Source organism: Nicotiana tabacum, chromosome 23, assembly GCF_000715075.1.
Source record: "Nicotiana tabacum cultivar K326 chromosome 23, ASM71507v2, whole genome shotgun sequence".
NCBI classification, from domain to species: domain Eukaryota; kingdom Viridiplantae; phylum Streptophyta; class Magnoliopsida; order Solanales; family Solanaceae; genus Nicotiana; species Nicotiana tabacum.
Window position 1 is genome coordinate 16,044,443 of NC_134102.1, and position 144,179 is coordinate 16,188,621.

At 37.6% G+C, this 144,179-nt stretch overlaps 6 protein-coding genes and 2 pseudogenes across 6 annotated transcripts; 7 read left to right on the forward strand and 1 right to left on the reverse strand.

Moving 5' to 3' along the window:
* Window positions 1-12,479: 12,479 nt before the first annotated feature.
* LOC142177485 (lignin-forming anionic peroxidase-like) lies at window positions 12,480-14,078 on the forward strand. Its single transcript, XM_075246381.1, has 4 exons — window positions 12,480-12,824; window positions 12,931-13,122; window positions 13,309-13,474; window positions 13,586-14,078. The coding sequence occupies exons 1-4, from the start codon at window positions 12,597-12,599 to the stop codon at window positions 13,972-13,974; spliced, it is 975 nt and encodes a 324-aa protein (XP_075102482.1). The 5' UTR covers window positions 12,480-12,596; the 3' UTR covers window positions 13,975-14,078.
* A 9,706-nt stretch (window positions 14,079-23,784) lies between these two features.
* On the forward strand, window positions 23,785-25,405 carry LOC107767061 (lignin-forming anionic peroxidase-like). Its single transcript, XM_016585973.2, has 4 exons — window positions 23,785-24,131; window positions 24,238-24,429; window positions 24,616-24,781; window positions 24,893-25,405. Exons 1-4 carry the CDS (start codon window positions 23,904-23,906, stop codon window positions 25,279-25,281), a joined length of 975 nt encoding a protein of 324 aa, XP_016441459.1. The 5' UTR covers window positions 23,785-23,903; the 3' UTR covers window positions 25,282-25,405.
* Window positions 25,406-36,064: 10,659 nt separating this feature from the next.
* On the forward strand, window positions 36,065-38,348 carry LOC142177051 (lignin-forming anionic peroxidase-like). The gene is made up of 2 exons (XM_075245512.1): window positions 36,065-36,251; window positions 37,960-38,348. Exons 1-2 carry the CDS (start codon window positions 36,065-36,067, stop codon window positions 38,346-38,348), a joined length of 576 nt encoding a protein of 191 aa, XP_075101613.1.
* A 14,500-nt stretch (window positions 38,349-52,848) lies between these two features.
* On the forward strand, window positions 52,849-54,465 carry LOC142177492 (lignin-forming anionic peroxidase-like). Its single transcript, XM_075246397.1, has 4 exons — window positions 52,849-53,193; window positions 53,300-53,491; window positions 53,678-53,843; window positions 53,955-54,465. Exons 1-4 carry the CDS (start codon window positions 52,966-52,968, stop codon window positions 54,341-54,343), a joined length of 975 nt encoding a protein of 324 aa, XP_075102498.1. The 5' UTR covers window positions 52,849-52,965; the 3' UTR covers window positions 54,344-54,465.
* Window positions 54,466-64,120: 9,655 nt separating this feature from the next.
* LOC142177493 (lignin-forming anionic peroxidase-like) lies at window positions 64,121-65,756 on the forward strand. The gene is made up of 4 exons (XM_075246405.1): window positions 64,121-64,467; window positions 64,574-64,765; window positions 64,952-65,117; window positions 65,229-65,756. The coding sequence occupies exons 1-4, from the start codon at window positions 64,240-64,242 to the stop codon at window positions 65,615-65,617; spliced, it is 975 nt and encodes a 324-aa protein (XP_075102506.1). The 5' UTR covers window positions 64,121-64,239; the 3' UTR covers window positions 65,618-65,756.
* Window positions 65,757-89,841: 24,085 nt separating this feature from the next.
* On the forward strand, window positions 89,842-91,564 carry LOC107767063 (lignin-forming anionic peroxidase-like; annotated as a pseudogene).
* Window positions 91,565-128,507: 36,943 nt separating this feature from the next.
* On the forward strand, window positions 128,508-131,578 carry LOC107794273 (lignin-forming anionic peroxidase). Its single transcript, XM_016616750.2, has 4 exons — window positions 128,508-128,784; window positions 128,884-129,075; window positions 129,689-129,854; window positions 130,159-131,578. The coding sequence occupies exons 1-4, from the start codon at window positions 128,572-128,574 to the stop codon at window positions 130,545-130,547; spliced, it is 960 nt and encodes a 319-aa protein (XP_016472236.2). The 5' UTR covers window positions 128,508-128,571; the 3' UTR covers window positions 130,548-131,578.
* A 9,533-nt stretch (window positions 131,579-141,111) lies between these two features.
* LOC107796279 (UPF0481 protein At3g47200-like) overlaps window positions 141,112-144,179 on the reverse strand; it is a 14,027-nt pseudogene continuing 10,959 nt past the window's right edge.

The following is a 144,179-nucleotide window of genomic DNA, read 5'->3' on the forward strand; positions in this document are numbered from 1 at the left end:
TGATTTTTTCACCTTTTGAGCCAGGTATTTTTCACGTAAAAATACTTGTGTTCTTTACTTTTCACATTTATTATTCCGCTACAGTAGTATAAGTAACACATAGAAGAACCGAGTCCTTCTATAATCTATGCACGCAAAAAATTAGACACCACAAAAATTACCCCCTCTTGTATAGTATTGAAGTACAAAACAACAATTGGTATCAGAGCAGGTTATCCTTGAAGAGGCTTACACTTTAGGAGAAGATCAACATGAGTGCACCACCTGGAAACGGGGAAGGGCAATCCACTGCTAGACCACCACTTTTTAATGGCCAATACTACTCTTGGTGGAAAAACATGAGGAGAGATCACATTATAGGAGAGGACTATGAGCTATGGGACATTTGTCACTGTAGCAAAAGAAAAATACTTGTGTTTTCCACTGGCTACCTTGAAGAAAAATACTGAAGGAGTAGATGTTCCAAAGACAAGAGCGGATTGCACTACTAAGGACTTGAAGAAGTGGGAGAAGAATGCTGAAGCCAAGAAATGGCTTATTTGTGGACTTGGTTCAGATAAGTACAACAGAATCTAAAGTTATGCCACTGCTAAGAAAATTTGGGACACACTGCAAGTGGCTCACGAAAGAACACCTCAGGTGAAGAGATCCAAAGGAACTCTACTGTACTCTCAGTATGAGAACTTTGCTATGAAGGAAGGAGAACCCATTCAAGAAATATACATAAGGTTCACTACATTAATAAATGAGCTAAAATCTCTTGGAAGAATTATTCCTGAAGAAGATAGAGTTGAGAAGATACTAACTAGGATTTTGCCTATCACTTGGGAGAGCAAAATCACTGCCATCCAGGAATCAAAGAATATTTCCACTCTCCTACTGGATGAATTAATTGGAAATCATACTGCATATGAACTTAAGAGACAAACCATGAAGATAGATATACGTAATAAGGAAAGGAGCTCGGCACTCAGAATCACTGAAGGTTCTGATCTGGAAGATGTTGAAATGGCTATAATCACCAAGGACTTCAAGAAGTACCTGATTAGAGGAAAGAGTCCTTTAAAAAGTGAAAGCTATAGCAAGTCAAAAGCTCATGAGAAGCAAACCAATGATAGCTGCTACAAGTGTGGAAAGACTGATCACCACATTAAGAACTGTCCTTTATGGGAAATTGAATGAAATAAGGAAAGAGCTGAACGAAGAAACAGGAAGAAGGAACATGTTCGATCCAAGAAAAGCAAGAACAAAGTATTAACCAAGGCTATGGTCGCTGCTTGGGGGGAAAGCTCAGATGAAAGCTCAGATGATGATGATGATGAGGATGAACAAGCACTTATGGCCATTGGAGAATCTGATGAAGAAACTGAGGTAAGTGTCCTTCATCTCAAAGGCAAAACTATTTTTTTGTCTAAAGAAAGGTTATTTGAGTTACTACTGGAGTTAATTGATGAATCTAAGGATGTAAATAACAAAAAGGAGCAGTTGTCTAAAGAATGTGTGATTTTGAAGGCCAAGTGGAAAAACCTAGAACTTAGGGTTAGTGAAACTGTAAGTAAAAATACTGTGTTGAAGAACCATGTTCATGCACTTGACTCAACTGTCCTAAATCTTAGATCTGAAAAATTTAAAATTGAAACTAGGAACAAGCAAAAATACAGCTGATCACACACAACTCACTTTAGAAGAAAATGTAGGGAAAATGAAGGATGAGTTGTACAAAAGAGATGAACAGGTAAGAATTCTAAAGGGGGATCTAAGCAAGGTCAAGCATGAGCTAGACAGAACCTGTAAATGGAACAAATTCTCCGATGCACTTTCATGGCTACAAGAATACCATAGTAGCAACAGAAGAGGACTTGGCTTTGGGAAACCGGCACCTAAGTGGGATACCAAAAGCAAGTATCTCACACTTCCTGAGAACAATATTTGCACACATTGTGGTAAAACAGGTCACTATAAAAGTGAATGTACTGCAAAAGAAAAGACAAGTCAAAAGAACAAAGAATTTATTTAAGGGAAGAATAGGCTACCAAGTTGGGCTAAAAAGAATCTGATTCATCCTTTTGCCTATAGAAAGGGACCCAAACTAGTTTGGGTTCCTAAGACTAACCCCCGATTTCCTTTTGCAGGTTCAAGTGAAGGGAAGTAGCCAAATATGGTACATGAAAAGTGGTTGCTCAAAGCACATGACAGGAAGCAAGAACTAGTTCCTTTCACTTGAGGACCTTAAAGGAGGTAATGTCTCCTTTGGAAATGGGAAGAAAAGTGAGATCATTGGGGTTGGAAAGGTAGGTAAGACTGATTCTCACTTTATTAAGAATGTCTACTTGATAGGTGGACTGAAGTACAGTCTAATAAGTGTATCACAATTATATAATAGAGGTAACATGGTAGCATTCACCTCTACAAAATGCTTTGTGATTAATCTTACCACTGACAAGATAGTTTTGCAGGAAAAAAGAGTGAACAACATATATGTTGTGGATCTGTCCACACTTTCAGATAATGAACTCATTTGCTTAAGTGTGTTGGATAATGATCCCCTCATTTGGCACAAGAGACTTGGACATGCCAGTATAAGTCAACTCAATAAATTAGTCTCCAAGGACTTGGTGATAGGGCTGCCTAACATTAAGTTCAAGGAAGATAAAGTTTGTGAGGCTTGTGCAAGGAGGAAGTAGGTAAGATCCTCTTTCAAAAGCAAGAAAGTGGTAAGCACCACCAGGACGATGGAACTGGTTCATATGAATCTTTATGGACCAATGAGAACATTGAGAAGAAGTGGTAAGAGATATGTTATGGTGCTTGTTGATGATTACTCTAGGTTTACTTGGACATTGGTTTTAACATCTAAAGATGAAGCATTTATACTGATGAGGGAGTATTCTTGGGATATTCTTCCTAGGTAAGTTTGATCCCAGAAGTGATGAGGGAGTATTCTTGGGATATTTTTCACATAGTAAAGTTTATAATATTTATAACAAAAGAACTATGTGTGTAGAATAAAGTGTACATGTGGTTTTTGACGAAAATAACATTCTTTCTAAGAGGCAGGAACATGACGATGAAGATATTGGGCTGGTAAGAAACTCAAATGAAACCACAGCCTAGACTGAAGTTGCACCAGAGGAACGAACAAGTGATAGAACAGGTCCCTTCACCCATGGCAACTTGACAGAGGGAACTGAACAAAGGAACTGATCCTCAAACCTCGAGGCAGCCTGCCAATTAACCTATTCCTCAGCAACAAAACATTGAAGTAACATCTAGGGGAAACCAGCTGGTTGTGAAACCTTACAAGTATCAAATTTATCATCCAATTGAGAACATAATTATTGATCCAACCTCTGAAATCAAAACCAGATCTTCCTTGAAGAATCTTTGTTCTTTTGATGCTTTTTATCTCTTATTGAACCTAAAAATATTGCTGAGGCTTTGCAGGATGCAGACTGGATGAATGTAATGCAAGATGAATTCAACCAATTTTAAAGAAGTCAAGTTTGGCATCTGGTACCAAGACCCAAGGACATATCAGTAATTGGTACAAAACGGGTCTTCAAAAACAAACTTGACGGAGATGGAACTGTTACAAGAAACAAGGCATGATTGGTGGTTCAAGGATATAGTCAAGAGGAGGGCATAGACTATGATGAGACTTTTGCTCTAGTTGCAAGATTGGAAGCAATTAGACTCCTTATAGTCTTTGCTCCTCACATGGAATTCACTCTCCATCAGGTGGATGTCAAGAGTGCCTTCCTCAATGGCTATCTAAAGGAGGAAGTGTTTGTCAAGAAAACTCCGGGCTTTGAAAGCAAGGAATGTCCTGATCATGTGTACAAGCTTGGCAAGGCACTTTATGGGCTCAAGCAGGCTCCAAGAGCATGGTATGAAAGATTATCAAAATTCTTGCTTGAGCATGGCTACAAGAGAGGTAAAATTGACAATACTTTATTCTTGAAAGAAAAAGGTAAAGATCTCTTGGTAGTTCAAATATATGTTGATGATATAATCTTTGGAGAAACTACTGATAAGTTAAGTAAAGAATTTGCTAAACTAATGGGGAGTGAATTTGAAATGAGTATGATGGGTGAGCTTAATTTCTTTTTAGGCTTACAAATTAAACAAAATTCAAATGGAAATATGATCCATCAACAGAAGTATGTAAAAGAGCTGCTTAAAAGGTTTAAAATGGAAGATTCCAAAGAAATTGACACTCTTATAGCAACAACCACAAAATTGGATATAGATGAACCTGGTTCATTTGTTTATCAGAAGCTGTATAGGAGAATGATTGGATCTTTGTTATATCTCACTGCTAGCAGACTTGATATTGTTTTTAGTGTATCCCTTTGTGCTAGATTTCAGGCAAATCCAAAGGAGTCTCACTTGACTGTAGTCAAGAGGGTCTTGAGATACCTAAAAGGCACCACTAACCTTTGTCTATGGTATCCAAAAGGTAGTAATTTCAACCTAATGGGATATACTAATGTTGATTATGCAGGTTTTCTTGTGGACAGAAAGAGCACCTCAGGTATGGCACACTTTCTTGGCTCATGTCTTGTGTCTTGGGCCACCAAAAAGCAAAATTCTTTGGCCTTATCTACTGCTGAAGTTGAGTATGTTGCTGGTGCCTCATGTTGTGCTCAATTGTTGTGGATCAAACAACAATTAATGGACTTTAGAATTGATGTATATTGTGTCCCTATCTTTTGTGATAACACTAGTGCAATTAGTATGACCAAGAATCCGGTTCATCACAAAATAACTAAGCACATAAATGTTAGGCATCACTTTTTGAGGGACAACTATGAAAAGGGTTTGATCACTATGGAAATTTGTGCTACTGACAAGCAAATAGCTGACATCTTCACAAAAGCTCTAAGTAGAGATCACTTTGAAAGGAACATATTAGAATTAAGGATGATTAAGATCACCTAAAAGGAACCAGTTCTAACTCAAATTGGTTAGAAAATCTGTGAATTTTGTACATAATTAGATTAGATTTTGCTCAGTCTCATACTTTCATTAGTATACTCTTGTGCCATGTGCTAAAATGTCTCATTAATCTCTAATGATATTATCTTTATTTTCTTGGAAAATTTAGACTAACACAAGAGATTTCTTAGTGAAGAACCTGGTTCATCAAGATTACATGATACATACTCTCCACTCTGCATATTTTGGAATAATTATATGTGGATCATGATCAAAAGCAGAGTCCCGTTTAATCCTAACCTCCTTGAGCTTATCCGTTACGAAATGAACCAGTTTCACCCAAAGAGAGTCCCAAAACGCAATAAGAGCCTAGATTCTAGGGAGAGTCGTCAACGTCTTTTCAAACTGACTCCCAGTTTGATTAAACTCCTGAGCTTCTGAAAAGCTATCGTTACCCAATCAGATTATCCCTCTTTAAATTGATTTGGCCTTAGTCGTTTCTTCACTTTTAATTTACAACTGCCAAACAATTCTCTTTATCTTCTCTCATCTTCTAAACACACATAATCATCTCCTATCATCCTCTAACCATAAATGGATAACACCTATGAAAATCCCTCATCACCACCCAAAGAATCCATACCCACTTCTTCAACTACACCATCAATCACACATATCTCTAAGAAAGGAAGATTCAAGATGCTTGCTCGCAAAATAGTTGCTGGAGGAGAAAAAATCAAGAAAATCAATGAGCAACTGAAGGCAAGTGAGGCAGATGAACCCCCAAAATCTATAGATTCTTTCAAGTATGCAACTGAGGGGGAAGAAACTGTTTCATCTTAAATAGAGCAGGTAACATCTGATCCAAAAATTACATTTGAGACTATCTCTGAGGTTGCTGAAAATATAGAAAATAGGTTTGTTTTGGTAGGAACTATGGTTGGGGTTGAAACAACTAAGTCTAGGGAGTTGGGTGGTAAAAATAAAAAGAAAAAAGAAAAAAAGAGTGAGGGTTCTCAAGGCGATGTGTGGGGAATAAGAAAAGGAGTGGTTGAATCTTCACTCACTCCTGTTGGTTTTGCTGAATAAAGAGGAGCTATGGTAGTATGGAGTCAGGAATCTGCTGGAGAAGAAGAAAGTTTACGAGAAACGGTAGGAAGTAGGGCTGGAGAAGTTGCTGAGGGGTTGGTTAGATTGGGAAAGAAAGTTCAAGAACCTGTTCCATCAGTACAGGAACCCCTCGAAGATCTACTGAAAGGTGTGTCTGACAGCTATAATCTAAAAAGGAAGAAGAGTTCAGGAGTTAAAATCCCTGGAACTACTAGGGAAAACAAGAAGAGAAATGCTGCCTCTTCTATAATTGTAGAGACTCCTCCCACAAGAGAAAGAGTTACAAAGAGTCAGAAGAAGCAGAGTGAGGCTGAACTTAAGAAGGCCTTGAAAGAAAGTAAAAGAAAAGTTGTTGCAAAGGGAAAAAAGAAGGTAGTTGAGCATATTGAGGCCGTTGAAATTGAGGAGATGGACCTGGTCCTTCATGATGAAGAGGAGTCAGAAGAGGTGGAGGTTATGACTCCAAAAGAAAAGAAAATCAAGACTTCCAAAAAGAAGTCTCCTTCAAAAACAAAGTCAGCAGAACTTTCTACCTTGGCAAAAAGAACTAGGTGTGCCTTGAAGTCTAGAAAAGTGAAAGTAGTGGAGGAACAAGAGAGTGGAGAAGAAGAAGAATCTGATGCAGAGAAGGACAAAATGGTTAAGTTTGGAAAAAGAACCATCTTGAAAAGTAGACTCCTCAAGGACTTGGAGAAGGAAGGCATGATGATGCTGCTAAAAAAACTACAACTGCAGGATTTGAAGGACATGGTCCTTTAGATGGATGGAAAGCTTGCCAGAACTGAGATTGTGGAGTTCATGAAAAATTGTGAGATAAAAAATGGAAGAGTTACTAGTGTGGTAAAGGGGGTGACTGTGAGTTTTGATGACAAGGAGTTGGGAAAATTCTGGGAGTACCTGCTGAAGGGTACAATGACTACAAAAAATTAAAATGGCCAAGCCTAGAAAACCTCCCCACATCACATGCTATTACAAGGAAGTTTGCTGACAATAAAGAAGAGCTTTAGCCCAAGGCTGTATACAAAAGTGAGATGAAGCCACCCCACAAAGTGTTGTTTGAATTTGTTAATAAGGTTGTGCTGCCCATGCAGGAAAGAAGGCACATTGCCACCTTCATGGACCTGTTTTTGGCTCAGTGATTTAGTGAAGTATTGAAAAACTCCTACTGGGTAGTAGGTCATGGTTTTTTCACCTTTTGAGCAAGGTGTTTTCCACGTAAGAATACTTGTGTTCTTTACTTTCCGTATTTATTATTCTGCTACAGTAGTATAAGGAACACATAGAAGAACCAGGTCTTTCTATAATCTGTGCACGCGAAAAATTGGACACCACACAAATCACCCCTCTTATGTGGTATTGAAGTACAAAACAACACACCTTGTATAGAACGCCACGCTACAGAGGTTGGACTTTGAAATTGTTAAACAGAAAACAACATATGATACTGTATTTTATTTCAAAAGAACTCACATTATATATTCAAATAGTCAACAACAACTCTTGCCCAATAGGATTTTCAAAGATTTCTTTTTTTTTTCTCCTTTTATTTATATTTATATAAAATATACATGCTATGATAAAGTTTCTGGTTAGGTTTCTACAATTCTTGTTCCCTTTGGTTGGTATTGTTATACGTCATATTGTCTTTGACACTACTGCCTTTTTTGTTTTTATTCTTTTTCATTTTGGGAAAGCGGTAGAGGTAGTGCCTTTCATGATTTGATATGTAGTTATACAATAACAACATACCCAGTATTATCCCACACCGTGGGGTCTGGGAGGGTAGTGTGTACGCAGACCTTACCCTTATCTTGTGAGGATAGAGAGGCTGTTTTCAATAGACCCTCGGCTCAGGATATTATAAGTACCACATTAATGAAAATATAGGAAAAAAGGGACAGTATCAAAAAGTCATATAAAAGCAGAATAAAACAACAAGACAGTAAAGTGATCAACAATGAAAGAAAATAACGGTTAGTCATAAAAATCTACTACCAATAAAAAATGAGACTGCGTACCAATACTAATGTTAAGAAAACTCTACACTACCTACTCTACTACCATAATTCTCGACCTCCAAACCTTCCTATCAAGGGTCATGTCATCGGTCAGCTGAAGCCGGGTCATGTCTTGCCTAATCACCTCTCCCCACCTCTTCTTTGGCCTACCTCTACCTCTCTGTAGGCCCTGCAATGTCAACCTCTCACACCTACTCATCGGGGCGTCTGTGTTCCTCCTCCTCACATGAACAAACCATCTAAGCCACTCTTCCCGCATCTTGTCCTCAATAGAGGCCACACCCACCTTATCGCGAATAACCTCATTTCTGATCCTATGTAACCTGGTATGTCTGCACATCCATCTCAACATCCTCATCTCTGTTACTTTCATCTTATGGACATGAGCAATACCAACATTCAGCCCCATACGACATCGTTGGTCTAACCACCACTCTATAGAACTTACCTTTAAGTTTCGGTGGCACCTTCTTGTAACACAAAACACCGGAAACGAGTCTCCATTTCATCCATCCCGCCCTAATACAATATGCGACATCTTCATCAATCTCCCCATCCCCCAGAATAATAGACCCGAGGTACTTAAAACTCCCTCTCCTAGGGATGACCTGCGAGTCCAGCCTCACCTTCCCTTCCCCTCCTAGAGTCTCGCCACTGAACTTATACTCCAAGTATTCTATCTTGGTCCTGCTCAACTTGAAACCTTTAGATTCCAGGATCTGCCTCCATACCTCTAATTGCGTATTCACACCGTCTCGTGTCTCGTCAATCAATATAATATCATCTGCAAATAGCATACACCACGACACCTCCCTTTGGATGTGGCACGTCAGTACGTCCATCACCAGAGCAAACAAAAATGGGCTGAGTGCTGACCCCTGATGCAACCCCATCATAACTAGAAAATGGTTTGAGTCCCCCCACTGTCTTCAATCGAGTCTTTACTCCATCATACATGTCCTTAATCAACCTAATGTAGGCAACATGTACACCTCTAGCCTCCAAACATCTCTACAAATCCTTTTTCAGAACTTTATCGTACGCCTTTTCTAAGTCGATGAACACCATATGCAAGTCCTTCTTTCTCTCCCTATACTGCTCCATCAATTTCCTAACAAGGTGGATGGCTTTTGTAGTCGAACGCCCCGGCATAAACCCAAATTGGTTCTCGAAAATAGTTACACTCCTTCTCACCCTTAGCTCTACCACTCTCTCCCAGACTTTCATAGTATGGCTAAGCAGCTTGATACCTCGATAATTATTGCAATTTTGGATATTACCCTTGTTCTTGTATACAGAAACCATCGTGCTCCACCTCCACTCTTCGGGCATCTTTTTCGTTCTAAAGATGATATTAAATAACCTAGTGAGCCACTCCAAGCTCGCCTTGCCCACACTCTTCCAAAACTCCACCGGAATTTCATTCGGCCCGATCGCTTTGCCCCTGCTCATCTTACGCATAGCACCCTCAACTTCATCAACTCTAATCCGCCTACAATACCCAAAGTCACAACGACTCCCGGAGAGTTCCAAATCACCTAGTACAATACTGATGTCGCCCTCCTTGTTCAAGAGACTATGGAAGTAGGTCTTCCATCTCCGACGGATAAGCCCATCATCCAACAAAACTCTACCTTCTTCGTCTTTGATGCACTTCACTTGGTCCAAATCACGCGCCTTCCTTTCTCGCGCTTTGGCTAGCCTGAACAACCTCTTATCCCCACCTCGACCCTCGAGTTCCTTATACAGACGACTAAAAGTTGCACTCTTGGCAGCGGTAACTGCTAGCTTAGCCTCTTTCTTAGTCAACTTATAATGCTCCCTATTCGCCCTCTTCTCCTCCTCGTCTACACTTTCCACTAGCTTCAGATATGCTGCTTTCTTGGTATCCACTTTTCCTTGCACCTCTCCATTCCACCACCAGTCTCCCTTGTGACCAACAGAGTAACCCTTTGAGACCCCTAATACCTATCTCGTGGCTACTCTAATGCACTGCGCAATCATAGTTCACATAGCGCTTGCGTCCCCACTATTCCTCCAAGCCCCCATAGTCACCAGCTTGACCCCCAACTCTTGCGCTTTAGCTTCCGTCGAGGCTCCCCGCTTTATCCTATGTTGGCTATACATCGCCCTCTTCCTCCTCTTCCTCGTGATCTCAAGGTCCATGACCAGGAGCCTATGAAGGGTCGAGAGGTTCTCACTCGGGATGACCTTTCTCTATACGCATCTGGTACTTTAGAAAACGGGCTTTGACTTCTTTGATTATACGATATCATATCATCTCAAGTATTTTTTTTTTGTGTCTTTATTCCTCAACTTTACTGATATGTAGTTATACATTATTAATATTCGAGTTTTAAGCTGAACAAACTAGAAAGTCAAAGAATAAAATTATGAGATTGAGATGTCAAGGATCAACTATCAATGGCATTAAAATACAACTTTAGGGAAGATTTCATTTTCCAGCTAGCAAAGTAAAGTCTATTCCGAAAGATAGTCATCTGAGTTTGTGTTGGGCTAACAAAGTTTCACATTGGGAGTTAAAAAGGTTGGGAGCTACATATGAGGTATACGACACATTGTTAAATGTATCTTTGGGTCATTTTAGCCCAACAAGCACCAACAATCTTTATTATTATTATAATTTATATTAATTTAAGTGTATATATATATATATATATATATATATATATATATATATATATATATATATATATATACACGCACACATATTAACGACATAATTTTTTCCCCTACATGATCAATTAATTTTAACCTGTGAACTTTAATACTAGTTTGTTATTATTTTTACCATATTATCAATTAATGCATATTAATAAATTTAATCGTAATAACCTAATAAGTGATTTGACGGTGCAGAAATTTCTTACATGAGTTTTTTATTAAACTCATGCGCAATATTCTGCGGTGCTTGCTAGCTGGAGTTTCACTAGTTCTTTCATCTTATAAAAGTTTGAATGTAATTCTATTATTATAATATTAAAGCCTGTTGATCTTTGACTTTCAACGTAGTGCCCAAATCAATGATATTGGAAAATGACATTCAGCCACTAAAGTACGTACCAAATAAAACATTTAATTTATGGAGCTTCCTAGCGTGAAAAACAAACAAACTTAGGAATAAGCAATAATGGCAGCCAAGAGGATTGAAAGAGCTAGGGCTTGTTTTCATGTGTTTAAATAAATTTCTTAAATTAAATCTTGAAGAACTTTTTCAAAAATCATTCAAGAAGTGAGCGTATATGGAATGTTATTGGAATACATGGTTGTTTCGAGAAATATTTAAAATAAAATAAAATTTGTTTTTTTGAATTTACAAGAAACTTTTCACATATTTTAGCTAGGTTAATTTTCAATGTAAGCAGAATTAATTGTTTCCATATTTTTGAAGACTTGTTAAAAAGAAAAAAGTTTAAAGCACTTGGGTAGAAAAGGTCAGGATGTCAAGCTGTCACGGTACGGATCCGTTTCACCTAACCCAATCCTTAAAATGGAATACAAGTAATGTAGTGGCCTATTGACCTTTTGACATTTTCCTATTTCCACCTTCTCTTTCAAATTTATCTTAAATTATCTCAAAATTTCATAAATTCATGAAATACTTGCAAAGAGATTAAATATATTAAATAGTATTTTCCTCAAAGTCGCTAAAGTGATCAAGAGACGCTCTTCCTCTGGATCAACTCGAAATGCATTAAGAAGATCCATAAATCCTTTGCTTGAAAGATGCGCCATATTGGCCCTCGATTGAAGGAACAAGAAGGAGCGATCAAGAAAGTTATTCCTCGTGATCGATTCGAAATATTGGTCGACTTTCATAGAGATCAAATATATCCCAAGAAAGTTTGCATCATCATAAGTTCGAGAAACACGTCGTTGTAGCCCTCGAATTATGGAGAATAATTCGGAAGAATCAAGGGATAAATAGAATTGTACTCACAATTGTTTATTAACAAAATTATTTTATTTTTATTTTTGTGATTGTAGTTTTTTTTTACTATGAAAATTTGTTGTAAACAATCGCACTTAATACGTACTCTATACCAAAAAAAAAAAAACAAGTAATATATTGGTTAAACTGATAACTTAAAGATTTAACCACAAAGGCTAGCTTTGTTACCCTGATAGCTTAAAGATTTAACCACAAAGACCAGCTCTACAACGGATAATTCAGCTAAATACCAGGTATAAGTTGAAGTTAATTAAATTGGTAATTAGAAATTGAACAAGATAATGTAACAAAAGTAGAAAGCTTCATAGTATTTTATGTAGCCAAAGAACAAGTCAAATTATATAGGAGACAAAAGCTAGAAATAACGCGGATATTATATTGGCAGCCAATAGTGGTCCACTAGCCTCAAAATTAAGTGTTTACTTTTGCCTATAAATATTTCATTGCCACATTCTCTCTTCTATCACCTTCACAGCTTCCAATCACAAAGCTAATTTATAAGCTTCTATTCTTAGTTTCTTGACATCATATCACCAATACATTGCAATATTTTCAAAATGATTAGTATTTCAAACAACGCTTTTGCAGCCATTGCTGCTATGTTTTCTCTTCTCTTTATATTCTCAAGCATGCAATGCCATGCACAACTTTCTTCCACATTCTATGATGGCACTTGCCCTAATGCTCTCAACACCATTCGTACAAGCGTTAGACAAGCAGTGTCACGTGAACGTCGTATGGCTGCATCTCTCATTCGCCTTCATTTCCATGATTGCTTTGTTCAGGTTGGTTAAATACACATTAATTAGTAGTATATATGTATCTCTATTTACTTCAAGTTGAAATTATTAACTTGATTACAATTGTACTAACTTGTGGTTTTAACTATAGGGTTGTGATGCTTCTATCTTACTTGATGAGACCCCTACAATTGTTAGTGAGAAAACTGCATTGCCAAATCTTGGATCAGCTAGAGGCTATGGTATTATAGAAGATGCCAAAAGAGAGCTTGAAAAAACATGTCCAGGAATTGTATCATGTGCAGATATACTTGCCGTTGCCGCTAGAGATGCATCAACTCTAGTAAGTATCCGTAGTTTGATTTTTATTTTCTTCACATTATAATCAAATCTCTCTATAACAGCCATGTTTATTCTGATATTTTGTGGATGTTATAGAGAAAACTTGGGTTTTATAGTGAATGGTTGTTATAAAGAAGTCTGACTGTATATCAAACTAACCAACATTATGTTAATAACTTGCAATTAGGTTGGAGGTCCAACATGGGCAGTGAAACTCGGAAGAAGAGATTCAACAACTGCTAGTCATACACTTGCTGAAACTGATCTCCCCGGTCCATTTGATCCTCTTAATAGGCTTATTTCTAGCTTTGCAAGCAAAGGCCTTAGCACAAGGGATATGGTTGCTTTATCAGGTAAAAATTAATCAAGTTATTATTAAACATATATAGAATTTTTATCATGCATATACTTGTACAGATAATAATTAAGAAGTACTTCTAATGATTTAAACTTTCTAATTATAGGAGCACATTCAATTGGCCAAGCACAATGTTTCCTTTTCCGCGATAGGATTTATGGCAATGCAACAGACATTGATGCTGGATTTGCTAGCACAAGAAGACGTCAATGTCCTAAAGAAGACCAAAATGGAAACCTAGCTCCACTTGATTTGGTTACACCTAATCAATTGGATAACAATTATTTCAAGAACTTGAGGCAAAGAAAAGGTCTTCTTCAATCAGATCAAGTCCTTCTTAGTGGTGGATCTACCGATAGTATTGTTTCTGAATATAGTAACAGTCCTCGCGCATTTGCCTCTGATTTTGCTGCTGCTATGATTAGAATGGGAGATATTAGTCCCATAACTGGTCAAAATGGGATCATAAGAACTGTCTGCGGCTCCCTAAATTGATCATTCAAAAGCCTATTACATGTATTTTTGTTGCCAAATGTATTTGTATTCATTTGATTCTTTAATTCTCTATGTAATGTTTCAAGAATGAAATAAATTGTTTGTTATGCTTTAAGAAAATTAAGAGTTCTAACCCAATGTTTCACATGTAACTTAGCTCCATTGATTAGGTTAGAATATAGCCTAAATATTGAAACCACAAATGAGCTCCCTATCTCCTGGAATAATGAAAGAGAAAAATATTACTTTGTCATAATATTAAACAATTAATGATTGAGGAGTAACTAAACTTCATGGCATCTGAACATTAAAATACCTCTTTTTGGTAATTTTATTTTACTCGTATTTCTATATCAAACTACGCAGGGCAAATAGGAAGTAAAAATCGAGGCTGCATAATATATAATATATTGATATAATTAAGTACCTTCTAAGACCCAAAAAAATAATTTAAGCATAAATTAAGGATCATTTTCTAGTTTATCTTTTAGGTAACATTAATTAAGCATCAATTTCATGTGGGGGTGTCAAATGGGCCGGTTGAGCCAATTTTAGTGGGTCAAAATGAGTTGAATGCATACGTGGATGGGTCAATGACCTGCATAAAAACTCCTTGGCTTGAAATGAGCTGGGTCAAGATGAACTGTAATTTGCATCATAGCCCAACCCGCCCAACTTTTATTAAATTTTAAATAATATATGTTATTTTCTTATGAATGTTATAATTATTAAATAAGATTTTTTTTTCTTTTTGTTATGGTCATATATAACATATCGAACAAAAAAGAATTATTTCTAAAATAACTTGGTAAAGTTACTCATGGATCGGCGCATCTTTATATGAGTTGAGATGGATTGAGTCAAGATGGGGTGAGTTCAATAAATGTGTTACCACTTAGCAGAGTCCTGTATTTTTAATAAACTATCGCTACCCCCTGGTATGTGCCGCTTTCCTAATCAAACGATATGAGAGCACCCATTCTCCCGAAGTTACGGGATTATTTTGCTGAGTTCTTTCGACATGGTTCACTCAAGCGCCCTGATCACCTATGTCAGTTTGGAGTAGGGTCAGTTCAATGGGAGGATCGCCCCCCAATTCGAATGATTGGGTTAATAACCAGCCCAACATTGGGGGCCTAGTTTCGTGATTAATAAAAAATGAATGCATCTATAGTACTAAGAAGAGGACACATCCTTGCTTTGCTTCCTACATGCCATTTCTTCAACGACAAATGGCCAAATATACCTATGTACTATGAAATTTTTTTTAATATACCCTTCGTTATATTATGGGTCTAAATATATCATTGTTGTAATACTATTGGTTCAAATATATCCCTTCTGTTAAGTTTATCCAAAGTGGACATCCAATCCTACGTGACACTGACATTTGATAAGGTGGATGCCACATGGCATGCCACTTCAGTGCCCATAATTCATATAAAAGACTAAAATTTGAAATACAATATTTTTCATGGTAGCGGTAATGGTGAAAATAGTGGTGGAGGGGAAGAAAGTTTTAGTAGTAGAAAAAACATAGAAGGGAGGGAAACAATGGTTAGGGGCGCTAAGGTGGCAAGCCATGTGGCATCCACCTCATCAAATGTCAGTGTCACGTATTATTGGATGTCCACTTTGGACAAATTTAACGAAAAAAGGATATATTTGAATCAATAGTATAACGACAGTAATATATTTGGACTCAAATTATTTTATGTTTGATAATTTCACACCCTTGTTTTCTTGCCTTCTATGTGAGAATGGATCTATTTGGCACATGAGTCGTCAGTGTGGTTATGAAGTGTAATGAGGGCACGGGATGTCAAATGTTAGGGTTCAGGTATTGAGACCCGTGAGTTGTGAATAGTATGAGGTTCAGTACCTCGTGGAATTTATTGACTAAAAACTTGGTGTGAAAGTGGTTGTTTTTCATCTAGTTTCTACCTGCCCTTCTTTTAGTTGTGTCCATCGGATTTAGGCTGTGTTTCCGTTCGTTTTTCTATGTCATTATTATGGTGTTCCGCTGATAGTTTTTGTATCCCTTTCTTACTAAAATTTACCATATTAATTGCCACTTCGCGTAGTCTTTATGTAGATATAATACTATGTTGTTTCTATACTTATACTTGTTCAGGATATTTAGTCCAGTAGGTGTCTTGACTGTTTCTCGTTACTACTCCACTGAGGTAAGTCTTGATACTTGCTGGGTACCGCTGTGGTGTACTCATATTACACTTCTGCATATTTTTGTGCAGATCCAGGTATTTCGAAGTCAGTTGATCATTAGCTAGCTGTGCGGATTGTTGATGTGGAAACTTAAGGTAAACTTGCTGCTGCGTTCACAGAATTCAGAGTTACCTTCCTATTTTGTATTCATACTGTTTTACCTATTTCCAAACAGTTATATTTAGAAATTTATAGCAAACTTTATAGAGCTTATGACTTGTACTACCGGTTTTGGAAATTGTAAATTTTATAGAGATTTCTATTTCAGAAATTGTTAGATGTTATTTAATTATTGTTATTATTCAGTAAATATTAGGCTTACCTAGTTCCTAAGACTAGGTGCTATCACGATACCCAACGGAGGAAAAAATTAGGTCGTGACAAGTCGGTATCAGAGTTCTAGGTTCATAGGTGCTACGAGTCATAAGCGAGTTTAGTAGAGTCTTGCGGATTGGTACGGAGACGTCTGTACTTATCTTCGAAAGGCTACGGAACTATTAGGACAGTTTCACTTCCTTCATTCCTATTGTGCGAGTTTATTAATCTCGAAGTTTGAAGCTTTTATCATTCCATTCTCTCACAGATGGTGAGGACACGAGCTGCAGTTGCTGATAACGCTGCCCCCAGAGCAGATGTCGCTAGGGGCAGAGGCAGAGGCCGACGAGGAGCATGTACCGCTGCTAGGGAACCTACCAGAGCAGCAGTTGGGGAGCCTCCAGTAGTTCCAGTCGGGGGGCAGGTACCGGAGGCGCCTGCTATTACACCCGGACTTCAGGAGACCTTAGCACAATTTATGAGCATGTTTGGTACATTGGCTCAGGAGGGGTTGATTCTGGTTGCCCCACCTACTTCACAGACCAGGGGAGGAGCTCAGACTCTCTCCGCCCACACTCCAGAGTAGCGAGTTCATATTGGTCAGGTTCCAGGTGTCATGGCGATACAGCCGGTGATTCCAGTTCATTCTGTGGTTAGGGCAGCAACATCTAAGGAGGAACAACTTATACTTGAGAGGTACAAGAAGTACCACCCTCCTACCTTCAGTGGATTGGCGGCAGATGATGTCCAGGGTTTCTTGGAGGATTGTCACCGCATTCTTCGTACTATGGGTATTGTGGAGACGAGCGAGGTTGCTTTTGTTACGTTCCAGCTCAAGGGAGTAGCTTATCAGAGGTGGAGGGCTGGAGAAGAAGAAAGTTTACAAGAAAAGGTGGGAAGTAGGGCTGGAGAAGTTGCTGAGGGGTTGGTTAGATTGGGAAAGAATGTTCAAGAACCTGTTCCATCAGTACAGGAACCCCTCGAAGATCTACTGAAAGGTGTGTCTGACAGCTATAATCTAAAAAGGAAGAAGAGTTCAGGAGTTAAAATCCCTGGAACTACTAGGGAAAACAAGAAGAGAAATGATGCCTCTTCTATAATTGTAGAGACTCCTCCCACAAGAGAAAGAGTTACAAAGAGTCAGAAGAAGCAGAGTGAGGCTGAACTTAAGAAGGCCTTGAAAGAAAGTAAAAGAAAAGCTGTTGCAAAGGGAAAAAAGAAGGTAGTTGAGCATATTGAGGCCGTTGAAATTGAGGAGATGGACCTGGTCCTTCATGATGAAGAGGAGTCAGAAGAGGTGGAGGTTATGACTCCAAAAGAAAAGAAAATCAAGACTTCCAAAAAGAAGTCTCCTTCAAAAACAAAGTCAGCAGAACTTTCTACCTTGGCAAAAAGAACTAGGTGTGCCTTGAAGTCTAGAAAAGTGAAAGTAGTGGAGGAACAAGAGAGTGGAGAAGAAGAAGAATCTGATGCAGAGAAGGACAAAATGGTTAAGTTTGGAAAAAGAACCATCTTGAAAGGTAGACTCCTCAAGGACTTGGAGAAGGAAGGCATGATGATGCTGCTAAAAAAACTACAACTGCAGGATTTGAAGGACATGGTCCTTTAGATGGATGGAAAGCTTGCCAGAACTGAGATTGTGGAGTTCATGAAAAATTGTGAGATAAAAAATGGAAGAGTTACCAGTGTGGTAAAGGGGGTGACTGTGAGTTTTGATGACAAGGAGTTGGGAAAATTCTGGGAGTACCTGCTGAAGGGTACAATGACTACAAAAAATTAAAATGGCCAAGCCTAGAAAACCTCCCCACATCACATGCTATTACAAGGAAGTTTGCTGACAATAAAGAAGAGCTTTAGCCCAAGGCTGTATACAAAAGTGAGATGAAGCCACCCCACAAAGTGTTGTTTGAATTTGTTAATAAGGTTGTGCTGCCCATGCAGGAAAGAAGGCACATTGCCACCTTCATGGACCTGTTTTTGGCTCAGTGATTTAGTGAAGTATTGAAAAACTCCTACTGGGTAGTAGGTCATGGTTTTTTCACCTTTTGAGCAAGGTGTTTTCCACGTAAGAATACTTGTGTTCTTTACTTTCCGTATTTATTATTCTGCTACAGTAGTATAAGGAACACATAGAAGAACCAGGTCTTTCTATAATCTGTGCACGCGAAAAATTGGACACCACACAAATCACCCCTCTTATGTGGTATTGAAGTACAAAACAACACACCTTGTATAGAACGCCACGCTACAGAGGTTGGACTTTGAAATTGTTAAACAGAAAACAACATATGATACTGTATTTTATTTCAAAAGAACTCACATTATATATTCAAATAGTCAACAACAACTCTTGCCCAATAGGATTTTCAAAGATTTCTTTTTTTTTTCTCCTTTTATTTATATTTATATAAAATATACATGCTATGATAAAGTTTCTTGTTAGGTTTCTACAATTCTTTTTCCCTTTGGTTGGTATTGTTATACGTCATATTGTCTTTGACACTACTGCCTTTTTTGTTTTTATTCTTTTTCATTTTGGGAAAGCGGTAGAGGTAGTGCCTTTCATGATTTGATATGTAGTTATACAATAACAACATACCCAGTATTATCCCACACCGTGGGGTCTGGGAGGATAATGTGTACGCAGACCTTACCCTTATCTTGTGAGGATAGAGAGGCTGTTTTCAATAGACCCTCGGCTCAGGATATTATAAGTACCACATTAATGAAAATATAGGAAAAAAGGGATAGTATCAAAAAGTCATATAAAAGCAGAATAAAACAACAAGACAGTAAAGTGATCAACAATGAAAGAAAATAACGGTTAGTCATAAAAATCTACTACCAACAAAAAATGAGACTGCGTACCAATACTAATGTTAAGAAAACTCTACACTACCTACTCTACTACCATAATTCTCGACCTCCAAACCTTCCTATCAAGGGTCATGTCATCGGTCAGCTGAAGCCGGGTCATGTCTTGCCTAATCACCTCTCCCCACCTCTTCTTTGGCCTACCTCTACCTCTCTATAGGCCCTGCAATGTCAACCTCTCACACCTACTCATCGGGGCGTCTGTGTTCCTCCTCCTCACATGAACAAACCATCTAAGCCACTCTTCCCGCATCTTGTCCTCAATAGAGGCCACACCCACCTTATCGCGAATAACCTCATTTCTGATCCTATGTAACCTGGTATGTCTGCACATCCATCTCAACATCCTCATCTCTGTTACTTTCATCTTATGGACATGAGCAATACCAACATTCAGCCCCATACGACATCGTTGGTCTAACCACCACTCTATAGAACTTACCTTTAAGTTTTGGTGGCACCTTCTTGTAACACAAAACACCGGAAACGAGTCTCCATTTCATCCATCCCGCCCTAATACAATATGCGACATCTTCATCAATCTCCCCATCCCCCAGAATAATAGACCCGAGGTACTTAAAACTCCCTCTCCTAGGGATGACCTGCGAGTCCAGCCTCACCTTCCTTTCCCCTCCTAGAGTCTCGCCACTGAACTTATACTCCAAGTATTCTATCTTGGTCCTGCTCAACTTGAAACCTTTAGATTCCAGGATCTGCCTCCACACCTCTAATTGTGCATTCACACCATCTCGTGTCTCGTCAATCAATATAATATCATCTGCAAATAGCATACACCACGACACCTCCCTTTGGATGTGGCACGTCAGTACGTCCATCACCAGAGCAAACAAAAATGGGCTGAGTGCTGACCCCTGATGCAACCCCATCATAACTAGAAAATGGTTTGAGTCCCCCCACTGTCTTCAATCGAGTCTTTACTCCATCATACATGTCCTTAATCAACCTAATGTAGGCAACATGTACACCTCTAGCCTCCAAACATCTCTACAAATCCTTTTTCAGAACTTTATCGTACGCCTTTTCTAAGTCGATGAACACCATATGCAAGTCCTTCTTTCTCTCCCTATACTGCTCCATCAATTTCCTAACAAGGTGGATGGCTTTTGTAGTCGAACGCCCCGGCATAAACCCAAATTGGTTCTCGAAAATAGTTACACTCCTTCTCACCCTTAGCTCTACCACTCTCTCCCAGACTTTCATAGTATGGCTAAGCAGCTTGATACCTCGATAATTATTGCAATTCTGGATATTACCCTTGTTCTTGTATACAGAAACCATCGTGCTCCACCTCCACTCTTCGGGCATCTTTTTCGTTCTAAAGATGATATTAAATAACCTAGTGAGCCACTCCAAGCTCGCCTTGCCCACACTCTTCCAAAACTCCACCGGAATTTCATTCGGCCCGATCGCTTTGCCCCTGCTCATCTTACGCATAGCACCCTCAACTTCATCAACTCTAATCCGCCTACAATACCCAAAGTCACAACGACTCCCGGAGAGTTCCAAATCACCTAGTACAATGCTGATGTCGCCCTCCTTGTTCAAGAGACTATGGAAGTAGGTCTTCCATCTCCGACGGATAAGCCCATCATCCAACAAAACTCTACCTTCTTCGTCTTTGATGCACTTCACTTGGTCCAAATCACGCGCCTTCCTTTCTCGCGCTTTGGCTAGCCTGAACAACCTCTTATCCCCACCTCGACCCTCGAGTTCCTTATACAGACGACTAAAAGTTGCACTCTTGGCAGCGGTAACTGCTAGCTTAGCCTCTTTCTTAGTCAACTTATAATGCTCCCTATTCGCCCTCTTCTCCTCCTCGTCTACACTTTCCACTAGCTTCAGATATGCTGCTTTCTTGGTATCCACTTTTCCTTGCACCTCTCCATTCCACCACCAGTCTCCCTTGTGACCAACAGAGTAACCCTTTGAGACCCCTAATACCTATCTCGTGGCTACTCTAATGCACTGCGCAATCATAGTTCACATAGCGCTTGCGTCCCCACTATTCCTCCAAGCCCCCATAGTCACCAGCTTGACCCCCAACTCTTGCGCTTTAGCTTCCGTCGAGGCTCCCCGCTTTATCCTATGTTGGCTATACATCGCCCTCTTCCTCCTCTTCCTCGTGATCTCAAGGTCCATGACCAGGAGCCTATGAAGGGTCGAGAGGTTCTCACTCGGGATGACCTTTCTCTATACGCATCTGGTACTTTAGAAAACGGGCTTTGACTTCTTTGATTATACGATATCATATCATCTCAAGTATTTTTTTTTTGTGTCTTTATTCCTCAACTTTACTGATATGTAGTTATACATTATTAATATTCGAGTTTTAAGCTGAACAAACTAGAAAGTCAAAGAATAAAATTATGAGATTGAGATGTCAAGGATCAACTATCAATGGCATTAAAATACAACTTTAGGGAAGATTTCATTTTCCAGCTAGCAAAGTAAAGTCTATTCCGAAAGATAGTCATCTGAGTTTGTGTTGGGCTAACAAAGTTTCACATTGGGAGTTAAAAAGGTTGGGAGCTACATATGAGGTATACGACACATTGTTAAATGTATCTTTGGGTCATTTTAGCCCAACAAGCACCAACAATCTTTATTATTATTATAATTTATATTAATTTAAGTGTATATATATATATATATATATATATATATATATATATATATATATATATACACGCACACATATTAACGACATAATTTTTTCCCCTACATGATCAATTAATTTTAACCTGTGAACTTTAATACTAGTTTGTTATTATTTTTACCATATTACCAATTAATGCATATTAATAAATTTAATCGTAATAACCTAATAAGTGATTTGACGGTGCAGAAATTTCTTACATGAGTTTTTTATTAAACTCATGCGCAATATTCTGCGGTGCTTGCTAGCTGGAGTTTCACTAGTTCTTTCATCTTATAAAAGTTTGAATGTAATTCTATTATTATAATATTAAAGCCTGTTGATCTTTGACTTTCAACGTAGTGCCCAAATCAATGATATTGGAAAATGACATTCAGCCACTAAAGTACGTACCAAATAAAACATTTAATTTATGGAGCTTCCTAGCGTGAAAAACAAACAAACTTAGGAATAAGCAATAATGGCAGCCAAGAGGATTGAAAGAGCTAGGGCTTGTTTTCATGTGTTTAAATAAATTTCTTAAATTAAATCTTGAAGAACTTTTTCAAAAATCATTCAAGAAGTGAGCGTATATGGAATGTTATTGGAATACATGGTTGTTTCGAGAAATATTTAAAATAAAATAAAATTTGTTTTTTTGAATTTACAAGAAACTTTTCACATATTTTAGCTAGGTTAATTTTCAATGTAAGCAGAATTAATTGTTTCCATATTTTTGAAGACTTGTTAAAAAGAAAAAAGTTTAAAGCACTTGGGTAGAAAAGGTCAGGATGTCAAGCTGTCACGGTACGGATCCGTTTCACCTAACCCAATCCTTAAAATGGAATACAAGTAATGTAGTGGCCTATTGACCTTTTGACATTTTCCTATTTCCACCTTCTCTTTCAAATTTATCTTAAATTATCTCAAAATTTCATAAATTCATGAAATACTTGCAAAGAGATTAAATATATTAAATAGTATTTTCCTCAAAGTCGCTAAAGTGATCAAGAGACGCTCTTCCTCTGGATCAACTCGAAATGCATTAAGAAGATCCATAAATCCTTTGCTTGAAAGATGCGCCATATTGGCCCTCGATTGAAGGAACAAGAAGGAGCGATCAAGAAAGTTATTCCTCGTGATCGATTCGAAATATTGGTCGACTTTCATAGAGATCAAATATATCCCAAGAAAGTTTGCATCATCATAAGTTCGAGAAACACGTCGTTGTAGCCCTCGAATTATGGAGAATAATTCGGAAGAATCAAGGGATAAATAGAATTGTACTCACAATTATTTATTAACAAAATTATTTTATTTTTATTTTTGTGATTGTAGTTTTTTTTTACTATGAAAATTTGTTGTAAACAATCGCACTTGATACGTACTCTATACCAAAAAAAAAAACAAGTAATATATTGGTTACACTGATAACTTAAAGATTTAACCACAAAGGCTAGCTTTGTTACCCTGATAGCTTAAAGATTTAACCACAAAGACCAGCTCTACAACGGATAATTCAGCTAAATACCAGGTATAAGTTGAAGTTAATTAAATTGGTAATTAGAAATTGAACAAGATAATGTAACAAAAGTAGAAAGCTTCATAGTATTTTATGTAGCCAAAGAACAAGTCAAATTATATAGGAGACAAAAGCTAGAAATAACGCGGATATTATATTGGCAGCCAATAGTGGTCCACTAGCCTCAAAATTAAGTGTTTACTTTTGCCTATAAATATTTCATTGCCACATTCTCTCTTCTATCACCTTCACAGCTTCCAATCACAAAGCTAATTTATAAGCTTCTATTCTTAGTTTCTTGACATCATATCACCAATACATTGCAATATTTTCAAAATGATTAGTATTTCAAACAACGCTTTTGCAGCCATTGCTGCTATGTTTTCTCTTCTCTTTATATTCTCAAGCATGCAATGCCATGCACAACTTTCTTCCACATTCTATGATGGCACTTGCCCTAATGCTCTCAACACCATTCGTACAAGCGTTAGACAAGCAGTGTCACGTGAACGTCGTATGGCTGCATCTCTCATTCGCCTTCATTTCCATGATTGCTTTGTTCAGGTTGGTTAAATACACATTAATTAGTAGTATATATGTATCTCTATTTACTTCAAGTTGAAATTATTAACTTGATTACAATTGTACTAACTTGTGGTTTTAACTATAGGGTTGTGATGCTTCTATCTTACTTGATGAGACCCCTACAATTGTTAGTGAGAAAACTGCATTGCCAAATCTTGGATCAGCTAGAGGCTATGGTATTATAGAAGATGCCAAAAGAGAGCTTGAAAAAACATGTCCAGGAATTGTATCATGTGCAGATATACTTGCCGTTGCCGCTAGAGATGCATCAACTCTAGTAAGTATCCGTAGTTTGATTTTTATTTTCTTCACATTATAATCAAATCTCTCTATAACAGCCATGTTTATTCTGATATTTTGTGGATGTTATAGAGAAAACTTGGGTTTTATAGTGAATGGTTGTTATAAAGAAGTCTGACTGTATATCAAACTAACCAACATTATGTTAATAACTTGCAATTAGGTTGGAGGTCCAACATGGGCAGTGAAACTCGGAAGAAGAGATTCAACAACTGCTAGTCATACACTTGCTGAAACTGATCTCCCCGGTCCATTTGATCCTCTTAATAGGCTTATTTCTAGCTTTGCAAGCAAAGGCCTTAGCACAAGGGATATGGTTGCTTTATCAGGTAAAAATTAATCAAGTTATTATTAAACATATATAGAATTTTTATCATGCATATACTTGTACAGATAATAATTAAGAAGTACTTCTAATGATTTAAACTTTCTAATTATAGGAGCACATTCAATTGGCCAAGCACAATGTTTCCTTTTCCGCGATAGGATTTATGGCAATGGAACAGACATTGATGCTGGATTTGCTAGCACAAGAAGACGTCAATGTCCTAAAGAAGACCAAAATGGAAACCTAGCTCCACTTGATTTGGTTACACCTAATCAATTGGATAACAATTATTTCAAGAACTTGAGGCAAAGAAAAGGTCTTCTTCAATCAGATCAAGTCCTTCTTAGTGGTGGATCTACCGATAGTATTGTTTCTGAATATAGTAACAGTCCTCGCGCATTTGCCTCTGATTTTGCTGCTGCTATGATTAGAATGGGAGATATTAGTCCCATAACTGGTCAAAATGGGATCATAAGAACTGTCTGCGGCTCCCTAAATTGATCATTCAAAAGCCTATTACATGTATTTTTGTTGCCAAGTGTATTTGTATTCATTTGATTCTTTAATTCTCTATGTAATGTTTCAAGAATGAAATAAATTGTTTGTTATGCTTTAAGGAAATTAAGAGTTCTAACCCAATGTTTCACATGTAACTTAGCTCCATTGATTAAGTTAGAATATAGCCTAAATATTGAAACCACAAATGAGCTCCCAATCTCCTGGAATAATGAAAGAGAAAAACATTACTTTGTCATAATATTAAACAATTAATGATTGAGGAGTAACTAAACTTCATGGCATCTGAACATTAAAATACCTCTTTTTGGTAATTTTATTTTACTCGTATTTCTATATCAAACTACGCAGGGCAAATAGGAAGTAAAAATCGAGGCTGCATAATATATAATATATTGATATAATTAAGTACCTTCTGTTGGCCCAAGTGAAGGTTAGTTTTGAATATTGACAAATGAAGCTGAGGCATGAACCATGTCCATCCCTTGTGTACATAGACACGGGCAGATTCGAGCATGTGGGATACACGTGAAGGAGATAAGCTTAACTTGGTATAATTGATATCTCCTGATCGAAAAGTTTGCATAATTGATAAGGAGAAGGACTCCTTACTCAAAGAGAACACTATCCAAGATAAGGGAAGAGTTAGAAGTTGAGATCAACTAGAACTCTTCCACTAAGGAAGAGTAGCATTAGAACTCTAGTTATTTCCCATTCTACTAACTCTATATATTGCAGGATGTTCTTATTCTACGGTATGCACAAAAGCAGAAGTTAAACGTGAATTGAGAGCAAAATAGCAAGGCATTTTGCAAGCAATTCGTGTGTGATTTAAGTGTGCAAACCTGAAGCTATATGAATCAGATAGAAGAACCAGTTCCAAGTGTCTGTCTTTTATTCTAGTTGAATTGTAGTAGGTGTTTTCATATTGTACCTTTCAGCTTTATGTAGAGAAAATTATAATAGGTACTTAGAGTATTCAAGTTAGAGTTAACTTGAAGTTGTCACAACAGTTAGAGGTTGGTTGCCACAACGGGGTTAGAGTTAATCCTAGGTTTACAAAAGTATTTTGTAAATGCAGTTTTTGGCTCAGTGATTTAGTGGAGAGTTTGTGAAAATTCTACTGAGAAGTAGATCGTGATTTTTTTTACCTTTTGAACGAGGTATTTTTCACGTAAAATACTTGTGTTCTTTATTTTTCACATTTACTATTTCAGCAACAATAGTAGGTTAAGGAACACTTAGAAGAACCAGGTCCTTTTATAATCAGTTTAAGCAAAAAAATTGGTCACCATACAAATTATCCCCCTCCTCTTGTGTGGTATTAAAGTTAAAACATCAATTGGTATCAGAGCGGATTATCCTTGAAGAGGCTAACACCTTAGGAGAAGATCAATATGAGTGCACCACCTGAAAATTGGGAAGGGCAATCCACTACTAGGCTACCACTTTTCAACGACCAGTACTACTCTTGGTGGAAAAATAGATTGAGAGATCACATCATAGGAGAAGACTATGAGCTATGGGACATTATTACTGATGGTCCTCTAGCTACCATGAAGAAAACTGCTGAAGTAGTAGATGTGCCAAAGACAAGAGATGACTGCACTGCTGATGACTTAAGAAAATGGGAGAAGAATGCTAAAGCCAGGAAATGGCTTATTTGTGGACTTGGTCCAGACGAGTATAACAGAATTCAAAGTTGTACCACTGCTAAGGAAATTTGGGATACTTTGCAAGTGGCCCATGAAGGAACACCTCAAGTGAAGAGGTCAGAAGAACTCTACTATATTCTCAATATGAGAATTTCACCATGAAGGAAGGGGAAACCATCCAAGAAATGTATACAAGGTTCACCACATTGACAAATAAACTTAAGTCTCTTGAAAGGATTATTCTTGAAGAAGACAGAGTTGAAAAAATTTTGACAAGGGTTCTGCTAGTTACTTGGGAGAGCAAAATCACTGCCATTCAAGAATCAAAGAACATTGCCACTCTTAAGTTGGATGAGCTAATTGGAAATCTCACTGATTATGAACTTAGAAGGCAAACCATGAAGTTGAATGTACCTAAGAATAAAAGGAGCCTAGCACTCAGAATCACTGAAGGTTCTGATCTAGAAGATGATGAAATGGCTATGATCACAAAGGATTTCAAGAAGTACCTAAGGAGAGGAAAGTGTCCTTCAAGAAGTGAAAGCTACAACAAACCAAAGGTTCCTGAAAAGCAAACCATTGAGGGATGCTACAAGTGTGGGAAGACTGATCACCACATCAAGAACTGCCCTCAATAGGAAATTGAATGGAAGAAGGAAAGAGATGAATGAAGAAACAGGAAGAAGGAATAGGTTCAACCCAAGAAGAACAAGGGATCAAGAAAGGCTATAGTTGCTGCTTGGGGATAAAGCTCAGATGATGAAGACGGAGATGAACAAGCACTTATGGCCATTGGAGAATCTGATGAGGAATCTGAGGTAAGTGTAATTAATCTCAAAGACAAGATTAAATTTTAGTCTAAAGAAAGGCTATCTGAGTTACTTATAAATTTAATTGATAAATCTGAGGATGTAAATAATGAAAACGAACAGTTGTCTAAGGATTGTGTGATTTTGAAAGTAAAGTATAAGAACTTAAAACTTAGGGTTAGTGAGACTGTAAGTGAAAATACTGCATTAAAGAATCAGGTTCATGCATTTGAATCAAATGTCCTAGAACATAGATCTAAAAACCTAAAACTGAAATTAGGAACAAGTAAGAAGATGGTTGATTGCACACAACTCACTCTAGAAGAAAATGTAGGTAAACTAAAAGATGAGTTGTATAAGAAGGAATTTTGAAGGAGGATCTAGGCAAGGTCAAGCATGAACTAGACAGAACTTGTAAATGGAACAGGTCTTCCGATGCACTTTCATGGCTACATGAACATCATAGTAGAAATAGAAGAGGACTTGGCTTTGGGAATCTGCCATCTAAATGGGATCCCAAAAGCAAGTACCTTACACTTCCTGAGAATAAGATTTGTACTCATTGTGGTAAAACAGGTCACTACAAAAGTAATGCATTGCAAAGAAAAAGGCAAGTCAAAAGAACAAAGAATGTGTTAAGGGAAAATAGGCTACCAAGTTGGGCTAAAAAGAATTTGATTCATCCTTTTGCCTATAGAAAGAGACCCCAACTAGTTTGGTTTCCTAAGACTAACCCCTGATTTTCTTTTGCAGGTCCAAGTGAAGGGGAGCAGCCAAATATGGTACATGGATAGTGACTGCTCAAAGCACATGACAGGAAATAAGAACCAGTTCCTTTCACTTGAGGACCTCAAAGGAGGTAATGTCTCCTTTGGAAATGGGAAGAAAGTTGAGATCATTGGGGTTGGAAAGGTAGGTAAGACTGATTCTCACTCTATTGAGAATGTCTAATTGATAAATGGCTTAAAATACAATCTAATCAGTGTATCACAACGGTGTGATAGAGGTAACTTGGTAGTATTCACCTCTACCAAATATTTTGTGATTAATCTTACTACTAACAAGATTGTTTTGCAGGGAAAAAGAGTATATAATATATATATATATATATATATATATATATATATATATATATATATATATATATATATATATATATATATATATATATATATTATAGATCTGTCTACACTTTTAGAAAATGAACTCATTTGCTTAAGTGTATTGGATAATGATCCCTTCCTTAGGCACAAGAGACTTGGACATGCCAGTCTGAGTTAGCTCAACAAATTAGTCTCCAAGGACCTGGTAATAGGGTTGCCTAACATCAAGTTCAAGGAAGACAAAGTTGCGAGGCTTGTGCAAGGGGGAAGCGGGTAAGATCCTCTTTTAAATGCAAGAAAGTGGTAAGCACCGCCAGGACGATGGAACTGGTCCATATGGATCTCTGTGGTCCAATGAGAATATTAAGCAGAGGTGGTAAAAGATATGTGATGGTGCTTGTTGATGATTACTCTAGGTTTACTTGGACATTATTTTTAATATCTAAAGATGAAGCATTTGACATGTTCACTTCTTTTGTTAGAAAAACTCAGAAGCATCTAGGTAATCAACTTGCATCTATTAGGTCTGATCATGGCACTGAATTTAAAAATGCTAAATTTGCTGAATTTTGTGATGAGCATAGCATAGATCATAATTTTTCTGCTCCTAGGACTCCAAAACATAATGGAGTAGTTGAAAGAAAGAATAAGACACTTGAATATATGTCTAGGACTATGCTTCTTTCTAGTAAACTACCCCATAGCTTCTGGGCAGAAGCTGTAAATATTGCATGCTACATCATAAATAGGTGCATGACTAGAACTCTTGTAGAGAAGACTCCCTATGAGTTACTTAAAGGGAGAAAACCAAACATATCCTATATTAGGAAATTTGGATGCAAGTTCTTTGTGCACAATAATGGTAAAGACTCCCTAGGTAAGTTTGATCCCAAAAGTGATGAGGGAGTATTCTTGGGATATTTTTCACATATCAAAGCTTATAAGGTCTATAACAAAAGAACTATGTGTGTAGAAGAAAGTGTTCATGTGATTTTTGATGAAACTAACCTTCTTTCTGAGAGGCAGAAACATGATGATGAAGCAATTGGGCTGGTAAGAAACTCAAATAAAACCACAACCCATACTGAAGCTGCACTATAGGAAGGAACAGGTGATGGAACAGGTTCTTCCACCTAGGGCAACATGAAAAGGGGAATAGAACAAAGAGGAAAAGATTCTCAAACCTCAAGGGAACTTGTCCATAAACCTGTTCCACAGCAACAAAACATTGAAGTAACATCAAGGGGAAACCAGTTGGCTGTGAAATCTTACAAGTATCAAAGTTCTCATCCCATTGAGAACATAATCATTGATCCAACCTCTGGAATCAAAACTAGATCTTCATTAAAAAAATTTTATGCTTTTGATGCTTTCTTATCTCTTATTGAACCTAAAGATGTTGTTGAGGCTTTTTAGGATACAGACTGGGTAAATGAAATGCAAGATGAACTCAACCAATTTGAAAGGAGTCAAGTTTGGCATCTGGTACCAAGACCCAAGGACATATCAGTAATTGGCACAAAATGGGTCTTCAGAAACAAACTTGATGAAGATGGAATAGTTACATGGAACAAGGCAAGATTGGTGGTTCAAGGATATAGCCAAGATGAGGGTATAGACTATGATGAAACCTTTGCTCCAGTTACAAGGTTGGAAGCAATAAGGCTCCTCATAGCCTTTGCTGCTTACACGGAAATACCCTTAACCAGATGGATGTCAAGAGTGCCTTTCTCAATGGCTATCTAAAGGAAGAAGTGTTTGTCAAGCAACCTCCAGGGTTTGAAAGCAAGGAGAGTCCTGATCATGTGTACAAGCTTGACAAAATACTTTATGGGCTCAAGCAAGCTCCAACAGCATGGTATGAAAGATTATCAAAGTTTTTGCTTAAGCATGACTCCAAGAGAGGTAAAATTGACAATATTTTGTTCTTGAAAGAAAAAGGTAAAGATCTCTTGGTAGTTCAGATATATGTTGATGATATAATCTTTGGAGCAACTACTGATAAGTTAACTAAAGAATTTGCTAAACTAATGGGGAGTGAATTTGATATGAGCATGATGGGTGAGCTTAATTTCTTTTTAGGCTTACAAATTAAACAAAATTCAAATGGAACTATGATCCATCAGCAGAAGTATATAAAAGAGTTGCTTAAAAGGTTTAAAATAGAAGATTCCAAAGAAATTGACACTCCTAATGCAACATCTACAAAGTTGGATATAGATAAACCTGGTTCATCTGTTGATCAGAAGTTGTATAGGGAAATGATTGGCTCATTATTGTATCTCACTGCTTAGTAGACCTGACATTGTTTTCAGTGTAGGCCTTTGTGCAAGATTTCAGGCAAATCCAAAGGAGTCTCACTTGACTGGTGTCAAGAGGATTTAAAGATATCTAAAAGACACCACTGACCTTTGTCTATGGTATCCAAAAGGTAGTAATTTCAATCTAGTGGGATATGCTGATGCTGATTATACAGGTTTTCTTGTGGATAGAAAGAGCATCTCAGGTATGACACACTTTCTTGGCTCATGTCTTGTGTCTTGGGCCACCAAAAAGCAAAATTCAGCGGCCTTATCTACTGCTGAAGCTGAGTATGTTGTTGCTGCTTTATGTTGTGCTTAATCGTTGTGGATCAAACAACAATTAATGGACTTTGGAATTGATGTTGGCTGTATCCCTATCTTTTGTGATAACACTAGTGTAATTAGTATGACCAAGAACCCGGTTCATCACAAGAGAACTAAGCACATAGATGTTAGGCATCATTATTTGAGGGACAACTACGAAAAAAGCTTGATCACTGTGGAATTTTGTGCTACTGACAAGCAAATAGCTGACATCTTCACAAAAGCTCTAAGTAGATATCACTTTGAAAGAAACAAGTTAGAATTAGGGATGATTAATATCACCTAAAAGGACCAGTTCAAAAATTCACAATGAAAAAAAAAATTACAAAAGAAAAAATTTGGTTAGAAAATCTGTAAATTTTGTATATAATTAGATTAGATTTTGTTCAGTCTCATACTTTCAATAGTATACTCTTGTGGCATGTGCTAAAATGATTCATTAATCTCTAATGATATTTTTTCTATTTGGGAAAATTTAGACTTGCATAAGATAATTCTCAGTGAAGAACCTGGTTCATCAAGATTACTCGGTATGTTTTCGACAGTCTGCAAAATTTGAAATAATAGTATTTGGATCTTGAGCAGAGTCCTACTTAATTCCAAACTTTTTTGGACTTATCCGTTGCAAGTGAACCAGTTCCGTTCAAAAGACTCCTAACCAAATTGAACTACCAAGATTATAGGGATAGACTCCAACGTCTTTTTAAAACTGAAATTCAGTTTGATTAGACTTCTAAAAGTTTAAAAAGCTATCGTTACCCATTAATTACCTCTCTTTAAATTGATCAGCATTATTGCTTTCTTCACTCCATCTTTTTCAAGCCATCAAGTACTCTCCATCTTCTCTCATCTTCCAAACATAATCCACTTCTTTTCTCTCCCATACCCAAGCATAGAAATGGCTAACACTCCTGAAAATCCTTCATCACCACCATAAGAAACCACTTTCACACCCACTATCACTCCTTCCAACACCCCAACCTCTAAGAAAAGAGTAAAAATGATGGCTCGCAAGGTTGTTGCTGGTGGAGAACAGATTCAGAAAGTTAATGAACAACTGAAAGCGAGTAGGGAGGAAGAACCTCAGAAATCTGATGAATCATTCAAATCTGCTACTGAGGGGGAAGAAATTGTTTCTTCCGAAACTAAACAGGTATCTTTTGGCCCTAAAGTTACTCCTGAGACAATTTTTGAAGTTGCTACAAATTTGGAGAATAGGTTTGTGCTGGTAGGGTCTATAGCAGGTGTTGAAATTACATAGTCTGGAGAAGTTGGTGGTAAAAATGAAAAGAAAAAAAAAAGAGAGCAAGAGAGTTAGGAGTGCTGTGAGGGGAAAGGGTAAAAGAGTGGTTGATTCTTCACACACTCCTGTTAGTTTAACCAAAGACACAGGTGCAATGGTTGTTTAGGGAGAAACATCTGCTGAAGTAGAGGAGAGTGTAAAGAAAACAGGGGAAAGTGGGTCCGGCGAAGCTGCTGAAGGGCTGGTTCAACTTGGGAAAAATAGAGATGAACCTGTTTCATCTGAACAGGAAACCCTCGCAGACCTACTGAAAAGAGTGACCGAGAGTTATAATCCAAAGAAGAAAGGAAGTTCAAACGCTAAAACCCCAGACACTACTAGGGCTAACAAGAAAAGGAAGGTTGCTCCTTTTGTTACTGTTGAAATTCCTCCCACAAGAGGAAGAGCCAAGAGAAGCCAGCTAAAGCAGAATGAGGCTGAACTACAGAAAGCCTTAGAAGAAAGTAAAAAAAAAGTAGTTGCTAAGGGAAAGAAGAAGATGGATGAGCCTGTTGAGGCTGTTGATATTGATGAGATGGACCTGGTCCTTCGAGATGAAGAAGAGACTGAAGAAGTGGAGGTTCTGGCTCCTAAAGCCAAAAAAGCCAAGACTTCCACTAAGAAGTCTATTTCAGAGTCAAAGTCTGCTGAACCATCCACCTTGGCAAAAAGTACCAGGTCTGCTGTGAAATCCAAACAAGTAAAAATTGTTGAGGAAGAATAATGGAGTGGAGAGGAAGAAGATGATTATGACACTGAGAAAGACAAGATGGCCAAGTTTGGCAATAGAACAATGTTGAAGGGTAGACTCTTCAGGGACTTGGAGGAGGAAGGAATAGTGCTGCTTTTGGAGAAGTTGGAGTTGCAAGGCTAGAAGGACATAGTCCTTTAGATGGATGGCAGGTTGGACAGGAATGAAATTGTTGAGTTTATGGCAAATGCTGAGGTGAAAGATGGAAGGGTTACCAGTATGGTGAAAGGAGTGCAAGTCTCTTTCGATGTGAATGAGTTGGGAGAAATTCTGGGTGTACCTGCTGAGGGGTACAATGACTATACAAAGCTTAAGTGGCCAAGCCTAGAAAATCTTCCTACTGCCCTTGCCATTACCAGAAAATTCAGTGACAATGAGGAGGAAGTTGAGCCCAAGGCTGTGTACAAGAGTGAGATGAAGCCACCCCACAAAGTGTTGTTCTAATTTGTTAACAAATGTGTTCTGTCAAGGCAGGAAATGAGGCACATTGTAAACTTCATGGACGTGGTCTTCATTGAGTGTTTAGACAGTGGGAGGCAAATTAATTGGCCTGGATTTATAATCCAGCTTCTTGATAGGGTTCTAAATGGCACCAAGACTCATGCCATTCCCTATGGCTTCATTCTCACAGTTGTGCTTGCATATTTCAAGGTACCTATGAAGAAGTGGGAGGTTGGTACAAGCAAGGATCATTTTGGGGCAAATACTCTAATTGCTTGTGACTATGAAGTCCATTCCACTCCTAAAGAACCTGGTTCATCGAAGAAGGTACCAGTGAGTAGCAAGGTGCGAGCCTTAGTGCAAGAAAGTGGGTCTAAGGATGCTGAGATTGAGAGGCTGAAGAAGAAATTGGCAGAGGTGGAGATTGAGAGAGATGCTCTCAGAACTGAGCTGGCAAGAGAAAAGGAGAAGAATGATGGCATTCTTCAATATATGTTGAAACTCCTCTAAGCCAAAAAACCAAGCACCTAGTCCTTCCTAGCCTTAAGCCTCCTAGCCTAGTGCAGATCAACCAGTGACCTAGTTCAAAATTTTTTTGTTGTTTTTGCTCATGTTTTCACTGTTTTTATTTCTTTTTATGCTTTGTAGTAGAATCTTATCAATCATCAATGAAATTCACTATCTTTTGCTCTAATTGTTTGTTTATATTTCTTTGATGGTTAAAATTCATAGCTTGATCTATGATGATTAACCCATGATTGCATTTGAAGTAGCCCCAGTGGCCATGAGTAAGTTTTAAAATCTGGTTATCTTACTTATTTATACAACTTTTCGATAATGCCAAAAGGGAAAAAAAGGTTGTGCTTTACACTTTGAACAATGATGTTTATAACCTAATGTACCTGGTCCTTGATGATAAGTGATTAAAAGAAAAAATATTTCTAACATTGTGTTGATGTTGAGCTAAGTTAAAACAGGGCCTAAGCTTATGAAAAGGACAGGGTTTGTCATCATCAAAAAGGGAGAATTTGTTGGCCCAAGTGAAGATTAGTTTTGAATATTGACAAAGGAAGCTCAGGCATGAATTATGTCCATCCCTTGTGTACATAGACACGGGCAGATTCGAGCATGTGGGATACACGTGAAGGAGATAAACTTAACTTGGTATAATTGATATCTTCTGATCGAAAAGTTTACATAATTGATAAGGAGAAGGACTCCTTATTCAAAGAGAACACTATCCAAGATTAGGGAAGAGTTAGAAGTTGAGATCAACTAGAACTATTCCACCAAGGAAGAGTAGCATTAGAACTCTAGTTATTTCCCATTCTACTAACTCTATATATTGCAGGATGTTCTCATTCTACGGTATGCACAAAAGCAGAAGTTAAACGTGAATTGAGAGCAAAATAGCAAGGCATTTTGCAAGCAATTCGTGTGTGATTCAAGTGTGCAAACCTGAAACTACATGAACCAGATAGAAGAACCAGTTCCAAGTGTCTGTCTTTTATTCTAGTTTGAATTGTAGTAGGTATTTTTATATTGTACTTTTCAGCTTTATCTAGAGAAAATTGTAATAGGTACTCAGAGTATTCAAGTTAGAGTTAACTTGAAGTTGTCGCAGCAGTTAGAGGTTGGTTGCCACAACGGGATTAGAGTTAATCTTAGGTTTACAAAAGTATTTTGTAAATACAGTTTTTTGGCTCAGTGATTTAGTGGAGAGTTTGGGAAAATCCTACTGAGAAGTAGATCGTGATTTTTTTCACCTTTTGAGTGAGGTATTTTTCACGTAAAATACTTGTGTTCTTTACTTTTTGCATTTACTATTTCAACAATAGTAGGTTAAGGAACACTTAGAAGAACCAGGTCCTTCCATAATCAGTTTAAGCAAAAAATTGGACACCACACAAATTACCCCCCTCCCCTCTTGTGTGGTATTGAAGTTAAAACATCAATTGGTATCAGAGCGGGTTATCCTTGAAGAGGCTAACACCTTAGGAGAAGATCAATATGAGTGCACCACCTAGAAACTGGGAAGGGCAATCCACTGCTAGGCCACCACTCTTCAACGGCCAGTACTACTCTTGGTGAAAAAATAGAATGAGAGACCACATCGTAGGAGAGGACTATGAGCTATGGGACATTGTTACTGATGGTCCTCTAGCTACCATGAAGAAAACTGCTGAAGTAGTAGATGTGCCAAAGACAAGAGCTGACTGCACTGCTGATGACTTGAGGAAATGGGAGAACAATGCTAAAGATAGGAAATGGCTTATTTGTGGACTTGGTCCAGACGAGTACAACAGAATTCAAAGTTGTACCACTGCTAAGGAAATTTGGAATACTTTGCAAGTGGCCCATGAAGGAACACCTCAAGTGAAGAGGTCAGAAGAACTTTACTATATTCTCAATATGAGAATTTCACCATGAAGGAAGGGAAAACCATCCAAGAGATGTATACAAGGTTCACCACATTGACAAATGAACTTAAGTCTCTTAGAAGGATTATTCTTGAAGAAGACAGAGTTGAGAAGATTTTGACAAGGGTTCTGCCAGTGACTTGGGAGAGCAAAATCACTGCCATTCAAGAATCAAAGAATATTGCCACTCTTAAGTTGGATGAGCTAATTGAAAATCTCACTGATTATGAACTTAGAAGGCAAACCATGAAGATGGATGTACCCAAGAAGAAAAGGAGCCTGGCACTCAGAATCACTGAATGTTCTGATCTAGAAGATGATGAAATGGCTATGATCACAAAGGACTTCAAGAAGTACCTAAGGAGAGGAAAGGGTCCTTCAAGAAGTGAAAACTACAACAAACCAAAGGTTCCTGAAAAGCAAACCAATGAGGGATGCTACAAGTGTGGGAAGACTGATCACCACATCAAGAACTGCCCTCAATAGGAAATTGAATGGAAGAAGGAAAGAGCTGAATGAAGAAACAGGAAGAAGGAACAGGTTTAACCCAAGAAGAACAAGGGATCAACAAAGGCTATAGTTGCTGCTTGGGGAGAAAGCTCAGATGATGAAGACGGAGATGAACAAGCACTTATGGCCATTGGAGAATCTGATGGGGAATCTGAGGTAAGTGTAATTCATCTCAAAGACAAGATTAAATTTTAGTCTAAAGAAAGGCTATCTGAGTTACTTATAGATTTAATTGATGAATCTGAGGATGCAAATAATGAAAAGGAACAGCTGTCTAAGGATTGTGTGATTTTGAAAGCAAAGTGTAAGAACTTGGAACTTAGGGTTAATGAGACTGTAAGTGAAAATGCTGTATTAAAGAACCAGGTTCATGCATTTGAATCAAATGTCCTAGAACATAGATCTTAAAACCTGAAACTGAAATTATGAACAAGTAAGAAGACGGTTGATTGCACACAACTCACTCTAGAAGAAAATGAAGGTAAACTAAAAGATGAGTTGTATAAGAAGGAATTTTGAAGGAGGATCTAGGCAAGGTTAAGCATGAACTAGAAAGAACTTGTAAATGGAACAGGTCTTTCGATGCACTTTCATGGCTACATGAACATCATAGTAGAAATAGAAGAGGACTTGGCTTTGGGAATCTGCCACCTAAATGGGATCCCAAAAGCAAGTACCTTACACTTCCTGAGAACAAGATTTGTACTCATTGTGGTAAAACAGGTCACTACAAAAGTAATGCACTGCAAAGGAAAAGGCAAGTCAAAAGAACAAAGAATTTGTTAAGGGAAAATAGGCTACCAAGTTGGGCTAAAAAGAATTTGATTCATCTTTTTGCCTATAGAAAGAGACCCCAACTAGTTTGGTTTCCTAAGACTAACCCCTGATTTTTTTTTGCAGGTCCAAGTGAAGGGGAGCAGCCAAATATGGTACATGGATAGTGACTGCTCAAAGCACATGACAGGAAGCAAGAACCAGTTCCTTTCACTTGAGGACCTCAAAGGAGGTAATGTCTCATTTTGAAATTAGGAAGTACTTCTAATGATTTAAACTTTGTGATTGTAGGAGCACATTCAATTGGCCAAGCACAATGTTTCTTTTTCCGCGATAGGATTTATGGCAATGGAACAGACATCGATGCTGGATTTGCTAGCACAAGAAGACGTCAATGTCCTAAAGAAGACCAAAATGGAAACCTAGCTCCAGTTGATTTGGTTACACCTAATCAATTGGATAACAATTATTTCAAGAACTTGAGGCAAAGAAAAGGTCTTCTTCAATCAGATCAAGTCCTTCTTAATGGTGGATCTACCGATAGTATTGTTTCTGAATATAGTAACAGTCCTCGCGCATTTGCCTCTGATTTTGCTGCTGCTATGATTAGAATGGGAGATATTAGTCCCCTAACTGGTCAAAATGGGATCATAAGAACTGTATGTGGCTCCCTAAATTGATCATTCAAAAGCCTATTACATGTGTTTTTGTTGCCAAGTGTATTTGTATTCATTTGATTCTTTAATTCCTTTATGTAATGTTTCAAGAATGAAATAAATTGTTTGTTATGCTTTAAGGAAATTAAGAGTTCTAACCCAATGTTTCACATGTAACTTAGCTCCATTGATTAAGTTAGAATATAGCCTAAATATCGAAACCACAAATGAGCTCCCTATCTCCTGGAATAATGAAAGAGAAAAACATTACTTTGTCATAATATTAAACAATTAATGATCGAGGAATAATACGTATTCGAGCCGTGAAAGCAGATAATAATATTTGTATTAGGATTGACTGTCTGCAGTAGATCCCTTGGGTGCGGCTTTTCTCGAGCTCTACATGAATGTTGGATACTTTTTGCTATATGCTAAGCACGTGAAAAAATAAAGCCCCCGTTTGAGCCTCTTGGCTGCAGTTATGCGGCGTTATTACTTATTTATTCTTATGCTTTTTCACGCTAGGAAGATTCATTGATTAAATATTTTATTTAGTACGTATTTTAGTGGTTGAATGTCATTTTCCAATAACATATATACATTTGGGCGTCACATAGAAAGTCAAAGGTGAAACATGCTTTAATATTATAATATAATATTATTTCACTCAAACTTTTATACGAAGAACTATTGAAATTTTTAGATAATCAAACACTTAAGTATTTTATGAAATCTCTTAATATGCATTAATTGATAATTTGATAAAAATAATACAGCAAACTGGTATGACAATACATAATGAAGAGTATATAATTCGGAATAGACTGCTAGCTGGAAAATGAAATCTTCTCCTAAAGTAGTATTTTAATGCCGTTGATAGTTGACCTTTGACACATCAATCTCATAATTTTATTCTTTGACTTTCTCGTTTATTCAGCCTTAAACTCGAATATAATGTTTAATTAGATATCAAATCATTGGAATGAAAGGTACTACCTCCACCGCTTTCCCAAAATAGAAAAGGATAAAAACAAAAAAGGCAATGTCAAAGACAATATGACGTATGACAATTAATTACCAAAAAGTATGTGTTTATATAAATAAGAGGAGGAAAAAAAAAAGAAATCTTTGAAAAGGCAGATTATTGGGGAAAAACAATTCTATTGGCTAAAACGGGCAAGAGTTGTTGTTGACTATTTGAATATATAATGTGAATTCTTTTGAAATAAAATAGATGTTGTTTTCTGTATAATCATTTCAAAGTCCAACCTATGTAGCGTGGCGTTCTATACAAGGTGTCTATATCCATGTTCTACCAACCAGTCTAATTTTGAAATTTAACCAAAGGAGAGCTGAAAGTACCAAAGCATATACCTTTCCTCACCCAAAGATTTGCAACGTTTTTAAGTAACTAGAGAGTTAATGTGTTTAATTTTTAGAGTCAAATATATTAATTTTTCCAAAATAGTTTATTTTTTAAAATCATAAGATTAATATAATTAAAAAAATTATACTTAAAAGTTTTTCACTTTGTCTTGAGCTGAGGGTTTACCAGAAGCAGACTCTCTACCTTTACCAGGTGGAATTAAGGTCTGCGTACACACTACCCTCCTCATACTCATTTGTAGAATTAAACTGAATTTATTATTATTATTTAATAGTTTCTAAAAAATGTTAAAATCATTATAAAAAAACATTATCTGAATTTTTTAAAGTAATGTCATCGTTCTTGTTCTTGGAAGAATATTACTAACAAATAACAATAATAAAATATAGTACAAACTTGCGGATCTTTTGAAAGACAGACCGCTATTGAGCACAAACTCAAAACAATACAAGCTCATAAGTTTAAAATTTTGACTTTTGTCTCTACGAATAAGAGCAAATTCTCATCTCTTAACATAGTGAATCAAAGTGCCTTGTTGTAGCGCCAATAGCATTACCAGGGCAGATCCACATAGGATCAACAGGGTTCACATGAATCCGATACGTTAAATAAATTTAGGATATTATACATATTATATTCTCTAAAATCTCGCATATATTATTTTGTTATAAAATAAATTTATATTAACGATATATGAAGTTAAGCTCCATGCACAATATTCTGCGGTGCTTGCTGGCTAGAGCTTCACTAGTTTTCTTATAAAAGTTTGGTTGTAATTCTATTATTATAACATGTTAAAGCATATTGATCTTTGACTTTCAACGTAATGCCCAAATCCATGTTGAAAATGACACTCAGCCAATACGATATGTACTAAATAAAATATTTAATTAATTAAGGAAGCTTCCTAGCGTGAAAAAACAAACACAATAATAACCAAGTATAATCTCACTAATGAGGTTTGGAGAGGATAATGTGTACGCAACCTTACCCCTATCCTGGGGTAGAGAGACTGTTTCCGATAGACCATCGGCTCCCTCCCTCCAAGAACTCCCCACATTATATTGCTCTTTGAATGACTCAAACTCACAACCTCTTAATTGAAAGTAGAGGGTGTTTACCACTACATCAACTCACTCTTGTCACGAAAGAGGAATAAGTAAATACGCGGCATTACTGCCAAGAGGATAGAAGAGGGCTTGTTTTCACGTGTTTAGATATATTTTGAAGAACTTTTAAAAAAAAAAAAAAATATATATATATATATATATATATATATATATATATATATATATATATATATATATATATTTAAAATAAGTGTTTTTGGAATGTTATTGGAATAAATAAGTGTTCCAAATTATTTAAAATAAAACATTTCTTAAAAAATTGTAAAAAAAAATTCAAATATCAGTTTCAAACAGAATGATTTATACTTTTTAAAAGACACTTGGTAATAAGAAAAGTTTAAATCAGATCGGTGCAAATTAGAAAAGGTCAAGGTGCTAAGCTGTCACAGTGTACGGATCTGTTTCACCTAACCAATACTTCTACCTTGGACAAGTTAGTCGTAAATAATTGTCACCACCCAATTTCCCCTCCGGGGTGACGTCGTGACGGCACCTAATCTCTACAACTAGGTAAGCCTAACATTTTACGGAATAATGAAATAAAAATATAAATTTAACCAACTATTCAAAAGTACACAACAAATCCCAAAACCCGGAACATCGTGAATCACAAACTACAGAAGGAAAAATCCAGTGTCTCTATACATCAGAGTCTAACAAGGAAAAAAACAGAAGATAATGGACATGAGAAAGTGTAGAAGGGGACTCCGAGGTCTGCGGACGCGGCAGATATACCTTGAAGTCTCCAAAGTTGTCCCGGCTCACTGATAGTGCGGCTGATAAGGTGCACCTGGATCTGCACACGAAAAACATGTGCAGAGAATAGCATGAGTACACCACAATCGGTACCCACTAAGTGCCAAGCCTAACCTCGGTCGAATAGTGACAAGATCAGGTCCGGGCCCTACTGGTAAATATATATAATAAAACAATATAAAGTGTAATGCCGCAATAAAATAAAGGCTGAAATTTAACAATAATGAAATCATAGAAAGTAACAACTCAGTACACAGAAACACAACAGGGGATCTCCCAAGATACCGTCTCGTAGTCCCAAACATAAATGAGCAGGGGGATCTCCCGGAATACCATTCCATAGTCCCAAACGTAAATGAGCAGGGTGATCTCCCGGAATATAGTTCCGTAGTCCCCAAAGTATATATTCAAGACAGGGGGATCTCCCGAAATACCGTTCCGTAGTCCCAAAGTAAATATGCAATACAGGGGGATCTCCCGGAATACCGTTCTGTAGTCCCAAAGTAAATATGCAGTACAGGGGGATCTCTCGGAATACCGTTCCATAGTCCCAAAGTAAATATGCGGCGCGAATGATAGAAATACAACTACATCATGAAATTCTTACAATTTGGACTAAGTACCAGTCAGGGAAGAAGCAGGAAATTCACTAAGTATGCTGCACATAATTCACGTAAACAATTAAGACACGTAGACATGTTGTGTTAGACTGAATATGATAGCTACACATATTGGAATAACTCAATTAAGAATGAAAATAGATTAGTACTCATTAAAATGGTATACTCAAAATAACAGGAAAACATGTTGCTACTTAGTAAGAAAAATCGGGTTTTACCACAACTAGCTCGTGTACGTACTCGTCACCTCACGTACACGGTGCTCACATATCACAATAGTTTCAAATCTTAAGGGGATTTCCCCCACACAAAGTTAAGCAAGCCACTAACCTCGAGTCAAGCTCAATTAATCGGTCATAATGCCTTTCCCACGAATATCCAGCTCCGAATGGCCCAAATCTAACCAAAAGCAATTACATATCATAAATACAATAATCATAAACTCATCTAATTAACGAAATCAACACTTTAACGAAAATTTCGAAATTAACTCAAAATCGCCCGTGGGACCCACTTCTCGGAATCAGGTAAAAGTCATAAAATACAAAAGCCTGTTCATTCACGAGTCTAACCATATCAAATTTACTAAAATCCGACACCAAATGGTCCTCCAAATTCACAAATCAAACTTCTAAATTCCTAACCTCCAATTCTCAATTTTCACCTTAAATACACACTAACTAGGTGAAAAAATACATGAGAAAGCAAGATTATTGATCAAAAATAAGCATAAGGGACTTAACTCAAGAAACCCTTCAAAAAGCTCTCAAAAAATTGCCAAACCTGAGCTCAAAATGTTGAAAATGAGCAAAAATTGCGAACACTTGCATTTAAGTGTTATGTCCCGAAATCTCGCACCTGCGGTCCATATCGCACCTGCGCCACCGCACCTACAGAATTTTCATCGCAGGTGCGGAAATGACTTAAGGGTATTGGGTCCGTATCTGCGAGCAATGGGCCGCACCTGCGCGCCCGCTCCTGCGAAATTTTTCCGCTTCTGCAATCCCTCACGCCCTGGCCCCTTCCGCTTCTGCGCTCCATCTTCCGCATCTGCGGATGCGCAGATTCGGTTATACCTCCGTACCTGTGACCTCTGGCCTTTTCCTTCCAAACCGCACCTGCGTCCCTGTGCTCGCTTCTGTGAGGCCGCACCTGCGGACTTCCCACCGCAGGTGCGAAAACACCAGAACCAGCAACTTCAAAATTCTTCTAAGTCCAAGCTTTCTCCCGTTAAGCACTCGAAACTCACCTGAGTCCCCCGGGACCTCGACCAAACATACCAACCAATCATAAAATACCAAACGAACTAAGTTGAGCCCTCAAATCACATTAACTAATGCTAAAATCACAAATCATTCTCCGATTCAAACTTAAAGAACTTGAAACTTCCAAATTCGACAACAGACGCCGAAACCAACCAACTCATGTCCGATTGACCCCAAATTTTGCACACAAGTATATTCAACATTACGGACCTATTTCAACTTCCGGGATCGGAATCCGACCCCGATATGAAAAATTCCACTACCGGTTCAAAACTCCAAAAATTCAATTCTCGCCAATTCAAGCCTAAATAAGCTACAGACCTCCAAAACACAATCCAGACACGCTCCTAAGTCCAAAATCACCTAACGGAGCTAACGGAATCGAAGAAACTCCATTCTGGAGTCATCTTCATACAGTTCCGACTACGGTCCAAATTCTAAAGCTTAAGCTCTCATTTAGGGACTAAGTGTCCTAAAACACTCCTAATCTCAAAACCAATTATCCCGGCAAGTCACAGTGGCAGAAATAGATATGGGGAAAGCAGTTAATAGGGGTTCGGGGCTCTAACTCTCAAAATGACCGGCCGGGTCGTTACATCCTCCCCCTCTTAAAACAATCATTTGTCCTCGAACGAGCATAGAGACATACCTGAAGTGGTGAAAATATGAGGATAAAGGCTGCGCATATCCTGCTCGGTCTCCCAAGTCGCCTCCTCGACCGGTTGTCCCCTCCAATAAACCTTCACAGAAGCAATGTTCTTTGATCTTAGCTTTCTGACCTGCCTGTCTAAAATAGCCACTCGCTCCTCAACATAGGATAGATCCTTGTCCAATTAAACTGAGCTGAAATCCAACACATGGGACGGATTGCCGTGATACTTTCGGAGCATAGAAACATGGAATACAGGATGAACTCCTACTAGACTAGGAGGCAAGGCAAGCTTATAAGCAACCTTCCCAACTCGACGCAACACCTCAAATGGACCAATGAACCTTGGGCTCAGCTTGCCCTTCTTTCCAAACCTCATAACGCCCTTCATAGGCGAAACCCGGAGCAAGACTCGTTCACCAACCATGAATGCAACATCACGAACCTTCCGGTCCGAATAACTCTTCTGTATGGACTGGGCTGCGTGAAGTCTATCCTGAATCAACTTAACCTTCTCCAAGGCATCCTGAACCAAGTCCGTACCCAATAATCTGGCCTCACCGGGCTCGAACCAACCCACTGGGGACCGACACCACCTACGGTACAGAGCCTCATTCGGTGCCATCTGAATGCCGGACTGATAACTGTTGTTGTAAGAAAACTCCGCAAGTGGAAAGAAATGATCCCAAGCACCCCCAAAATCTATCACACGAGCGCAGAGCATATCCTCCAGTATCTGAATAGTGCGCTCGGACTGTCTGTCCGTCTGAGGGTGAAATGATATGCTCAACTCAACCCGAGTACCCAACTCATATTGTACAGCTCTCCAGAACCGTGATGTAAACTGCGTACCCCGGTCAGAGATAATAGATACCAGTACGCCATGAAGCCTGACGATCTCTCAGATGTAGATTCGAGCTAGCTACTCGGAAGAATAGGTAGTCATCATAGGAAAGAATTGAGCCGATTTGGTAAGCCTATCCACAATCACCCAAACTGCATCAAACCTCCGCTAAGTCCGTGGGAGTCCAACAACAAAATTCATAGTGATTCGCTCTCATTTCCACTTCGGAATCTCTAACTTCTGAAGCAATCCACCTGGTCGTTGATGCTCATATTTTACCTGTTGGCAATTCAGACATCGAGCCACATACTCTACTATGTCCTTCTTCATTCTCCTTCACCAGTAATGTTGTCTCATGTCCTGATACATCTTTGTGGCACCTGGATGAATAAAGTACCGCGAACTGTGAGCCTCCTAGAGAATCAACTCACGCAACCCATCTACATTGGGCATACATAGCCTGCCATGCATCCTCAATGCACCATCATATCCAATAGTGACCTCTTTAGCATCACCGTGTTGGACCGTGTCCTTAAGGACAAGTAGATGGAGGTCATCATACTGATGCTCCCTAATACGATCATAAAGAGAAGACCGAGAGACCACACAAGCCAATGCTCGACTCGGCTCAGAAATATCCAATCTCACAAACTAGCTTGCTAAGGCCTGAACATCCAACGCCAATGGCCTCTCTGCTGCTGGTAAATATGCTAAACTCCCCAAACTCTCTGCCCGGCGACTCAAAGCATCAGCCACCACATTGGCCTTCCCAGGGTGGTACAAAATAATGATATCACAATCCTTAAGTAGCTCCAACCACCTACGCTGACGTAAGTTAAGATCTTTCTGCTTAAACAGATGCTGTAAACTCGGATAATCGGTGTAAATCTCACAAGGAAGACCGTACAAATAATGCCGCCATATCTTCAAGTCATGAACAATAGCTGCTAACTCAAGATCATGGACAGGATAGTTCTTTTCGTGCACCTTCAGTTGTCTGGATGCGTAGGCAATCACCCTACCGTCTTGCATCAACACCGCACCGAGAGCAATCCGCGATGCATCACAATATACAGTATAAGACCCTGAACCTATAGGTAATACCAATACTGGGGTTGTAGTCAAAGATGTCTTAACCTTCTGAAAGCTCCCCTCACATTCCTCTGTCCATCTAAACAGAGCACCCTTCTGGGTCAGCCTGGTCATAGGTGCTGCAATAGATGAGAATCCCTCTACAAAGCGACAGTAATACCCTGCCAAACCAAGAAAACTCTGGATCTCTGTAGCTGAGGATGGTCTGGGCCAACTCTGTACTGCTTCAATCTTCTTTGGATCCACCTGGATACCCTCACTCGATACTATATGACCCCAAGAATGCCACTGAGTCTAGCCAAAACTCACACTTTAAAAATTTGGCATATAACTTATTTTCTCTCAAAGACTGGAGCACAGTCCTCAGGTGCTGCTCATGATCTTCTCTAGTTCGGGAGTATACCAGAATGTCGTCAATAAACACAATGATGAATGAGTCAAGATAAGTCCGGAACACACTGTGTATCAAGTGCATAAAAGTTGTTGGGGCATTGGTCAGTCCAAAAGACATAACAAGAAACTGATAGTGACCATATCTGGTCCTGAAAGCAGTCTTCGGGATATCTGGCTCCCGAATCTTCAACTGATGATAACCTGAACATAAGTTAATCTTGGAAAATACTCTGGCACCCTGTAACTGATCAAATAAGTCATCTATACGAGGCAATGGATACCTGTTCTTCACTGTGACTTTGTTCAACTGGCGGTAATCAATACATATCCGCATAGAACCATCCTTTTTCTTCACAAATAAGATAAGAGCACCCCAAGGTGACACAAATAAGATAGAACCATCCTTCTTCTTGTAACTGCTCATTCAACTCCTTTAATTCAGGAGGAGCCATACGATATGGAGGAATAGAGATGAGATGAGTGCCCGGCAATAAATCAATGCCAAAATCAATATCTCTGTCGGGCTGCATGCCCGGAAGATCAGTTGGAAACACATCTGGAAAGTCCCTCACTACTGGAACTGAATCCACTGTAGGGGTATCAATACTGAAATCTCTCACATAAGTTAGATACGCGTCACACCCCTTCTCAACCATTCGTTGAGCTTTGAGAAATGAAATAACTCTGGTGGGAGTATACTCTAAGGTACCTCTCCACTCTAACCGCGGTAAACCTGGCATAGCCATCGTCATGGTTTTAACATGACAATCAAGAATAGCATAATGGGGCGACAACCAGCCCATGCCCAAAATAATATCAAAGTTCACCATGCTGAGCAATAATATATTGGCTCTGGTCTCCAAACTACTAAGAGCAATCAAACATGACCGATACATGCGGTCCACAACAAGAGAATCCCCCACAGGAGTAGACACATAAATAAGGAAACTCAAAGAATCCCGAGATACACCCAAATACGGGGCAAAATAAGAGGACACATAAGAATATGTAGACCCTGGGTCAAATAATACCGACGCATCTCTGTGACAGACCGGAACAATACCTGTAATTGCAGAATCAGAAGTAACTGCATTTGTACGAGCAGGAAGTGCATAATATCTGGCCTGGCCTCCCCCTCTAGGGCGACCTCTACCTCCCCAGTCTCCACCTCGACCTGGTTAAGCAGGTGGGGTGGCAACTGGTGCTATAATCATAGCCTGAGGACCCGGTGGAGCACGCTGTGGCTGAAAAGTCTGTGGAGGTGCACCCCTCATAATCCTGGGGCAATCCCTCACCATGTGGCGAGTGTCGCCACACTCAAAACAAGCTCTGGGAGGGCGTGGCTGTTGTGACTGGCTCGGGCCAGGTCTGCTGGACTGGCTGCTAGGAACACCCCGTGCAGGAGGCACACTAGATACCAGCGGTGCATAATAAGGCTCATGTGGTCTAGAAGGAGCTGGAACACCGCTGGAGGCTGGAAGAGCTGAATGAACGGGACGACTCACATAACCCCTATCATGGCCAGCTACTGGGCACGAGCTCCAGAATAATAACAGTCTCTCGAGACCTCCTGGCCTCTCTCTCCTCTCTATCCCAGGCAAGCATGCCCTCTAATCTCCTGACAATACTCACAACTTGCTGATAAGAAATATCTATCTCCAACTCCCTGGCCATACTAATCTGGATGCTGGGATGGAGTCCCTCAATAAACCGTTGAACCCTCTCTCGAACTGTGGCAATCAAGGCCGGTGCATGTCGGGCCAAATCACTTAAATAGACTACATACTCTGACACAGTCATAGATCCCTAGCGCAGCTGCTCAAACTCTGCACGCCATGAGTCCCTGAGGCTCTGAGGGACATACTCTCTCAAAAATATGTCCGAGAACTGAGTCCATGTAAGTGAAGCTGCCTCAACCGGACTACTAAACTCGTAAGCACGCCACCACTGATAGGCTACACGTCTAAGCTGGAATGTAGTAAAAGAAACCCCACTCGTCTCCGCTATGCCCATAGTACGGAGAATACGATGACACTCCTCTAGAAAACCCTGAGCATTATCTGTAGCCAATCCGCTGAAGGTAGATGGGTGGTACTTCTTGTACCTCTCAAGTCTGAGCTCCTCCTCCTCAGAAGCTCCTGCCCTAACCTCGGGCTGAGTTGGAGCTACCGGTTGCATTGGTACAATCTCTGGAACCTAGTCGACCTGAAACCGCTGCTCTGGAGTACCGACGACGGGAGTTTGTGCTCCTCCCTCGGCTTGAGATGTGGCAGGAGCAAGTGGAATCAATCCAGCCTGAGCTAAGGTGCTGAACATGCTCAGAAACTGGGCTAGAGTCTCATGGAGGGCTGGTGCAGGAACATGTATCTCAGGTGTCTGCCCTCCAGCTTGAACTACTGGGGGCTCCTCTGTAGCATCTCGTGCGGGTGCTCTGGCTGTACCACGTGGACGTCCTCGGCCTCTACCCCGGCCCCGACCTTTCGCGGTTCTAACAGGGGGTGCGGGTGCCTGGTCATCGGATCCGCTTGTACGTGTCCTCACCATCTGTGAGAGAATAGAATACAGAAGTTTAGAATCTTTGAACTCAACAATTATCGCACGACAAGGAATCAAAGTAGTAAAATTTTTCTAACAGTTCCATAGCCTCCCGAAGATAAGTACAGACGTCTCCGTACCGATCCGCGAGACTCTAATAAACCGGTTTATGACTCACGACACCTAGGAACCTAGAGCTCTGAGACCCAATTTCCCCTCCGTGTGACGTCGTGACGGCACCTAGTCTCTAAAACTAGGTAAGCCTAACATTTTACGGAATAATGAAATAAAAATATAAATTTAACCAACTATTCAAAAGTACACAACAAATTCCAAAACTCGGAACATCATGAATCACAAACTAAAGAAGGAAAAATCTAGTGTCTCTATACATCAGAGTCTAACAAGGAAAAATACAGAAGATAATGGACATGAGAAAGAGTAGAAGGGGACTCTGAGGCCTGCGGACGCGGAAGATATACGTTGAAGTCTCCAAAGTTATCCCGGCTCACTGATAGTGCGGCTGATAAGGTGCACCTGGATCTGCACACGAAAATCATGTGTAGAGAGTAGAATGAGTACACCACAATCGGTACCCAGTAAGTGCCAAGCCTAACCTCAGTCGAGTAGTGATGAGGTCAGGTCCGGGCCCTACTGGTAAATATATATAATAAAATAATATAAAGTGTAATACCGCAATAAAATAAAGGCTGAAATTTAACAACAATGAAATCATAGAAGGTAATAGCTCAGTACACAGAAACACAACAGGGGATCTCCCAAGATATCGTCTCGTAGTCCCAAACGTAAATGATCAGGGTGATCTCCCGGAATATAGTTCCGTAGTCCCCAAAGTATATATTCAAGACAAGGGGATCTCCCGAAATACCGTTCCGTAGTCCCAAAGTAAATATGCAATACAGGGGGATCTCCCGGAATACCGTTCCGTAGTCCCAAAGTAAATATGTAGTACAGGGGATCTCCCGGAATACCGTTCCATAGTCCCAAAGTAAATATGCAGCGCGAATGATAGAAATACAACTACATCACAAAATTCTTACAATTTCGACTAAGTACCAGTCAGGGAAGAAGCAGGAAATTCACTAAGCATGTTACACATAATTCACGTAAACAATTAAGACACGTAGACATGTTGTATTAGACTAAACATGATAGCTACACATATTGGAATAACTCAATTAAGAATGAAAATAGATTAGTACTCATTAAAATGGTATAACTCAAAATAACAGGAAAACATGTTGCTACTTAGTAAGAAAAATCAGATTTTACCACAACTAGCTCGTGTACGTACTCGTCACCTCACGTACACGGCGCTCACATATCACAATAGTTCCAAATCTTAAGGGGATTTCCCCCACACAAAGTTAAGCAAGCCACTAACCTCGAGTCAAGCTTAATTAATCGGTCATAATGCCTTTCCCACGAATACCCGGCTCCGAATGGCCCAAATCTAGCTAAAAGCAATTACATATCATAAATACAACAATAATAAACTCATCTAATTAATGAAATCAACACTTTAACAAAAATTTCGAAATTAACTCAAAATCGCCCATGGGGCCCACTTCTCGGAATCGGATAAAAGTTGTAAAATACGAAAGCCCGTTCACTCATGAGTCTAACCATATTAAATTTACTAAAATTCGATACCAAATTGTCCTCCAAATCCACAAATCATACTTCTAAATCCCTAACTTCCAATTCCCAATTTTCACCTTAAATACACACTAACTAGATAAAAAAATACATGGGGAAGCAAGATTATTGATCAAAAATAATCACAAGGGACTTACCTCAAGAAACCCCTCAAAAAGCTCTCAAGAAATAGCCAAACCCGAGCTCAAAATGTTGAAAATGAGCAAAAATCGCGAACACTTGCATTTAAGTGTTCTGTCCAGAAATCTCGCACCTCCGGTCCATAGTCACACCTGCGACACCGCACCTGCGGAATTTCCATCGCAGGTGCGGAAATGACTTAAAAATATTGGGTCCGCACCTGCGCGCCCGCTCCTGCGAAAGTTTTTCGCTTCTGTGAGGCCGCACCTGCGGACTTCCCACCGTAGGTGCGAAAACACCAGAACCAGCAACTTCAAAATTCTTCTAAGTCCAAGCTTTCACCCGTTAAGCACCCGAAACTCACCCGAGGCTCCCGGGACCTCGACCAAACACACCAACCAATCATAAAATACCATACGAACTAAGTCGAGCCCTCAAATCATATCAACTAATGCTAAAATCACAAATCATCCTCCCATTCAAATTTAAAGAACTTGAAACTTTCAAATTCAACAACAGATGCCGAAACCAACCAACCCACGTCCGATTGATCCCAAATTTTGCACACAAGTCATATTCAATATTATGGACCTATTCCAACTTTCGAAATTGGAATCCGACTCCGATATCAAAAATTCCACTACCGGTCCAAAACTCCAAAAATTCGATTCTCGCCAATTCAAGCCTAAATAAGCTACAGACCTCCAAAATACAATCCGGACACGCTTTTAAGTCTAAAATTACCTAACGGAGCTAACAGAACCTACAGAAATCCATTCCGGAGTCGTCTTCACACAGTTCCGACTACGGTCCAAATCCTAAGGCTTAAGCTCTTATTTAGGGACTAAGTGTCCCAAAACACTCCGAAACTCAAAATCTATCATCCCGAGAAGTCACAGTAGCATAAATAGATATGGGAAAAGCAGTTAATAGGGGTTCGGGGCTCTAACTCTCAAAACGACCGGCCGGATCGTTACAATAATATTCTAATATATAATTCATTCTCTTACACTTAAAAATGGCAATACTGGAATTTTGATTGGTGGTCCCTTGACATTTGACATTTTCCACCTTGTCTTTCAAATGTATCTTATATTATGTATTTGAGTAATGTATATGTTATTAGTCACAACCGAGAACTCTTCGAAATATTATTAATTTATATTTTTGTATCTAATTTATGGTCAATAATACAACAACAACAACAACAACAACAACAACAACAACAACAACAACAATCCAGTAGAATCTCATTAGTGGGATCTGAGTTGGGTAGAGTGTACCCAAACCTTACCCCTAACCCGAAGGGATAGAGAGGTCTTTTCTGGGAGACCCTCGGCTTAGAGACAATAGATTTGTAACAACAACAGAAACCAGAAAAATAGTATCAGCATCGTAAAATACAGCAAATAAATGGAAAGGCCAAAATGTGAAAGACACAAAAAAATGTGAAACACAATAAAAATCACTAGCAGTCCTAGACAAAACACTATCAGATTAGCCGGCGCAGCAAGGAGAAACGCTCGACTACTCCCTAACCTACAACCCTAATGCTTGACCTTCACACCTTCCTATCAAAGGCCATGTCCTCAGAAATATGCTCCAACATTTAAGAAGTCAGCTAATTAAGCCAAACGGCCTCAAAATTGACAACTAGAAATTAAACAAAACAATCTAATAATAGTGTGAAAATATCACTAATTAGCTATGTTAATCATATATACCTTTGGAACATAATGTACTTCTTATTCAGAGTATTATTGTTACTTTTAGAACTAAACAAAAGGTCTCTATAACTATAATATATTATTATGGAGCTTATTTGAATTAATCATCTAAAAACTAAAAGATGTTGAAATAACAAAAGTAGAAAGCTTCGTACTATTTGATGTAACCAAAGAACAAGTCAAATTATATAGGAGACAAAAGCTAGAAATAACGCGGATATTATATTGGCAGCCAATAGTGGTCCACTAGCCTCAAGTATTATATTGGCAGCCAATAGTGGTCCACTAGCCTCAAAATTAAGTGTTTACTTTTGCCTATAAATATTTCATTGCCACATTCTCTCTTCTATCACCTTCACAGCTTCCAATCACAAAGCTAATTTATAAGCTTCTATTCTTAGTTTCTTGACATCATATCACCAATACATTGCAATATTTTCAAAATGATTAGTATTTCAAACAACGCTTTTGCAGCCATTGCTGCTATGTTTTCTCTTCTCTTTATATTCTCAAGCATGCAATGCCATGCACAACTTTCTTCCACATTCTATGATGGCACTTGCCCTAATGCTCTCAACACCATTCGTACAAGCGTTAGACAAGCAGTGTCACGTGAACGTCGTATGGCTGCATCTCTCATTCGCCTTCATTTCCATGATTGCTTTGTTCAGGTTGGTTAAATACACATTAATTAGTAGTATATATGTATCTCTATTTACTTCAAGTTGAAATTATTAACTTGATTACAATTGTACTAACTTGTGGTTTTAACTATAGGGTTGTGATGCTTCTATCTTACTTGATGAGACCCCTACAATTGTTAGTGAGAAAACTGCATTGCCAAATCTTGGATCAGCTAGAGGCTATGGTATTATAGAAGATGCCAAAAGAGAGCTTGAAAAAACATGTCCAGGAATTGTATCATGTGCAGATATACTTGCCGTTGCCGCTAGAGATGCATCAACTCTAGTAAGTATCCGTAGTTTGATTTTTATTTTCTTCACATTATAATCAAATCTTTCTATAACAGCCATGTTTATTCTGATATTTTGTGAATGTTATAGAGAAAACTTGGGTTTTATAGTGAATGGTTGTTATAAAGAAGTCTGACTGTATATCAAACTAACCAACATTATGTTAATAACTTGCAATTAGGTTGGAGGTCCAACATGGGCAGTGAAACTCGGAAGAAGAGATTCAACAACTGCTAGTCATACACTTGCTGAAACTGATCTCCCTGGTCCATTTGATCCTCTTAATAGGCTTATTTCTAGCTTTGCAAGCAAAGGCCTTAGCACAAGGGATATGGTTGCTTTATCAGGTAAAAATTAATCAAGTTATTATTAAACATATATAGAATTTTTATCATGCATATACTTGTACAGATAATAATTAAGAAGTACTTCTAATGATTTAAACTTTCTAATTATAGGAGCACATTCAATTGGCCAAGCACAATGTTTCCTTTTCCGCGATAGGATTTATGGCAATGGAACAGACATTGATGCTGGATTTGCTAGCACAAGAAGACGTCAATGTCCTAAAGAAGACCAAAATGGAAACCTAGCTCCACTTGATTTGGTTACACCTAATCAATTGGATAACAATTATTTCAAGAACTTGAGGCAAAGAAAAGGTCTTCTTCAATCAGATCAAGTCCTTCTTAGTGGTGGATCTACCGATAGTATTGTTTCTGAATATAGTAACAGTCCTCGCGCATTTGCCTCTGATTTTGCTGCTGCTATGATTAGAATGGGAGATATTAGTCCCATAACTGGTCAAAATGGGATCATAAGAACTGTCTGCGGCTCCCTAAATTGATCATTCAAAAGCCTATTACATGTATTTTTGTTGCCAAATGTATTTGTATTCATTTGATTCTTTAATTCTCTATGTAATGTTTCAAGAATGAAATAAATTGTTTGTTATGCTTTAAGAAAATTAAGAGTTCTAACCCAATGTTTCACATGTAACTTAGCTCCATTGATTAGGTTAGAATATAGCCTAAATATTGAAACCACAAATGAGCTCCCTATCTCCTGGAATAATGAAAGAGAAAAATATTACTTTGTCATAATATTAAACAATTAATGATTGAGGAGTAACTAAACTTCATGGCATCTGAACATTAAAATACCTCTTTTTGGTAATTTTATTTTACTCGTATTTCTATATCAAACTACGCAGGGCAAATAGGAAGTAAAAATCGAGGCTGCATAATATATAATATATTGATATAATTAAGTACCTTCTAAGACCCAAAAAAATAATTTAAGCATAAATTAAGGATCATTTTCTAGTTTATCTTTTAGGTAACATTAATTAAGCATCAATTTCATGTGGGGGTGTCAAATGGGCCGGTTGAGCCAATTTTAGTGGGTCAAAATGAGTTGAATGCATACGTGGGTGGGTCAATGACCTGCATAAAAACTCCTTGGCTTGAAATGAGCTGGGTCAAGATGAACTGTAATTTGCATCATAGCCCAACCCGCCCAACTTTTATTAAACTTTAAATAATATATGTTATTTTCTTATGAATGTTATAATTATTAAATAAGATTTTTTTTTCTTTTTGTTATGGTCATATATAACATATCGAACAAAAAAGAATTATTTCTAAAATAACTTGGTAAAGTTACTCATGGATCGGCGCATCTTTATATGAGTTGAGATGGATTGAGTCAAGATGGGGTGAGTTCAATAAATGTGTTACCACTTAGCAGAGTCCTGTATTTTTAATAAACTATCGCTACCCCCTGGTATGTGCCGCTTTCCTAATCAAACGATATGAGAGCACCCATTCTCCCGAAGTTACGGGATTATTTTGCTGAGTTCTTTCGACATGGTTCACTCAAGCGCCCTGATCACCTATGTCAGTTTGGAGTAGGGTCAGTTCAATGGGAGGATCGCCCCCCAATTCGAATGATTGGGTTAATAACCAGCCCAACATTGGGGGCCTAGTTTCGTGATTAATAAAAAATGAATGCATCTATAGTACTAAGAAGAGGACACATCCTTGCTTTGCTTCCTACATGCCATTTCTTCAACGACAAATGGCCAAATATACCTATGTACTATGAAAATTTTTTTAATATACCCTTCGTTATATTATGGGTCTAAATATATCATTGCTGTAATACTATTGGTTCAAATATACCCCTTCTGTTAAGTTTATCCAAAGTGGACATCCAATCCTACGTGACACTGACATTTGATAAGGTGGATGCCACATGGCATGCCACTTCAGTGCCCATAATTCATATAAAAGACTAAAATTTGAAATACAATATTTTTCATGGTAGCGGTAATGGTGAAAATAGTGGTGGAGGGGAAGAAAGTTTTAGTAGTAGAAAAAACATAGAAGGGAGGGAAACAATGGTTAGGGGCGCTAAGGTGGCAAGCCATGTGGCATCCACCTCATCAAATGTCAGTGTCACGTATTATTGGATGTCCACTTTGGACAAATTTAACGAAAAAGGGATATATTTGAATCAATAGTATAACGACAGTAATATATTTGGACTCAAATTATTTTATGTTTGATAATTTCACACCCTTGTTTTCTTGCCTTCTATGTGAGAATGGATCTATTTGGCACATGAGTCGTCAGTGTGGTTATGAAGTGTAATGAGGGCACGGGATGTCAAATGTTAGGGTTCAGGTATTGAGACCCGTGAGTTGTGAATAGTATGAGGTTCGGTACCTCGTGGAATTTATTGACTAAAAACTTGGTGTGAAAGTGGTTGTTTTTCATCTAGTTTCTACCTGCCCTTCTTTTAGTTGTGTCCATCGGATTTAGGCTGTGTTTCCGTTCGTTTTTCTATGTCATTATTATGGTGTTCCGCTGATAGTTTTTGTATCCCTTTCTTACTAAAATTTACCATATTAATTGCCACTTCGCGTAGTCTTTATGTAGATATAATACTATGTTGTTTCTATACTTATACTTGTTCAGGATATTTAGTCCAGTAGGTGTCTTGACTGTTTCTCGTTACTACTCCACTGAGGTAAGTCTTGATACTTGCTGGGTACCGCTGTGGTGTACTCATATTACACTTCTGCATATTTTTGTGCAGATCCAGGTATTTCGAAGTCAGTTGATCATTAGCTAGCTGTGCGGATTGTTGATGTGGAAACTTAAGGTAAACTTGCTGCTGCGTTCACAGAATTCAGAGTTACCTTCCTATTTTGTATTCATACTGTTTTACCTATTTCCAAACAGTTATATTTAGAAATTTATAGCAAACTTTATAGAGCTTATGACTTGTACTACCGGTTTTGGAAATTGTAAATTTTATAGAGATTTCTATTTCAGAAATTGTTAGATGTTATTTAATTATTGTTATTATTCAGTAAATATTAGGCTTACCTAGTTCCTAAGACTAGGTGCTATCACGATACCCAACGGAGGAAAAAATTAGGTCGTGACAAGTCGGTATCAGAGTTCTAGGTTCATAGGTGCTACGAGTCATAAGCGAGTTTAGTAGAGTCTTGCGGATTGGTACGGAGACGTCTGTACTTATCTTCGAAAGGCTACGGAACTATTAGGACAGTTTCACTTCCTTCATTCCTATTGTGCGAGTTTATTAATCTCGAAGTTTGAAGCTTTTATCATTCCATTCTCTCACAGATGGTGAGGACACGAGCTGCAGTTGCTGATAACGCTGCCCCCAGAGCAGATGCCGCTAGGGGCAGGGGCAGAGGCCGACGAGGAGCATGTACCGCTGCTAGGGAACCTACTAGAGCAGCAGTTGGGGAGCCTCCAGTAGTTCCAGTCGGGGGGCAGGTACCGGAGGCGCCTGCTATTACACCCGGACTTCAGGAGACCTTAGCACAATTTATGAGCATGTTTGGTACATTGGCTCAGGAGGGGTTGATTCTGGTTGCCCCACCTACTTCACAGACCAGGGGAGGAGCTCAGACTCTCTCCGCCCACACTCCAGAGTAGCGAGTTCATATTGGTCAGGTTCCAGGTGTCATGGCGATACAGCCGGTGATTCCAGTTCATTCTGTGGTTAGGGCAGCAACATCTAAGGAGGAACAACTTATACTTGAGAGGTACAAGAAGTACCACCCTCCTACCTTCAGTGGATTGGCGGCAGATGATGTCCAGGGTTTCTTGGAGGATTGTCACCGCATTCTTCGTACTATGGGTATTGTGGAGACGAGCGAGGTTGCTTTTGTTACGTTCCAGCTCAAGGGAGTAGCTTATCAGAGGTGGAGGGCTGGAGAAGAAGAAAGTTTACAAGAAAAGGTGGGAAGTAGGGCTGGAGAAGTTGCTGAGGGGTTGGTTAGATTGGGAAAGAATGTTCAAGAACCTGTTCCATCAGTACAGGAACCCCTCGAAGATCTACTGAAAGGTGTGTCTGACAGCTATAATCTAAAAAGGAAGAAGAGTTCAGGAGTTAAAATCCCTGGAACTACTAGGGAAAACAAGAAGAGAAATGCTGCCTCTTCTATAATTGTAGAGACTCCTCCCACAAGAGAAAGAGTTACAAAGAGTCAGAAGAAGCAGAGTGAGGCTGAACTTAAGAAGGCCTTGAAAGAAAGTAAAAGAAAAGCTGTTGCAAAGGGAAAAAAGAAGGTAGTTGAGCATATTGAGGCCGTTGAAATTGAGGAGATGGACCTGGTCCTTCATGATGAAGAGGAGTCAGAAGAGGTGGAGGTTATGACTCCAAAAGAAAAGAAAATCAAGACTTCCAAAAAGAAGTCTCCTTCAAAAACAAAGTCAGCAGAACTTTCTACCTTGGCAAAAAGAACTAGGTGTGCCTTGAAGTCTAGAAAAGTGAAAGTAGTGGAGGAACAAGAGAGTGGAGAAGAAGAAGAATCTGATGCAGAGAAGGACAAAATGGTTAAGTTTGGAAAAAGAACCATCTTGAAAGGTAGACTCCTCAAGGACTTGGAGAAGGAAGGCATGATGATGCTGCTAAAAAAACTACAACTGCAGGATTTGAAGGACATGGTCCTTTAGATGGATGGAAAGCTTGCCAGAACTGAGATTGTGGAGTTCATGAAAAATTGTGAGATAAAAAATGGAAGAGTTACCAGTGTGGTAAAGGGGGTGACTGTGAGTTTTGATGACAAGGAGTTGGGAAAATTCTGGGAGTACCTGCTGAAGGGTACAATGACTACAAAAAATTAAAATGGCCAAGCATAGAAAACCTCCCCACATCACTTGCTATTACAAGGAAGTTTGCTGACAATAAAGAAGAGCTTTAGCCTAAGGCTGTATACAAAAGTGAGATGAAGCCACCCCACAAAGTGTTGTTTGAATTTGTTAATAAGGTTGTGCTGCCCATGCAGGAAAGAAGGCACATTGCCACCTTCATGGACCTGTTTTTGGCTCAGTGATTTAGTGAAGTATTGAAAAACTCCTACTGGGTAGTAGGTCATGGTTTTTTCACCTTTTGAGCAAGGTGTTTTCCACGTAAGAATACTTGTGTTCTTTACTTTCCGTATTTATTATTCTGCTACAGTAGTATAAGGAACACATAGAAGAACCAGGTCTTTCTATAATCTGTGCACGCGAAAAATTGGACACCACACAAATCACCCCTCTTATGTGGTATTGAAGTACAAAACAACACACCTTGTATAGAACGCCACGCTACAGAGGTTGGACTTTGAAATTGTTAAACAGAAAACAACATATGATACTGTATTTTATTTCAAAAGAACTCACATTATATATTCAAATAGTCAACAACAACTCTTGCCCAATAGGATTTTCAAAGATTTCTTTTTTTTTTCTCCTTTTATTTATATTTATATAAAATATACATGCTATGATAAAGTTTCTGGTTAGGTTTCTACAATTCTTTTTCCCTTTGGTTGGTATTGTTATACGTCATATTGTCTTTGACACTACTGCCTTTTTTGTTTTTATTCTTTTTCATTTTGGGAAAGCGGTAGAGGTAGTGCCTTTCATGATTTGATATGTAGTTATACAATAACAACATACCCAGTATTATCCCACACCGTGGGGTCTGGGAGGGTAATGTGTACGCAGACCTTACCCTTATCTTGTGAGGATAGAGAGGCTGTTTTCAATAGACCCTCGGCTCAGGATATTATAAGTACCACATTAATGAAAATATAGGAAAAAAGGGATAGTATCAAAAAGTCATATAAAAGCAGAATAAAACAACAAGACAGTAAAGTGATCAACAATGAAAGAAAATAACGGTTAGTCATAAAAATCTACTACCAACAAAAAATGAGACTGCGTACCAATACTAATGTTAAGAAAACTCTACACTACCTACTCTACTACCATAATTCTCGACCTCCAAACCTTCCTATCAAGGGTCATGTCATCGGTCAGCTGAAGCCGGGTCATGTCTTGCCTAATCACCTCTCCCCACCTCTTCTTTGGCCTACCTCTACCTCTCTGTAGGCCCTGCAATGTCAACCTCTCACACCTACTCATCGGGGCGTCTGTGTTCCTCCTCCTCACATGAACAAACCATCTAAGCCACTCTTCCCGCATCTTGTCCTCAATAGAGGCCACACCCACCTTATCGCGAATAACCTCATTTCTGATCCTATGTAACCTGGTATGTCTGCACATCCATCTCAACATCCTCATCTCTGTTACTTTCATCTTATGGACATGAGCAATACCAACATTCAGCCCCATACGACATCGTTGGTCTAACCACCACTCTATAGAACTTACCTTTAAGTTTTGGTGGCACCTTCTTGTAACACAAAACACCGGAAACGAGTCTCCATTTCATCCATCCCGCCCTAATACAATATGCGACATCTTCATCAATCTCCCCATCCCCCAGAATAATAGACCCGAGGTACTTAAAACTCCCTCTCCTAGGGATGACCTGCGAGTCCAGCCTCACCTTCCTTTCCCCTCCTAGAGTCTCGCCACTGAACTTATACTCCAAGTATTCTATCTTGGTCCTGCTCAACTTGAAACCTTTAGATTCCAGGATCTGCCTCCACACCTCTAATTGTGCATTCACACCGTCTCGTGTCTCGTCAATCAATATAATATCATCTGCAAATAGCATACACCACGACACCTCCCTTTGGATGTGGCACGTCAGTACGTCCATCACCAGAGCAAACAAAAATGGGCTGAGTGCTGACCCCTGATGCAACCCCATCATAACTAGAAAATGGTTTGAGTCCCCCCACTGTCTTCAATCGAGTCTTTACTCCATCATACATGTCCTTAATCAACCTAATGTAGGCAACATGTACACCTCTAGCCTCCAAACATCTCTACAAATCCTTTTTCAGAACTTTATCGTACGCCTTTTCTAAGTCGATGAACACCATATGCAAGTCCTTCTTTCTCTCCCTATACTGCTCCATCAATTTCCTAACAAGGTGGATGGCTTTTGTAGTCGAACGCCCCGGCATAAACCCAAATTGGTTCTCGAAAATAGTTACACTCCTTCTCACCCTTAGCTCTACCACTCTCTCCCAGACTTTCATAGTATGGCTAAGCAGCTTGATACCTCGATAATTATTGCAATTTTGGATATTACCCTTGTTCTTGTATACAGAAACCATCGTGCTCCACCTCCACTCTTCGGGCATCTTTTTCGTTCTAAAGATGATATTAAATAACCTAGTGAGCCACTCCAAGCTCGCCTTGCCCACACTCTTCCAAAACTCCACCGGAATTTCATTCGGCCCGATCGCTTTGCCCCTGCTCATCTTACACATAGCACCCTCAACTTCATCAACTCTAATCCGCCTACAATACCCAAAGTCACAACGACTCCCGGAGAGTTCCAAATCACCTAGTACAATGCTGATGTCGCCCTCCTTGTTCAAGAGACTATGGAAGTAGGTCTTCCATCTCCGACGGATAAGCCCATCATCCAACAAAACTCTACCTTCTTCGTCTTTGATGCACTTCACTTGGTCCAAATCACGCGCCTTCCTTTCTCGCGCTTTGGCTAGCCTGAACAACCTCTTATCCCCACCTCGACCCTCGAGTTCCTTATACAGACGACTAAAAGTTGCACTCTTGGCAGCGGTAACTGCTAGCTTAGCCTCTTTCTTAGTCAACTTATAATGCTCCCTATTCGCCCTATTCTCCTCCTCGTCTACACTTTCCACTAGCTTCAGATATGCTGCTTTCTTGGTATCCACTTTTTCTTGCACCTCTCCATTCCACCACCAGTCTCCCTTGTGACCAACAGAGTAACCCTTTGAGACCCCTAATACCTATCTCGTGGCTACTCTAATGCACTGCGCAATCATAGTTCACATAGCGCTTGCGTCCCCACTATTCCTCCAAGCCCCCATAGTCACCAGCTTGACCCCCAACTCTTGCGCTTTAGCTTCCGTCGAGGCTCCCCGCTTTATCCTATGTTGGCTATACATCGCCCTCTTCCTCCTCTTCCTCGTGATCTCAAGGTCCATGACCAGGAGCCTATGAAGGGTCGAGAGGTTCTCACTCGGGATGACCTTTCTCTATACGCATCTGGTACTTTAGAAAACGGGCTTTGACTTCTTTGATTATACGATATCATATCATCTCAAGTATTTTTTTTTTGTGTCTTTATTCCTCAACTTTACTGATATGTAGTTATACATTATTAATATTCGAGTTTTAAGCTGAACAAACTAGAAAGTCAAAGAATAAAATTATGAGATTGAGATGTCAAGGATCAACTATCAATGGCATTAAAATACAACTTTAGGGAAGATTTCATTTTCCAGCTAGCAAAGTAAAGTCTATTCCGAAAGATAGTCATCTGAGTTTGTGTTGGGCTAACAAAGTTTCACATTGGGAGTTAAAAAGGTTGGGAGCTACATATGAGGTATACGACACATTGTTAAATGTATCTTTGGGTCATTTTAGCCCAACAAGCACCAACAATCTTTATTATTATTATAATTTATATTAATTTAAGTGTATATATATATATATACACGCACACATATTAACGACATAATTTTTTCCCCTACATGATCAATTAATTTTAACCTGTGAACTTTAATACTAGTTTGTTATTATTTTTACCATATTATCAATTAATGCATATTAATAAATTTAATCGTAATAACCTAATAAGTGATTTGACGGTGCAGAAATTTCTTACATGAGTTTTTTATTAAACTCATGCGCAATATTCTGCGGTGCTTGCTAGCTGGAGTTTCACTAGTTCTTTCATCTTATAAAAGTTTGAATGTAATTCTATTATTATAATATTAAAGCCTGTTGATCTTTGACTTTCAACGTAGTGCCCAAATCAATGATATTGGAAAATGACATTCAGCCACTAAAGTACGTACCAAATAAAACATTTAATTTATGGAGCTTCCTAGCGTGAAAAACAAACAAACTTAGGAATAAGCAATAATGGCAGCCAAGAGGATTGAAAGAGCTAGGGCTTGTTTTCATGTGTTTAAATAAATTTCTTAAATTAAATCTTGAAGAACTTTTTCAAAAATCATTCAAGAAGTGAGCGTATATGGAATGTTATTGGAATACATGGTTGTTTCGAGAAATATTTAAAATAAAATAAAATTTGTTTTTTTGAATTTACAAGAAACTTTTCACATATTTTAGCTAGGTTAATTTTCAATGTAAGCAGAATTAATTGTTTCCATATTTTTGAAGACTTGTTAAAAAGAAAAAAGTTTAAAGCACTTGGGTAGAAAAGGTCAGGATGTCAAGCTGTCACGGTACGGATCCGTTTCACCTAACCCAATCCTTAAAATGGAATACAAGTAATGTAGTGGCCTATTGACCTTTTGACATTTTCCTATTTCCACCTTCTCTTTCAAATTTATCTTAAATTATCTCAAAATTTCATAAATTCATGAAATACTTGCAAAGAGATTAAATATATTAAATAGTATTTTCCTCAAAGTCGCTAAAGTGATCAAGAGACGCTCTTCCTCTGGATTAACTCGAAATGCATTAAGAAGATCCATAAATCCTTTGCTTGAAAGATGCGCCATATTGGCCCTCGATTGAAGGAACAAGAAGGAGCGATCAAGAAAGTTATTCCTCGTGATCGATTCGAAATATTGGTCGACTTTCATAGAGATCAAATATATCCCAAGAAAGTTTGCATCATCATAAGTTCGAGAAACACGTCGTTGTAGCCCTCGAATTATGGAGAATAATTCGGAAGAATCAAGGGATAAATAGAATTGTACTCACAATTGTTTATTAACAAAATTATTTTATTTTTATTTTTGTGATTGTAGTTTTTTTTTACTATGAAAATTTGTTGTAAACAATCGCACTTGATACGTACTCTATACCAAAAAAAAAAAACAAGTAATATATTGGTTACACTGATAACTTAAAGATTTAACCACAAAGGCTAGCTTTGTTACCCTGATAGCTTAAAGATTTAACCACAAAGACCAGCTCTACAACGGATAATTCAGCTAAATACCAGGTATAAGTTGAAGTTAATTAAATTGGTAATTAGAAATTGAACAAGATAATGTAACAAAAGTAGAAAGCTTCATAGTATTTTATGTAGCCAAAGAACAAGTCAAATTATATAGGAGACAAAAGCTAGAAATAACGCGGATATTATATTGGCAGCCAATAGTGGTCCACTAGCCTCAAAATTAAGTGTTTACTTTTGCCTATAAATATTTCATTGCCACATTCTCTCTTCTATCACCTTCACAGCTTCCAATCACAAAGCTAATTTATAAGCTTCTATTCTTAGTTTCTTGACATCATATCACCAATACATTGCAATATTTTCAAAATGATTAGTATTTCAAACAACGCTTTTGCAGCCATTGCTGCTATGTTTTCTCTTCTCTTTATATTCTCAAGCATGCAATGCCATGCACAACTTTCTTCCACATTCTATGATGGCACTTGCCCTAATGCTCTCAACACCATTCGTACAAGCGTTAGACAAGCAGTGTCACGTGAACGTCGTATGGCTGCATCTCTCATTCGCCTTCATTTCCATGATTGCTTTGTTCAGGTTGGTTAAATACACATTAATTAGTAGTATATATGTATCTCTATTTACTTCAAGTTGAAATTATTAACTTGATTACAATTGTACTAACTTGTGGTTTTAACTATAGGGTTGTGATGCTTCTATCTTACTTGATGAGACCCCTACAATTGTTAGTGAGAAAACTGCATTGCCAAATCTTGGATCAGCTAGAGGCTATGGTATTATAGAAGATGCCAAAAGAGAGCTTGAAAAAACATGTCCAGGAATTGTATCATGTGCAGATATACTTGCCGTTGCCGCTAGAGATGCATCAACTCTAGTAAGTATCCGTAGTTTGATTTTTATTTTCTTCACATTATAATCAAATCTTTCTATAACAGCCATGTTTATTCTGATATTTTGTGGATGTTATAGAGAAAACTTGGGTTTTATAGTGAATGGTTGTTATAAAGAAGTCTGACTGTATATCAAACTAACCAACATTATGTTAATAACTTGCAATTAGGTTGGAGGTCCAACATGGGCAGTGAAACTCGGAAGAAGAGATTCAACAACTGCTAGTCATACACTTGCTGAAACTGATCTCCCTGGTCCATTTGATCCTCTTAATAGGCTTATTTCTAGCTTTGCAAGCAAAGGCCTTAGCACAAGGGATATGGTTGCTTTATCAGGTAAAAATTAATCAAGTTATTATTAAACATATATAGAATTTTTATCATGCATATACTTGTACAGATAATAATTAAGAAGTACTTCTAATGATTTAAACTTTCTAATTATAGGAGCACATTCAATTGGCCAAGCACAATGTTTCCTTTTCCGCGATAGGATTTATGGCAATGGAACAGACATTGATGCTGGATTTGCTAGCACAAGAAGACGTCAATGTCCTAAAGAAGACCAAAATGGAAACCTAGCTCCACTTGATTTGGTTACACCTAATCAATTGGATAACAATTATTTCAAGAACTTGAGGCAAAGAAAAGGTCTTCTTCAATCAGATCAAGTCCTTCTTAGTGGTGGATCTACCGATAGTATTGTTTCTGAATATAGTAACAGTCCTCGCGCATTTGCCTCTGATTTTGCTGCTGCTATGATTAGAATGGGAGATATTAGTCCCATAACTGGTCAAAATGGGATCATAAGAACTGTCTGCGGCTCCCTAAATTGATCATTCAAAAGCCTATTACATGTATTTTTGTTGCCAAGTGTATTTGTATTCATTTGATTCTTTAATTCTCTATGTAATGTTTCAAGAATGAAATAAATTGTTTGTTATGCTTTAAGAAAAATTAAGAGTTCTAACCCAATGTTTCACATGTAACTTAGCTCCATTGATTAGGTTAGAATATAGCCTAAATATTGAAACCACAAATGAGCTCCCTATCTCCTGGAATAATGAAAGAGAAAAATATTACTTTGTCATAATATTAAACAATTAATGATTGAGGAGTAACTAAACTTCATGGCATCTGAACATTAAAATACCTCTTTTTGGTAATTTTATTTTACTCGTATTTCTATATCAAACTACGCAGGGCAAATAGGAAGTAAAAATCGAGGCTGCATAATATATAATATATTGATATAATTAAGTACCTTCTAAGACCCAAAAAAATAATTTAAGCATAAATTAAGGATCATTTTCTAGTTTATCTTTTAGGTAACATTAATTAAGCATCAATTTCATGTGGGGGTGTCAAATGGGCCGGTTGAGCCAATTTTAGTGGGTCAAAATGAGTTGAATGCATACGTGGGCGGGTCAATGACCTGCATAAAAACTCCTTGGCTTGAAATGAGCTGGGTCAAGATGAACTGTAATTTGCATCATAGCCCAACCCGCCCAACTTTTATTAAACTTTAAATAATATATGTTATTTTCTTATGAATGTTATAATTATTAAATAAGATTTTTTTTTCTTTTTGTTATGGTCATATATAACATATCGAACAAAAAAGAATTATTTCTAAAATAACTTGGTAAAGTTACTCATGGATCGGCGCATCTTTATATGAGTTGAGATGGATTGAGTCAAGATGGGGTGAGTTCAATAAATGTGTTACCACTTAGCAGAGTCCTGTATTTTTAATAAATTGTCGCTACCCCCTGGTATGTGCCGCTTTCCTAATCAAACGATATGAGAGTACCCATTCTCCCGAAGTTACGGGATTATTTTGCTGAGTTCTTTCGACATGGTTCACTCAAGCGCCCTGATCACCTATGTCAGTTTGGAGTAGGGTCAGTTCAATGGGAGGATCGCCCCCCAATTCAAATGATTGGGTTAATAACCAGCCCAACATTGGGGGCCTAGTTTCGTGATTAATAAAAAATGAATGCATCTATAGTACTAAGAAGAGGACACATCCTTGCTTTGCTTCCTACATGCCATTTCTTCAACGACAAATGGCCAAATATACCTATGTACTATGAAAATTTTTTTAATATACCCTTCGTTATATTATGGGTCTAAATATATCATTGCTGTAATACTATTGGTTCAAATATACCCCTTCTGTTAAGTTTATCCAAAGTGGACATCCAATCCTACGTGACACTGACATTTGATAAGGTGGATGCCACATGGCATGCCACTTCAGTGCCCATAATTCATATAAAAGACTAAAATTTGAAATACAATATTTTTCATGGTAGCGGTAATGGTGAAAATAGTGGTGGAGGGGAAGAAAGTTTTAGTAGTAGAAAAAACATAGAAGGGAGGGAAACAATGGTTAGGGGCGCTAAGGTGGCAAGCCATGTGGCATCCACCTCATCAAATGTCAGTGTCACGTATGATTGGATGTCCACTTTGGACAAATTTAACGAAAAAGGGATATATTTGAATCAATAGTATAACGACAGTAATATATTTGGACTCAAATTATTTTATGTTTGATAATTTCACACCCTTATTTTCTTGCCTTCTATGTGAGAATGGATCTATTTGGCACATGAGTCGTCAGTGCGGTTATGAAGTGTAATGAGGGCACAAGATGCCAAGTGTTAGGGTTCAGGGATTGGAACCCATGAGTTGTGAATAGTATGAGGTTCGGTACCTCGTGGAATTTATTGACTAAAAACTTGGTGTGAAAGTGGTTGTTTTTCATCTAGTTTCTACCTGCCCTTCTTTTAGTTGTGTCCATCGGATTTAGGCTGTGTTTCCGTTCGTTTTTCTATGTCATTATTATGGTGTTCCGCTGATAGTTTTTGTATCCCTTTCTTACTGAAATTTACCATATTAATTGCCACTTCGCGTCGTCTTTATGTAGATATAATACTATGTTGTTTCTATACTTATACTTGTTCAGGATATTTAGTCCAGTAGGTGTCTTGACTGTTTCTCATTACTACTCCACTGAGGTAAGTCTTGATACTTGCTGGGTACCGCTGTGGTGTACTCATATTATACTTCTGCATATTTTTGTGCAGATCCAGGTATTTCGAAGTCAGTTGATCATTAGCTAGCTGTGCAGATTATTGATGTGGAAACTTAAGGTAAACTTGCTGCTGCGTTCACAGAATTCAGAGTTACCTTCCTATTTTGTATTCACACTGTTTTATCTATTTCCAAACAGTTGTATTTAGAAATTTATAGCAAACTTTATAGAGCTTATGACTTGTACTACCGGTTTTGGAAATTATAAATTTTATAGAGATTTCTATTTCAGAAATTGTTAGATGTTATTTAATTATTGTTATTATTCAGTAAATATTAGGCTTACCTAGTTCCTAAGACTAGGTGCTATCACGATATCCAACGGAGGAAAAAATTAGGTCGTGACAAGTCGGTATCAGAGTTCTAGGTTCATAGGTGCTATGAGTCATAAGCGAGTTTAGTAGAGTCTTGCGGATTGGTACGGAGACGTCTGTACTTATCTTCGAAAGGCTACGGAACTATTAGGACAGTTTCACTTCCTTCATTCCTATTGTGCGAGTTTATTGATCTCGAAGTTTGAAGCTTTTATCATTCCATTCCCTCACAGATGGTGAGGACACGAGCTGCAGTTGCTGATAACGGTTCCCCCAGAGCAGATGTCGCTAGGGGCAGAGGCAGAGGCCGACGAGGAGCATGTACCGCAGCTAGGGAACCTACCAGAGCAGCAGTTGGGGAGCCTCCAGTAGTTCCAGTCGGGGGGCAGGTACCGGAGGCGCCTGCTATTACACCCGGACTTCAGGAGACCTTAGCACAATTTATGAGCATGTTTGGTACATTGGCTCAGGAGGGGTTGATTCTGGTTGCCCCACCTACTTCACAGACCAGGGGAGGAGCTCAGACTCCCTCCGCCCACACTCCAGAGTAGCGAGTTCATATTGGTCAGGTTCCAGGTGTCATGGCGATACAGCCGGTGATTCCAGTTCATTCTGTGGTTAGGGCAGCAACATCTAAGGAGGAACAACTTATACTTGAGAGGTACAAGAAGTACCACCCTCCTACCTTCAGTGGATTGGCGGCAGATGATGTCCAGGGTTTCTTGGAGGATTGTCACCGCATTCTTCGTACTATGGGTATTGTGGAGACGAGCGAGGTTGCTTTTGTTACGTTCCAGCTCAAGGGAGTAGCTTATCAGAGGTGGAGGGTATATGTGTTGGGTAGCCCGGCCGAGACAGCTTCACTTACATGGGTTCAGTTCTCAGAGATGTTCCTGAAAGAGTTTGTACCTCAGTCCCTTCGAGATGCATAGCGCGCGGAGTTTGAGCAGCTGCACCAGGGCACTATGTCAGTGTCAGAGTATGCCGTTAGATTTAGTGATTTGGCCAGACATGCACCTACTTTGGTCGCTACAGTTAAAGACCGTGTCCATAGATTCATTGAGGGGCTCAGGTAGGATATTCGGTTTAGCATGGCTCGAGAGTTAGAGTCGGATGTTTCGTTTCAACAAGTGGTAGGGATCGCTCACCGAGTGGAGGACATGTGGGATCAGGAGAGAGAGGATAGGCGGGGTCGTAAGAGAGAGGACAGGGAGGCGAGGATGCATCGTAGACCGGAGAGATCTATTAGTCTTTATTTTGGAGGCAGGGTATGGCATGGTAGAGGTTTTATGGGTCAGCCAGTTCAGTTTGCACTTCATGCTTTGCACAGTGATTTAGGTGCTCATGGGTCTCAGAGTGCCTGTACCGCACAGTTCCCACAGCCACGTCAATAGAGAGGTTGCTTTGAGTGTGGTAATACTAGCCACATGGTGAGAGATTGTCCTAGACTCCGGATATGTGTGTCACATCGGAGTATTCAGGCGAGTAGAGGGCGCCCAAGAGGGGAAGGCCCAGCCCGTTGATGTATCTTATGTAGTAGTTTGGAGGCCGATGTACTAGATGATATCATACAGGTATGCTTTTGATTTGTTACAGAGGGGCACCATTCATATTTTGTTCCAGTTCTGCTTATCGGGGCGAGTTCCCCTATTTGGTTGCTCCACCTATAAGTGAGTTCATGACTTAGTATTATGTTTATGTGTTTTTTCCTGTTGGGAGATTCTGTGAGTGATAGCCGTGTCAATCATTATTTTAATTCATTATTGAAAGTTATGAGGCTAGAAGTAAATTCATGTTGTCCATTACGGTAGGTTTGATGTGATTCCTGAATAATTTTGGTTACGATTTGTGATTTGATACTCAATTGGGGTGAGAGTTCAGTAAGTGTCGTGATTTTATTGGCAGAATTGAGTTAGTGGAAGATTTCAATTGGTATGATGTGTATTCGGCTTATGATTCAAAGTTAAGGGTGAGACCCTCACGATTCCATATGATTTGATATGTTTGAGCCGGGTGCGTGCCGCGGTGAAAGTTATATCAGGATGAGATCCTTGTGATTTGTTCATATACTTTAATTTTCCTGGTAAATTGATATGTAGGATGGTACTCATAAAGAGTTGTGCCTGTCGGGCTTGTGTGATATTTCTCTTATGTGTTTCTCTTTACATATTCAGTCATTTTTCGTTCTGTGCTTCTTGAGTTTTAGCTTGCGGGGTGTGTGTCCGGTGGTGTTAGTTGTGACTTGTTGATTAGAGTGTATAGTTAAGAGGTATTCATGTTCCTTGCATCGTTATCAATGGTGTGGAGGTTTAAAATAGGGTTCTAACAGATATGAGGCTAAATGACGGTGCTGGTTTGATTACGGGCAGCTATTGTGATCAGAAATGTTATTATGGGCCTATGTTTGGCATGTCATGTTGAGTGGTCGTACATTGTGGGTGTAGGCGTGTGTTGTTGCATCTAGTTGAGCATGATACCGGGTATGGATTTAGAATCGAGTCTTTTGGATATGAACAGAAGGTGAGAATTTTGACTCTAAGGCTTATCGGTGTTGGTAGAAAGGATAAATTACAGTTGAGATGGTTTCGTCAGGCTTATGTGGATTCGGGTGACGTGGGGTCACCCGCCGGTGTATGCTGGGTATGTCCATTCAGTGATTTGAAAATGTCGAGGCAATTTTTGGCACGTTCGAGGACGAACGTTTATTTAAGAGGGGAAGGATGTAATGACCCGGCCAGTCATTTTGAGAATTTAAGTCCCGTTCGGCGGTATAAGGTCCTGATCAGCTTCGTATTATATACATTGACTTGTGTGCATGGTTGAAATCAATTACCGGATGATTCGGAGTGATTTGGAACACTTAGTCTCTAAAACGGAAGCTTAAGTCTTAGGATTTTGACCGTAGTCGGAACTGTATGAAGACGATTCCGGAATAGAGTTATGTCGGTTCTGTTAGCTTCGTTGGGTAGTTTTGGACTTAGGAGCATGTCCGGACTGTAAAATTGAGGTCTGTAGCTAATTTAGGCTTGAAATAGCGAAAGTCGAATATTTGGAGATTTTGACCGGAAGTGGACTTTTTTATATCGGGGTCGGATTCCGATTCTGGAAGTTGGAGTAGGTCCGTAATGTTGAATATGACTTGCCTGCAAAATGTGACATCATTCCGGGTTGATTTGATAGGTTTTGGCGTGGGTTTTAGAAGTTGGAAGATTTGAAAGTTCATAAGTTCGATTCATGGTGCGATTCGTAATTTCGTCGTTGTTTGATGTAATTTCAGAACTCGAGCGAGTCCGTGTTTGGTTATGGAACTTGGTTGTATGCTTGGACGGGGTCCCGGGGGCCTGAGGTGTGTTTCAGATGGTTTTCGTGGTTGTGAAAAAGTCTGAGTTCTGGTGTAATCGCACCTGCGGACCTTGGGCGCAGGTGCGATGGTCGCAGGTGCGAAGATGGAGACGCAGGTGTGAGAAGAGCTGGACTTGGCAGCCTCCGCAAATGCGGAGAATTTGTGCGCATCAGCGGCTCCACAGAAGCGGATTCTAGGGCGCAGAAGCGAGAGGAAGCACAGGTGCGGTTTGGACATGCGCACTTGCGGTTGCGCAGAAGCGGCTAATTATGTCTCAGGTGCTGTCACGCCTGGGCAGAAGGTTTATAATCGAGGGTTTGGCCAATTTCACCATATTTTGAGTTTTAGACCTCGGTTTTGGGAGCTTCTTTGAGGGTTTTTCAAACAAATCGATTGGGTAAGTGTTCTTCACCTAGAATTTAATATATTCCATGATTTTATCTTTATTTTTATCATTTAATTTGTGTTTTGAGTTGAGGAAAATGGTGATTTTTGAAGAAAATGTTCAAAATGAAAATTCATGATTTGAGGGACGAAATGGAATCGGAATTTGATAATTTTAGTATGGTTGAACTTGTATCGGAATGGGTGTTCGGGTTTTGTGAAATTTGTCGGGTTCCGAGGTGCGGGCCTGGGGGTCAACTTTTAGATTTTGATAAAGATTAAGGTTTTATGATCCGGAATAGTTTCTTATGAATTTTATTGTGCTTTGAAGTTGTTTTTTGTTAGATTTGAGCCGCCCGGAGGTCATTTCACCCGAGAAGTTTATTTTAGAGTATCAGTCTATCTTCTTTGAGATAAGTAACTTGCTTAACTTTGTGTGGGGGAACTACCCCTTAGGATTTGAGTCTTCCATGTTGATTGTAGTCCATGTACGCAAGGTGACGAGTGTGTGCTCGGACTTATTTGTGGAAAATGGCCTTTTAGGGTTCATAGTTCCTAGTATTTATTAAATATGCAGTTGTTTTTGTTATGATTATATTCCTTAATTACTAGTTCCACATCTACCTGCTTAATTAGAATCAATTATTTCATGATCCACTGTTATTGTTACTTGATTCATATGTGCCTTAATTAAAATTGTTATCTCTTCTATACCCATATTATTCTTTCCCTAAACTGCTTATCTTTATTTGATGTTGTAGTTACCCCTTTTAGTAAATGTTCACCCTTAATTGAGGTTATGGTTATCCACTCGCTGCCTACCTTTATTTGAATTTGTTGTATCTTTCCCGCAATTGTCCAAACTTAAAAGAAGCTTAGAAATCTTATGTCTTAGTGGACTTGCCCTTATTTGGAATTATTTGACTCGTGTTAGTTCTTGGTTGTTGAACCGTACATTATGGGACTATTGTTACATATTATTTTTTTCCCTGTTGAGTTGTTCTTATTACGCCTAGTATTCTCTGTGATGGTTATTCCTTGTGAACTAGTTCTACCGTTTCCTTGTGATTTAAAGTTCTTGAGTTGATTTACTTGCCGCACTCTTGTATTTATTGTCATTGTTGTTGTTGTACTTATTGTTGTGATGCATAAGGTTCTGTCGTGCTGTTGTTATTGTGATATACGAGGTTTCTGCCGTGCGGTTGTTATTATGATGCACGAGGTTTCTGCCATGCAGTTGTTGTTATGAGGTTGCACGAGGTTTCTGTCATGCCATTGTTATATATATATATATATATATATATATATATATATATATATATATATATATATATATATATATATATGTGTGTGTGTGTGTGTGTGTGTGTGTGTGTGTGTGTGTGTGTGTGTGTGTGTGTGTGTGTGGCGAGACAAGGTGGGAACATTACTATGCACGTGTGGCGAGACAAGGCGGGCATTTACTTTACTATGGCACATGTGGCGAGACAAGGGGGGCTATGTCGGGAATTGATTTGTGATGGCCCGGGGGCATTATTGTGATTGTATATTTATTTTGGGACTATGTTTACACTTGCCCTTGGTTATTTTGTTTTTCCGTAATTTGTAAATTCTTGTATTTTTCGTGATGTATTATTTGACTTAATATAAAGTGTTTTGTATTTCTTGATGTATTGTGTTGACCTTGACTTTTTTGCGGTTAAGAGGTTTTCTTGATATTGCTGAGTATAGATGCACACCCTTGTTTACTTGCTTTCTATGTGAGAATGGCTCCATTTGGCATGTGAGTCGTCAGTGCGGTTATGAAGTGTAATGAGGGCACAGGATGCCAAGTGTTAGGGTTCAGGTATTGGGACCCGTGAGTTGTGAATAATATGAGGTTCGGTACCTCGTGGAGTTTATTGACTAAAAACTTGGCGTGAAAGTGGTTGTTTTTCATCTAGTTGCTACATGCCCTTCTTTTAGTTATGTTCATCAGATTTAGGCTGTATTTCCGTTCGTTTTTCTATGTCATTATTATGGTGTACCGCTGATAGTTTTTGTATCCCTTTCTTACTGAAATTTACTGTATTAATTGTCATTTCGCGTAGTCTTTATGTAGATATCATACTCTATTGTTTCTATACTTATACTTGTTCATGTTATTTAGTCCAGTAGGTGTCTTAACTGTTCCTCATCACTACTCTACTGAGGTTAGTCTTGATACTTGCTGGGTACTGCCATGGTGTACTCATACTGCACTTCTGTACATTTTTGTGCAGATCCAGATATTTCGAAGTTAGTTGAGCATTAGCTAGTTGTGCGAATTATTGTTGTGGAGACTCAAGGTAAACCTGCTGCTGCGTTTGCAGGCTTCAGAGTCACCTTCCTATTTTGTATTCACAATGTTTTACCTATTTCCAAACATTTGTATTTAGAAATTTGTAGCAAACTCTGTAGAGCTTATGACTTGTACTGCCGGTTTTGGGAATTGTAAATTTTATTGAGATTTATATTTCAGAAATTGTTAGATGTTATTTAATTATTGTTGTTATTCAGTAAATGTTAGGCTTACCTAGTTCCTAAGACTAAGTTCCATCACGATACCTTAACGGAGGGAAAATTGGGTCGTGACACAAAGAACATAAAGAAACCAGTCACTGATTTGCGAGAATCTGGGCAAGCAGCCCAGTCACTGTCACAATAGCCATGTAAAGAAAAGTCTGAAGAATTATTAAAAACAATACCATACCAGATGTACCTTTGAGATAGCGCAGCAGATGTAAAGCAACAGAATAATGCGGAACTCGAGGAGATTGGAGAAATTGACTGAGATGCTGGACAACAAAGCTCAGGTCAGGCATGGTATGAGTTAAAAAATTGAACTTGCTAATAAGGCTCCGATACACTTTTGGATTTGGAAGCAAGTCACCATTAGCAGCTTGTAATTTCAAACTAAGGTCAAGAGGAAAGACCACTGGAGATACCTCAGAACACTTATATTCAGCCAAGAGATCTAAAATAAACTATCTTTGATTTAACAACAAACCAGCAGGAGTAGGAGATACCTCAATGCCCAAAAAATAGTGCAAGGTGCCCAAATCCTTTATCTTAAATTGTTCATCGAGATAAGACTTTAAAGCAGAAATTTCCGACATATTCTTACCTGTTAGAATTATGGCATCTGCATACACTGCCAAAATAACTATAGATTCCCCTAATCTCTTTGTGAATAGACTGTAGTCATTAAGAGAATGAACAAACCCTTTTGCACGCAGTGCACTTGAAAGTTTAGCATATCATTGTCTTGAGGCCTGTTTGAGCCCATAAAGGGACTTTTGAAGTTTTCAAACAAAAAGCTGCCCGGAACTAGAAAAGGATTCCACAGTGAACCCTTGAGGCAACTTCATATAGACTTCCTCATCCAAATCCTCATGGCGGAAGGTATTGTTTACATCTAGCTTAAAACAGTGGCCATTGTTTCTTAACAGCTAAGGCAATGAGATATTTGACAGTGGTCATTTTGACCACAGGGGAGAAAGTTTCATTGTAATCCACCCCAGCAGTCTGAGTATCACCTCTGACTACTAGTCTAGCTTTATATCTTTCTATAGAGCCATCAGCTCTAAACTTAATCTTATATACCCACTTACTCCCAATGGCCTTCTTGCCAACAAGGAGAGGAACTACAGATCGTGTCTGATTGCCTTCAAGAGCCTCAAATTCTTTCGTCATTGCCTCTTGCCACTCAGACACCAGAGCAACCTGAGAATAGATGTAAGGCTCAGAAAGTATTATTTGTGTCTTAGGCTGATTAGGGGAAGAACTGGACCCAGGGCCTCAGGGAAATGATGCAGAAACAAAAGAGCAAATATAATCATTGAGGTAAGAAGGAGCAACACGGGTTTTGGTGGATTTTCTCAAACCCTCAGAAGGTGAAGCAGGAAAAATGGGAGTAAGGACAGGATGTGAATTGAGAGAATAAGGAGGGCTAGAGGTCATGGATGAAGAGGAAGGGGAACAGGTAACATTGGCAAATTCATTAGAAGGAGATGCGGATACTGGAGAAGAAGTTTCATGAGGAACATGAATGGGAGAAGGCAATGGTGAAGTAGAAGAAGAAGGAGAAGAAGGAACAATGGAGTCATAAACAAAATTTGTAGAAGAAGAGATGGAATAAGAACCAATAGAAAGATTGACGGCAAAAGGAAACAATGATTCATGACATATAACATCCCTAAAAATGAAAAATGCTTTATTTTTAAGGTTAAGAAGTTTGCAGGCTTTCTTCCCAAAAGGGTACCCATGAAGACTGCGGGTATGCACCTGTTACTGAACGTATCCCTGTGTACAGGAGGTTTAGAGGCATAGCAAAGGAAACCAAACACCCATAAATGAGAATAAGTTAGGGTTTTACCAAAAAGTAACTCAAATGGGGATTTATTTTGAAGTAATTTAGAAGGAAACCTATTAATCAAGTAGGTGGCAGTTAGCACACAATCCCCCCCAATAAAAAAGAAGTGCCCTTGAGGTCTGAAGTAGATGCCTATGTTTTCTCTCTACTATCCCATTTTGTTGGGGAGTATATGGACAAGAAGTGTGATGAATAATGCCTTGCTCAGTAAAGAAAGAAGAGGTAGAAGGACTGGAACCTAATTCTAAAGCGTTATCATACCTAACAGTCAAAACTTTGGAATTAAATTGTGTATTTACCATGGCAATGAAGGCTTTTAGAATAGGAAAATTATTTGACTTAGTCTTTAATAAATGAGTCCAAGTTGTCCTAGTAAAATCATCCACAATTTTTATGAAGTACTTGCACCCATCATGTGTGGGAACATGATAGGGACCCCAAGTGTCAACATGTACCAATTGGAAAGGACAGTTTGTGTGAATTGTACAATTTGGGAAAGGAAGTCTGGTTTGCCTTGCCATTGGACAAATATTACAAACAAAGTCTTGTTTACCAGAAAGCATAGAAGAAATAGAAGGAATAGACTTTAAATCAACAAAAGGTATATGTCCCAATCTACTATGACAAAGAGTGTTCATTTTATTTATTTGAGGAATATTACAAATGGAACATAAGTGACAGAATACTCAACATCGTTCTTACCAAGATCAGGTAAAGTTGAACTATGAGAGCAAGTAAAGGCAGAAGGATAGCTAACAACAGTGGATGAACATGATGCATTGAAAGATGGCAGGTGCAAGATGTAGAGTCCATGCTGGGATTTACCAAACTCCAGAGGCCTTTTCATGGAAAGGCCTTGTATGAAACAGGCAAAGGAGCTAAAAATAAGCAGACACTTTAATTGTGATACCAACTTGTGTACAGATATCAAGTTGTATTGAAATCTAGGAACTAAAAGAACATGAGACAGAGTAATATTATTTGACAAGGTTAAGTCTAGGGCTGTTAATAAAAAATCAAAAACCCGAACCAAACCGAAAATCGAACCAAACCGACTAAAAAAATCGATACTTTTTAGGTTTGGTTTTGGTTTTAAATTTTAAAAACCAATCAAATTTGATTTGGTTTTGGTTTTAATAAAAAAATAACCGAAAAAAACCGAATCAAACCGACTATAAAATTAGCTATATAAATTTATTATTACACCTATATATATGTATATTTTTATATAAAGTTTCTAAAATTTTATGGTACATATTAGTCATTTGTATTTTTGGTATAGTTCTTTGCTATTATAATAATCTAATTCTTTATCTTCTAGTTTGATTGGTAGTTTTCTTTTGCTAAGTACAAGAATTTATTTCATGTTAAAAATAATCGATTTTAAATTGAATACTTAAATTATTCATCACTATTTGAGTCAATTATCATCAATATATCTTGGTAAATGATAGATTTCTCAAATAGCAATTAGTTTGATAGTGTTACGTTGAAAATGTAGTCGCCGGAATATGCGTTTGATAGTGTATGTCTCATATTTAAGAAACAACCGATAAATAACCGAAAAACCGATAAAAATCGAATTGATAAAAACTGACTTAATTGGTTTGGTTTGGTTTGGTTCCAATATTTGAAAAACCGACCTACTTGGTTTGGTTTCTTTTTAGGAAAAAACCAACCCAAACCGAACCACGAACACCCCTAGTTAAGTCTCCCACACAAGTTATTTTGACTTTGTACCCATTAGGTAGAGTTACTAAGTAAGGAATAGGCAAAGACTTAAATATTGTGAAGTAGACTATTGTGAGAGGTCATGTGGTCAGTGTCCCCAGAGTCTAATATCCAAGAGTTCTTATCAACCTTACACAACAAAAAGTACTAACTGAACATTTAGGTCTATTACTAGAAAAGAAACTGAGGATACCTGCAAAATTGGCAGAAGTAAAGTTAAGATCAGACACATAATGTTGTTGAAGTAGCGTGAGGAGCTGGCTACATTGCTCATTTGTCAACCCTGGGATAGTCAAAGTATCTGCAACATTAGTAGGTAGTGTCTCAGTGAATGGCTTAGGTTCAACATGAGCAAATTGTTTAGAAGGATCCAATTCAGTTTGAACATTAGCAGCAATCCTTCTATTATTCCTAGTGAACTGGAAATTCGGGGGAAAACCATGCTTCCTATAACATCTCTCCACTGTATGACCAGGCCTATTGCAATAGCTACTGTCACGACCCAAAATCCAACTAGTCATGATGGCACATAACCCATCCCGTTAGATAAGCCAATTTCCAACTAACCAATTTCAATAATAATTATTAAAGCAATTTAAGTGAATAAAGATCCTGATCTTATACAATCCCCAAGAACTGGTAGTACAAATCACGAGCTTCTAAGAATAGAGTATACAAAGCGAAAATGAAATAAATACATAGTCTATTTGAATAGTACATAAACAGAGCTTTTATAATTTAAGGCTACCATGAACAAGAGGCAGCTACAACAGGAACGCAGGTACATCTTCAAATCCCGCAACCATCGAGCACAGCAACAACATCAGTCAACATCTGTACGCAATGTGTAGAAATGTAGTATCAGTACAACCGACCCCTTGTACTGAGTAAGTAACAAACCCTAGCCTTAGATTGAAAGTAGTGACGAGTTCTACTAAGGTCAGGTCCAAAACCAATAGTCCACAACAGTCCATAACAACAATAAGCAAATAATACCAGAAGTAACTCAGATATAAAATGCTCAGCCAAATCATGATTTCAAAAATAATAGTTCTTCCTTTCAAATCCATCAGTGAAAACTCAAATCTTTTGCCGAAGTTTCCAATAATATGAATAGTTTGAAAACAATAAATTTCTCCAAAAATCTTTTCAATAATAAACAATATATTTTATTTTCCTTTCGGATAACCCGTGTAAAAATAAATGCATCACTATGCCCATCTGTCAAAATGTGTGAGAAATCATGAATAATGTGATACCGTACAGCATGAGGAAAAGATATCTCTTATGCATATATGTCATGTGTGCATGTCAATGCAATGTATCTCAGAGATTGTACTCATGTACTCACACTCTCAGAGTACTCAATCTCATTATGTCGCATTCTCTCTCATTGTGCTCAGCATAATCAATCACTCAGCGCTATACAATACCTGATGTGGCGTACAGCTCGATCCCTGTTTATAGTCGATTGCGCTCACTGGGGGTGTACAGACTCATGAGGGGCTCCTACAGCCCAAGTTCTATAAGCACGGACAACTCACTTGCTGCACTGACAACTCACGTGCCATAATATAAATATCTGGATCCGCACGGCCAACTCACGTGCTGCACGGCCACCTCACGTGCAATAATAATATAAGGATCCGCACGGCCAACTCACGTGCAATAATAATATAAGGATCCGCACGGCCAACTCACATGCTGCATGGCCAACTTACGTGCAATAAGAAGCCAATAAGGCCTGTTGCAGGCGGGCAGCCCCGATCCATAAAATATCCTCACAATCAGGCCTTCGGCCTCCCTCAGTCATCAATCTCTCCAGTCTCTCTCACATGGGCTCACAATGTCATGAGAATAGCCCAAAATGATGATATGATGTATCAATAAATAACAACAGAGATTGAGCTATGATATACAATGAAATAAATATGACTGAGTATAAATTTTCATTTTAAAATAAATATTTCACAACAATATGACCTATGTGGGTCCCAATAATACTGACACATAGCCTCAACATGATTTTTAATATGCTTTTCAGCTCAATTTCTTTAACTCATAAAATCGCATGGAAAATGCCAAGCTCATTTAACTACAAAATTTCACAGAAATAATTATGTCATAATTTCTATAGTGCACGCCCACACGCCCGTCACCAGCATGTGCGTCACCTCCCAACAATTCACGAAATACATATATTCAGGGTTCATACTCTCAACTTCAAGATTTGAAGAGTTACTTACCTCGAACAAGCCAAATCCAATGTCGAGCAAGCTAAGCAATGCTCCAGAAATTCCATTCTGCGTGTATCTACTTCCAAATGGCTCTAATCTAGTCATAATTAATTTGATTCAGCTCACAAAAATTATAAAAATTAATTCCATATCAAAATATCAATATTTTCTAAAAATCCAAAATTACACCCCAAAAATCACCCATGGGGCCCACATCTCGAAATCCGACGAAACTCACAAAATACGATAACCCATCCAATTACAAGTTCAACCATACTAATTCCACTCAAATCCGAATCCAAATCGGTATTCAAACTTGAAAAATTCGTTTTGTGACATTATAGAAATTTTCTTCTATGTCTCTTGAAGATTCAATAATCTTACACCAAAAATGAAGATTAATTCATGGAACATAATCACAAGGGAGTTAAGAACACTTACCCAAGTTGTGTGGAAAATTTTCCCTCCACAATCGCCCAACCCGAGCTCCAAAATCCGAAAATATGGGTAAAAATGTCGAACCCTCGAATTTAAGGTTCTGCCCAGTCGATTTCCACATCTGCGAACAATATTTGCACGCCTGTGCCTCCGCTTGTGCGAGAAAAAAAGTCGCATTTGCGGACTTCACTCGCCTGCCCAGTTTTCTCTTCTGCGTGCATCCGTCTGCATCTGCGCTCACTCAGGTGCGGAATTTTCCTTCGCACTTGCGACCAATGCCTGACAGTCCTCTGTCTGCATCTGTGCTCCTTCTTGCGCAGGTGCGATTCCGCACCTGCGAAGCATCTTCTGCACCTGCGCACCTCGCCTCAGCGCACCCCTGCTCGCACTTGTGAGCTCGCACCTGCGACCACTTTTCCGCAGGTGCGATTACACTAGAAGGCTTCAATCCCGGGAGTCTTCCAAAATCAAAAATCAATCTGTTAACCATCCGAACTCACCCGAGGCCCTCGGGTCCCCGTCCGAATATACCAACAAGTTTCATAACAAAACACGGACCTACTCAAGCCCTCAAATCATACCTAACAACCTCAAAAATACGAACTACACACGGATTCAAGCCTAATAAATTTCCAAATTCTACAAACAATGCCGAAACCTATCAAATCACGTCCGATTGACCTCACATTTTGCACACAAGTCACATTTCACATTATGGACCTATTCAAATTTCCAGAATCGGATTCCGACCCCGATATCAAAAAATCAACCCCACGTCAAACTTCCCAAAAATTTAACTTTTGGCATTTCAAGCCAAATTCTACTACGTACTTCCAAATAATTTTTCGGACACGCTCCTAAATCTAAAATTACTATACGGAGCTATTGGAATCATCAAAACTCTATTTCGGGGTCGTTTACACATAAGTCGATATCCGGTCACTATTTTAACTTAAGCTTTAAATCTTGGAACTAAGTGTTTCAATTCATTCCAAAACCTCACCGACCCGAACCAATTGCCCCGATAAGTCACACAACAACTGTAAAGTACAATTTGAGCAGTAAATAGGGAAGCGGGATTGTAATACTCAAAACGACCGGTCGGGTCGTTACAGCTACAGACAACACTAGGCCTCATTGGATCAAAGCTGATTTTAGGCTGGAAATTCTTCTCAAAAGGCTTTTGAAAAGATCTTTGAGACCCTGCTGAGAAGGAAGCATATTCTGAGCTAAATTGAGAAGGAGGAGGCTGAATTTCTCTTTGTCGTTCATCAGTCACCGGAAGAGAATAAACCTTGTTGATCGTAGGGAAAGGACTCATCATAAGTAAATTGCTTTTGGCATTAGCATAACCTTCGTTCAAGCCCATTAAAAATTGGTACAATTTCTGGTCCTCTTTACGTTTTTGAATATCTAGATTACTACCTCCACAAGTGCAATGAGAATCAGAATAAACATTCAAGGTACTGAGTTCATCCCAAACACTCTTCATCCTTGCATAATATTCAGGAATATTCATAGAACCCCGAGAAATAGAAGCAAGATCTTTCTTAACTTGATAAACCTTAATTCCACTCGGTTGTCCATATCTATCTTCCAATTCCATCCACACATCCTTGGCAAGTTGACAATACAGAACACGTTTACGAATTACTGGAGTGAGAAGATTGTGAATGCATGAAATCACAACGTTATTACACCTATCCCATTGACGAAAAATAGGGAAATTTTGAGGAGGTCTCACACAATCAGATTGAATAAAGTACAATCTGTTCTTCACAGAGAGAGCAATAAGCATGCTCCTACGCCAATCGCTATACCCAGTCTCATCAAATGCAGTACCTACCAGTGAAAGCCCCAAATTGTCTGATGGTTGATTATGATCAATCGTATCATCCTATGAGTTATCAGAACCAGAACGACCAAGAGAACTCGAAACCGACTTATCAGAAACCAATGAACCCATATGTAAGAGTAAATTTAGGGTTTTCTTAATTCACCAACAATATAATAGAAGTGAAGCAATTTTTAACAAAACAAACTGAAGCAAAGTCAGAGTATTTGCGAAAAATAGAAGGAATTGAAAGAGATTGTCGGAGAAATACCAAACTCCGGCGAAATTCTAACAAATACAACACGACCAACTTTTCTCCAAAAAAACAAGTGTCGGCGAGATGCTCATACAGCGAAGAAGATTACTTCTCATAATTACCCGGATACACCGCTCTGATACCATGTTAAGATCATCGTGATCGATTTGTTGTCAGTGAGAAGAAAGAGAATCTGAGAGAAATATGGAAAGAAAATATCCTGTGCAATTGTGAAATTGAGCATCCGAAGCTTCCAGACTCAGAGCTCTTTTATTTATATAAAAGATAGTTGGTCCGGATCTTTACAATTGGGCCTTGGGCCAAAACATAAAGAATGGGTTATTGAGCTACCTACTAATACAAAGGCTGGACTACACAAATATACAATCGAATAATAAAATAAATCTGACTATGTACAATTGAAATATCTTTACTATCCAACAAATGGGAACAATACTAGACAAACAAAATTCAAATTGTTTTACACCAAGATCGAGTTCGATTTGGCTGATGGCATTCTATAGGATTAGCATGAATATTTATTATTGGGTTGAGTTTCGCGGGTTGGGTTATGACCTATTGTTTAGTCCATCTTAACCCAGCCTAACCGGTGCTTATACCTTTCTAGGCTACGGATTTGGTTGTAGTCCTGGGAGGTGGAGGCTGGTACAATAAGCGACCGGTCTATTTATGGTCTAAAAACAAGTACAGTCTATTTCTGGATATTAGTTTGTTTTCGAACCAATATATAATACTCCCTCCGTTTTATATTAACAGTCGTGGTTACTAAAAATAGTTATCTCAAATTATTTATCATTTTAGAAGTTCAAGACAATTAATTATTTTTTACCCTTAGTAATAAATGTTCTTGAAGATAGAGATAATACATAAATAGAATACATATTCAATAAAGAGAAATTATATCTTAAGACATAAATAAGGGTATAATAATCTAATCATTTTCCTAATTAATATTTCTTATGGGGTGTGTAAAGAGAAACACGACACATAATACGAGACAACGGAGTAATAAATCCTAACCAGAATCTATGTCAATCAAAGGCGGCATTAAAAAGGAAGAAATCTTTTGTAAAAACAGCTTATTAGAATATTTGAATAAGCACCTAATTTAATTATTTGAATAATGTCAAACCTTTGAAATAAAATGTACTTTAAGATATATACTTTGACCATTCGAAAGTCCACCCCCCATTGCGATAATAAGAGGGGAAAACTAAATATATTAATCTACGAAAGTTAGGAAAATAATGGAATATAATCATTTGATATTCAGTTGGTCTAGGATGATTATTTCTGTAGAAAAATCCTTCGTAAACTTCTAAAATAATGAAGCATATCCAATAAAGTACATTTGTGTTAAATTCGAACCTTTTTGCCATGGAGTGTAATAATAATTCATGTTTAATTAGTAATTTAAAATCTTTGATCCATGAACAATAATAACCAAATGAATTTGGAGCCAACGGAAAGAGAGTCTTAAAGCGCAACATACACAACGCACGTACATAAACTTACCGTCAAAGATTATGGTGAAATGAATAGGATCTTTTCAATTTTAACTAACAGGATGGACGTATAAGGTCATATATAGGTTTACGAGAATATAATAGTTTTTGTTATATATATAACTGAAATTATAAAAAAAAATGTCACAATTAAACGGATATTCATCCTTACGCCCTTAAATAAAGATTTTACGTTTGAGCTTTGTTTTATTTTTTAATAAGTCTTTTGCGATGTAAATTTAAATTTATTGAAGTTCTATATCAATATAAAAAGAAAAGACAGTTCAGTATACAAAATATATTTACGTATATACAAGACACAGATGTACCCATTCAAAAAAGAATTGTACTTTTGCTTGCTGGGAATTGAATACTTTTCGTAAAGTAGTATTTTAATGCCGTCCCCTAGCGGTTGACCTTTGATATTTCAAAATTTTATCCTTTGACTTTCCGTTATATCCCAAAACTCGATTAATAATTATAACTAGATATCAAATCATTATAATGAAAGGTACTCCTAAAATAAAATGACTTAATTGTACGAAAGCCGAATTAGTCAATTTTCTTTCTTAATCTGAATATCAATTCGTGTATTTCTTAAATTTTAGTTTATATACATAAAAGTAAATAAACTCCGTTTAATTTGAATTCTGTAAGACAGATCCAATTTTTTTAATTTTCTTTTATCAAAGTAGGTAGATATTACATTGATCACACTAAAACACAGAATCTTTTGCATTTGACTAAAAAGTTACGTCCAAAGAATTTACTTGATGTCGACGGTGTTTGACTAATCATGAAGTTTACGAAATTAAAAAATATTTTTAAAACTTGTGATATAAAACCTAACGCACAAATTTATGCGGCTATAATCATCTCATTAATAGCGTGAATATTTATGGGATCTACATTATATATATAGCGTCCAAGCGCTTTTTAGCCTAGCTCAACTCTCTTATCCATTGGTCCAATGCATTGAGCTTATCTCATAGTGGAAAAAATCATAGAGAAATGTGTCTTTCTTTTGTAGGCAAACTAAAAAGACAAATGCAAATACAATTGAACAAGATATGGCTAACATCAAGTGGCCATTTTAAGATGTTGGAATAATTAATGCATGCCTGCAAGATCAATATTTTTCAATTAGAGTTCGGGCCAACTTGAATGTACCTTGATTATTTTATTAGATACTCGTTATCTTTCGCTGATATAAGTATCGCACAATTATGTTCACCAAAACTTAAATAGAGATCAACATTACCTGTTACATCCCCCTTAATAGAATTTTCCAAAACTTTTAGCCGAAAGTCTTGCGTTATATATACGTTGCCCATAAGCAGTTGTAGTCCATTATCTTTTTATTTTTTGATTTTTTTAGTCTTCCCTTCTTTTTCTCAACTTTTTGCGGTAGTACTTACATATAACTTACAATATTACAACTAGAATTCTAGATTTTAAAACAGGGCGGATCTATCACGTAAGCTACAGGTTTACGTGAACTCAATATTATTTTTGTCCAAACCCTATATATATATTAAGAAATTTATTAAACTTGTATAAATATTTAACTGCAAACTTAGTTATTACTTGTATATCATAAACTTTAAAATTCTGAATTTGTCTCTCTTTCTAAAGCATTTCAAACACATAGCTAGTCAGAGCCAATATAAAAGAAAAGGTCAAGGGTATCGATATATTATTTTTGTCCAAACCCTATATATGTATTAAGAAATCCATTAAATCTTATGAAAATTTAACTTCAAATCCCGAATATGTCCCTATTTCTAAAGCTTTTCGAACAGACAACTAGCCAGAGCCAATATTAAATGACAAGTCAAGAGTATCGATCGATATTTACTATTTCAAATATATCCGTGCGGATTATAATTGTGGCACAAGGTTTCTGTTGTGCGGATTGCTATTGACGCACGAGGTTTCTACCGTGCGATTGTTATTGTTTGCACGAGGTTTCTGCCGTGCAGTTGTGATTATTGATACACATGGATAGTATGAGGAAAGATTATGAGATATTTATTTTTGGGACTACGAGACGGTACCTCGGGAGTGCCTCTATTGATTTTCTCTATTTTTTGTATTGTTTGTTGTTGTTGTTGTTCGTTAAATTATAAGCTTCTTGATTCCTTACGTATGTATTTGTCTTCTTTGATTCCGTGTTTCTACCTTCCGTAAATTTCTATTGTTTCACTTCCCTGTCATTTTATCATATCATTATATATTCTGCCTTGTTTCTTATTATCCTCAGTAGGGCCCTGACCTGACCTCATCACTACTCTATCGAGGTTAAGCTTGGCACTTAATGGGTACCGTTATGGTGTACTCATACTATGCTTCTGCACATATTTTTGTGCAGATCCAGGTACATCCTATCAGCCTCGATATTAGAGTGTTGTGTTGTTGCTTGGAGACTTCAATATACACATGCTCACGTCTGCAGGCCTCGGAGTCCCCTTTTATCCCTTCTTTTCCTTGTTTCTTTCTATTTTGATAGAAGAGTGGTGTTTAGGATATTTGCAATATTGTATCTAGAGGTTGTGACTTATATATATCGGATTTTGGGAGTTATATACACTTTGAGTTACTGTTTTTATTTTATACGGTTGTTGACGTTTGAGCTTTTAGATTATTATTTTAATCATTTCGCATGCTTGTTAGGCTTACCTAGTCTTAGAGACTAGGTATCGTCACGACATCCTACGGAAGAGAATTGGGGTCGTGACATGAATAGAGTCCAGAGCTTTAAGCTTCATTCATAATCTTTCCCTGTTCTTTATATTATGTAATCCATATACAGCCGTAAATGTGAATGCTATGTTGAGATCAAATATTTTCATTGTCCCATGTATTACTTGGGGATCCATATCAAGCATTGTGAACCCAACATACTTTGGATCCTAGAGTACTCATATCCTTCCTTTTGTGCTTGTATTGCATTTAAGATCCAGTCCCAAGTAGGAGCTATTTTTTGTATTATCTTCCATTCTTTATTTTGTTATACTCTATGTTCTACTATAATGACTAAACTAACTTTATTCTCCCTCAAAAACACTTTCATCTCCTCGTGCTTATAGATTTTATTCATCCTTCTCATATTTCATGTCACCAAATTCATTATTGATTATGATAAAAATTGGTATCTTCTACCGCACCTCTAAAATTGCATTGTCCCCTAGCATCCCCTCTCTGTTAGATCTGATATACACATTGGTCGTCCTATAGCATCACTCTTCCTCCAAACATGCTTTTTTTTTAGTTTTGCCTCTAGGTTGTTGCACAGGGGGTCGGTAAGCTGTCACTTCTCTATAGGTGGCCTATTTGCAAGCAGTTTTCACAGAACTCTGGTTCTTATTCATGGAAATTTCTTGTTCCAAGTAATTCCCCTTTGGATCTAACATAGTTACACATTTAGGCAGTGCCTTTGTGATATCCATCTCTATAAGCACCCTAGCATATGATAGGCGAGTAGCATTTGTAGTGCAATCATCAGCATACAATGGGATACCTATTCCACTACTAATTTTACTCAGAAATCTTTTATTCCAGCAGTGTAATGGCAAATTAGAAAACCTAACCCATAGTGGGATCGTCTTTAGGACTTCATTTTGAAAACTAAAGTTTGTAGCCCAAGGATTCACTATTACAAGTCTATTATTGATCATATTAGATCTAGAGAATAGTATTGCATCTCTCTCCTCCATGCTATTGAAACGAATCACAAATAGTTCTCATTATGGTAGAAGATTTGAGGCTTGATTGTAAATTTCCAGTGTGCCTCCAGGAACCTTTCAACTGCCCCTATCATTGGAGAGTACCCAATCACGTATAGGATAATTGATTGTTTCCATTTCGCATTTCCCTTTTCAACGTCTGCGTGCTCTAATTACACAATTTTCTTCCCTTCTTGCATAATTGGAGCTATGTATTCAAGACTCGTTCCTTTAGCTGCCAGTTTGTTACCTGCTACAATATTTGCCCAGGATAGCCTTTGTGGGTTTGTGTTATTGACTCTCTCTCCCCTTGCCTTGCCCTTCTGGCGAGGCTGTTTTGATCCGTACCACTAGGGATTCGTCCTCACTCTACTGCTTACCCACTTCATCACCTGGCCCCCTAATCCCTTTCAATTTTGAGTTATCATGCGTCCCTGATTGCACCAACATCGCCCCTATGGTTCTGGTGGGTGTAACAGATATTTGAGCCACATTTTGTTCAATTGCACCTCAGTCCCTGGCATTGCACTGCTCATCCCCTTTGGTGTTGATGAGCTACTCCCCGGTCTATCAATTCCCTTACCCCGCCGATGTAGTTCTTGCTACCCTATTGGAATTACCTCCACTCGCCGGCGATTAAGTTAGTTTGATGCCAGAATTTTGGTCCTCCTTTGGCGATTTCCCCAACCCTGATCCTTTGCTAAGTTCCTCCAGTAGTTTTAGGCAGATCCAAATTTAAATTTAATATATTTTAATTTTATAAGATTTTTAACATTAAATTCATTGTCCTTTTAAAATTATGGGTTCAAACCTAGCACTTGTTAAGATATAGGTTCTTACGTATGAATCCATACTGCTTTTCGAAAGTTGTGCATTCAGTTGAACATGTAGCCAAAAGGCTATATCTCTAGTGGGAAAAGATAGGATCTTTCCACGAACTAGCAAAGGGAATGTATAATGACACATATATGTTTATATGAACCTAGTAGTTTTTATTCAAGCCTTGTATATATATTTAAGAAATTCACTAAATATTACTAAATATTTGAATATGTGCCCTAATTATTATTGTATATTAAGTTGAGGTTGCTATAGGAACTTATAAACTTCAAATTCTAAGCTTTATCTGTTAAGCAATGGCTTGAGTTTGAGTTCTTAGTATAAATTTAAAAAAAAAATTGTAGAAATCGCTTCTTCCTTTAATTACCTTATATGATGTGAACTCAAATTTATTCCAATATGAGTACCCAAAAAAAAGTACATGAACTTGAAGAAAAGATTATTAAGACAAAGATGACGATCACATTCAGAAAAGACTTGTACGTTGCTCATAAGTAGTTGTAGTCCCTTCTTTTTCTGAACTTTTTCTTGTAGTACTTACATATAGCTTACAATACTACAACAAGAATTCTAGATTTGAAAACTGGGCGGATCTACCATGTACGCTACAGTTTTACGTGAACTCACTATTATTTTTGTCCAAACCCTATATATATATTAAGAAATTTATTAAACTTGTATAAATATTTAACTGCAAACTTAGTTATTACTTGTATATCATAAACTTCAAATTCTGAATCAGTCTCTCCATTTCAAACCCATAGCCAGCAAGAGGTCAAGGGTATTGATCGATATTTACTATTTCAAATATATTAGTAAGAAAAAACTAACAGTAACGCGGCATAGCAGCTATTAGTGACCAAAAATAGTTTTTCCACTCTTACCATCTACGTGTTTCCTTGCCTATAAATTAAGTCACTTAGGCATTCCTTTTCCATCATCTTCATTTCTACTTAGCCAAAATCATTCTGAATTTCTTGATAGTATAATACATCGTCTCTAAATGAATACTCCAACTCAATCTTTCGCAGCTATATTTTCTCTTCTTCTGCTTTCATGCATGCAATGCCATGCACAACTTTCGGCGACGTTCTATGATAATACTTGCCCTAATGCACTCAACACGATTCGTACCAGCATCAGGCAAGCAATTTCAAGTGAACGTCGCATGGCTGCTTCGCTCATTCGCCTTCATTTTCATGATTGCTTTGTTCAGGTTAATTTAAAGATTATTCGTAAATTATTTTTATTTTTCATGTATTTTAAAGTCAATTAATTAATAGTCGAAATGGTGTTATATTGGACGTCAATTTAGGGTTGTGATGCTTCGATCTTACTTGATGAGACCCCTTCGATCGAAAGTGAAAAGACTGCATTGCCAAATCTTGGGTCCGCAAGAGGTTTTGGAATCATAGAAGATGCAAAGAGAGAAGTGGAAAAGATTTGTCCCGAGGTGGTTTCATGTGCTGACATACTAACTGTTGCAGCTCGCGACATATCTTATACTTCCCTCAAAAATTTTAATTTAGTTTAAGCGGTTGGATGAACGATTATTTAACTTAATTCTTTAAACTAATATCAGGTAGGGGGTCCATCATGGACAGTGAAACTCGGAAGAAGAGATTCAACAACTGCAAGTAAGACACTTGCAGAAACTGATCTCCCCGGTCCATTTGATCCTCTTAATAGGCTTATTTCTAGCTTTGCAAGCAAGGGACTTAGCACAAGAGATATGGTCGCTTTGTCAGGTAATTAATCAGGATATTAACATTTATAATTATCATTTAGAATTCGAAGGGGAGCCTTGGCGTAACTGGTAAAGTTGTTGCCATGTGATCGGGAGTTTATGAGTTCGAACTGTGGAAACGGCCTCTTACAGAAATGCAGTGTAAGGCTGTGTCCGGTAGACCCTTGTGGTCCGGTACTTCCCCGAACTCGCGCATAGCGGGAGCTTAATGCACCGAGCTGCCCTTTAATTTTATTATCATTTAGAATCCGAACAACCTTATAGCTAGGAAAACGAAGGAAATTAATTTTTGCTTTGATTTCCAGGGGCTCACACAATAGGCCAAGCACAATGTTTCCTATTTCGTGATCGGATAACGAAGGAAATTAATTTTTGCTTTGATTTCCAGGGGCTCACACAATAGGCCAAGCACAATGTTTCCTATTTCGTGATCGGATTTATGGCAATGGAACAGACATTGATGCTGGATTTGCAAGCACTAGAAAACGTCAATGTCCTCAAGAAGGAGAGAATGGAAATCTAGCACCTCTTGATTTGGTTACACCAAATCAATTCGATAACAATTACTTCAAAAATCTCATTCAAAAGAAAGGTCTTCTTCAATCAGATCAAGTCCTTTTCAATGGAGGATCGACAGATAATATTGTTTCTGAATACAGTAACAGCCCTCGAGCTTTCTCGTCTGACTTTGCTGCTGCTATGATCAAAATGGGAGATATTAGTCCCCTAACTGGTCAAAATGGGATCATAAGAAAAGTCTGTGGCAGTGTCAACTAGTTCTTAAATTCCACACTATTTCTATGTTTGGTTTTGTATTAATAAAGTATATTTGTATGTTTGATGAACTGAAGTGTAATCTCATTCATTCTATTTGTTTCTTTGATATGTAAACGTTGTTCTTATGCAAATAAAAAAGTTTTTGTGTCACGTTTGGTGCAATGCTTCATTGACTTTATTTTTTAAAGCTTTACTTATCGATATGTATACTTATTTCTCTTAAATAATGTAGTAGTCTAAGCTTTGAAACTTCAGAAGCTTGGTAGATGTGAGCAATTCCTTCTCTATGAAAAGACGGTGGAGATTCAGAACTTCAAAGTCATTGTGGGCAGAATTCCTTAGAATCAAATACTGTAGCTAACATAGTACATCTTGATGAATCTCATGATATGAGAAAGATCAACCAGGTTAGGATAGGCTACTCTCTGCACTTTGAAGAACTCCAACAACTGCCCGAATACCTAATAGAATTAATTCATTCTACTAAGTTGGGAGATCCTAACTATACTGATAATGTCGTTTGGATGCCCTCCACCACTGGTCTATTTACTACTTCATCAGCATGGCAAGCTATAAGACAGTCAAGAGGCATTACACCAATTCTGAAGGGAGTTTGGCACAAATACTTACCCTATAAAATGTCCTTTTTGATGTAGAGATTAATTAAGGGTAAATTACCTTTTGATGATATAATTTCTAGATTTAGACAGAATATTGTGTCAAGATGTAACTGTTGCAGGATACCACAAGTAGAGACCATGCAACATACTTTTATCAATGGACAGATGGCAAAAAATGTTATTCCCGGTCAATATTGCTGTATTTGTAAATATTAATTCTGCAAAATATAAATTAACGTAATGAAACAATAATAATAAATTCGAGCCCACTGAATTCACAGTGTTTCCTTAAGGAATTTAATCCCCTCCTAGTACCCAAGGTTATGGATTATTTCCTCCCAGGATAGAACGAATAACACACTGGTGTAGCGGTACTTCAAACCCCAGTGTTTCGGCGAACACAAAGTTCGGTAGCAAATCACACTTACAGTTGCTTTGTTTGAAGTTAAAAACAATGCAGAACGAAGGAGTATATACTCAGAAAAACGTATGGAAGTTCTGAGAGGAAGGAATGCAATGTATAGCCAATTTGTTGAGCGAATTGTATGTTGAGTTGAGTATTTCTTCAACATTTGCTGCTCATATATATAGCAGCCAAGAAGGAGTGCAAGACCAAACGTCCACCCTTCATGGTGGATCAAGCATTACATATTTGTGGAGCAAGCACTTCATATTTGTGGAGCAAGCACTTCATGGTGGGAAGACCATTATCCGGCTGCCAAATTATCAATACACGGATTGGAAAATATCCGTTTACAAATACGGATAATCTTACGTTAATATTTACTATTAACAAATAAATTTGGTCCAAAAAATTAATCAATCAATCGATCATTTGACCAAATCCAAATCCGAATCCGAATCCGAATCCGAATCCGAATCCGAAGCCGAAGCCGAAGCCGAAGCCGAAGCCGAAGCCGTAGCCGTAGCCGTAGCCGAAGCCGAGCCGAGCGAGCGACGACGACGACGGCGCGAGGCTTGCTTTCTTCTTAACTCTTTAAGAGCTACAAGAAGAGCAATTATATATATACCCACCAAAAATGTCTTCCACTTCCAATATGGGACAATGTCTCATTGTTAAGAGGGGGAAACTTAAAATTTTACTCAAAATTTCATTTTCCCTCCATTTCCCATTCACCCTCATTTTAAGAATATTACATCTTAAAATAAAACCTCAACAATCCCCCACATGAATGGGGAATGGCTATATCACGGAAGTATGCATGAAAAACTGTGTGATTTACAAGCAAGGATTAATTGCATCTGGATAAGTAGGTTTCCCTTTGAACTTTCCGTAGTAAACTTATGTCGGATATACTCGGTCAATCGGTAGATTTGATATCTTTGAACCGTCGATCTTTGGTGTATACCTAGACAACCATAAGTCACACAATCAACCCTTAACCGTCTTTGGTTCTCATTGTTGTGTTCGTTTCAGCCATGAACACCGCCTGGTTTCATAAGTGCGTAGAGAACTGGCCTTACAAAGTTCTCCTTGAAGCGGCTCACACTTCACACTTAAATAGGTGATTCCTAAACGTGTCATCCTGTAGATACACTATTTGATATACCCCGTATCAAATTTAGAAATCATTAAAAAGCCTTAATGCTATATCCTTGGTACTGAACATTGTCTCATCACGAGAATGGACTAAAATTTTATTTGACAATGTTGAACCGTCATTAATGACTTTGTTTGATCTCTTTGAACCTAGATCTTGGGATCTCCAGTCTTCTAGGTAGAGTTACCGCCACAATGACTTGTTCTCGGCCATAGCCCCATTCCCCTTGATGATTTCTCAACTACCTCTCTAGTTAGGCCTTTTGTAAGTGGATCCGACACATTATCACTTGACTTTACATAGTCAATTGTGATAATTCCTCTAGAGAGTAATTGCCTAACGGTTTTATGTCTTCGTCGTATATGACGAGATTTACCGTTATACATGATGCTCCCAGCCCTTCCAATTGCCGCTTGACTATCACAATGTATGCATATTGGTGCCAACGGTTTGGGCCAAAATGGAATGTCTTCCAAGAAATTTCGGAGCCATTCAGCTTCTTCACCGGCTTTATCTAAGGCTATGAATTCAGCCTCCATTGTAGAGCGGGCAATACATGTTTGTTTGGACGACTTCCAAGATACCGCTCCTCCATCAATAGTGAATACATATCCACTCGTGGACTTAGAATTAGTTGAACCGGTGATCCAATTTGCATCACAGTATCCCTCAATCACCGCAGGGAAATTACTGTAGTGCAATTCAAAGTTCTGGGTATGTTCTAAATATCCCAAAACTCGTTTCATTGCCATCCAATGAGATTGGCCTGGATTGCTCGTATATCGACTCAGTTTACTTATAGCACAAGCTATGTCTGGTCGTGTACAATTCATGATATACATTAAGCATCCCAATACACGAGCATAATCCAATTGTGATATGCTTTGGCCTTTGTTCTTTGCTAATGCAAGATTCACGTCAATTGGAGTCTTTGCAACTTTAAAGCCCAAGTGCTTGAATTTTTCAAGTACTGTCTTAATATAATGAGATTGTGACAATGCCAGACCTTGAGGAGTCTTATTGATCTTAATTCCCAGAATTAAATCAGCAACTCCCAAGTCTTTCATATCAAACTTGCTATTGAGCATACGCTTAGTAGCATTTATGTTGGCAATGTCATTACTCATTATCAACATATCATCCACATATAGGCAAACAATGACTATGTGATTTGGAACATTTTTAATGTACACGCATTTATCACATTCATTTATCTTAAAACCATTTGACAACATTGTTTGATCAAATTTCGCATGCCATTGTTTGGGTGCTTGTTTTAGTCCGTAAAGAGACTTAACAAGTCTACATACCTTCTTTTCTTTACCTGGAACCACAAACCCTTCAGGTTGTTCCATGTAAATTTCTTCCTCCAACTCTCCATTTAAGAAGGCCGTCTTAACATCCATTTGATGAATTTCAAGACCATACACTGCAGCTAATGCTACTAACATCCGTATGGACGTAATTCTTGTAACTGGAGAGTATGTATCAAAGTAGTCTAGACCTTCTCGTTGTCTATACCCTTTGACTACGAGCCTTGCCTTGAATTTATCAATAGTGCCATCATCTTTGATTTTTCTCTTAAAAATCCATTTAGAACCCAAAGGTTTATTTCCAGGAGGAAGATCAACCAATTCCCATGTATGGTTGTTCAATATGGATTCTATTTCACTATTGACTGCCTCTTTCCAAAACAATGATTCCGAAGAAGTCATAGCTTCTTTAAATGTTTGAGGCTCATTCTCCAATAAGAAAGTCACAAAATCTGGTCCAAATGAAGTAGACGTTCTTTGACGTTTACTACGTCTTGGATTCTCCTGATTACATGTACTTTCTTTTGTTTCTTCCCGAGGTCGTTTAGATCCTTCACCAAATGACTCACATTCCTTTTTATACGGATATATATTTTCAAAAAACTCAGCATTATCTGATTCTATAACCGTATTATTATGAATGTCGGGATTTTCTGATTTATGAACCAGAAATCGATATGCTTTACTATTTGTCGCATATCCTATGAAAACACAATCAACGGTTTTCGGTCCTATCTTTACCCTTTTGGGTTTAGGAACTTGCACTTTTGCCAAACACCCCCACACTTTAAAATAATTCAAGTTGGGCTTCCTTCCTTTCCATTGTTCATAAGGAATGGATTGTGTTTTGCTATGGGGCACTCGATTTAATATTCGATTAGCCGTAAGAATGGCTTCCCCCACAAGTTCTGTGGCAAACCAGAACTTATCAACAACGCATTCATCATCTCCTTTAATGTGCGATTCTTTCTTTCCGCAATCCCATTAGATTGGGGCGTGTAAGGGGCTGTTGTTTGATGAATAATTCCATATTCTAAACATATTTCTTCAAAAGGAGATTCATATTCACCACCCCTATCACTTCTTATCATTTTTACTTTCTTGTTAAGTTGCGTTTCAACTTCATTTTTGTATTGCCTGAATGCGTCTATTGCTTCATCTTTACTATTCAGTAAGTAAACATAGCAATATCGAGTACCATCGTCAATAAAAGTTATGAAATACTTCTTTCCACCGCGAGATGGTATTGACTTCATGTCACAAATATCTGTGTGCATTAAGTCTAAAGGATTTGAATTCCTTTCAACTGACTTATAAGGATGTTTAACATACTTACATTCCACACATATTTGACATTTTAATTTTTCGCATTCAAACTTGGGCAGTACTTCCAAGTTAATCATTTTCCGCAAGGTTTTATAATTGACATGACCCAAACGTACATGCCATAAATCATTTGACTCAAGTAAGTAAGAAGAAGCTGAAATATTATTATTATTTTCAACAACCATTACATTTAGGTTGAAAAGGCCCTCGGTGAGGTAACCTTTTCCCACAAATATTTCATTCTTACTAATTACAACCTTGTTGGATACAAAAACGCACTTAAAACCGTGCTTAACAAGAAGTCCAGTAGAGACTAAATTCTTTCTCATTTCGGGAACATGAAGGACATTGTTCAAAGTCATGACCTTGCCAGAAGTCATTTTTAGAAATACCTTCCCATATCCTTCAACTTTTGCTGTTGAAGCATTTCCCATATAAACTGTCTCTCCGGGTTCAGCAAGAGCATAGGTAGCAAAAGCCTCTCTAACTGCACAAACATGGCGAGTGGCTCCTGAATCAAACCACCACAGTTTAGGATTTCCCACCAAGTTACATTCAGAGAGCATGGCACACAAGTTATCAACATCATCATGGTTTACTACCATGTTTGCTTGACCCCTTTTCTTGTCTTTCTTCGGAGCACGACACTCCGTAGATTTGTGTCCGGTTTTCCCACAGTTGTAGCAGTTTCCACTGAACCGCTTCTTGCTTGGGTTGTATTTCGGACCAGAAGCCTTCTTCCTCTTTTTGTTAGCTTCAACAATATTTGCTCCCATTATTGTTGAATTTCCACGGCCTCTCCTTTCAGCAGCTTTATTGTCCTCTTCGATTCTCAACCGAACAATGAGATCTTCAAGGGACATTTCCTTTCGTTTGTGTTTCAAATAATTTTTGAAGTCCTTCCACAACGGAGGCAACTTCTCAATCATTGTTGCTACTTGGAATGCTTCGTTGATTACAAGACCTTCACCAAGTAGATCATGAATAATCACTTGCAATTCCTGGACTTGAGTAATAACAGACTTGCTATCTATCATTTTGTAGTCCAGAAATTTTGCGGCAACGAATTTCTTCATCCCGGCATCTTCAGTCTTATATTTCTTTTCAAGCGCATTCCACAATTATTTGGATGTCTCCATGCTACTGTATACATTATACAGATTATCATCCAGTCCGCTAAGAATATAATTCTTGCATAAAAAATCAGAATGCTTCCACGCTTCAATCACGAGAAAGCGTTCATTATCTGGAGTTTTATCCGGCAGATCAGGAACATCTTCCTTGATGAACTTCTGTAGACATAACGTAGTTAAGTAGAAGAACATCTTCTGCTGCCAGCATTTGAAATCAATCCCGGAAAATTTTCCGGTTTTTTCTGCCGGTGCCAACGCCGGTGTTCGGCTTGTCGTTGCGTTGGCAGTCGCCATCGGAACAGCTTGGTTTTCGTTTTCTGTCATCATCTTTTTCAGAAAAGAATGACACAAACAAATCACGTAGATTTTAAAACCACGTTTTCAAACTGGAGTAAAAATCACGTAGATTTTAATATCCAACAAAACGCCACGAAGGCTTAACTCTCCAAAACGGGAGTACACAAACCACAAAGGTTTTAGTTTGCAGAATAATAAGAATAACACAAGTACAGAAATAAATATTAAATTCCTTAAGATTGTTATTCCCGGTCAATATTGCTGTATTTGTAAATATTAATTCTGCAAAATATAAGTTAACGTAATGAAACAATAATAATAAATTCGAGCCCACTGAATTCACAGTGTTTCCTTAAGGAATTTAATCCCCTCCTAGTACCCAAGGTTATGGATTATTTCCTCCCAGGATAGAACGAATAACACACTGGTGTAGCGGTACTTCAAACCCCAGTGTTTCGGCGAACACAAAGTTCGGTAGCAAATCACACTTACAGTTGCTTTGTTTGAAGTTAAAAACAATGCAGAACGAAGGAGTATATACTCAGAAAAACGTATGGAAGTTCTGAGAGGAAGGAATGCAATGTATAGCCAATTTGTTGAGCGAATTGTATGTTGAGTTGAGTATTTCTTCAACATTTGCTGCTCATATATATAGCAGCCAAGAAGGAGTGCAAGACCAAACGTCCACCCTTCATGGTGGATCAAGCATTACATATTTGTGGAGCAAGCACTTCATATTTGTGGAGCAAGCACTTCATGGTGGGAAGACCATTATCCGGCTGCCAAATTATCAATACACGGATTGGAAAATATCCGTTTACAAATACGGATAATCTTACGTTAATATTTACTATTAACAAATAAATTTGGTCCAAAAAATTAATCAATCAATCGATCATTTGACCAAATCCAAATCCGAATCCGAATCCGAATCCGAATCCGAAGCCGAAGCCGAAGCCGAAGCCGAAGCCGTAGCCGTAGCCGAAGCCGAGCCGAGCGAGCGACGACGACGACGGCGCGAGGCTTGCTTTCTTCTTAACTCTTTAAGAGCTACAAGAAGAGCAATTATATATATACCCACCAAAAATGTCTTTCACTTCCAATATGGGACAATGTCTCATTGTTAAGAGGGGAAACTTAAAACTTTACTCAAAATTTCATTTTCCCTCCATTTCCCATTCACCCTCATTTTAAGAATATTACATCTTAAAATAAAACCTCAACAATCCCCCACATGAATGGGGAATGGCTATATCACGGAAGTATGCATGAAAAACTGTGTGATTTACAAGCAAGGATTAATTGCATCTGGATAAGTAGGTTTCCCTTTGAACTTTCCGTAGTAAACTTATGTCGGATATACTCGGTCAATCGGTAGATTTGATATCTTTGAACCGTCGATCTTTGGTGTATACCTAGACAACCATAAGTCACACAATCAACCCTTAACCGTCTTTGGTTCTCATTGTTGTGTTCGTTTCAGCCATGAACACCGCCTGGTTTCATAAGTGCGTAGAGAACTGGCCTTACAAAGTTCTCCTTGAAGCGGCTCACACTTCACACTTAAATAGGTGATTCCTAAACGTGTCATCCTGTAGATACACTATTTGATATACCCCGTATCAAATTTAGAAATCATTAAAAAGCCTTAATGCTTTATCCTTGGTACTGAACATTGTCTCATCACGAGAATGGACTAAAATTTTATTTGACAATGTTGAACCGTCATTAATGACTTTGTTTGATCTCTTTGAACCTAGATCTTGGGATCTCCAGTCTTCTAGGTAGAGTTACCGCCACAATGTCTTGTTCTCGGCCATAGCCCCATTCCCCTTGATGATTTCTCAACTACCTCTCTAGTTAGGCCTTTTGTAAGTGGATCCGACACATTATCACTTGACTTTACATAGTCAATTGTGATAATTCCTCTAGAGAGTAATTGCCTAACGGTTTTATGTCTTCATCGTATATGACGAGATTTACCGTTATACATGATGCTCCCAGCCCTTCCAATTGCCGCTTGACTATCACAATGTATGCATATTGGTGCCAACGGTTTGGGCCAAAATGGAATGTCTTCCAAGAAATTTCGGAGCCATTCAGCTTCTTCACCGGCTTTATCTAAGGCTATGAATTCAGCCTCCATTGTAGAGCGGGCAATACATGTTTGTTTGGACAACTTCCAAGATACCGCTCCTCCACCAATAGTGAATACATATCCACTCGTGGACTTAGAATCAATTGAACCGGTGATCCAATTTGCATCACAGTATCCCTCAATCACCGCAGGGAAATTACTGTAGTGCAATTCAAAGTTCTGGGTATGTTCTAAATATCCCAAAACTCGTTTCATTGCCATCCAATGAGATTGGCCTGGATTGCTCGTATATCGACTCAGTTTACTTATAGCACAAGCTATGTCTGGTCGTGTACAATTCATGATATACATTAAGCATCCCAATACACGAGCATAATCCAATTGTGATATGCTTTGGCCTTTGTTCTTTGCTAATGCAAGATTCACGTCAATTGGAGTCTTTGCAACTTTAAAGCCCAAGTGCTTGAATTTTTCAAGTACTGTCTTAATATAATGAGATTGTGACAATGCCAGACCTTGAGGAGTCTTATTGATCTTAATTCCCAGAATTAAATCAGCAACTCCCAAGTCTTTCATATCAAACTTGCTATTGAGCATACGCTTAGTAGCATTTATGTTGGCAATGTCATTACTCATTATCAACATATCATCCACATATAGGCAAACAATGACTATGTGATTTGGAACATTTTTAATGTACACGCATTTATCACATTCATTTATCTTAAAACCATTTGACAACATTGTTTGATCAAATTTCGCATGCCATTGTTTGGGTGCTTGTTTTAGTCCGTAAAGAGACTTAACAAGTCTACATACCTTCTTTTCTTTACCTGGAACCACAAACCCTTCAGGTTGTTCCATGTAAATTTCTTCCTCCAACTCTCCATTTAAGAAGGCCGTCTTAACATCCATTTGATGAATTTCAAGACCATACACTGCAGCTAATGCTACTAACATCCGTATGGACGTAATTCTTGTAACTGGAGAGTATGTATCAAAGTAGTCTAGACCTTCTCGTTGTCTATACCCTTTGACTACGAGCCTTGCCTTGAATTTATCAATAGTGCCATCATCTTTGATTTTTCTCTTAAAAATCCATTTAGAACCCAAAGGTTTATTTCCAGGAGGAAGATCAACCAATTCCCATGTATGGTTGTTCAATATGGATTCTATTTCACTATTGACTGCCTCTTTCCAAAACAATGATTCCGAAGAAGTCATAGCTTCTTTAAATGTTTGAGGCTCATTCTCCAATAAGAAAGTCACAAAATCTGGTCCAAATGAAGTAGACGTTCTTTGACGTTTACTACGTCTTGGATTCTCCTGATTACATGTACTTTCTTTTGTTTCTTCCCGAGGTCGTTTAGATCCTTCACCAAACGACTCACATTCCTTTTTATACGGATATATATTTTCAAAAAACTCAGCATTATCTGATTCTATAACCGTATTATTATGAATGTCGGGATTTTCTGATTTATGAACCAGAAATCGATATGCTTTACTATTTGTCGCATATCCTATGAAAACACAATCAACGGTTTTCGGTCCTATCTTTACCCTTTTGGGTTTAGGAACTTGCACTTTTGCCAAACACCCCCACACTTTAAAATAATTCAAGTTGGGCTTCCTTCCTTTCCATTGTTCATAAGGAATGGATTGTGTTTTGCTATGGGGCACTCGATTTAATATTCGATTAGCCGTAAGAATGGCTTCCCCCACAAGTTCTGTGGCAAACCAGAACTTATCAACAACGCATTCATCATCTCCTTTAATGTGCGATTCTTTCTTTCCGCAATCCCATTAGATTGGGGCGTGTAAGGGGCTGTTGTTTGATGAATAATTCCATATTCTAAACATATTTCTTCAAAAGGAGATTCATATTCACCACCCCTATCACTTCTTATCATTTTTACTTTCTTGTTAAGTTGCGTTTCAACTTCATTTTTGTATTGCCTGAATGCGTCTATTGCTTCATCTTTACTATTCAGTAAGTAAACATAGCAATATCGAGTACCATCGTCAATAAAAGTTATGAAATACTTCTTTCCACCGCGAGATGGTATTGACTTCATGTCACAAATATCTGTGTGAATTAAGTCTAAAGGATTTGAATTCCTTTCAACTGACTTATAAGGATGTTTAACATACTTACATTCCACACATATTTGACATTTTAATTTTTCGCATTCAAACTTGGGCAGTACTTCCAAGTTAATCATTTTCCGCAAGGTTTTATAATTGACATGACCCAAACGTACATGCCATAAATCATTTGACTCAAGTAAGTAAGAAGAAGCTGAAATATTATTATTATTTTCAACAACCATTACATTTAGGTTGAAAAGGCCCTCGGTGAGGTAACCTTTTCCCACAAATATTTCATTCTTACTAATTACAACCTTGTTGGATACAAAAACGCACTTAAAACTGTGCTTAACAAGAAGTCCAGTAGAGACTAAATTCTTTCTCATTTCGGGAACATGAAGGACATTGTTCAAAGTCATGACCTTGCCAGAAGTCATTTTTAGAAATACCTTCCCATATCCTTCAACTTTTGCTGTTGAAGCATTTCCCATATAAACTGTCTCTCCGGGTTCAGCAAGAGCATAGGTAGCAAAAGCCTCTCTAACTGCACAAACATGGCGAGTGGCTCCTGAATCAAACCACCACAGTTTAGGATTTCCCACCAAGTTACATTCAGAGAGCATGGCACACAAGTTATCAACATCATCATGGTTTACTACCATGTTTGCTTGACCCCTTTTCTTGTCTTTCTTCGGAGCACGACACTCCGTAGATTTGTGTCCGGTTTTCCCACAGTTGTAGCAGTTTCCACTGAACCGCTTCTTGCTTGGGTTGTATTTCGGACCAGAAGCCTTCTTCCTCTTTTTGTTAGCTTCAACAATATTTGCTCCCATTATTGTTGAATTTCCACGGCCTCTCCTTTCAGCAGCTTTATTGTCCTCTTCGATTCTCAACCGAACAATGAGATCTTCAAGGGACATTTCCTTTCGTTTGTGTTTCAAATAATTTTTGAAGTCCTTCCACAACGGAGGCAACTTCTCAATCATTGTTGCTACTTGGAATGCTTCGTTGATTACAAGACCTTCACCAAGTAGATCATGAATAATCACTTGCAATTCCTGGACTTGAGTAATAACAGACTTGCTATCTATCATTTTGTAGTCCAGAAATTTTGCGGCAACGAATTTCTTCATCCCGGCATCTTCAGTCTTATATTTCTTTTCAAGCGCATTCCACAATTATTTGGATGTCTCCATGCTACTGTATACATTATACAGATTATCATCCAGTCCGCTAAGAATATAATTCTTGCATAAAAAATCAGAATGCTTCCACGCTTCAATCACGAGAAAGCGTTCATTATCTGGAGTTTTATCCGGCAGATCAGGAACATCTTCCTTGATGAACTTCTGTAGACATAACGTAGTTAAGTAGAAGAACATCTTCTGCTGCCAGCATTTGAAATCAATCCCGGAAAATTTTCCGGTTTTTTCTGCCGGTGCCAACGCCGGTGTTCGGCTTGTCGTTGCGTTGGCAGTCGCCATCGGAACAGCTTGGTTTTCGTTTTCTGTCATCATCTTTTTCAGAAAAGAATGACACAAACAAATCACGTAGATTTTAAAACCACGTTTTCAAACTGGAGTAAAAATCACGTAGATTTTAATATCCAACAAAACGCCACGAAGGCTTAACTCTCCAAAACGAGAGTACACAAACCACAAAGGTTTTAGTTTGCAGAATAATAAGAATAACACAAGTACAGAAATAAATATTAAATTCCTTAAGATTGTTATTCCCGGTCAATATTGCTGTATTTGTAAATATTAATTCTGCAAAATATAAGTTAACGTAATGAAACAATAATAATAAATTCGAGCCCACTGAATTCACAGTGTTTCCTTAAGGAATTTAATCCCCTCCTAGTACCCAAGGTTATGGATTATTTCCTCCCAGGATAGAACGAATAACACACTGGTGTAGCGGTACTTCAAACCCCAGTGTTTCGGCGAACACAAAGTTCGGTAGCAAATCACACTTACAGTTGCTTTGTTTGAAGTTAAAAACAATGCAGAACGAAGGAGTATATACTCAGAAAAACGTATGGAAGTTCTGAGAGGAAGGAATGCAATGTATAGCCAATTTGTTGAGCGAATTGTATGTTGAGTTGAGTATTTCTTCAACATTTGCTGCTCATATATATAGCAGCCAAGAAGGAGTGCAAGACCAAACGTCCACCCTTCATGGTGGATCAAGCATTACATATTTGTGGAGCAAGCACTTCATATTTGTGGAGCAAGCACTTCATGGTGGGAAGACCATTATCCGGCTGCCAAATTATCAATACACGGATTGGAAAATATCCGTTTACAAATACGGATAATCTTACGTTAATATTTACTATTAACAAATAAATTTGGTCCAAAAAATTAATCAATCAATCGATCATTTGACCAAATCCAAATCCGAATCCGAATCAGAATCCGAATCCGAAGCCGAAGCCGAAGCCGAAGCCGAAGCCGTAGCCGAAGCCGAGCCGAGCGAGCGACGACGACGACGGCGCGAGGCTTGCTTTCTTCTTAACTCTTTAAGAGCTACAAGAAGAGCAATTATATATATACCCACCAAAAATGTCTTCCACTTCCAATATGGGACAATGTCTCATTGTTAAGAGGGGGAAACTTAAAATTTTACTCAAAATTTCATTTTCCCTCCATTTCCCATTCACCCTCATTTTAAGAATATTACATCTTAAAATAAAACCTCAACAATCCCCCACATGAATGGGGAATGGCTATATCACGGAAGTATGCATGAAAAACTGTGTGATTTACAAGCAAGGATTAATTGCATCTGGATAAGTAGGTTTCCCTTTGAACTTTCCGTAGTAAACTTATGTCGGATATACTCGGTCAATCGGTAGATTTGATATCTTTGAACCGTCGATCTTTGGTGTATACCTAGACAACCATAAGTCACACAATCAACCCTTAACCGTCTTTGGTTCTCATTGTTGTGTTCATTTCAGCCATGAACACCGCCTGGTTTCATAAGTGCGTAGAGAACTGGCCTTACAAAGTTCTCCTTGAAGCGGCTCACACTTCACACTTAAATAGGTGATTCCTAAACGTGTCATCCTGTAGATACACTATTTGATATACCCCGTATCAAATTTAGAAATCATTAAAAAGCCTTAATGCTTTATCCTTGGTACTGAACATTGTCTCATCACGAGAATGGACTAAAATTTTATTTGACAATGTTGAACCGTCATTAATGACTTTGTTTGATCTCTTTGAACCTAGATCTTGGGATCTCCAGTCTTCTAGGTAGAGTTACCGCCACAATGACTTGTTCTCGGCCATAGCCCCATTCCCCTTGATGATTTCTCAACTACCTCTCTAGTTAGGCCTTTTGTAAGTGGATCCGACACATTATCACTTGACTTTACATAGTCAATTGTGATAATTCCTCTAGAGAGTAATTGCCTAACGGTTTTATGTCTTCGTCGTATATGACGAGATTTACCGTTATACATGATGCTCCCAGCCCTTCCAATTGCCGCTTGACTATCACAATGTATGCATATTGGTGCCAACGGTTTGGGCCAAAATGGAATGTCTTCCAAGAAATTTCGGAGCCATTCAGCTTCTTCACCGGCTTTATCTAAGGCTATGAATTCAGCCTCCATTGTAGAGCGGGCAATACATGTTTGTTTGGACGACTTCCAAGATACCGCTCCTCCATCAATAGTGAATACATATCCACTCGTGGACTTAGAATTAGTTGAACCGGTGATCCAATTTGCATCACAGTATCCCTCAATCACCGCAGGGAAATTACTGTAGTGCAATTCAAAGTTCTGGGTATGTTCTAAATATCCCAAAACTCGTTTCATTGCCATCCAATGAGATTGGCCTGGATTGCTCGTATATCGACTCAGTTTACTTATAGCACAAGCTATGTCTGGTCGTGTACAATTCATGATATACATTAAGCATCCCAATACACGAGCATAATCCAATTGTGATATGCTTTGGCCTTTGTTCTTTGCTAATGCAAGATTCACGTCAATTGGAGTCTTTGCAACTTTAAAGCCCAAGTGCTTGAATTTTTCAAGTACTGTCTTAATATAATGAGATTGTGACAATGCCAGACCTTGAGGAGTCTTATTGATCTTAATTCCCAGAATTAAATCAGCAACTCCCAAGTCTTTCATATCAAACTTGCTATTGAGCATACGCTTAGTAGCATTTATGTTGGCAATGTCATTACTCATTATCAACATATCATCCACATATAGGCAAACAATGACTATGTGATTTGGAACATTTTTAATGTACACGCATTTATCACATTCATTTATCTTAAAACCATTTGACAACATTGTTTGATCAAATTTCGCATGCCATTGTTTGGGTGCTTGTTTTAGTCCGTAAAGAGACTTAACAAGTCTACATACCTTCTTTTCTTTACCTGGAACCACAAACCCTTCAGGTTGTTCCATGTAAATTTCTTCCTCCAACTCTCCATTTAAGAAGGCCGTCTTAACATCCATTTGATGAATTTCAAGACCATACACTGCAGCTAATGCTACTAACATCCGTATGGACGTAATTCTTGTAACTGGAGAGTATGTATCAAAGTAGTCTAGACCTTCTCGTTGTCTATACCCTTTGACTACGAGCCTTGCCTTGAATTTATCAATAGTGCCATCATCTTTGATTTTTCTCTTAAAAATCCATTTAGAACCCAAAGGTTTATTTCCAGGAGGAAGATCAACCAATTCCCATGTATGGTTGTTCAATATGGATTCTATTTCACTATTGACTGCCTCTTTCCAAAACAATGATTCCGAAGAAGTCATAGCTTCTTTAAATGTTTGAGGCTCATTCTCCAATAAGAAAGTCACAAAATCTGGTCCAAATGAAGTAGACGTTCTTTGACGTTTACTACGTCTTGGATTCTCCTGATTACATGTACTTTCTTTTGTTTCTTCCCGAGGTCGTTTAGATCCTTCACCAAATGACTCACATTCCTTTTTATACGGATATATATTTTCAAAAAACTCAGCATTATCTGATTCTATAACCGTATTATTATGAATGTCGGGATTTTCTGATTTATGAACCAGAAATCGATATGCTTTACTATTTGTCGCATATCCTATGAAAACACAATCAACGGTTTTCGGTCCTATCTTTACCCTTTTGGGTTTAGGAACTTGCACTTTTGCCAAACACCCCCACACTTTAAAATAATTCAAGTTGGGCTTCCTTCCTTTCCATTGTTCATAAGGAATGGATTGTGTTTTGCTATGGGGCACTCGATTTAATATTCGATTAGCCGTAAGAATGGCTTCCCCCACAAGTTCTGTGGCAAACCAGAACTTATCAACAACGCATTCATCATCTCCTTTAATGTGCGATTCTTTCTTTCCGCAATCCCATTAGATTGGGGCGTGTAAGGGGCTGTTGTTTGATGAATAATTCCATATTCTAAACATATTTCTTCAAAAGGAGATTCATATTCACCACCCCTATCACTTCTTATCATTTTTACTTTCTTGTTAAGTTGCGTTTCAACTTCATTTTTGTATTGCCTGAATGCGTCTATTGCTTCATCTTTACTATTCAGTAAGTAAACATAGCAATATCGAGTACCATCGTCAATAAAAGTTATGAAATACTTCTTTCCACCGCGAGATGGTATTGACTTCATGTCACAAATATCTGTGTGAATTAAGTCTAAAGGATTTGAATTCCTTTCAACTGACTTATAAGGATGTTTAACATACTTACATTCCACACATATTTGACATTTTAATTTTTCGCATTCAAACTTGGGCAGTACTTCCAAGTTAATCATTTTCCGCAAGGTTTTATAATTGACATGACCCAAACGTACATGCCATAAATCATTTGACTCAAGTAAGTAAGAAGAAGCTGAAATATTATTATTATTTTCAACAACCATTACATTTAGGTTGAAAAGGCCCTCGGTGAGGTAACCTTTTCCCACAAATATTTCATTCTTACTAATTACAACCTTGTTGGATACAAAAACGCACTTAAAACTGTGCTTAACAAGAAGTCCAGTAGAGACTAAATTCTTTCTCATTTCGGGAACATGAAGGACATTGTTCAAAGTCATGACCTTGCCAGAAGTCATTTTTAGAAATACCTTCCCATATCCTTCAACTTTTGCTGTTGAAGCATTTCCCATATAAACTGTCTCTCCGGGTTCAGCAAGAGCATAGGTAGCAAAAGCCTCTCTAACTGCACAAACATGGCGAGTGGCTCCTGAATCAAACCACCACAGTTTAGGATTTCCCACCAAGTTACATTCAGAGAGCATGGCACACAAGTTATCAACATCATCATGGTTTACTACCATGTTTGCTTGACCCCTTTTCTTGTCTTTCTTCGGAGCACGACACTCCGTAGATTTGTGTCCGGTTTTCCCACAGTTGTAGCAGTTTCCACTGAACCGCTTCTTGCTTGGGTTGTATTTCGGACCAGAAGCCTTCTTCCTCTTTTTGTTAGCTTCAACAATATTTGCTCCCATTATTGTTGAATTTCCACGGCCTCTCCTTTCAGCAGCTTTATTGTCCTCTTCGATTCTCAACCGAACAATGAGATCTTCAAGGGACATTTTCTTTCGTTTGTGTTTCAAATAATTTTTGAAGTCCTTCCACAACGGAGGCAACTTCTCAATCATTGTTGCTACTTGGAATGCTTCGTTGATTACAAGACCTTCACCAAGTAGATCATGAATAATCACTTGCAATTCCTGGACTTGAGTAATAACAGACTTGCTATCTATCATTTTGTAGTCCAGAAATTTTGCGGCAACGAATTTCTTCATCCCGGCATCTTCAGTCTTATATTTCTTTTCAAGCGCATTCCACAATTATTTGGATGTCTCCATGCTACTGTATACATTATACAGATTATCATCCAGTCCGCTAAGAATATAATTCTTGCATAAAAAATCAGAATGCTTCCACGCTTCAATCACGAGAAAGCGTTCATTATCTGGAGTTTTATCCGGCAGATCAGGAACATCTTCCTTGATGAACTTCTGTAGACATAACGTAGTTAAGTAGAAGAACATCTTCTGCTGCCAGCGTTTGAAATCAATCCCGGAAAATTTTCCGGTTTTTTCTGCCGGTGCCAACGCCGGTGTTCGGCTTGTCGTTGCGTTGGCAGTCGCCATCGGAACAGCTTGGTTTTCGTTTTCTGTCATCATCTTTTTCAGAAAAGAATGACACAAACAAATCACGTAGATTTTAAAACCACGTTTTCAAACTGGAGTAAAAATCACGTAGATTTTAATATCCAACAAAACGCCACGAAGGCTTAACTCTCCAAAACGGGAGTACACAAACCACAAAGGTTTTAGTTTGCAGAATAATAAGAATAACACAAGTACAAAAATAAATATTAAATTCCTTAAGATTGTTATTCCCGGTCAATATTGCTGTATTTGTAAATATTAATTCTGCAAAATATAAGTTAACGTAATGAAACAATAATAATAAATTCGAGCCCACTGAATTCACAGTGTTTCCTTAAGGAATTTAATCCCCTCCTAGTACCCAAGGTTATGGATTATTTCCTCCCAGGATAGAACGAATAACACACTGGTGTAGCGGTACTTCAAACCCCAGTGTTTCGGCGAACACAAAGTTCGGTAGCAAATCACACTTACAGTTGCTTTGTTTGAAGTTAAAAACAATGCAGAACGAAGGAGTATATACTCAGAAAAACGTATGGAAGTTCTGAGAGGAAGGAATGCAATGTATAGCCAATTTGTTGAGCGAATTGTATGTTGAGTTGAGTATTTCTTCAACATTTGCTGCTCATATATATAGCAGCCAAGAAGGAGTGCAAGACCAAACGTCCACCCTTCATGGTGGATCAAGCATTACATATTTGTGGAGCAAGCACTTCATATTTGTGGAGCAAGCACTTCATGGTGGGAAGACCATTATCCGGCTGCCAAATTATCAATACACGGATTGGAAAATATCCGTTTACAAATACGGATAATCTTACGTTAATATTTACTATTAACAAATAAATTTGGTCCAAAAAATTAATCAATCAATCGATCATTTGACCAAATCCAAATCCGAATCCGAATCCGAATCCGAATCCGAAGCCGAAGCCGAAGCCGAAGCCGAAGCCGTAGCCGTAGCCGAAGCCGAGCCGAGCGAGCGACGACGACGACGGCGCGAGGCTTGCTTTCTTCTTAACTCTTTAAGAGCTACAAGAAGAGCAATTATATATATACCCACCAAAAATGTCTTCCACTTCCAATATGGGACAATGTCTCATTGTTAAGAGGGAAACTTAAAACTTTACTCAAAATTTCATTTTCCCTCCATTTCCCATTCACCCTCATTTTAAGAATATTACATCTTAAAATAAAACCTCAACAATCCCCCACATGAATGGGGAATGGCTATATCACGGAAGTATGCATGAAAAACTGTGTGATTTACAAGCAAGGATTAATTGCATCTGGATAAGTAGGTTTCCCTTTGAACTTTCCGTAGTAAACTTATGTCGGATATACTCGGTCAATCGGTAGATTTGATATCTTTGAACCGTCGATCTTTGGTGTATACCTAGACAACCATAAGTCACACAATCAACCCTTAACCGTCTTTGGTTCTCATTGTTGTGTTCGTTTCAGCCATGAACACCGCCTGGTTTCATAAGTGCGTAGAGAACTGGCCTTACAAAGTTCTCATTGAAGCGGCTCACACTTCACACTTAAATAGGTGATTCCTAAACGTGTCATCCTGTAGATACACTATTTGATATACCCCGTATCAAATTTAGAAATCATTAAAAAGCCTTAATGCTTTATCCTTGGTACTGAACATTGTCTCATCACGAGAATGGACTAAAATTTTATTTGACAATGTTGAACCGTCATTAATGACTTTGTTTGATCTCTTTGAACCTAGATCTTGGGATCTCCAGTCTTCTAGGTAGAGTTACCGCCACAATGACTTGTTCTCGGCCATAGCCCCATTCCCCTTGATGATTTCTCAACTACCTCTCTAGTTAGGCCTTTTGTAAGTGGATCCGACACATTATCACTTGACTTTACATAGTCAATTGTGATAATTCCTCTAGAGTGTAATTGCCTAACGGTTTTATGTCTTCGTCGTATATGACGAGATTTACCGTTATACATGATGCTCCCAGCCCTTCCAATTGCCGCTTGACTATCACAATGTATGCATATTGGTGCCAACGGTTTGGGCCAAAATGGAATGTCTTCCAAGAAATTTCGGAGCCATTCAGCTTCTTCACCGGCTTTATCTAAGGCTATGAATTCAGCCTCCATTGTAGAGCGGGCAATACATGTTTGTTTGGACGACTTCCAAGATACCGCTCCTCCATCAATAGTGAATACATATCCACTCGTGGACTTAGAATTAGTTGAACCGGTGATCCAATTTGCATCACAGTATCCCTCAATCACCGCAGGGAAATTACTGTAGTGCAATTCAAAGTTCTGGGTATGTTCTAAATATCCCAAAACTCGTTTCATTGCCATCCAATGAGATTGGCCTGGATTGCTCGTATATCGACTCAGTTTACTTATAGCACAAGCTATGTCTGGTCGTGTACAATTCATGATATACATTAAGCATCCCAATACACGAGCATAATCCAATTGTGATATGCTTTGGCCTTTGTTCTTTGCTAATGCAAGATTCACGTCAATTGGAGTCTTTGCAACTTTAAAGCCCAAGTGCTTGAATTTTTCAAGTACTGTCTTAATATAATGAGATTGTGACAATGCCAGACCTTGAGGAGTCTTATTGATCTTAATTCCCAGAATTAAATCAGCAACTCCCAAGTCTTTCATATCAAACTTGCTATTGAGCATACGCTTAGTAGCATTTATGTTGGCAATGTCATTACTCATTATCAACATATCATCCACATATAGGCAAACAATGACTATGTGATTTGGAACATTTTTAATGTACACGCATTTATCACATTCATTTATCTTAAAACCATTTGACAACATTGTTTGATCAAATTTCGCATGCCATTGTTTGGGTGCTTGTTTTAGTCCGTAAAGAGACTTAACAAGTCTACATACCTTCTTTTCTTTACCTGGAACCACAAACCCTTCAGGTTGTTCCATGTAAATTTCTTCCTCCAACTCTCCATTTAAGAAGGCCGTCTTAACATCCATTTGATGAATTTCAAGACCATACACTGCAGCTAATGCTACTAACATCCGTATGGACGTAATTCTTGTAACTGGAGAGTATGTATCAAAGTAGTCTAGACCTTCTCGTTGTCTATACCCTTTGACTACGAGCCTTGCCTTGAATTTATCAATAGTGCCATCATCTTTGATTTTTCTCTTAAAAATCCATTTAGAACCCAAAGGTTTATTTCCAGGAGGAAGATCAACCAATTCCCATGTATGGTTGTTCAATATGGATTCTATTTCACTATTGACTGCCTCTTTCCAAAACAATGATTCCGAAGAAGTCATAGCTTCTTTAAATGTTTGAGGCTCATTCTCCAATAAGAAAGTCACAAAATCTGGTCCAAATGAAGTAGACGTTCTTTGACGTTTACTACGTCTTGGATTCTCCTGATTACATGTACTTTCTTTTGTTTCTTCCCGAGGTCGTTTAGATCCTTCACCAAACGACTCACATTCCTTTTTATACGGATATATATTTTCAAAAAACTCAGCATTATCTGATTCTATAACCGTATTATTATGAATGTCGGGATTTTCTGATTTATGAACCAGAAATCGATATGCTTTACTATTTGTCGCATATCCTATGAAAACACAATCAACGGTTTTCGGTCCTATCTTTACCCTTTTGGGTTTAGGAACTTGCACTTTTGCCAAACACCCCCACACTTTAAAATAATTCAAGTTGGGCTTCCTTCCTTTCCATTGTTCATAAGGAATGGATTGTGTTTTGCTATGGGGCACTCGATTTAATATTCGATTAGCCGTAAGAATGGCTTCCCCCACAAGTTCTGTGGCAAACCAGAACTTATCAACAACGCATTCATCATCTCCTTTAATGTGCGATTCTTTCTTTCCGCAATCCCATTAGATTGGGGCGTGTAAGGGGCTGTTGTTTGATGAATAATTCCATATTCTAAACATATTTCTTCAAAAGGAGATTCATATTCACCACCCCTATCACTTCTTATCATTTTTACTTTCTTGTTAAGTTGCGTTTCAACTTCATTTTTGTATTGCCTGAATGCGTCTATTGCTTCATCTTTACTATTCAGTAAGTAAACATAGCAATATCGAGTACCATCGTCAATAAAAGTTATGAAATACTTCTTTCCACCGCGAGATGGTATTGACTTCATGTCACAAATATCTGTGTGAATTAAGTCTAAAGGATTTGAATTCCTTTCAACTGACTTATAAGGATGTTTAACATACTTACATTCCACACATATTTGACATTTTAATTTTTCGCATTCAAACTTGGGCAGTACTTCCAAGTTAATCATTTTCCGCAAGGTTTTATAATTGACATGACCCAAACGTACATGCCATAAATCATTTGACTCAAGTAAGTAAGAAGAAGCTGAAATATTATTATTATTTTCAACAACCATTACATTTAGGTTGAAAAGGCCCTCAGTGAGGTAACCTTTTCCCACAAATATTTCATTCTTACTAATTACAACCTTGTTGGATACAAAAACGCACTTAAAACCGTGCTTAACAAGAAGTCCAGTAGAGACTAAATTCTTTCTCATTTCGGGAACATGAAGGACATTGTTCAAAGTCATGACCTTGCCAGAAGTCATTTTTAGAAATACCTTCCCATATCCTTCAACTTTTGCTGTTGAAGCATTTCCCATATAAACTGTCTCTCCGGGTTCAGCAAGAGCATAGGTAGCAAAAGCCTCTCTAACTGCACAAACATGGCGAGTGGCTCCTGAATCAAACCACCACAGTTTAGGATTTCCCACCAAGTTACATTCAGAGAGCATGGCACACAAGTTATCAACATCATCATGGTTTACTACCATGTTTGCTTGACCCCTTTTCTTGTCTTTCTTCGGAGCATGACACTCCGTAGATTTGTGTCCGGTTTTCCCACAGTTGTAGCAGTTTCCACTGAACCGCTTCTTGCTTGGGTTGTATTTCGGACCAGAAGCCTTCTTCCTCTTTTTGTTAGCTTCAACAATATTTGCTCCCATTATTGTTGAATTTCCACGGCCTCTCCTTTCAGCAGCTTTATTGTCCTCTTCGATTCTCAACCGAACAATGAGATCTTCAAGGGACATTTCCTTTCGTTTGTGTTTCAAATAATTTTTGAAGTCCTTCCACAACGGAGGCAACTTCTCAATCATTGTTGCTACTTGGAATGCTTCGTTGATTACAAGACCTTCACCAAGTAGATCATGAATAATCACTTGCAATTCCTGGACTTGAGTAATAACAGACTTGCTATCTATCATTTTGTAGTCCAGAAATTTTGCGGCAACGAATTTCTTCATCCCGGCATCTTCAGTCTTATATTTCTTTTCAAGCGCATTCCACAATTATTTGGATGTCTCCATGCTACTGTATACATTATACAGATTATCATCCAGTCCGCTAAGAATATAATTCTTGCATAAAAAATCAGAATGCTTCCACGCTTCAATTACGAGAAAGCGTTCATTATCTGGAGTTTTATCCGGCAGATCAGGAACATCTTCCTTGATGAACTTCTGTAGACATAACGTAGTTAAGTAGAAGAACATCTTCTGCTGCCAGCGTTTGAAATCAATCCCGGAAAATTTTCCGGTTTTTTCTGCCGGTGCCAACGCCGGTGTTCGGCTTGTCGTTGCGTTGGCAGTCGCCATCGGAACAGCTTGGTTTTCGTTTTCTGTCATCATCTTTTTCAGAAAAGAATGACACAAACAAATCACGTAGATTTTAAAACCACGTTTTCAAACTGGAGTAAAAATCACGTAGATTTTAATATCCAACAAAACGCCACGAAGGCTTAACTCTCCAAAACGGGAGTACACAAACCACAAAGGTTTTAGTTTGCAGAATAATAAGAATAACACAAGTACAGAAATAAATATTAAATTCCTTAAGATTGTTATTCCCGGTCAATATTGCTGTATTTGTAAATATTAATTCTGCAAAATATAAGTTAACGTAAGGAAACAATAATAATAAATTCGAGCCCACTGAATTCACAGTGTTTCCTTAAGGAATTTAATCCCCTCCTAGTACCCAAGGTTATGGATTATTTCCTCCCAGGATAGAACGAATAACACACTGGTGTAGCGGTACTTCAAACCCCAGTGTTTCGGCGAACACAAAGTTCGGTAGCAAATCACACTTACAGTTGCTTTGTTTGAAGTTAAAAACAATGCAGAACGAAGGAGTATATACTCAGAAAAACGTATGGAAGTTCTGAGAGGAAGGAATGCAATGTATAGCCAATTTGTTGAGCGAATTGTATGTTGAGTTGAGTATTTCTTCAACATTTGCTGCTCATATATATAGCAGCCAAGAAGGAGTGCAAGACCAAACGTCCACCCTTCATGGTGGATCAAGCATTACATATTTGTGGAGCAAGCACTTCATATTTGTGGAGCAAGCACTTCATGGTGGGAAGACCATTATCCGGCTGCCAAATTATCAATACACGGATTGGAAAATATCCGTTTACAAATACGGATAATCTTACGTTAATATTTACTATTAACAAATAAATTTGGTCCAAAAAATTAATCAATCAATCGATCATTTGACCAAATCCAAATCCGAATCCGAATCCGAATCCGAATCTGAAGCCGAAGCCGTAGCCGTAGCCGAAGCCGAGCCGAGCGAGCGACGACGACGACGGCGCGAGGCTTGCTTTCTTCTTAACTCTTTAAGAGCTACAAGAAGAGCAATTATATATATACCCACCAAAAATATCTTCCACTTCCAATATGGGACAATGTCTCATTGTTAAGAGGGGGAAACTTAAAATTTTACTCAAAATTTCATTTTCCCTCCATTTCTCATTCACCCTCATTTTAAGAATATTACATCTTAAAATAAAACCTCAACAATCCCCCACATGAATGGGGAATGGCTATATCACGGAAGTATGCATGAAAAACTGTGTGATTTACAAGCAAGGATTAATTGCATCTGGATAAGTAGGTTTCCCTTTGAACTTTCCGTAGTAAACTTATGTCGGATATACTCGGTCAATCGGTAGATTTGATATCTTTGAACCGTCGATCTTTGGTGTATACCTAGACAACCATAAGTCACACAATCAACCCTTAACCGTCTTTGGTTCTCATTGTTGTGTTCGTTTCAGCCATGAACACCGCCTGGTTTCATAAGTGCGTAGAGAACTGGCCTTACAAAGTTCTCCTTGAAGCGGCTCACACTTCACACTTAAATAGGTGATTCCTAAACGTGTCATCCTGTAGATACACTATTTGATATACCCCGTATCAAATTTAGAAATCATTAAAAAGCCTTAATGCTTTATCCTTGGTACTGAACATTGTCTCATCACGAGAATGGACTAAAATTTTATTTGACAATGTTGAACCGTCATTAATGACTTTGTTTGATCTCTTTGAACCTAGATCTTGGGATCTCCAGTCTTCTAGGTAGAGTTACCGCCACAATGACTTGTTCTCGGCCATAGCCCCATTCCCCTTGATGATTTCTCAACTACCTCTCTAGTTAGGCCTTTTGTAAGTGGATCCGACACATTATCACTTGACTTTACATAGTCAATTGTGATAATTCCTCTAGAGAGTAATTGCCTAACGGTTTTATGTCTTCGTCGTATATGACGAGATTTACCGTTATACATGATGCTCCCAGCCCTTCCAATTGCCGCTTGACTATCACAATGTATGCATATTGGTGCCAACGGTTTGGGCCAAAATGGAATGTCTTCCAAGAAATTTCGGAGCCATTCAGCTTCTTCACCGGCTTTATCTAAGGCTATGAATTCAGCCTCCATTGTAGAGCGGGCAATACATGTTTGTTTGGACGACTTCCAAGATACCGCTCCTCCATCAATAGTGAATACATATCCACTCGTGGACTTAGAATTAGTTGAACCGGTGATCCAATTTGCATCACAGTATCCCTCAATCACCGCAGGGAAATTACTGTAGTGCAATTCAAAGTTCTGGGTATGTTCTAAATATCCCAAAACTCGTTTCATTGCCATCCAATGAGATTGGCCTGGATTGCTCGTATATCGACTCAGTTTACTTATAGCACAAGCTATGTCTGGTCGTGTACAATTCATGATATACATTAAGCATCCCAATACACGAGCATAATCCAATTGTGATATGCTTTGGCCTTTGTTCTTTGCTAATGCAAGATTCACGTCAATTGGAGTCTTTGCAACTTTAAAGCCCAAGTGCTTGAATTTTTCAAGTACTGTCTTAATATAATGAGATTGTGACAATGCCAGACCTTGAGGAGTCTTATTGATCTTAATTCCCAGAATTAAATCAGCAACTCCCAAGTCTTTCATATCAAACTTGCTATTGAGCATACGCTTAGTAGCATTTATGTTGGCAATGTCATTACTCATTATCAACATATCATCCACATATAGGCAAACAATGACTATGTGATTTGGAACATTTTTAATGTACACGCATTTATCACATTCATTTATCTTAAAACCATTTGACAACATTGTTTGATCAAATTTCGCATGCCATTGTTTGGGTGCTTGTTTTAGTCCGTAAAGAGACTTAACAAGTCTACATACCTTCTTTTCTTTACCTGGAACCACAAACCCTTCAGGTTGTTCCATGTAAATTTCTTCCTCCAACTCTCCATTTAAGAAGGCTGTCTTAACATCCATTTGATGAATTTCAAGACCATACACTGCAGCTAATGCTACTAACATCCGTATGGACGTAATTCTTGTAACTGGAGAGTATGTATCAAAGTATTCTAGACCTTCTCGTTGTCTATACCCTTTGACTACGAGCCTTGCCTTGAATTTATCAATAGTGCCATCATCTTTGATTTTTCTCTTAAAAATCCATTTAGAACCCAAAGGTTTATTTTCAGGAGGAAGATCAACCAATTCCCATGTATGGTTGTTCAATATGGATTCTATTTCACTATTGACTGCCTCTTTCCAAAACAATGATTCCGAAGAAGTCATAGCTTCTTTAAATGTTTGAGGCTCATTCTCCAATAAGAAAGTCACAAAATCTGGTCCAAATGAAGTAGACGTTCTTTGACGTTTACTACGTCTTGGATTCTCCTGATTACATGTACTTTCTTTTGTTTCTTCCCGAGGTCGTTTAGATCCTTCACCAAACGACTCACATTCCTTTTTATACGGATATATATTTTCAAAAAACTCAGCATTATCTGATTCTATAACCGTATTATTATGAATGTCGGGATTTTCTGATTTATGAACCAGAAATCGATATGCTTTACTATTTGTCGCATATCCTATGGAAACACAATCAACGGTTTTCGGTCCTATCTTTACCCTTTTGGGTTTAGGAACTTGCACTTTTGCCAAACACCCCCACACTTTAAAATAATTCAAGTTGGGCTTCCTTCCTTTCCATTGTTCATAAGGAATGGATTGTGTTTTGCTATGGGGCACTCGATTTAATATTCGATTAGCCGTAAGAATGGCTTCCCCCACAAGTTCTGTGGCAAACCAGAACTTATCAACAACGCATTCATCATCTCCTTTAATGTGCGATTCTTTCTTTCCGCAATCCCATTAGATTGGGGCGTGTAAGGGGCTGTTGTTTGATGAATAATTCCATATTCTAAACATATTTCTTCAAAAGGAGATTCATATTCACCACCCCTATCACTTCTTATCATTTTTACTTTCTTGTTAAGTTGCGTTTCAACTTCATTTTTGTATTGCCTGAATGCGTCTATTGCTTCATCTTTACTATTCAGTAAGTAAACATAGCAATATCGAGTACCATCGTCAATAAAAGTTATGAAATACTTCTTTCCACCGCGAGATGGTATTGACTTCATGTCACAAATATCTGTGTGAATTAAGTCTAAAGGATTTGAATTCCTTTCAACTGACTTATAAGGATGTTTAACATACTTACATTCCACACATATTTGACATTTTGATTTTTCGCATTCAAACTTGGGCAGTACTTCCAAGTTAATCATTTTCCGCAAGGTTTTATAATTGACATGACCCAAACGTACATGCCATAAATCATTTGACTCAAGTAAGTAAGAAGAAGCTGAAATATTATTATTATTTTCAACAACCATTACATTTAGGTTGAAAAGGCCCTCGGTGAGGTAACCTTTTCCCACAAATATTTCATTCTTACTAATTACAACCTTGTTGGATACAAAAACGCACTTAAAACCGTGCTTAACAAGAAGTCCAGTAGAGACTAAATTCTTTCTCATTTCGGGAACATGAAGGACATTGTTCAAAGTCATGACCTTGCCAGAAGTCATTTTTAGAAATACCTTCCCATATCCTTCAACTTTTGCTGTTGAAGCATTTCCCATATAAACTGTCTCTCCGGGTTCAGCAAGAGCATAGGTAGCAAAAGCCTCTCTAACTGCACAAACATGGCGAGTGGCTCCTGAATCAAACCACCACAGTTTAGGATTTCCCACCAAGTTACATTCAGAGAGCATGGCACACAAGTTATCAACATCATCATGGTTTACTACCATGTTTGCTTGACCCCTTTTCTTGTCTTTCTTCGGAGCACGACACTCCGTAGATTTGTGTCCGGTTTTCCCACAGTTGTAGCAGTTTCCACTGAACCGCTTCTTGCTTGGGTTGTATTTCGGACCAGAAGCCTTCTTCCTCTTTTTTGTTAGCTTCAACAATATTTGCTCCCATTATTGTTGAATTTCCACGGCCTCTCCTTTCAGCAGCTTTATTGTCCTCTTCGATTCTCAACCGAACAATGAGATCTTCAAGGGACATTTCCTTTCGTTTGTGTTTCAAATAATTTTTGAAGTCCTTCCACAACGGAGGCAACTTCTCAATCATTGTTGCTACTTGGAATGCTTCGTTGATTACAAGACCTTCACCAAGTAGATCATGAATAATCACTTGCAATTCCTGGACTTGAGTAATAACAGACTTGCTATCTATCATTTTGTAGTCCAGAAATTTTGCGGCAACGAATTTCTTCATCCCGGCATCTTCAGTCTTATATTTCTTTTCAAGCGCATTCCACAATTCTTTGGATGTCTCCATGCTACTGTATACATTATACAGATTATCATCCAATCCGCTAAGAATATAATTCTTGCATATAAAATCAGAATGCTTCCACGCTTCAATCACGAGAAAGCGTTCATTATCTGGAGTTTTATCCGGCAGATCAGGAACATCTTCCTTGATGAACTTCTGTAGACATAACGTAGTTAAGTAGAAGAACATCTTCTGCTGCCAGCGTTTGAAATCAATCCCGGAAAATTTTCCGGTTTTTTCTGCCGGTGCCAACGCCGGTGTTCGGCTTGTCGTTGCGTTGGCAGTCGCCATCGGAACAGCTTGGTTTTCGTTTTCTGTCATCATCTTTTTCAGAAAAGAATGACACAAACAAATCACGTAGATTTTAAAACCACGTTTTCAAACTGGAGTAAAAATCACGTAGATTTTAATATCCAACAAAACGCCACGAAGGCTTAACTCTCCAAAACGGGAGTACACAAATCACAAAGGTTTTAGTTTGCAGAATAATAAGAATAACACAAGTACAGAAATAAATATTAAATTCCTTAAGATTGTTATTCCCGGTCAATATTGCTGTATTTGTAAATATTAATTCTGCAAAATATAAGTTAACGTAATGAAACAATAATAATAAATTCGAGCCCACTGAATTCACAGTGTTTCCTTAAGGAATTTAATCCCCTCCTAGTACCCAAGGTTATGGATTATTTCCTCCCAGGATAGAACGAATAACATACTGGTGTAGCGGTACTTCAAACCCCAGTGTTTCGGCGAACACAAAGTTCGGTAGCAAATCACACTTACAGTTGCTTTGTTTGAAGTTAAAAACAATGCAGAACGAAGGAGTATATACTCAGAAAAACATATGGAAGTTCTGAGAGGAAGGAATGCAATGTATAGCCAATTTGTTGAGCGAATTGTATGTTGAGTTGAGTATTTCTTCAACATTTGCCGCTCATATATATAGCAGCCAAGAAGGAGTGCAAGACCAAACGTCCACCCTTCATGGTGGATCAAGCATTACATATTTGTGGAGCAAGCACTTCATATTTGTGGAGCAAGCACTTCATGGTGGGAAGACCATTATCCGGCTGCCAAATTATCAATACACGGATTGGAAAATATCCGTTTACAAATACGGATAATCTTACGTTAATATTTACTATTAACAAATAAATTTGGTCCAAAAAATTAATCAATCAATCGATCATTTGACCAAATCCAAATCCAAATCCGAATCCGAATCCGAATCCGAATCCGAATCCGAATCCGAATCCGAATCCGAATCCGAAGCCGAAGCCGAAGCCGAAGCCGTAGCCGAAGCCGAGCCGAGCGAGCGACGACGACGACGGCGCGAGGCTTGCTTTCTTCTTAACTCTTTAAGAGCTACAAGAAGAGCAATTATATATATACCCACCAAAAATATCTTCCACTTCCAATATGGGACAATGTCTCATTGTTAAGAGGGGGAAACTTAAAATTTTACTCAAAATTTTATTTTTCCTCCATTTCCCATTCACCCTCATTTTAAGAATATTACATCTTAAAATAAAACCTCAACAAAAAATACATGGATACACTTTGGCGCACCACTGGGAATCAGATGGGAGGACAACACTATTTTGAATATTCTTAGCAACTGGTGGAGTTGTAAATCCAATAACAAGGTACTTCGGGTCGTTTACGGTCAAAACCGAGTTTACCCTTCGTATGACTAATCGAGATTAGAACATGATGGTCTGAGATTCATCATTGTAATATTGAGCCATGATGTGAAGTTAGGTTGTCGAGCTCGAGCCCCAGAGACTGATCAAGATCGAGATCGGCCAAGACAGAGCTCGAGACCCAGAGACCGATCAAAAATCGAGATCGGCCAAAATCGAGGTCGAACAAATAGAGACCAATCAAGATCGAGAACGAGCCAAGAAACAAAAAAGCCGTTATAGCCACAATTAGGGGGCGAATCTCGGCGCAAATCAAGGAGAGACTAATTAATTAATCTATCATGGGATCTCCACTATGTATTTTTAATTATATCCAAAATAGGATTTCTCCACTATATTATGGGTTGTTATCATTTGTAGAAGTGTGGTCAGATTCATTGAGATTCATAGAACATAAAGCAATATACTATCATTTTCTGACTTTGATATTTAGTCATATTGTTCTTCTATCAATCACTCTCCATTCAATTTGAAGGTGATAAAACTTGAAGGCTTAGACTAACTAATTCATTCGGTTGGCATTCATTTTCTTTTATAGCTAATTTCGATATTCATTTACTTATTTTTCCCAATTTGTATCAAGTTATACCACGTATCCTTAGAACTACGTATAAATTCAATTGCTATCCGTTTTTCGGGTAAACACAGGTAATCTTGAAAAGCACCCCATTGTTATTTGTTGGGAATTGTAGAAGGCTAGATGTGCTTCAAGGTATGGAGGTATTAAGATTTCTTTTACAAGAGTTCAATTCCAGGTTCTTTCCCATTTGAGATGGGTGGTTTTTAAACATAACATTTCTATAGAGGGATTTCTCCAATGGCATAGTATATGTGATAACTCATGGCCTTAACAACAAAGATTATATGTGTTCCTGTAAGTTGGGAAAAACCTTTATTTGGTTGGGCCAAGCTTAAGGTAGCAAACAGGGTAATAATATGATTGGCGTTGGGGGCATTTTAAGAGATCACAGGGGTAATATGATTATGGCTTTCTCACAAAATTTGGGGAGTGGCACAAGTAATTTGGCAGAAGCTACGGCTGCACTTCTAGGCCTACAGTGGTGTCATGCTAATGGTTATGATAGAATTATCCTAGAATGTGATTCCAAACTAGTGATTGATATGTCTAGTGATAATTTAAAATCCCTCTAGCACATGAACAACACTATTCGAAAGATACCACATCTCATTTTTCAACACAATACTACTATTAGACATTGTTACAGGGAGGCTAATAATATGGCGGACATACTTGCAAAATGGAGTCATGAGATTCATGAGGCTATAATCTTTAATAATAATTTTCCGGAGCAAGCCTTTGGTCACTACAAACTTGACAGAATACAGCTTCCTAACCTCACGCATAAAGTGGTCGAGAATATCTTTGTTGCTCGATGAATGCCTCTTTGGCCTGTTGCTATGACAAAATTGTTAGGGAATGAGTTATATGTCACAAGCTCTTTTGGTTATCTAGCACATATAAAAGATCCGTGGAACAAGTTTAACTTTGAATCTGATATCTGTACTAGGTAGATATTAAGATAGGTTTTATTTTGTATTTGGGGGTTAGTTTTATGTCCCCCTCCTTTTGTACTTTACTTTGATTATCAATAAACAAGGTAGGGATCAATGCGAAACCCTCCATCACCACGGAAGGTGAAAGTCCGGGTCGATGGATTAATTCTTTTTTTTAAAAAGTACATCTTAAGGAGCTTGAATTTCAGTTTTGGCATGATTTGGCGGAGTTTTGAGGTGATTTGAATTTTATTCAAAGTAGAAGATGAAACATGGGAAAAAAATAATGTGTATGTATCATTTATGTATCATATTTGTATCAAATGTATATCACGTGTATATTCATGTATACTTCTGTGTGTGATACAAGTTTGATACATGTGTCAAAGAAGAATTTTTTGAACTCGATTTTAACTACGGATTTTGATATCAAATCAGCCTAAATCACCTCCAATCTTCCTCAAAATTATATATTGACTCATCTATATGTTTTCAATGATTTTCAACCATACCCATTGAAAAAAGTCCTTTTTTGGTTAGATTTTAGGAATCTTATAAATATATATATATTTTGTATTTCATCACTTTGTTTACTACCTCATCCATGAAATTTTTCTTTTCGTCTTGCATCTAATGTTGTTGATCACGCTTAAAAATATGAAAGGAGATCTTTGTGTTGATTCTTGGAGAGAACGAACCTTATTTATTTGGGTTTTCAATTTTTATATGTACTTGGCTAGTTTTGATAAATCTATGATTAATGGCTAGAGGTTGGTAAGTTGAAACTTATTTGGGACATTTATGTAATATTCCCTTATCCATTTACTAGTGAATTTGCCGCACTCTGCACGGTCATAAAATAAATAATTGAGATTTAAAAATTTTCTTTATAATTTTAATTCTATAAGTTGAATATGTAGAACATATTTATATTTTTAACAGTTAGCTCAGTTTTACAAAAAATAATTTGAAGTCAACAAAAAAAATGATATTAAAACTACAATGATATATGCTTAATAACTTCATATATCGTAAAAAATCTTTTTGTGGTAAAAAAAAAAACAATAATTAGTAATAAAAACACATAGTATATGATTTAACTTTTTCGTCATTCATAATTAGTAAAATTGTGTTGTCATTAGCAATTTTTTTTCTTTTGTAAATTAAGTAATCTATAAACCACAATAGAAATTTCTATATTCATTGTGACATTACACTTCTCCATTGAAGTAGTAGATTTCTCCAACAAAAAATCTCTTTTACTTCTTCGTTACTAAAAGGGAAAAAAGGAAATTATATTTTATTTACTTTATTCACTGTTTACATGCATGAGATGTGATTTGTCTCTATATATGGAGGATTTAAAGACATTTATGGTAGAAGATATATGATTAAGGCAATCCTAGATTCCTAGTGTTCAACTTTACTCAGTGTCTCTACATTTCAAGTAATGGTTGGGGAATAGTTATCTTTGTTATCTATTTTTTCCTGAAATACTTTATACTTTTTCAGTCAAAGGGCGATTTAACTAATTCTAATATTCTTAGATTTTCTTTTAAAAAAAAAAGAGAAAAAACTTTTCAAGAAAGTCATTTCTCTTGTATCAGTTACCTATTCTAAATTAAACACGATTGTTTGATCCTTAATCTTCACCAAGCAGGATTTTTCAAATAAGGGGAGATAAAAAGAACAAATCTAATTAGGAAAAAACGAAGAGAAAAAATATATACGTTTTCTTTGGCCATAGGAATATATATGTAAAATCTACACTCTACACCTTCTTTTCCTTTTTGAAATTTATATTTACGATAAAGAAAAGAAAATGGAAAATAAACCCACAAAACAAAATAAGAAAAAGGAAAAATTAAAAAGATGAAAAAAGACGAAGAAGATAAAAATCGAAAAGTTTCAGATTAGGTAAAAATGGAAAAAGAAATGTACGTACTTTCTTCTTGTCTTTTTTCCTGATCTTACCACTTAGAAATGTTATATATAGGTGTTAACAAAAAGTGAGATATAATTAAACCTGACCAAAAAAATATGTAGAAGAAGATTTGGAGGCTGGGAAGAAAGGAATAAAGATAATCTATAATTAAAGGCAGTCATAAAAGTGAGTAAAGGAAGAAAGTAAATGCATATGTTTCAAGGAAGGAAATCGAAACAAAGAAGGAGGTTGAGAAGATGCTTGCGGGGAAAAAAAAGGAGAAGTTTCAACAAAAACTTATAATGATACATAATAATGAGGAAAGAGAGGCAACGTAATAGGTGCAAAATAAGAAAATTAATGCACCGTTTCAGGAAATTAATCTTTTAAATTTATTAATTGAGTTTATCGTGTGAAAAGAGAATAAAAATCCCTAAATTTCTAAGAAAATAGATAAATACATTTCCTCATCAATAAGAGATGCCACGTCATTTTCTAATGGCCCTGTTTTATATTTATATATATAGATTACTATGTAATAAAATAATACTACTACGTAATAATGCTATATTTAACGAGTAAATGAATGAAGGATGAAATAGGTTCTGGGCTGCTAGCCAATAACACGAGCACAATGTTCTGGTGATTCTACCCGAGCAGGTGCCTAAGTTGTGTGACAAAAGATAACCAATTAGAAAACATGATATAATGTTTGTTACAAATATAATTAAGAAAATATGATCTGGTGTTAACTGAAATTATATGAGACGGGGGACCACTATGAAATATTATTTTTTTGAACAAATCCGTAAGCTCTGTTGTTGTGATACCCCATGTAAATCTCATATCGATAAAACACGGGGGAAATATTGGATATATAAATAACAAACCTTAAACTCTAGTAATGGGTCTAGGTCCAAAGCGGATAATATCACTAGTGGGTTGGGATGTTACATATAACATCAGAGTCACTCCACATGCAACGACATCTCAGGCGAATCCCACATCGACAAAACACGGAAAAGATGCTGGATATATAAGTAAACAAGTCTTAGACCCTAGTAACGCGTTTTAAAACCGTGCGAGGTACAAAACGAATAGTACTGAACTGTTGCTATTTCAAAAAGTTGTTCATCTCTCTTTTTCTTAAGCTCTCTGTTCTAAACTGGGTTGATTTCATTTTTGAACTCGGTACCTAACCATTGCACTGCTCATCCCCTTTGGTGTTGATGAGCTACTCCCTCGTCCATCAATTCCCTTACCCGTCACTGTAGTCGTTGCTACCCTATTGGAATTACCTCCACTCGCCGGCGATCCAGTTAGTCTGATGCCAGAATTGAGGTCCTCCTTTGGCGATTTCCCCAAATCCTTTGCTAAGTTCCTCCAGTAGTTTTTGGCGATCCAAATTTAAATTTAAGATATTTTAATCTTTTAAGATTTTTAGCACTAAATTATTATACTGTAAAAATTATGGGTTCAAACCTAGCACTTGTTAAGATATAGGTTCTTACGTATGAATCCATACTGCTTTTCGAAAGTTGTGCATTCAGTTGAACATGTAGCCAAAAGGCTATATCTCTAGTGGGAAAAGATAGGATCTTTCCACGAACTAGCAAAGGGAATGTATAATGACACATATATGTTTATATGAACCTAGTAGTTTTTATTCAAGCCTTGTATATATATTTAAGAAATTCACTAAATATTACTAAATATTTGAATATATAAGAAATTCACTAAATATTACTAAATATTTGAATATGTACTCAATTATTATTGTATATTAACTTGATGTTGCTATAGAAACTTATAAACTTCAAATCCTGAAATTGTATCTGTTAAGCAATGGTCTTGAGTTCGAGTTCTTAGTATAAATATTTAAAAAAAAACTTGTAGCTTCTTCCTTTAATTACCTTATATGATGTGAATTCAAATTTATTCCAATGAGCACCCAAAAAAACGTACATGAACTTGAAGATTTTAATGCCGCTGTCAAATGAATACTTTTCGTTAAGTAGTATTTTAATGCCGCTGACCTTTGATATTTCAAAATTTTATCCTTTGACTTTCCTTTACATCGTAAAACTCGATTAATAATTATAACTAGATTTCAAATCATGGTAATGAAAGGTACTTCTAAAATAAAAATGGCTTAATTGTACTTAAGCCGCATTGGTCAATTTTCTTTTTTGATCTGAATATCAATTCGTTTATTCCTTAAAATTTTTAATTTATAAACTTAAAAGTAAATAAACTCCGTTTAGTTTGAATGTTTGTAAGAGTTAATTTGTTAATATTCAAATATAAAACAGATCCAAAAAAATTTATTTTCTTTTATCAAAGTATGTAGATATCACATTGATCATACTAAAAACGGAATCTTTTGCATTTGACTAAAAAGTAGTACTTCTTTCGTCTCACCTTATGTGATATCAATGTTGTTTGATTAAGCACGAAATTTAAGAAAGAAAAAAATATTTTGATGTAAAACAAAGCGTACAAATTTATGTCACTATAAATTATCTCATTAATAAAGTATATATATTTGGAGTCTACATCGTATATAGAGCGCCCAAATGCTTTTTAGACTAAAAAGAAAAACTTAAATGCAAATGAATAAGATTTGGCCAACATCAAGTGACCATTTTAAGATGTTGGAATAATTACTAGATGCTTGGAAGATCAACCCTGTTTTTTTCCTTCAGTTATACCTCACACCAATTATATTCTTCCCACCAAAACTTAAGTATAGATTAATATTACCTGTTAAGTCTGCGTTATATATACGTTGCCCATAAGTAGTTGTAGTCCATTATCCTTTTTTTTTTTTTTTTTGGGTCTTCCCTTCTTCTTTTTCTGAACTTTTTGTATAAGTACTTACATATAGCTTACAATACTACAACAAGAATTCTAGATTTGAAAACTGGGCGGATCTACCATGTACGCTACAGTTTTACGTGAACTCACTATTATTTTTGTCCAAACCCTATATATATATTAAGAAATTTATTAAACTTGTATAAATATTTAACTGCAAACTTAGTTATTACTTGTATATCATAAACTTCAAATTCTGAATCTGTCTCTCCTTTTCAAACCCATAGCCAGCAAGAGGTCAAGGGTATTGATCGATATTTACTATTTCAAATATATTAGTAAGAAAAACTAGCAGTAACGCGGCATAGCAGCTATTAGTGACCAAAAATAGCTTTTCCATTCTTACCATCTACGTGTTTCCTTGCCTATAAATTAAGTCACTTAGGCATTCCCTTTTCCATCATCTTCATTTCTACTTAGCCAATTCACCTAAGCCAAAATCATTCTGAATTTCTTGATAGTATAATACATCGTCTCTAAATTAAATGAATACTCCAACTCAATCTTTCGCAGCTATATTTTCTCTTCTTCTGCTTTCATGCATGCAATGCCATGCACAACTTTCGGCGACGTTCTATGATAATACTTGCCCTAATGCACTCAACACGATTCGTACCAGCATCAGGCAAGCAATTTCAAGTGAACGTCGCATGGCTGCTTCGCTCATTCGCCTTCATTTTCATGATTGCTTTGTTCAGGTTAATTTAAAGATTATTCGTAAATTATTTTTATTTTTCATGTATTTTAAAGTCAATTAATTAATAGTCGAAATGGTGTTATATTGGACGTCAATTTAGGGTTGTGATGCTTCGATCTTACTTGATGAGACCCCTTCGATCGAAAGTGAAAAGACTGCATTGCCAAATCTTGGGTCCGCAAGAGGTTTTGGAATCATAGAAGATGCAAAGAGAGAGGTGGAAAAGATTTGTCCCGAGGTGGTTTCATGTGCTGACATACTAACTGTTGCAGCTCGCGATGCATCAGCAGCTGTAAGTTCATATAATTTGTTTCTTAGAAGGAGTGTGTGTATATGTATATATATATATATATATATATATATATATATATATATATACATATACACTCACACATCTCTGTTACAATATTCTTATATAACAATCATTTACTATAAAATTCAAATTTTTCTTGGAACCGATTATTATGTTATGTTAGAATATATGTCCTCTGATCTATAACGGCACTTCACTATAGCAGCCAAAAAATATCGGAACAAACAAGACTGTTATAAAGAGGTTTGATTGTATATATAAATTCTAGACTACAATGAATAGAACAAGATATATTTTTTATCAACTTTGTGTAAGTTAAATTAATACTATATATATATATATAGTATTATACTATAACCAATTAATTGGTAATCCTAATGCAAGATTATGCTGGAAACAATAGCCGCTCAGATTTTCTGTTTACTTTCTTATTTCCTAGCTGGTATACATAGATTATACACACTGATTATACACGGCTATACAAATATTATACATGGATTATACATATATTATATATCCGTCGGTTATATTACTTTTAGTTTAAGAGGTTGAACGAGGGGCTATTTAAGTTAATTTTTCAAAATAATATCAGGTGGGAGGTCCATCATGGACAGTGAAACTCGGAAGAAGAGATTCAACAACTGCAAGTAAGACACTTGCAGAAACTGATCTCCCCGGTCCATTTGATCCTCTTAATAGGCTTATTTCTAGCTTTGCAAGCAAGGGACTTAGCACAAGAGATATGGTCGCTTTGTCAGGTAATTAATCAGGATATTAACATTTATAATTATCATTTAGAATTCGAAGGGGAGCCTTGGCGTAACTGGTAAAGTTGTTGCCATGTGATCAGGAGTTTATGAGTTCGAACCGTGGAAACGGCCTCTTACAGAAATGCAGTGTAAGGCTGTGTCCGGTAGACCCTTGTGGTCCGGTACTTCCCCGAACTCGCGCATAGCGGGAGCTTAATGCACCGAGCTGCCCTTTAATTTTATTATCATTTAGAATCCGAACAACCTTATAGCTAGGAAAACGAAGGAAATTAATTTTTGCTTTGATTTCCAGGGGCTCACACAATAGGCCAAGCACAATGTTTCCTATTTCGTGATCGGATTTATGGCAATGGAACAGACATTGATGCTGGATTTGCAAGCACTAGAAAACGTCAATGTCCTCAAGAAGGAGAGAATGGAAATCTAGCACCTCTTGATTTGGTTACACCAAATCAATTCGATAACAATTACTTCAAAAATCTCATTCAAAAGAAAGGTCTTCTTCAATCAGATCAAGTCCTTTTCAATGGAGGATCGACAGATAATATTGTTTCTGAATACAGTAACAGCCCTCGAGCTTTCTCGTCTGACTTTGCTGCTGCTATGATCAAAATGGGAGATATTAGTCCCCTAACTGGTCAAAATGGGATCATAAGAAAAGTCTGTGGCAGTGTCAACTAGTTCTTAAATTCCACACTATTTCTATGTTTGGTTTTGTATTAATAAAGTACATCTTGATGAATCTCATGATATGAGAAAGATCAACCAGGTTAGGATAGGCTACTCTCTGCACTTTGAAGAACTCCAACAACTGCCCGAATACCTAATAGAATTAATTCATTCTACTAAGTTGGGAGATCCTAACTATACTGATAATGTCGTTTGGATGCCCTCCACCACTGGTCTATTTACTACTTCATCAGCATGGCAAGCTATAAGACAGTCAAGAGGCATTACACCAATTCTGAAGGGAGTTTGGCACAAATACTTACCCTATAAAATGTCCTTTTTGATGTAGAGATTAATTAAGGGTAAATTACCTTTTGATGATATAATTTCTAGATTTAGACAGAATATTGTGTCAAGATGTAACTGTTGCAGGATACCACAAGTAGAGACCATGCAACATACTTTTATCAATGGACAGATGGCAAGAAATACATGGATACACTTTGGCGCACCACTGGGAATCAGATGGGAGGACAACACTATTTTGAATATTCTTAGCAACTGGTGGAGTTGTAAATCCAATAACAAGGTACTTCGGGTCGTTTACGGTCAAAACCGAGTTTACCCTTCGTATGACTAATCGAGATTAGAACATGATGGTCTGAGATTCATCATTGTAATATTGAGCCATGATGTGAAGTTAGGTTGTCGAGCTCGAGCCCCAGAGACTGATCAAGATCGAGATCGGCCAAGACAGAGCTCGAGACCCAGAGACCGATCAAAAATCGAGATCGGCCAAAATCGAGGTCGAACAAATAGAGACCAATCAAGATCGAGAACGAGCCAAGAAACAAAAAGCCATTATAGCCGCAATTAGGGGGCGAATCTCGGCGCAAATCAAGGAGAGACTAATTAATTAATCTATCATGGGATCTCCACTATGTATTTTTAATTATATCCAAAATAGGATTTCTCCACTATATTATGGGTTGTTATCATTTGTAGAAGTGTGGTCAGATTCATTGAGATTCATAGAACATAAAGCAATATACTATCATTTTCTGACTTTGATATTTAGTCATATTGTTCTTCTATCAATCACTCTCCATTCAATTTGAAGGTGATAAAACTTGAAGGCTTAGACTAACTAATTCATTCGGTTTGCATTCATTTTCTTTTATAACTAATTTCGATATTCATTTACTTATTTTTCCCAATTTGTATCAAGTTATACCACGTATTCTTAGAACTACGTATAAATTCAATTGCTATCCGTTTTTCGGGTAAACACAGGTAATCTTGAAAAGCACCCTATTGTTATTTGTTGGGAATTGTAGAAGGCTAGATGTGCTTCAAGGTACGGAGGTATTAAGATTTCTTTTACAAGAGTTCAATTCCAGGTTCTTTCCCATTTGAGATGGGTGGTTTTTAAACATAACATTTCTATAGAGGGATTTCTCCAATGGCATAGTATATGTGATAACTCATGGCCTTAACAACAAAGATTATATGTGTTCCTGTAAGTTGGGAAAAACCTTTATTTGGTTGGGCCAAGCTTAAGGTAGCAAACAGGGTAATAATATGATTGGCGTTGGGGGCATTTTAAGAGATCACAGGGGTAATATGATTATGGCTTTCTCACAAAATTTGGGGAGTGGCACAAGTAATTTGGCAGAAGCTACGGCTGCACTTCTAGGCCTACAGTGGTATCATGCTAATGGTTATGATAGAATTATCCTAGAATGTGATTCCAAACTAGTGATTGATATGTCTAGTGATAATTTAAAATCCCTCTAGCACATGAACAACACTATTCGAAAGATACCACATCTCATTTTTCAACACAATACTACTATTAGACATTGTTACAGGGAGGCTAATAATATGGCGGACATACTTGCAAAATGGAGTCATGAGATTCATGAGGCTATAATCTTTAATAATAATTTTCCGGAGCAAGCCTTTGGTCACTACAAACTTGACAGAATACAGCTTCCTAACCTCACGCATAAAGTGGTCGAGAATATCTTTGTTGCTCGATGAATGCCTCTTTGGCCTGTTGCTATGACAAAATTGTTAGGGAATGAGTTATATGTCACAAGCTCTTTTGGTTATCTAGCACATATAAAAGATCCGTGGAACAAGTTTAACTTTGAATCTGATATCTGTACTAGGTAGATATTAAGATAGGTTTTATTTTGTATTTGGGGGTTAGTTTTATGTCCCCCTCCTTTTGTACTTTACTTTGATTATCAATAAACAAGGTAGGGATCAATGCGAAACCCTCCATCACCACGGAAGGTGAAAGTCCGGGTCGATGGATTAATTCTTTTTTTTAAAAAGTACATCTTAAGGAGCTTGAATCTCAGTTTTGGCATGATTTGGCGGAGTTTTGAGGTGATTTGAATTTTATTCAAAGTAGAAGATGAAACATGGGAAAAAAATAATGTGTATGTATCATTTATGTATCATATTTGTATCAAATATATATCACGTGTATATTCATGTATACTTCTGTGTGTGATACAAGTTTGATACATGTGTCAAAGAAGAATTTTTTGAACTCGATTTTAACTACGGATTTTAATATCAAATCAGCCTAAATCACCTCCAATCTTCCTCAAAATTTGTATATTGACTCATCTTTATGTTTTCAATGATTTTCAACCATACCCATTGAAAAAAGTCCTTTTTTGGTTAGATTTTAGGAATCTTATAAATATATATATATTTTGTATTTCATCACTTTGTTTACTACCTCATCCATGAAATTTTTCTTTTCGTCTTGCATCTAATGTTGTTGATCACGCTTAAAAATATGAAAGGAGATCTTTGTGTGTGATTCTTGGAGAGAACGAACCTTATTTATTTGGGTTTTCAATTTTTATATGTACTTGGCTAGTTTTGATAAATCTATGATTAATGGCTAGAGGTTGGTAAGTTGAAACTTATTTGGGACATTTATGTAACATTCCCTTATCCATTTACTAGTGAATTTGCCGCGCTCTGCACGGTCATAAAATAAATAATTGAGATTTAAAAAATTTCTTTATAATTTTAATTCTATAAGTTGAATATGTAGAACATATTTATATTTTTAACAGTTAGCTCAGTTTTACAAAAAATAATTTGAAGTCAACAAAAAAAAATGATATTAAAACTACAATGATATATGCTTAATAACTTCATATATCGTAAAAAATCTTTTTGTGGTAAAAAAAAACAATAATTAGTAATAAAACACATAGTATATGATTTAACTTTTTCGTCATTCATAATTAGTAAAATTGTGTTGTCATTAGCAAATTTTTTTCTTTTGTAAATTAAGTAATCTATAAACCACAATAGAAATTTCTATATTCATTGTGACATTACACTTCTCCATTGAAGTAGTAGATTTCTCCAACAAAAAATCTCTTTTACTTCTTCATTACTAAAAGGGAAAAAGGAAAATTATATTTTATTTACTTTATTCACTGTTTACATGCTTGAGATGTGATTTCTCTCTCTCTCTCTCTCTCTCTCTCTCTCTCTCTCTCTCTCTATATATATATATATATATATATATATATATATATATGGAGGATTTAAAGACATTTATGATAGAAGATATATGATCAAGGCAATCCTAGATTCCTAGTGTTCAACTTCACTCAGTGTCTCTACATTTCAAGTAATGGTTGGGGAATAATTATCTTTGTTATCTATTTTTTCCTGAAATACTTTATGCTTTTTCAGTCAAAGGGCGATTTAACTAATTCTAGTATTCTTAGATTTTCTTTTAAAAAAAAAAGAGAAAAAACTTTTCAAGAAAGTCATTTCCCTTGTATCAGTTACCTACTCTAAATTAAACACGATTGTCTGATCCTTAATCTTCACCAAGCAGGATTTTTCAAATAAGGAGAGATAAAAAGAACAAAGCTAATTAGGAAAAAATGAAGAGAAAAAATATATACGTGTTCTTTGGCTATAGGAATATATATGTAAAATCTACACTCTACACCTTCTTTTCCTTTTTGAAATTTATATTTGTTGCGGAAGCCAAATGTATATAGTGTGAATGAGTCACAACTACTATACCAAAAATTATGACAACCACTAAATAATAAACAAGACAATAAGACAACAATAAAAGAACACCAGAATTTACGAGGTTCGGCCAATTTTGCCTACTTCCTCGGACACAATTAATATTTTTTTCACTCCAAAATTATAAGTGAAATAATACTAAAGAGAGAAGATACAAATGCCTTAAGAAGATAAAAAAGGCAAATGAGAGGTGTATTTAAATCCTAAACATTAGGCCTCCTTTTATAGGGTAAAATTCCTATTCAAAATTGTCATCCACTGATGTGGGACTTTTGACAATTTCAACAAATCTCCACCTTGGCAAAATTCCACATCTTCAATTTTTTCTCAATAACAAATTTTGGTTGTGTCTTCATTTTCAATCTTTAGTGTTCAACAATGTTGATCAAATCCAAACAATGTTGAAATTTGACCGCAGTCACCACTTTTGTCAGCATATCAGCAGGGTTCTCCGTAGTATGAATTTTCTTCACCGTGACTCCACCTTCTTCTATGATTTCTCGTACGAAATGATACCGAATATCAATGTGCTTCGTCCTTGCATGATAAACTTGGTTCTTCGCTAATTGAATAGCACTTTGACTATCACAAAAAATTATAATATTTTTTTGTTCAATACCAAGCTCCTTTAGCAACCCCTGAAGCCAAATTGCCTCCTTCACAGCCTCTGTAATAGCCATGTACTCTGCCTCTGTTGTAGACAAAGCAACTGTTGACTGCAAAGTAGACTTCCAACTAACTGGTGCCTTTGCAAAAGTAAACACATAACCAGTAGTTGACCTTCATTTGTCCAGATCACCCGCAAAATCTGAGTCACAATATCCAACTACAGACCGATTGCCTTCCTGCTCAAAAACTAACCCAACATCTACAGTACTATGAATATACCGTAGAATCCATTTTACAGCTTGCCAATGCTCCTTTCCTGGATTATGCATATATCTGCTAATAACTCCAAGGGCTTGTGAAATGTCAGGTCTCGTACAAACCATTGCATACATCAAGCTACCAACAGCATTTGCTTATGGTACCCTTGACATATACTCTTGTTCAGTTTCATCTTTTGGCGACATAGTAGTACTTAGCTTAAAATGGGGAGCAAGTGGCGTATTAATTGGCTTAGTCTTCTTATCTATGCCAAAACGTTGTAGTACTCTCTTCAAATATTCTTTTTGAGATAAACAAAGTTTCTTTGAACGTCTATCTCTTATTATCTCCATGCCAAGAATTTTCTTTGCCTCACCCAGATCCTTCATCTCGAACTCCTCCTTCAGTTGAATCTTCAACTTATCAATTTCTTCCGAATTCTTGGAAGTTATCAACATATCATCAACATATAGGAGAAGATATACAAAGGAACCATCATTAAGTTTGCGCAAATACACACAATGATCGTATTTGCTTCTCTTGTACCCTTGCCGCAACATAAACTTGTCAAATCGCTTGTACCATTGTCTAGAAGATTGTTTCAATCCGTACAACGATTTTTCAAGTTTGCATACCATATTTTCTTTTCCAGCAACTTTGAATCCTTCTGGCTGATTCATGTAGATTTCCTCCTCTAAGTTTCCATGTAAAAACGCAGTTTTTACATCCATCTGAACTAGTTCCAAATCCAACTATGCTACCAAAGCCAACATAATTCTAATGGAGGAATGTTTTACAACTAGAGAAAATACTTCATTGTAATCAATTCCCTCCTTCTGAGCATATCCTTTGGCCACCAATCTTGCTTTGTAGCGAACATCTTCTTGGTTAGGAAATCCTTCTTTCTTTGCAAATACCCATTTGCACCCAATTATTTTCTTTCCCTTCGGGAGATTGGCCAATTTCCATGTATGATTCTGATGAAGGGACTGCATTTCTTCATTCATGGCAATCCTCCACTTATCTTCTTCTGAACTTTGGATTGCGTCTTTATAAGTGGTAGGAACACCATCAGCTACAATTGAGGTTGCGCGAGCAACCGTCTCTATGAGATGAACAGGTTTCGTTATTGTCCTTTTTGGCCTGCTGGTTGCTATTGATTCAAGTTGTTGTCGAGGTTCCTGAGTTGGAATCTCCCTCTCTACTGGATCTTCTTCCAGAGGGTAATCTTTATTAGTTTCCTCCTCTGCTTCTTGTGTAGGAAAAATAAATTTTTCCCTCAAACTCCACCTGCTTTGATGCACCACCAGTTTGTTTGACATCTTCAACTGTCACCTTATCTGTTATGGCAGATTCATCAAAGGTAACATCTCTGCTGAATATAATATTCCTTGTCTCTGGACACCATAAGCGGTATCCTTTGACTCCAGAAGTAATCCCCATAAATATAGCCTTCTTTGCTCTCGGATCCAATTTTGACTCTTTCACATGATAGTATGCAATTGAGCCAAACACGTGCAAAGAGTCATAATCTACAGCAGGTTTTCCATACCATTTTTCAAATGGTGTCTTGCCATCAATAGCAGCAGATGGTAGACGATTAATAAGGTGGCATGCATATGTAATTGCCTCAGCCCAAAATTCTTTGCCCAAGCCAGCATTGGACAACATACACCGTACCTTCTCCAGTAAAGTCCGGTTCATACGTTCTGCCACTCCATTCTGTTATGGTGTATGTCTGACAGTGAAGTGTCGGACGATGCCATCATTTTTACAGACCTTATTGAAATGATCATTTTTGTATTCACCTCCATTGTCTATGCGAATACACTTAATCCTCCTGCCTGTTTGATTCTCCACCATCGTCTTCCATTTGAGAAAAATTCCCAACACTTCATCTTTCCTCTTTATTGTATACACCCACACTCTTCGGGAAAAATCATCAACAAAGGTTACAAAATAGTGCTTCCCACCCAATGAAGGTATTTTGGAAGAACCCCAAATATCAGAGTGTACATAATCCAAAATGCCTTTAGTATTATGGATCGTTGTACCAAATTTAACCCTTGTCTGTTTCCCTTTGACACAATGCTCGCAAAACTCCAAGTTGCAAGTATTTGCGCCTTTTAACAATCCTTGATTAGATAGAGCTTTCAAGGATTTCCCTCCAGCATGTCCCAAGCGCATGTGCCATAGCCTGGTTGCTTCTGCCTCTTTGTCATCACTGGATGTCACTGTTGCTGTCCCAATAACTGTACTACCACGATAGCGGTACATGTTATTGTTCTTCCGATTGGCCTTCATTACCACTAGTGCACCGGAGCATATTCTCATCACTCCATTTTCTGCAATGATTTTGAACCCTTTTGATTCTAGGGCTCCCACAGAGATGAGATTCTTCTTCAAACCCGATACATATCGAACATCTGTTAATGTTCTGATCATTCCATCATGGCTCCTTAATCTTATTGAACCAATGCCATATGAGGTAAGAGGGCTGTTATCCGCTGTGTGGATGACTCCATATTCTCCTTCTTGAAAATTCACGAACCAGTCCTTGTTGGGACACATATGATAGCTACAAGCCGAGTCCATCAACTATATGTCTGATGATGTTGATAACTCTGTTGTAACTAATGAGAAGTCTGAATCATCACAATCAGCTACATTTGAATCCATAATGGCCTTTCCATTGTTATGTCTGGCCTTATTCTTCAAATTCGGACAGTCTTTCTTCTAGTGCCCCTTTTCTCGACAAAAGGCACATTCATCTTTGCTGGGTCTAGATCTCGACTTGGATCTTCCCTTCTTAGTCCTCGTTTGATTTTGAGGACGACTCCTCACAATTAGTGCTTCTCCTTCTCCGCCCTTGTGTTTTTCTCCCTTTCTTTGTTCATAGCTGTACAAAGCCGAACAAACTTCTCTGGGAGAAATTTCGTCATCTCCATGGAGTAGAGTAGTTTCAAGGTGCTCATACTCATTAGGAAGTGACCCCAACAACATCAAGGCCAAGTCACCATCATCAAAAGTTGCATCCATATTTTGCAAATCTGTGACCAACTTATTGAAACTGGTGATATGTTCATTCATTGTGGTACCAGGAACATAGGTGAAGCGAAACAGTCTCTTCTTCATGTACAATTTATTTTGACTGTTTTTCTTCAAAAATTTATCCTCCAGTGCTTTCCATAATTTACTTGCAGAAGTTTCCTTTGTGTATGGATATTTCTGCTCTCTAGTAAGGTAGGATCGAATGGTACCGCAAGCAAAACGATTGATAATTTTCCAATCTTCTTCTCCAATAACATCTGGCTTCTTTTCTTCAATGGCAAGATCTAGCCCTTGTTGAAAAAGAACATCTAGAACCTCGCCTTGCCACATCCCAAAATTTCCTGACCCGTTATAAATTTCTACCGCAAATTTCGCATTTGACACAATTCTTGTCATAAGCGAAGATGCCAACGATGACGTTTTATTGACACTTGATGTAGATTCTTCTTGTTTAATGTCTCCCATTTTGACACAAATATTATTTAGTAGCTGACGACACAAATCAAGATTATTTTCTTTCTGGTGTGGAAGATCAGACTAAGCTGCAACCACAGAGCATACTCAGACAGAACCTTGACTCAGTTACCAAGATAGATCTTTTCTGATGTGGAAGATCAGACTATGCTGCAACCACAGAGCATACTTAGACAGTACCTTGGCTCTGATACCAATTGTTGCGGAAGCCAAATGTATATAGTGTGAATGAGTCACAACTACTATACCAAAAATTATGACAACCACTAAATAATAAACAAAACAATAAGACAACAATAAAAGAATACCAGAATTTACGAGGTTCGGCCAATTTTGCCTACTTCCTCGGACACAATCAATATTTTTTTTCACTCCAAAATTACAAGTGAAATAATACTAAAGAGAGAAGATACAAATGCCTTAAGAAGATAAAAAAAGGCAAATGAGAGGTGTATTTAAATCCTAAACATTAGGCCTCCTTTTATAGGGTGAAATTCCCATTCAAAATTGTCATCTACCGATGTGGGACTTTAGATAATTTCAACAATATTTATGATAAAGAAAATAAAATGGAAAATAAACCCACAAAACAAAATAAGAAAAAGGGAAAAATTAAAAAGATGAAAAAAGACGAAGAAGATAAAAATCGAAAAGTTTCAGATTAGGTAAAAATGGAAAAAGAAATGTACGTACTTTCTTCTTGTCTTTTTCCCTGATCTTACCACTTAGAAATGTTATATATAGGTGTTAACAAAAAGTGAGATATAATTAAACCTGACCAAAAAAATGTGTAGAAGAAGATTTGGAGGCTGGGAAGAAAGGAATAAAGATAATCTATAATTAAAGGCAGTCATAAAAGTGAGTAAAGGAAGAAAGTAAATGCATATGTTTCAAGGAAGGAAATCGAAACAAAGAAGGAGGTTGAGAAGACGCTTGCGGAGAAAAGAAAAAGGAGAAGTTTCAACAAAAAGTTATAATGATACATAATAATGAGGAAAGAGAGGCAACGTAATAGGTGCAAAATAAGAAAATTAATGCACCGTTTCAGGAAATTAATCTTTTAGATTTATTAATTGAGTTTATCGTGTGAAAAGAGAATAAAAATCCCTAAAATTCTAAGAAAATAGATAAATACATTTCTTCATCAATAAGAGATGCCACGTCATTTTCTAATGGCCCTGTTTTATATTTATATATAGATTACTATGTAATAAAATAATACTACTATGTAATAATGCTATATTTAACGAGTAAATGAATGAAGGATGAAATAGGTTCTGGGCTGCTAGCCAATAACACGAGCACAATGTTCTGGTGATTCTACCCGAGCAGGTGTCTAAGTTGTGTGACAAAAGATAACCAATTAGAAAATATGATATAATGTTTGTTACAAATATAATTAAGAAAATATGATCTGGTGTTAACTGAAATTATATGAGACGGGGGGGACCACTATGAAATATTATTTTTTTTGAACAAATCCGTAAGCTCTGTTGTTGTGATACCCCATGTAAATCTCATATCGACAAAACACGGGAGAAATATTAGATATATAAATAACAAACCTTAAACTCTAGTAATGGGCCTAGTTCCAAAGCGGATAATATCACTAGTGAGTTGGGATGGTACATATGGTATCAGAGTCACTCCACATGCAACGACATCTCGGGCGAATCCCATATCGATAAAACACGGAAGAGATGCTGGATATATAAGTAAACAAGCCTCAGACCCTAGTGACGCGTTTTAAAACCGTGCGAGGTACAAAGCGAATAGTACTGAACTGTTGCTATTTCAAAAAGTTGTTCATCTCTCTTTTTCTTAAGCTCTATGTTCTAAACTGAGTTGATTTCATTTTTGAACTCGGTACCTAATTACAAAACCATTGATCACTTTAGGAATTGTCACAAACCTATATTGTATTCAGAGTTGCTGAAAGTCCTAGTCTTCCATGTGTGAGAAGAGTTAGACAGAAAATTGTAATTCTAGATTGAATTGCATTCTTTACTTGTTCTTGCTCAATTTATTAAGCCAATACACAATAGCTAAGGATTAACAAAATTAATCAACCATAGCATGTAATTAATTAAAGAGGCTACTTAATTAGAACACTTATAAAAGATAGAATTGCATGTGTAACTATGAGTAAGAGGAGTATGATTGCTGCCACAGTTGAAACTCCAGCCCAAGGACTATGAAAATAATTGCGCCTCAAATTTGCCTTCATTCTGTTCCATGGTTTTTCACAATGTTGAACTACTTTTCTGCATTCTTCTTTGTAATAGAAATCAGGTGAAATGGCGACCCCTTTCCCAATTTTATTAAATAAGTTATCCACTTCTTTGTCCTCTCCTATTTTGTTCCTAATAACTCCTTTTAAGCGAAGCAAATTCGCATCTTTTTCTGATCTATGAAAACTGCATAATCACTGAAATATCTAAAATGTGCATTAGGCGACTGTTGCTCGTAAGCTATGAGATTTCTCAGGATAGTCTCTGTATCATCAACGACTTGAAAACAAGGAATTTTCATCAATCCATTCTCGAATTTAATGTCAAATAAACTTGTGCTATCTTCAAGGTTGTCTTCCTACAAACAAGTATAGACAGTTCCAACCTTTGTAAAACTAACTCCAGCTTCACAAAGCTATGTTGCATTTGGCATAATGCCATGCCATATTAAGTGGTTACTATCTATTGCTATTTCTTTTGGCTTAATTATTTGTAACAGATTCCCGCATAAGCTTTTCCCACAACGTTCGATTTCAATGTTATGCCTATTCAGAGCTAAGCCAGTTTTCATCTCTAAAGGGTGGCATGACATGTGTACTAATTGAAGTAAATATTTGATATTTTTGGCATTACCTTCAGTCTCAACAAAGGATGCAGGAGTAATCTTTGGTAAACAAGGAAGAAAGGTACACTTCACCATTATTATGAATGATGTTTAATCAACATCTGATAGGCTATATGTATATCCCTGTTATGTTTTGATGATCTAACAAATTTACTGTCAAGAACTAGATAAGGAACCTATTACACATTCTCAAGACCTTACGATCAAAAGGTTCCAGCTTGGGATGTAGTTTAACTCTTCAGAGTCAAAGGAATAACAGAGGGAACATATAACTACCGTTTCTCGAGGAAATTACACAAGTCAACTGCCCCAGCTGTAAAGTTGCTGCCTGCACATGCTACAGTGCAATAGCCAACTTTATGGGGAGTATCATTTACCTACCTTGCTTACATCATCCGAATGATATCACAAATGCATTATTAACATCAAGGAAGGTAAAACAAATCACTTGAACACTTAGAGAATTTACTCAAGCCATTTACTGTGATTGATCATCAAGAAAACGATTCTCAAGTGTATCAAGAACAAAGAACAACACTACTACGGACCAGTTCCCATATTAAGTTATTGTATGTTATTAGTTGAGTTGTAACTTTGTAATAGTTCTTAAATTGTATTTCCTACTTAGCTTATTTAGAAGCATTCCGTAGGAAACCCTTTGTAAATCATAAACCCTTGTGTTTGTGTCTTGGCTAGAGTTAGTCGAGTTGTGAAGTCTTTGTAATAGAGTTATTACAAAGTGGCTTGTAATAGTATATTACAAGTTAGTAAGGGATTAAGAGGTTAATTCCTAGGTTGCATAGGTTGTAATCTGAAAGTTGCTCAGTAGTGAAGTTGAAATTCTACAAGGGTAGGTCGTGGTTTCTAATCCCGTTGAGTTAGAAATTTTTCACGTAAAAAATCTCAGTGTTATTTACTTTCTGTTGTGTTCGTATAATCTGTAAAAACTAATAGAGAACCTGGTTCTCTATATAGTTTGATGGACCCTCGAATTCTATCAATAGGTATCAGAGCAGGTTATCAGGCTAACACCTAGAAAGGATACTCATGGCCGCTCTGCCAAACTTCGAAGAAGGCCAATCTACTTACAGACCACCTAGGTTCAACGGACAGTATTATGGATGGTGGAAGACTAGGATGCACGAATTCATCATGGCTGAAAATTCAGATCTATGGGATGTTATCTGTGATGGACCCTTTATTCCTACCAAGAATCTTGGCGACCCAGTTGTATCCATTCCCAAGACAAGGAAGGAATTCAATGACGATGATCGAAAGGCCGTAGAAAAGAATTTTTGTGCGAAGAAAATTCTTGTTTGTGGCATTAGTCCTGATGAATACAACAGGATATCGGCATGTCAGTCAACCAAAGAAATCTGGGAAGCCCTTCAGACAGCTCACGAAGGAACAACACAAATTAAGCAATCCAAGATCGACATGCTCACAACTGAATACGAGCTCTTCAGGATGAAAGATGATGAATCCATCCAAGATATGCATACTCGGTTCACCTCTATCATTAATGAGCTTCACTCTCTTGGTGAAATTATTCCAAGAACCAAGCTTGTCAGAAAAATCCTTAGTGTGCTGCCCCGTTCTTAGGAAAGCAAAGTGAACGCTATTACAGAGGCGAAGGACTTGCAGGAGATAACCATTGATGAACTTGACGGCAATCTGAAAACATATGAAATGAAGAAGAAGAAGAAGAAGAAGAAGAAGAAGAAGAAGAAGAAGAAGAAGAAGAAGAAGGACAATAAAAGAAGAGAATCCAAAAGGGAGAAGAACCTAGTCCTCAAGACAAACAGCAATGATTCAAGTGGTGAGGATGGTGATATGGCTTACTTGACAAGAAGATTCTAGAAGATAGTTCGTAGGAATGGAGGCATTCCAAAAAGGGGAAGTTCTAGCAAGCCAAAAAATTATGACCTCTATCATAAATGTGGCAAGCTAGGACACTTCATCAAGGATTTCCCTCTCCTAAAGCAAGATCAGTACAAAAATAACTTTGACAAAGCAGCCAAGAGGAACCCGGTTCCTGATAAATGCTTTAAGAGAAAGAATGTCGTTGATAATGTTGTAAAGCAAGCTCTTGCTACATGGGAAAACTCCTCCAACGAATCTGAAGAATAAAATGATCATGGTGATAGTTCAATGATGGCAGTGAAAAGTGAAGCAACTGAGTATGACTCAACCTTTGCCTTGATGGCTAAGTCTAATGATGATGAAGATGACGACGATGATGAGGTAAATTTTCTGGATGTTCAGAGAAATCTGAAATCTTATTCTCCTAAAAAACTCATGCCTTTG

What these genes read in the sequence shown, in the direction of transcription:
- LOC107767061 (XM_016585973.2), top strand. Translation starts at nt 23,904, where the DNA reads ATGATTAGTATTTCAAACAACGCTTTTGCAGCCATTGCTGCTATGTTT. An exon ending in CTAGAGATGCATCAACTCTA is followed by an intron (nt 24,430 to 24,615) that starts GTAAGTATCCGT and finishes ACTTGCAATTAG; the next exon opens with GTTGGAGGTCCAACATGGGC. An exon ending in GGATATGGTTGCTTTATCAG is followed by an intron (nt 24,782 to 24,892) that starts GTAAAAATTAAT and finishes TTCTAATTATAG; the next exon opens with GAGCACATTCAATTGGCCAA.
- LOC142177492 (XM_075246397.1), top strand. Translation starts at nt 52,966, where the DNA reads ATGATTAGTATTTCAAACAACGCTTTTGCAGCCATTGCTGCTATGTTT. An exon ending in TCCATGATTGCTTTGTTCAG is followed by an intron (nt 53,194 to 53,299) that starts GTTGGTTAAATA and finishes TTTTAACTATAG; the next exon opens with GGTTGTGATGCTTCTATCTT. An exon ending in CTAGAGATGCATCAACTCTA is followed by an intron (nt 53,492 to 53,677) that starts GTAAGTATCCGT and finishes ACTTGCAATTAG; the next exon opens with GTTGGAGGTCCAACATGGGC.
- LOC142177493 (XM_075246405.1), top strand. Translation starts at nt 64,240, where the DNA reads ATGATTAGTATTTCAAACAACGCTTTTGCAGCCATTGCTGCTATGTTT. An exon ending in TCCATGATTGCTTTGTTCAG is followed by an intron (nt 64,468 to 64,573) that starts GTTGGTTAAATA and finishes TTTTAACTATAG; the next exon opens with GGTTGTGATGCTTCTATCTT. An exon ending in GGATATGGTTGCTTTATCAG is followed by an intron (nt 65,118 to 65,228) that starts GTAAAAATTAAT and finishes TTCTAATTATAG; the next exon opens with GAGCACATTCAATTGGCCAA.
- LOC107794273 (XM_016616750.2), top strand. Translation starts at nt 128,572, where the DNA reads ATGAATACTCCAACTCAATCTTTCGCAGCTATATTTTCTCTTCTTCTG. An exon ending in TTCATGATTGCTTTGTTCAG is followed by an intron (nt 128,785 to 128,883) that starts GTTAATTTAAAG and finishes ACGTCAATTTAG; the next exon opens with GGTTGTGATGCTTCGATCTT. An exon ending in CTCGCGATGCATCAGCAGCT is followed by an intron (nt 129,076 to 129,688) that starts GTAAGTTCATAT and finishes AAATAATATCAG; the next exon opens with GTGGGAGGTCCATCATGGAC.
- LOC142177051 (XM_075245512.1), top strand. Translation starts at nt 36,065, where the DNA reads ATGAGAGACCACATCGTAGGAGAGGACTATGAGCTATGGGACATTGTT. An exon ending in ATGGCTTATTTGTGGACTTG is followed by an intron (nt 36,252 to 37,959) that starts GTCCAGACGAGT and finishes TTGTGATTGTAG; the next exon opens with GAGCACATTCAATTGGCCAA.
- LOC142177485 (XM_075246381.1), top strand. Translation starts at nt 12,597, where the DNA reads ATGATTAGTATTTCAAACAACGCTTTTGCAGCCATTGCTGCTATGTTT. An exon ending in TCCATGATTGCTTTGTTCAG is followed by an intron (nt 12,825 to 12,930) that starts GTTGGTTAAATA and finishes TTTTAACTATAG; the next exon opens with GGTTGTGATGCTTCTATCTT. An exon ending in CTAGAGATGCATCAACTCTA is followed by an intron (nt 13,123 to 13,308) that starts GTAAGTATCCGT and finishes ACTTGCAATTAG; the next exon opens with GTTGGAGGTCCAACATGGGC.